The sequence below is a fragment of the Cololabis saira genome, chromosome 9 (assembly GCF_033807715.1).
Source record: "Cololabis saira isolate AMF1-May2022 chromosome 9, fColSai1.1, whole genome shotgun sequence".
NCBI lineage: Eukaryota > Metazoa > Chordata > Actinopteri > Beloniformes > Belonidae > Cololabis > Cololabis saira.
In genome coordinates, this window is record NC_084595.1 from 27,156,431 (window position 1) to 27,300,609 (window position 144,179).

A 144,179-nucleotide genomic window follows, 5' to 3' on the forward strand; every position below is an offset into this window, starting at 1 on the left:
AAATGGCAACTACAAGGAGACTGTGATGGCAACTACCTCAAAAGAAGTATAAGTGAAACAAAGTCCAGGCCATCAGCACATGCCCTGCCAGTAATCAGGTATCCTGCTCTTATGGCAACCTGGCCGCGGGAAGAGAAGCTACTGATGTCAAGACAAAAAAACTCCTCAAGATGCATGGAAGATTTCACCCCAAGTTCAACACCATGAGACTCTACATGAAATAGATGTAGGGGGGGCTGGAGATTTATGAGCGTTACCACCCAACCACAGGATGAAACAACAAATATCCATAAATACTGTACATCCAGAAGATGGTCCCCAATGACAAACAGCTGAGTAAATGTCTCAAACAGCAGAAATACAGTGAAGAGGAAGAAGAGATGGAGAAGGAACTATCATGGAAAATGAAACCCTCTGCATGGATAAGTGAGCCTACAAACTTCTCCATTATAATAAGGCAGTGAAAGAGAGAAATTGTTATTGGAATAATGACACACAAAAGTAAAGAGAATGGAGCAGGAACAGATCTCAGTGCATCATGGGAGGTCCCCTCGCAATCTGGGCCTATGGCAGCACCCAAGCCAACCCTTTTTGTGTTCCAAAAATAATTTCTTAACAAAAGATTTGAACTTTTTGGTAGACTCTTAACAAAGTTTACTCTTCTTACACACATATAAACTCTGAGAAAAGAAAAGTTAGATCATTCATTTAAACTTATTTTTCTCACTCTAAAATTCACTCCATGAGTCCCTGTTTTTTTGTTCCTCAAACTATTTGCACTTACAGGATTATTACTTATGGAACTAGTAGTAAGCCCTAGTCTATTGAACCCTTGAGGTATGTAGCTCGCTTCAAAAGGTGTCTTGGAAAAGTTTTATTTCAGATAGAAAGACTTTTAGAGCCTCTGGGATTAAAAAAAATATATATATATACACACACACACACACACACACACACACACACACACACACACACACACACACACACACACACACACACACACTTGTAGGGAATGAGAGCTGGATTTCTGAGCTTTGTACAATAACAAAGCTCAGAGGAAAAAACTAAATCTAACTCCAAAGCAAACGACTGTGCCAGGGTGCTTTAACTGTGCGTGCTAACGGTAAATAGTAAGTGGTCCATACTTAAAGCACCTTTTAACCTCGTCTTGGTTTTACAGAACACTTTACAATGTGTTTTTTTTTTAATTCACATAAACGCTAACACACTGCTTGTTATAGTATAATGTCATTGCTTAGCATATATACGATGCAGCACTCTCCGCTCACGCACTGATGATTATATTGGGAAGGTGGGTTTGCATTTGTATTTGAGGTTGTCTTAATGTATGGGCTCTAATAAATCTTTTATTGAGCACATTTCTGTTTATTCTACTCATTACAACTTTACAATGCTCCATAATACACAAAACAAAGTTAATTCTCTTTAGAAAGAATTACTATTCTCTTTCACATACGAATTTCTTACTCTACATGTCTAGAGTATAAAATTAAAAAAGAAGAGAAATAAAACTGTAATGGATAGATCCATTGATGTATTAATGTATTAATGTATTCACCTTATTTGACTGTATGCTGTTTGGTTGTTTGCAAACCCTCTGGATTTATTTAATCATACAAGTATTCATGTCTGTGAGCTACACATCGTCCTTGGCAATCCCAGCAGTCTATTGACGATGAGCTCCTGCTTTGCCACCCTGTCAACCATGAGACAGAGTGTGACAAAGCCACCTGTCAGTGGTCTGTTAAGCAACGTTCTATTCTGACCAAGGACTGACCGAGAGCATCTGTGCCACTGTTTGTGTCTAATACGCTAATGAGAGCCGTCAAGCTGTCGAATGCACTCTAGTTGCCCTCCGGCACCAACAATGGCACCTTCAATTTGGCTGCTTTGAGTGACATTAACAAACACAGCCGCTAAGAGAAGATACTTGCTCCAGCCACACCATGCATCAACGTGCTCGCAAACAAATCAAGAAGACATACAGTCACAAATACAAGCCTGAACAACACATGTACAGAATGATAAAAACCCAGGAAGATGAAAAATACATTTTAAATGATGTGGTTTGACTTTTCACTGGCTGATTGTCATGTTTTGTCCAGTTTATTTTCCCCCAGCCAAAAGAGGCCAGTATTGCTCAGCCATTGTAATGAAAAATCGCCCCTACTGCAACATTAAACAAGAACCGGAAATACAATTATAACACATTTATACCCACCTCAAAGTCACTAAGAAAAAATAACTCATCCCTTGCAGATTCAATTTCACATAAGCAGTCTTGATTGATGCCATGCACCAAGCATCGCAAAACTTGTGCCACACCATTAAAAGAATAATGCATATGAGTGTGTGTGTGCTCGCGTGCAAAAGGTCTTAAGGTGCTTCACTATAAACCTACCAAGCATCCATCACGCTCACTCTGCCTCCTCTCAGCCCACTTAACATGTTGTTCCCTGTTGTATTCTGGGGCTCTGACCTTGTTCCATAACAACAAAATCATCTAGGCAAGAAATAAAATAAAAAAGGAAAATAAAACACTTGGCAAAAAGAATGAATTGGGAAAACATGACTCCACTTTTTGTTGCTAGCTGGCACACTGCTTTCACTTACCACAAGCTCATTAAACAGGCAACGAGACCACCATGAAAGACTGGCTTGATATGTTCACACTCAGGCAGAGGTGTTATAACATTTCAATTTGTAATAATATGTACATGAAAATCTCAAAATCTTTGAACAGCGCCAAGTAAATGAGCATACAAAATATCTCCATACAAAGAGCTACACTCACCGGCCACTTTATTAGGTACACCTTGCTAGTACCGGGTTGGACCCCCTTCAGAACTTTTGCCTTCAGAACTGCCTTAATCCTTTGTGGCATAGATTCAACAAATTACTGGAAACATTTCTCAGAGAGTTTGGTCCATATTGACATGATAGCATCATACAGCTGCTGCAGATTTGTCGGCTGCACATCCATTATGCGAATCTCCTGTTCCACCATTCCAAAGGTGCACTATTGGATTGAGATCTGGTGGCTGTGGAGGCCATTTGAGTACAGTGAAGTCATCGTCATGTTCAACAAACCAGTCTGAGATGATTCGCACTTTATGACATGGCACATTATCCTGCTGGAAGTATCCATCAGAAGATAGTACACTGTTGTCATAAAGGGATGGACATGGTCAGCAACAATACTCAGGTAGGCTGTGCCGTTGACACAATGCTCAATTGGTACTAATGGGCCCAAAGTGTGCCCGGAAAATATCCCTCACACCATTACACCCCCACCACCAGCCTGAACCGTTGATACAAGGCAGGATGGATCCATGCTTTCCTGTCGTTGATGCCAAATTCTGACCCTACGATCCAAATGTCGCAGCAGAAATCGAGACTCATCAGACCAGACAACGTTTTGCAAATCTTCTGTTATCCAATTTTGGTGAGCCTGTGTGAATTGTAGCCTCAGTTTCCTGTTCTTAGCTGACAGGAGTGGCAACCGGTGTGGTCTTCTGCTGCTGTAGCCCATCTGCCTCAATGTTCGCAGCATTGTGCGTTCAGAGATGCTCTTCTGCATATCTCAGTTGTAACAAGTGGCTATTTGAGTTATTGTTGCTTTTCTATCAGCTCGGACCAGTCAGGCCATTCTCCTCTGACCTCTGGCATCAACAAGGCATTTGCGCCCAAAGAATTGGCGCTCGCCGGATATTTTCTCTTTTTTGAGCTATTCTCTGTAAACCCTAGAGGTGGCGGTGTGTGAATCCCAGTATATCTGCAGTTTCTGAAATACTCAAACCAGCCCGTCTGGCACCAACAACCATGCCACGTTCAAAGTCACTTAAATCACCTTTCTTCCCCATTCTGATGCTTGGTTTGAACTGCAGCAGATCGTCTTGACCATGTCTACATGCCTAAATGCATTGAGTTGCTGCTATGTGATTGGCTGATTAGAAATGTGCGTTAACAAGCAGTTGGACAGGTGTGCCTAATAAAGTCGCCAGTGAGTGCATACGACAATAATAAAAGTGTGTCAGTTTAGGATCAAATGGACAAACACTGATTATTGTCTTACTATAGCTAAGCAAGAGAAAAAAAGCCATGATTGGTAGAAGGTAAATAGGTTATATATGTAAGGTTATCTACAAGTTAGTAACTAGTTTGTACTAGAAAAGCCCAGGTCTATAAACCCCCTGTGCTGCTCTCCCTCATTAGATGTTTTGCGGTTTTTGGGTTGCCCGTATTAGAACTACACTTATGCACAAGGTGCAGTGTAAACATCATCACTTGTAAAAGTATTTCTGAAGGATCTGAATTGCATATAGCCTATAGCATAGCTCATTAGTCACTAAATATTGAAGCAGAGATACTTTCTCGTCATAACCAGAAAGTATCTGAGAAAGTATCTTGTTATAACATGATAGGTTATTACAGAAAAAAACATCACCTACTGTTCAATTCTCATTTTCAAGAATTGGTGCAAGAAGATGGAGACTGTGAAGGAGCCACTTTATGCCTTTTTAAGAAGTCAAAATTTGTCAGAGGAACGTATTTCCACATTGAGGAGTGACATAGTAAGTCATACTTATGAAGCAATTAACTTACATGACTTTAGCATTGATTTAACATTGCTCTGTGTTACTGAATGGATCTGCAGTGTGGTGGTACAGTCTATAGCAAGGAAGGATGATCACAGCTTGGCCACCTACATTACCATCTACGGTGACAGGACTGCCACACAAAGATTTTGTTCTGAGTATCAAAAAAAAAGGTGAGAGAGATGCACAGTGGAAGACGTTGCTTCAAAAACCCAGAAGAAAGATGGGAATTGACAAAGTACCAGAGGACCAAGAAGAACCTGTAGCAACTCCAACACATCTAAAGACATATTTGAAGAATAACAAACTGGCCATGAGAGAGACCAGAAAGGTAGAAATAGGATGGATACATGAGGGAAAGCAGCAATGCAAATGAGATGGAGGTGGAACAAGGGGATTTGATTTGCCAAAGGAAGCAAAAAAACATTTTAAGTATTGCAAAGCAACTATTCTTTCTAAACGGTAGATTTAAACAGGGACAATTTGCTATTTTAGATTATCAAAAGGATGCAGCATTAGATGAAAACATTACAGTGGGAGAACTTTATTCCTTCTTCAAAATGGGAATGTTAAGATTTTCATCTTTGCATAAGGGAATGGAAGGAATCGAGAATCAAAGAAATCATCACTATTCTAGATGAAGACATATAGAACAATGAACCAGAAGATGAAAACAATTCCTCACATTAATCTAACTCCTCCAAGGTCATATTAGGTCCTTGCACTGGTGAACCTTTGGCATGGCAACTGGATGACACTCTGCCCGGATCGTAGGGTCAGGTGAAGGGGAAACTGTGAGTTTTAATCTGCCTTCAGCTTCGCTGAACTTATTGTGTTCTGTCAACCAGTCTGTCTCAAACAACTCTGCACTATCTACATCTACTTCCACTGAGGAGCATGCATCTGCTCGTATGCTCCCAGCATCTGCTGTGTCCATTTTTGTCAAGTTATAAAGGTAATACTCTGTGATTCTCAATATTCCTTCATTTGCCCCTAACCTGGAAAGCCCATACACTCTCTCACAACCATCACTGTGCCATCTACATCCAGTGTGACACAGGGGTCCCATCACCAAAATCTTGCAGAAGGGCTGAATAAGTGTATACATCATGTAGGGTCGGCCACTTGAAGCAAGTGCATTTCTGGTCTGATGAATGATGTGGGGGTTCCATAAGTGAGTAACATTTTGGAGTTCTTCCTGAATGGCAAGCAAAGAACCATGTTCCTGAACTACCGTACATATTCCTTATTTCAAAGTATATCCTTATCATATATTATTTCCTATCTTTTAAATACACATACTCACCTCAGTGATCTTCAAACAGGTGAAAAGAACCAGCCGCTAATCCAAGAAGTCCAAAATAAAGGAGAAGGTCCTCGCTGCAGCACCGCGGAAGGGGGCGGGGCGTCGGACATCACAGGGGCGGGGCTTATGTTAACTTCACTTCCCACACAGATCCAAATGACTGCACAAGGTACTACACTTTTAGTTAAATATGTGTATGTTGTGTCACAAATCATGAGACAAAGACCAAGAGAAGACTAGTACTCGCTGCAGCACCGCGGAAGGGGGCGGGGCGTCGGACATCACAGGGGCGGGGCGTGATATCAAAATGACACAGCACCATCTGTTGGCCATTTCCAAGAATTACAAATGCAAATTTGTATTCAAAGTCATCATTTATATACAGATGAATCTCCGAAAATAAGAATATCGTGACACTAATATATATACTCATAATATGCAAAGATAGATATTATATAAGATTATAAAACATACTTGTGTAATATAATTATTATGTTTAATATTACATAATTATAATAAAAAATATATAGATTGTCATTGGGTATTGAGTGTGATGAGTAGGCTAGCACTAAAAATCATTGGTAGTAATGATTCCATATATACAAATTACATTTTTTCAGCAAACAAAAGAGGGACAAGGACAACAAAAGCAGGTGTTTTGTGTTAATGTGTTTATTCATTCAACGAGTCAGCAGTGAGGAGACGCTGCCCAGAGAGTTGGAAAACTCAAGAGATGACTCCATTTATACCAGTGGCTCACAGTGAATTCAGTAGCAGGACTTCAGTTCAGTTGCAACTTTTCCGCCCAAAAGCTCCCCACACACTTTCCACAGAGTTTTTAAAATGTTTTAACATTTAAAAAACAATGCAAAACAAAAGCAGGGAGGTGGATAGGACTAAAACTTGCCTCCATTTGCCATTACATATTCCGCCTGCAGTCAGGTCACTCCTTTGTGCTGCAGGATTAGAATTATGATCTGGAAAACAGTTAAATGATCCGATCATAGAAGTGCACTGTTACTTTCATATGTTAATCTCCCATTTCCCAAGCGAGCTAGATTGACCATTTACCTCTGGGAGCATGACATCGAAAACGAAGTCAAGCAGCCTTATCTCCCCTTTTTTTATTCTAGTGCCAATTCCTGTGACCTCCTCAATAATTCTGAGGAGCTCCTGTAGCTATTTCAAAAGAAAAGTTAAAATCAACAAATTAATCATTCACATGCATGTTACATCTGTGTGTATATACACATACTGTACACATGACTGATGACATTTTGATTTACCCGCTGGTCACTGAAAGGCAGACTCCTCAGCTTCAGGTGCTGTTTCAGTGAGAGGGAGGTGGTTGGGTTCAGCCACAGGTAGAATCTGTTAGAACGGACTGTTCCATTTAACAGATCATCATGTAATTTCTGAAAACAAGGAGTAAAGGGTGAACATATAATCAGTGATAAAGAATATAATTAGTAACAGCACAGTCTATAAAAAAAAGTTACCTTGATCTGATCCTTAGTGACGACTGTGAGAATCCCTCCTTCCTCAACAGCATCCATGATCCTGCAGAAACAAATGAATGGATGAAAATATATGAGGACTGCCGGCAGTTACTGCTAAAACCAAACCAGACATTAGCCACCTCCAGTGACTGTAGAAATATTTGTCAAAACATTTATCACTGAGTATATCTATAATATAGACAGGATGAACTGTCATCTTCTTTATAATAATTTAAAGTGTTTTGGAGACACACACAACCCATTTTTAACAAAACGTGTAAAAACAGCTAATATTTTCTTAGTATTTTAATTAACATTCATTAAGCCTCTTAGAGAAGTGCAGGCTTTGTATGTCAGCCAAGTGTTCATCTTCTCTTGGTCTTTGTCTCATGATTTGTGACACAACATACAAATATTTAACTAAAAGTGTAGTACCTTGTGCAGTCATTTGGATCTGTGTGGGAAGTGAAGTTAACATAAGCCCCGCCCCTGTGATGTCCGACGCCCCGCCCCTGTGATGTCCTACGCCCCGCCCCCTTCCGCGGTGCTGCAGCGAGGGGTACTAGAAATAAAGTGATCTGAATCCTTGAAAAAGGTTGATCCAGTACTGTGCATGACGTTTCCTTAAGAAAGCCCACCAGCTCCCTATACGCTGGTTATGGGTGCTGGATCCTACAATGAAGCAAATTCCTCTCAAAATTTTCGGAATCTTGTCACTGTACCGTTTTCATGGCTGGACAGCCATCATCCATACATTCAGCCTCAGAGATGTCAATCTGTAAACACAGATCTTTTTTAAATAAAGGAGCTGATATAAACAGTTTTCATTCACTTGCTTGTGAAGGCTAACATTATAAAGTTCTGCACTTGGTGTTGACGCAAAATGAAATGTAAATAAATGTAACTTTATGCAGCTTAACCCATCATTGTGTAGCATAACAGTATACTGTATGTTATGAATATGTTAGACTAACTAAGTGTATTTTATCTAACGTTAGGTCTCCTTCCTTGCTATAGACTCCACCACTGCACTGCAGGTCCATTCAGTAACACAAAACGGTGTTAAATACATGCTAAAGTCATGTAAGCTAAGTCCTTCATAAGTATGACTGACTGTCACTCCTCAGTGTGGAAATGGGTTCCTCCGACAGATTTTGATGACTTTAAAAACGTATAAAGTGCCTTCCTTACAGTCTCTAACTAGTCACGCTGTTCCTTCAAGACAAGAATCAAACAACCCGTGAGAAGGTGATGTTTGACTGTAATAACCCAACACGTTTTTCATGGCTGTGGCAGCTGAATGCTTCCACACATTAAGGACACCCCTAGGGTTCATGGGGAAATCTTTTCTTTGTTGTTACCTCACAATAGTTTTGTTTTCTCTCACAATAAGGTATGCAGCAGATGCAGCACTGTCATTCTAGTAACGCAAAGGTCTGAGTAATTGTTGCGACGACTGTGTCCACTTAATTTGAATACTCTTTTCAAATGTCTCAAATTGATATGAAACCCATACCTTTCACCAAGCACTGTTTGAATGTCATTGTATTGCTGATCATTGTATTGCAGACCAAACATCTCCCAAGGCTGTGGGTGCTCTATTGTTGTGTCCACGGTCATGGGGAGCGCAAAACGTATTGCCACGTAACGTAAAGAATTTGAAAACAGTTCTTTGTGGTATTAGCTGTTTGCTGCTTGTTGAGTATCAGTTGTACAGGGACCGGATCGGACATCTGTAGCTTTCAGCTCCATAGAAAAACACCAGAAGATCCTGAACTGAAGTTTATACCGAAATACTTTTGAACAATATTTCTGTGTACTTATAATAGATAAACCAAGATCTCTACATTTATTCTAAGGTAAAAGATAATGGCCGGGTTTCCCAGATCCGACCCTTCTTAAGGATTTAAGAAGGCTCTTAAGAAGGGTTCAACTAAGAAGGGGCCCTAAGATACGAGTGTTTCCCAGATTAGTTCTTAACACCGTTCTTAGGACCGTTCTTAGGACCGCTCTTAAGATCGCTCTTTAAGAAGCTCTTTGGAGGAGCTGTCCACCACCGCGGTTCTGAAACTAAATCAATCGATGCCAGGCAAATCGATCACCGATCACTATCAGCGCATTTTCACACACGGCACTGCTACCTAACGCACTAATTCCCTGCTGCCTGTGCGTTATGTGTGTTATAATGAAAAAGATGATAAATATACTTTAATTACCCTTTTTCATGATGAAAACAAGACTGCAACTAAATACAAAGCAGTCTTGGTAAGAGAATAATGAGGAAATGTATTGTTTTTTTTTAAATGTGAAAGATGGACGAAAGGACAAATTAACTTAACGATCAACATATATATATATATATATATATATATGTTTTGATGATTTTTAACAGTATTTTGACGGTGAGTATTTAACCGTGTTTTCTAGTATTTAACGTAAATCCGAGTATTTAACCAATGTATTGATGTTTTTCCTAATTACAGTCATATATTTTGTTTTGGGCTAGAATATACCTTATTTTACCTAACATATACATCCTGGGTCAGAATGACATACAGTAACATTGCTGTATTTGAAGAGGGGAGTGTGGGGGGGGGGGGGTAACTTGCGTGTCAAAAGCTCATAATTTAGCCACTATAATAAAGAATAATATATACATAATAATAATGTAATAATCCATGTATATATCATGACAACGGATCCCATTGACTTCGCATAGGTACAATATCTGTGGTGCTCACACAGAATTATACCATTTCCGTGTTGGTGCCATGGAAAATAGTGGTGAGAGGTCGTGGGCATTTCACGGATTTTTGTGAGATCAGGTTGACCTGAGCCCCGTTAACTGTACTATGCTTAGCCTGTAGGTGGTAGCTCAAGCTTGATGTGCTTCGGTGATATTTTAATTCGAGTTTACACAATGTGCATATGGCTTTGGATTTGTCTTCTGAGCCACCCGGGAGTTTTGGGAAAATAATAAGCGCCATTCAGAATTGTGTTGCTGCTGTCTGTCTCCGTCATGCCTGCAGCAGTAGGATGTACGCGTTACAAGTATGGCAGCTTGATGTTACGTAAAGGTGCGGCAAAGGATCAAAATAGTAGCCCCAAGAGGCCATAGATTCTAGTGGTTTTAAAAAAACTAAGGGGGTGTTATTAGGCACGAAGCGTACCCGAGTGAAATTAATAAATGGCAGCATCCAATTAATGCGGTTTTTAAAAAAAGCGCTATGCTCGGCCCTTAATCCATCGCGATTAACGCAGACAGCCCTAAAAAGAAGTGAAACAGGATTGTTGAAATTAGAAAATTGAATTAAAGAAAAAATTGGTCTACACTAACAATGTTTTAAACATGTTTAATGGCTCCTGTTTTCCTTCAACATTGATGCTTTTTCTTTAAAGAAGAAGAAGAAGACATATGAGGAGGAACTGGATAAAAACAGAGTTTGAGACAAGAAGCAGAAGCACAGTTATATTAAACCTTTCATGAACAAATTTATATAAATAAATGGGAAAAAACTGTGGAACTGACTCACATTATTTAAACTCTTTCTAGAGTAAAGATTTCTAATTTCATAAAAGGATTCCCTCAAGTCTTGGTCAGTTGGCCTTCCATTTAATAATACAGAATGTAGGACAACGCTTTTTCTTATAAATATTACAGAACCATGCCTTCTGGAAGAATATATGAATATGTCCAGCATAATTATTTTGTTGAATTTGAGTCACTATGGTTCAAATATATGTAGAAAAGCAGGAAATTAAATCAATTTATTTTTCCTCCGCCGCAGGACCCCGACTCTGCATTCTGTGCCCCCCCCCCAAACCAACATACACAGTGTATGTTGGGTCTACACCCATGGGTGTATGATACACCCATGGGTGTAGAATTCCACTTACAGCGACTATTCCCAAGAGGGTTTTTGTCAGACGAGGTTATTGGATACATAAAGAAGACAGAGATATTTACAATGTTGTTAAAATGTGAAGTAGGTGGCAATTATGCTAATTCCCAAAATGACAGTTTATCCCTTTAAAATAAGGAATAAAGCAAATAGTAGCATTTAAAAAGGTGGTAAATATTTTGTTGAAAACATCATGTTTGATGGATTAAGCTGTGGTAGAGGGGCAATTTTGATTTTACATAATCTTAAATGCTGATCAATGGTAACATGGTAAACTTAATGTTAAAATATGGAGATTTTAGGTAAATCACCCACTTGCCTTTGTCTGAGCTTCACCAAAGGTGAGCAGATGGGTGTTGTGGAAGTTTGACCAGATGGAGAGCTCAGGCCTGCCAGTAGCTGACAGATAGTTTCCTTTCTGCCAGAGATCAGGTTCTTTATCTAGGCATGAAGAACGGGAGCAAATGTCTAGTGGTGAAACACAGGTGGAACTGTCACGCACCTGCGTTGGCAATGATTTTGATCAATTTTCCCTGTTTAGGTTGCTTTGCAGTGTATGAAGCACTTGACATATGGTGAGGGTAGCGGCATCTGCCATGGGGGACAAGCATCTGTGGAGGGCTCCTCTCGGCCCCCTCTGATGACACTTGGTTTACGTTCAAAATTAATTCAGGAAATACATTAACATCATCTGCACCGATGATGCTAATGGTTTAATCTCACAAACCCAGTTAGGTTCCCTATTCAGTTTCAATTTACTATTAGGCAGTGAAAGTCAAAGTGAATCCTAAATTTTCCTTGTATTACACATGTAAGCAGAGCAGGCAATTAGGCTCATTTTCCTTCAGTTTGTTAACACCACTGCTGACATATATGAGAAGATAATTTAAAAATTTGCACCAAGATGCAAATTTAATACTCGATCCATGTTTATCTGTTCAGGGTAAAGGATTCAGACACAAGGCAAATGGTTTCCAGCTGCACCAGCACACTTCAAAGAGTCCAGGATTGTTGTAATTAAAGCAGGCATAGGATTCATTATTATGCTCATAAATCTCCCCTTGATTTCCCCTTGCTCAACAAAAACTGGCACAGTTGTTGCTCCATTTCCTTACTGGAAAGCACTGCTGCCTCGCCACAGAATATCAAATCATGGGATAACTACAGTACAGTTTTGCACGTTTGTTATTGGACTAGCTTCACAACACAAATGGTCCCATATGTGGATTTTAAGTTTCATCCAGTTGCTGTGAAAACTCAAAAGCAAGGTCAGTAAGCAACTTATCGGACAAAAACTATTATCTTAAAAAATGTGACAAATTTTCAAGATAAATCATGTCAGTAAAAATAAACAAAAAATTGTATTTTAAATATTATTTCTGTCATTGTATTTTTTCTTACTTTGAAAAGTTATTCAAATTCGCCGTAATGCTAATAAGATCTTTATATTCCTAGCAGCAGAGTGGCATGTTGTACCTTATCTAATTTTACGGATATATAAGTAGACGCCTTATAATGAAAAGAATTGGTCAGCATTTATTCTGAGATTTGTTTTCATTTACCACATATATTCATCATTTTAGGAGTTCATTCAGTGAACCAGGCTTTTTTTTTCCTCTCAGACTTAGGGTGTGATGGATTGTTGACCTTCATCAGTGACTTTCTGTCTCTACGTGTCTGTGGCTCCCATTTAATGCAGGACACAATTCTAAGAGAGGACATGAGGGCACTGAGTCAGTCAGCCAGAGATTGCATGCTTTTACAGGGAAAGATACAAACTCAAGACTGTGTCCCATACAGCAATATAAGGGAAAACATTCTCTGAAAGGACTGTGATTGCAAAAGGCTGAAAGGCATGGAAAGGAAAGAAAGGACATCCATGAATTGATCATACAGATGTGGTCCAATCTATAACCCTTCAATCAAAAAACAAAAAAACCCACAATGGTTACTAAAATAACCATTGTAAACATACAACCATTTACTGGATATTGACTAATGAAAATCATTCTCTACTTTTCAATTGTGGTTCAACAGAATCATAACAAAAAAAACCCAACAAATGAATGAAACTGGGCTTGACAAGGACGAAAACTTTTTTGAAACAATCACTGCAATCGAGCTATTTCTATAAGTCCCAAGGACACGTTTTGTGGCCCACTTGTGAGGGGAGGAATGGGCCAGCTGTCTCAGGTTTAAAGGATACTTTCTCCGGACTGCATATTTCAACTTTTGCCACAGATGTTCAATAAGATCTGGATCAGAGCTCGTAGAACCTTTGACACGCTTGTCACTAATTTTCTTTCAGATCTCCTAAGACAACTCTCTCCCTTTGCTCCATGTTCAGTCAAGTGCAGACCATTATACCAGCTGCAACATCTCATCCTTTAGTTTAAATAGTCAGACTGACTGATTCCAGGATTGAAGACACCTGTGATGCCGATTACAGGACACACTTTAGTGTAACTCAAAGCTCAGGGGCCTCATTTATAAAAGAGTGCGTAGGATTCATACTAAAAGTGTACGTGCACTCAAAAGCCGAAAACGGCGTGCGTACAAAAAAATCCAGATTTATAAAACCGTGTGCACGCACACTTGCACGCAATGTTCTCTTTATAAATCACAGTCCAGCTGGAAGGTTGCGCACGTGAATTCGCCTCATATCCCGCCCTCTACACGCCCACTTCATACCATGAATGGTCAATGCAAACTACTCCATGACTGTATTTGCATATAAATGAGCCTGCTGAGCATGCAGCCTGTTTCTGCTGTGCGTCAGGATGAATGAGACGTGTCGAGCCAGGCCCCCGTGCCACTACATTTCACGGAGACCAAGATCGAGATGTTGTGGATGAGGTGGAGGCCAGGAAAACAACATTATTTGGTGGTCACAGTAGTGGCATCACTAACAAAAAAGCGAGTGAGTGGCAGCACGTCGTTGCTGCGCTAAACGCTGTGAGTGTCACGGACAGATCTGTGGCAGAAATAAAAAAGAAGTGGTGCATGTCGTGCCAAAAAGTGATTGCCTGCCAGAATCTGATTTCTCCCCTGACAATGGGTCTTTTTACCTGCCAAAAATTGATTGAAGGCAAAATACAGTTAATGAAAGGTTGTTTCTACCTAAATATGATTTCATCTCATTCTTGAGCTTCATAATCTGAAAATCTGACGTTTTAGCGCTGTCGCTCAACAGGCTGCTGTGCGCGCTCCCGCGACCAGGAATCAGACACCGGCACGGTGTGTCCTGCACCGCAGCAGCAGCAGCACCAGAGCGATCTAAGCGCATGGCACAGCTGGAAGTGGCGTGTCCTGACTGACGCTGTGCTTCAAACACAGAGGGACATGATCAGCACTATTATATTATAAGTCTGATATGTGATGACATTAAAAGTATGACATAAATCTGGCTTCATTTCACCACCTCACCGTCTGCGTCGCCAGTTCCCCATATATCTTCAAAATGTTTGTGAGCTAGGATCAAGGTTTGCATAAAGATACACACATTTTTACGTTAGTTTTTTTTTTTTTTTAATCCCAACCTTTGCGTAAAAGGTGGCGTGCGCATCTTTCAAGCCTTGTACTGTGCGCACGCAAGCTTTATAAATGAGGCCCCAGATCACTGAGTGGAAAATCTCAAATGAGATTTCTTTTTTGTTTGTTTTGTTTTTGGGTGGGTTTATAATGCAACTTTTTTCAGCACATTTAGTATTTCTTTTTCTTTTTATTACAAGTTAGATTATTTTCCAGCTATTTGAATTGTAAGCATATGCTTGATTATTGAGGATTACTTTACTTGTTTGTACAACTGTTGTTTGTGCCACAGTTGTTAATGCTGTGTCTTTGGGTTGATGGTGAAGTGGGCCTCCTTGCCCTTCTGCTGCCGTCATACTACCTTTGTGTCTCACAAATGCAGCACGAGACCAAAGATTTGTCCTTTACCTGTCCAACCTGGCATCAACATCTTGTGATCTGTTCTTTTTACCACCAGTGCAGTGAATGTTTAGTGGGTGTGTTCGCTAAAGAGATGAGAAATGATTTTATACTTTTATACGCTTATGGACATTAGCCTTGTTGTTGTGACTTACATGAAGATGAAATCTCTTTTATGGTAAATCAATGCAGAAAACTAGTTAATTACATTGTGTTAACATACTTTTATATGAAGTGAAAATTGTTTAGTGATGTATAAACTGCAGCAGCAATGCAGTAAGTCTTTGGTGATACATAATTTACCCCAGGATTTCAAAATAGCACCACTGTCACACTCATTCTGTCACAGATTAAATGTTTTAATTGCGATAAAAGTCCTATCAACATGCTATCTTTGATACTAATTTTGATACTTTGATTTTGATATTTTGATACTTTCATTTCTATTTTTTAGGAAAACAATGTGCCTACTCTAAATGCTTAACCTTCTAGTACTGTAACTAAAGGTATATATGCACTGCTTATCTGTATTTGGTTAAATCTGAGAATTGAATGGTGGCCTTAGCCTGGCTTATTGAGCCAAAGCCAGTCCTGAAAGGAGCAGAATAATATATTCTAAGCATTCTCAAAGCACTTTAAGAAGTACGAGAGACAGCTTTGCGAAAAGGAGTAGATCGAGGCTGCAGCATTAGGAGGAGGCAAAGTCCTTATCTGGAAAAAGGGAGGAGAAAAAAGAAAGAAATTCACACCCATATTCTAAACCTATGCTGTATTTCATTTCACACAATTATGCTCAAGCGTTTGCCTGCAGTTACATTCATTGAAAATCCATCCCTGTGTTAATGGAATTATAATGATGTAGTGTATGCCATGGCACCTAATCAAATGGAATTGATTTAAGTTGCTTTTTGGCCCATGGCCCTCGCAGCTCAGGGGCATGTGTCCTCTGTTTCTCTGATGGAGCTGGCCTCGGGGAAAAGGCTTGATAGAATAAGGAATGTGTGTATCTGTATGTGTGCGTGTATTAGAGTATTAACATTTTCTTGCCACTTCTTCTCATTGATGTTCAGGATGCTGTTAGCTTTGACTTTCGGAACCAAAGTGCAAGTTCTGTGTGGATGTTTAAAGTCATCTCAGCGTGCAAGGATGTGAAGTTCTGAAGAAGACAGCTGAGATGGACTAAAGACAGTCTTTGTGCAGTTATGACTGTAACCTAAGCTCAGTTTTTATATTCACAGACTTCTCAAACAGCGTAAATAAAAAAGCTTACAATGTTAGTGCTAACATCCTGATGAAGTAATTAAGACTTTGATTTGATGGTGACACCGTGGATGAATAGTCGTGTAAACAGACACCTTGACTCGCACATAAATCAGTTGCAATAACATCACAGCTCTCTTGCCTAAAGGTCAGCTGAAGTTTTCACTGTCACACCTCCTTACTTCAGTCATCCATTTCTTACATGCCAAATCAGCCGCAAAGTTTCAAGCAAACCTGCTGGAAATCTATTTGTTGTCTCCAGCCCAGCTGTGTTGAGATTGCCTTGTTAAAGCACACACATTTTTCTAGTGGCCCTTGGAGGCAGGGAGTGGGCTGTGTGGGGGTCGTTACGGTGGAGCTCTGTCCCTGGCCTGGTGGAGACTTTGGTGGTCTATGGGGGGTGTTACCTCGTGGTGGCGGGTGGGGTGTTTGGGAATGGCCTGGGTGGCAGCCACTTGCCTTGAGCGATTCTCCGGACCATTCCGGTGTGGGCCTGGAGCTTCCGCATCAGGGGGCTGGCCTCTGCCTGGGTGGGGGGTGGCTGCCTGCACTGGGGGGCATCGCTGCTTTGGGAGGTCGTCGTTGGGGCAGGGGGCACGAGTGAGTGTATGTTAGTGTCGATGGGAATGGGTGTCCTGCGATAGACTGGCGACCTGTCCAGGGTGGACCCCTGTCTCTCACCTGAAATTAGCTGGGATAGGCTCCAACAGACCCCCGTGACCCTAAAGGATAAAGCGGGTATAGAAAATGGATGGATGGATGGATGAATGTGTGTCCGTGGTCTAACCTGGGTTTGGGGCTCTTTGCTGCTGGGCTTGCCCTTGCCCTTGCAGCTGGGCACGCCTTTGGCTGTGGGGTTCCCGCTTTCATTAGGGCTGGTGCTCGGCTGGGTCCTAGTCCATCATCGTGGGTTCCCTGGCTGCCTCCTCCGGTGGTCATGGGGGCTCCGCCCGGGGCTTCCCTCTGTCGCCGCTCGGACGAGGCGGGGCTTGGTGGTGGTGGGTTTCCTCCCGCCCTCTTGGCCTTCCGTGGGCCGCTGGTGGCCTGGGTTTGGGTTTCTTCCTTGTCGGCTTCTGGTCTCTCGGGTGGCATGGTTGTGCCTTCCCTCCTCCACTATAGTTTCAGTTTCAGGTAGAGCATCGTTTTGACTTTACACACACACAGTTACAAAGACATACACACCTGCTTACTCGCCTACATACTCAACCCACACTTTTGGGAGACAGATAATCGCAGTAGCCTAGTCTGGATTCAGTTTTAGAGACCTGAAATGGTTGCTGTTTGTGTCTCTGCCTGTCTCTTTCTGTCTGTTTGTTTTCTCTCTTGCAGATTCTGAAGGTTTGTGTGCCAGTTGTGCGTTTTCCTGTGTTTCTCTCATTTCAGTTGCTGCAAGTCTGAAATGTTTAAAAATATATTTGTATGTTTATATATATATGTTTAAAAATATATATGTATAAAAAATACATATATTATTACAAATACATTTAAAAAAAAAAAAACAAACAAACACACATTTTGACCTTCTATACAGGTCGATACAGTTTCCTAAAGTATTAAAGAAATGGTTTGGTCAAAATGCCACAGAAAGAGCATACAACTGTTTCCTTTTCAACATGCTTTAAGAGCTCTGTTCCTAACAGCTGGTTCAGGGTGGAGTCATCCACTTGACTCCGCTCCACTTGACTGCTCCAAATCTATACGATAGCTTTGTGTGATCCATTTCTACAGTATAATGAGATACAGAAAACACAGCATGAGGTGAAACCACATAAAGATAAAGATTAGGCTCATGCTGATCTAGGTCTGTGATGTCACCTTGAAAAAATTTTATTGTCATAGGTTTTAGTGAAGCAGATCAGTTAACCGGCAGTGGAAAAATAAAACTGAACATAAAGTAGGGGTTTATCATTTCAACAAGTCAACTGTTATTAGGGCCCGAGCACTGACAGTGCGAAGGCCCCTATTGTATCTGTAGGAACTTTTTTTTAGGGCCCGAGCACTGACAGTGCGAAGGCCCCTATTGTATCTGTAGGAATCTTTTTTTCCTCGTTTTTATTTTTCCGACGAAATTAGGGCCTTTTTGCCCCCATAAACGTGGTGAAACATTTTATATTTAATGGTTTGCATTAATGGGCATACCCTAATGGCTCAACAGCGCCCCCAAGAAAACCTCGTGCCTCAAGCCCCACAATACGGTTTGACGTACATGCATGAAAATCGGTACACACCTGTATCATGTCGCAACTTAAAGAAAAGTCTCTTGGCGCCATGGCCGAAAACAAACAGGAAGTCGGCCTTTTTGAATTAATTGTATAATTTTGGCGCAATTTATCCATAACGTGCACCCAGGTGTGTTATGAAAATATGTGCTTCTCGATCCTGCGACAATGGGCATTACTTTTCTCAGTCAAAAGCGTTACCGTCATCTGATTGGTCCATATTTGATAATTCCTACTTTCTGCCATAACCTTTGAATGGCTTGACATAAAGAGTCGTGGGTGGTGTCGTCCGACTCGGTTTTGAGTCCTTGACCATAATTGGTGAAAATTGCACGCATGAGGGCCCGTTCATCGCTGCTTGCAGCTTTACTTTTGTATTGTTCTTTTCTTCCTGGTTTGGGTTCAGTTTATTTTACACATTAGGGAGAAGAAAAACATTAACCTTTCCATTGTTCTGTCTGGAATTTATATTATTTGAAAAGATAACATTCCTTTCTTTCAGATATTTGATAATATACAAAATAAATAAATATTATTTCAAAAGCAAGTGTTATTTAACCTATTTAAAACAAACATAAAAATCTGGTTTGTGTACTTCAGTTTGATTTTCTAAAAAAGACGGGGAATGAATTGTCCAATCACATCAGATAAAAACAAAACACATACTCGTACGTTGCTGATAAGTGTGAGTTTCTGGGATGCACACGACTGGATCCTGTATGAATCTAAGTCAAACCAATTAAAAGAGATCCTCAGGTCACGTGCTTATCACATGTTTGAGAGCTTACACTGGATTCTGTTTGACCGGCACCCCTTACTTCCAGAAGTGAATAAAATAAAATAAAAATAATTTTGTAACCAAATAAATATTTAAACAACATTTAATTACTATTGACAGTCACCCACAGACTGAAATAACACCTTCTTTTAATAATTATATGTATCTTTCAGCATGTTTTTTATTTTCTTCTTTTTTTCTTCTTCTCTTGATTTGTTGGGGCTACACCCTAGCGCCCTCTACTGACCAGCCGCCACTGGACTCTACCTCTGTCAAAATGACAAAGTTGTCATTTCAAATATTCTCACACATACGCATGTACACTTTCTGTAACTTGTGTTTCCGTGCTTGCACGTAAACACACCATAAGTGTGTAAGTGCACCGTAAGCACCGTAAGTGCTGTGAACCCTCGTGAAATATCTCTCAAAAAATCATGTAACTATCATGATCTCGGGGTTCTGCTGATTTTGGTTTTCCTATGTTCTGTGATAACCTTTGCGTGTTTTGTTATTCATCTTCTATTGTTTTTGGGTTTGGTCTGAATTTTTCTAGTAAATCCTCTGCTTTTTGTTCCATTTAATCTTCAGAGAAGTCCTGATTTATTTTCCTTAATTATCATTGCCTCTCGTTTCTGTCTATATATTGATCCGTCTTTCCTTTCCTATCTAGTCTGTCATCTCACTTCCTTTTTTTCTCAGCCTCATTCAATTTTTCCCCTTTTGAAAAAAAAAAACTGACAATGTAATCTGTGAACCAAGAAATTTTATATAGAAATGTGTGTATATCCAACAAATCACATGGAAGCCTTGAGCTGCTTGGGGAGCTCAGTTCATTCAATAAAATTTCTGCAGCTCCAATAAATGTGTTCAATTCTCTTTCATAACATTCTATTTATGGGCAGGTTTTCACTCTGAGGAGACCAGTCTGGGGAATATCCTCGACATTGCCTTAAAAGAATGTTTCAGAAGAAAATTAATTTGCACATTTTGGGCCGACAGACCTACAGGCCTTCCTCTTTAGTGACATTTGTCCTTCACCTGAACAGCTTTGCCAGGATATGTGCATGTTTCCTCATCACCATAATGCTACTACTTGAATAATCATCAAGAATAAACAAGGATATAAAAGCAAAAAATAAATGACATTTTATTTAATTCATGCTAAAAAAAAACAACAAAAAAACTACCAGAATGAATAGAAACCAATCATTTTTTGTCGGGCCGTGAAGGTCTTTCCACATCAAGTACGTGTCTTTTCAGAATTGTGGAGGAAATCAATGTGACCATGTTTTATCCATCAAATGCTCAACTTTATCCATCCACTGTCCTTATCCTGCTCAATAGCCACAAAGCAGCTCTGCAAACTAAATTTCCATAGTGAGGTTGCAGATTACATTCACCAGTCTGACTAGCCCTCTGACAACTCTTTTGCATGGACTCCTCATACAATAAAAAGGATAAAAGGCACTGCAAATCACAAATGTCCTTGTATAAAAAGTGAAAACATTCTTCTGTCAGAATCTCATTCAGCACGGACAGGAGAGTCTTGGGAATAAATTGAATCAGCATAATGTGAGGGGTGGTGAAGGAAAGTTTGAGCGTAACTTGGTGGTTAAGGTGGAGTTCAGGAAAAATGAAAAGGCATACAGAGACAAAACATACTGTGAATCCAGGTAAAGTTTTGCATGTTTACAAAGCCTCACTATTCATTATAATGCTTCCTTCCTATTCTGGCCTCGTCTTCGGTGATAAGGGAACACAGTTAAAGTACAACTTTTCCTCTCCAGCTTACATGAAAATACAACTGTTTTTCTCAGCTCTCTTAAGACTTTTCACCAATTGTGTGTGAAAAATTGAGAACATTTATACAATGCCCTTTGCCAAGTTTGTGAAAAACTAGTTTCCCCTTATTCTTTCTCCTGCCTCCCTTGCGTGGACACCCAAGTCCAATATTTCCTGCATGCCTTGCAAACACAAAGGGAAAGCAGTGACATTTATTGGGCCCAGGTTTATTTGTATTCCATCTCTGGCTTCACCATGTGTCAGCTTTTATGAGCTCACTCAGGCGAAACATTAAAGAAGCTCATTCTTTATTAATCCTTACGATGACAATCCAAGGCTTCCGACATACTGACTTTACTGTGTGTGCGCTTCAGCTTACTATGTTGAGAAACCAGGTTGCCGTCATTATTTATTAACAATCTCTCAGCTATTCCAGTATGTACAAATTTGTATCACTTTGTCTTTTTATTTTCCTCAAACAGGACAAGAAGGAAAAATTACTATGTAAACATAGTTGAAATAAATGGTTTCCACTCGTAATATTTGATAAGCTTGCTCCAGATAAAGTTGCATAAGCATCTGCACTCAGCAGGTAGAGTCTTGGCGTTATGTTGTCTCTCTGAATCATTTTTCTCTCCTTATGTTTTTTACAAGCTCATCAGCAGCTTACAAAGCTAGAAGCACTTTACTCAAAGACTAAAAGCGATGATGATCTATTCTCTTCCGAATTCCGAAGAAGTCCTCAACTCATTTTTAAAGTTCATCATCTTTTGCTGATCCAAGGAGTCAGACAAGAACCAGAGATGACAGCAGCAACTCATGCACAAAACAAGATGAGGTGGGTGGGGCATTTATATTCATAGAAAAAAAAAAAAAAAAAACAAAAAAAGTAAAACTAGCCTAATTATCTCCGATTGTCATGCTTTTCAGAAACTTTGATCAAGCATGAGCTGCTGGATATCGTGTAATCCATCTTTTTATTTTGTAGCTCGTAAAGTGTGTATGTGCGTGTGTGTATATATATATATATATATATATATATATATATGTATATATGTGTGTGTGTGTATTAGCAGATTGTCAAATATAAAGTAGAATGCAGAATGGGGAAACATGAGCAGATATAGCAACAGATAGACTGGCAAGGAGAGGAGGAGAATATGGAACTAAGTTCCAAAGTGCAGTTGAGTGTTGTTAAATATTCTGGAAGAACATAGAAGTTTGTTGTTTTTCTCAAGGTGGCAAAAACAAGAACAAAGTTCGTGTTGACCAGGGCATTTCATACTGCAGCACACATACCGCAACAGAAAACAATACAGTAGCAGCAGTTGAGTTGATGAAGGAGGATGAGGAGGACATGTTTGTGACTGAAAATAGCGGACAAGATTTCGTCTCATCAAGTGAAAACAAGCTCGGAGGTTTTATGACCAAGATAAGTGTGTGCGTGTGTGTGTGTGTGGGAGTTAGTGGGAGAGGATGAGAGGAGAAAAACAATAAAATAAACAAACACGCTTAAACTAATAAACACAGTTGTGACTGGATCAGTGGTCCAGTTCACAACGTAAAACTAAACTTGTGTTAACTTCGTGTGGCAGGGTGGAGGAGCTGCAGCCACTCAGGCTGACGGGACACAGGTGTGTCCCATCAGCCTCTCCACCCTGCCAGCCTTGATAAGGAGGACTGGGAGACTGCAGCTGGGGGAGACTGAGGCTGGAGCTGCTGTGCTGGAGCTGAAGCACGTGTGTTGGTGATCTTGCTAAATAAAAAGGGTTCTGCACAAAACTCCGTCTCCTCCTCTATCCTGTCAGTCGGCCCCCGTAGCACTCACACTGCTACACTGGCGCCCATCGTGGGGCCCGACGGGATGGGAGGCACGGAGCGGGCCCTGGAGGTGCTCGCCCTTGCCATGGCGGACCTAGCAGCCGTGCTTCAGAGCCAGGGGGAGCGGCAGCTCGCGGTGCTAGAAGCGCTGGTGGCCGCGGAGCGACCCACCCCTGCGCCACGCTCGAGGTTCGTCGCAGCAGCGCGGGAGGAGCTGGCGGCACCGCAGCTGAGAAGCCGGGAGGCAGAAGCTGCAGGCCGCCAAGCGACGGCTCCCGAGGCGGTGGGGACCCCGGAGCGGCCCACCCCGGCTCCACGCCTGAGGTTCGCCGCGGCAGAGCTGGCGGCGCTGCAGCCGACCGGCCGGGAGGCAGTGGCTGCAGGTCGCCAGGCGACGGCTCCTGGGACGGAGTCAGAGGCGGCTGCGAAGGTGGAGTCAGAGGCGGAGTCAGAGGCGGACCAGCAGGGCTGCGCCATGGAGGAGGCGGTCCCGGAGGCGGACCAGCAGCTGGCGCGGGGCCGCAGCACGGAGGAGGGGGTGGTCCTGTACGCACCGTCTGGCCCAAGGCCACCATGGGCCCGGCCCCGAGAGCGGCTTTCTCGGCGGTCGGCCCGACGCCGGGGGCGGCCCCCCGACCGTTCCCGCTGCTCGGCCCGGCGCCGAGGGCGGCCCCCCGACCGTTCCTGCTGGTCGACCGGACGCAGAGGGCGGCCTCCCGACGGCTCCTGCTGGTCGACCGGACGCAGAGGGCGGCCTCCCGACGGCTCCCGGCAGCCGTCCGGGCCAGGAAGGCCCGGGGCGCAGTCGGCGGTTCCGGGCTTCCTCTCCCGCTCCGAGGGGGCGGGGGGGGGAGTAGGCTCGGCCGGACGGACCCCGGCATGAGTTTGACGTTGGGGGTGTGTGGCAGGGTGGAGGAGCTGCAGCCACTCAGGCTGACGGGACACAGGTGTGTCCCATCAGCCTCTCCACCCTGCCAGCCTTGATAAGGAGGACTGGGAGACTGCAGCTGGGGGAGACTGAGGCTGGAGCTGCTGTGCTGGAGCTGAAGCACGTGTGTTGGTGATCTTGCTAAATAAAAAAGGGTTCTGCACAAAACTCCGTGTCCTCCTCTATCCTGTCGGTCGGCCCCCGTAGCACTCACACTGCTACACTTCGTTTTTCAGCACAGACACAAAACAGCCTCTTACGTGGATCTTTGTAAGTGAAGAAAAAGGTGGTTTGGTCTGGCCGGTCAGCGTTCCTTGGTGAACAAAGGGTGGTTACACTCAGCAGGGGATCCGGATAAACAGTGTCTCTCTCTTTCTCCTGTTATCCGTGTCTCCCTGTGGATGAGGGGGTGCAGCATGGGCACAGCAGCTGACCTCCTTCAGCTCCACGTCAGTTCGCGCGTTCACGTCGAGGCATGCAAGGGTCCCTTGTTCAGCTCATTTGGGCTCGGAACATTCGTGGTACACTCGTTGCAGCGCACCATGACAGACGCTTCTTCGGTCACGATCATGGAGGAGGTCGACCCGTAGCTAGTAGCTCTCCATGCTAAAATAGGAACTGAGACCTGGAGGAGAAGAGAGGAGAAGAGGCAGAGAAGGTTTTGGTTTTCAAAATCCCTTTATTCCACCATTGCAGGACCTAATACAACAAAAAAAATAACCAATATACACAGAAACATATTGTTCGATTAGAAATTCAAAAGCAGCTCTTCATCCTCCCCCACAGAGCACAATACCCTCCCAACAGTCCACATGTTTTTGAAGGCCATCATGTTGTCCATCATCGTATAATAAGAATGTTCAACCTTCAAACAGGCTTTCAGTAGCCCCTTCAAAACCAGCACTGGCTCCAAGCAGCCGGCACCTTGAAGCTGGTTCTTTCGCGTTAGCCAAATAGCTAACTTACCAACACCAGAGGTGAAGTTCAGCATTACATGAACACACTTCCTGTTAGCTGAATACTAAGGGCCAAAAACAAACAAGGCAAACCAAAAAACCTCCCCAAAACCCTGAAACCACCCTCTCAAAAGGTCAAACAAGGCTGACAACCGTGCACACTCCACAAATAAATGTGCTAAGGTCTCTGGAAGACCACAGAAGGGACAGCCCTCCCCCAGCTCCGGATCAAGGTGCGCTCTGTATCTGTTCGTGGCTATTGCACCATGTACAATCCTCCACTGGAGATCCGCTTGTACAGGCACCGCCAGCTGCCTTTCGGGGAATCATCTGGACCAAAAAACCCAGCCCACCTCGACTCCCCTCACCCTCCTTCCACTCCCCCACAGCTGGGGAGATGAACAGGGTGGGGAAACTGTACACCGACTCCCCGCTCCACTGGCCACACAGAGTCCGGTCTTCTGCAAACTCCCTGAGGGGCTGTGGCAGGGCAGCACAGACCTCGTCCACCACTCTTCTGATGAGTCTGACAGAGGTGATGCCGCTGCCCTCTCTCAGAGCATTCATCGATGTTGCAGTCATCCCCAGCAGATGGCCCAGTTTGGTACAGCCAGCCACTCTGAGACTGGCTCGCAGGCTGGCAGACTGCAGTGTCTGAGTCCTCAGAAAGCCATTAAAAAACAGAGGCTCCTCAAATACCGACATTCCTGGAGTCACCCTGGTGGCTCGTGTGGTGTCCAAAATCCGCCATGCCTGCAGCACAGAACCGTAAAAAGGCGTAAGCCCAGCAGTGTCCAAACCCGTCTGCTGTAGGAGGAAAAGCTTTTTGTCGTACCCCAAACGCCCAGCTCTTCTCAGCAGCAGACGAGCTGTATCGAGCCAGGCGGGGCCACAGGTGTAAAGGAGCCTCTGCGCAGTCTGTAGCCTAAAGGCAGCGATTTTGGCCTTGATGTCAATAAGCCCCTGGCCCCCTTCAGCCACAGGCAGATAGAGGGCCGGTGCCCGGACCCAGTGTCTACCGGACCAGAAGAAGTTGAGGATGGCCTGTCCTCTATCATACCTGCTGGTGGCGTCAGAGCAATGAGTCTGTGCCAAAGAGTCTAGGCGACCAAGTTATTGGCAACCAGAATTCTTCCCCTATATGACAACTGGGGCAGCAGCCATGTCCATTTAGACAACCGAGCGCACACTTTCTCCTTCACTCCCTCCCAGTTCCTTGCTTGAAAAGCCTCAGTGCCCAAAAACACTCCCAGTACCTTCAGCGCTGCTCTCCCCCACTCAAGTCCTCCAGGTAGAGTGGGTACTGCCTGACCCCTCCACTGTCCCACCAACAAAGCCTCACTTTTACCCCAATTCACCCGTGCAGATGAGGCTCTTTCATAGAGAGACAGACTATCCTCTAAACCCCGAACATCCTCCTGACTTATGATAAAGATATTAACATCATCTGCATAGGCAGAGACAACAAGAGGACGATCAGGGTTCACAGATCCAGGCAGGGAGAGAGCACTGAGCCGACCCCTCAACCTGCACAGCAAGGGCTCGATGGCAAAACTATATACCGTATTTTCGCGACCATATGGCGCACTGTGTGGAAAGGCGCACCCGGGTCCCGGGTCCCGCTCCGCCCCCCCCTGCGCTGGTCCCGCGGCGGTCCCGGGTCCCGCGTCCCGGGACCCACTCACACACGCGCTGTCGGGGATCCGGTACCGGGTTGTAGCCTATCTGACAGGAGCTCCGTTAATTCAGCTGCGCCAGTCCGAATTTCCAGACCTGTCTCGGCTTCTTGATCATCATCCCTTCATCCAGCCCCCTCTTTTCATTCACCCTTATAATGACTCCGGCTGGAAATGTCTTATGCAAAGTTTTTCTTTTAAAAATCACCACAGTTTCTGTCCATCAGCTGCGCCAGGCCAGCGCCACATAAACCAGTAAGTGTGTGTCGCGTCGCGAACACACACGCGCATGTCGGGATCCGGTACCGGGTTTGTAACCGACAGATTTGGCTGCAAATTTCGGAGGGTGAAGCTGATCTGACCTGAGACAGACCCCAGAAATCCCTTCTCGTAAAGCGGCCAGGAACCAGGTGATCGGACCGCTTGGGGAACCAGGAAGTCGGCTGCAGCAGCGCGCATCACCGCGCTGCTCCAGCCGCTGCTTTAACCAGGGAAAGTCACCGGTTCCGACCGGCCAGGACCGCAGGAGCCCACATGGACTTGTAGCAGGGGCTCCCGGGGAAAGAGCACTGGATCTGCAGCGGGGATGCCGCGATCGGACCCCGCAAACCCACGGCAGGTGCTTCCTCGGTTCCCGACATGCAAAACACACGCGCTGCAGAACACACACACACGTGTGCTTATTTAAATAGAGCGGAGCAAAACTTAGTTTGATTGTATTTTATTTCACTTTACACATCAAGCAAATCCTTAAAAGTTTTCATCATCTGTTTCGCATTAAACAGCTCAGTGGAGTCTCATTCACGTCGCAACTCACGGGGGCTTCACCCGCCCCCTTCTCCCTTTACCGTTCTCATGGTGGCCGGCCTTACATTACCGTAATTCAGGTAATAGACACGGCGCACCGTTTCAAAAGGCGCCCGGCACATTTAAAAAAAAAAAAAAAAAAAAAATGTGCGCCTTATGGTCGCGAAAATACGGTAACTGCCCTGAAATCGGACAGCCTTGTCTGATCCTTCGCTGTACAGGGATTGGCAGACTCAGCCCGGCCCCCATCTTAACCATACACTGTGCCCCATTATACAATAAACCAATCCATTTAAAAAAAACACCACCAAAACCAAAGGCCCTAAGTGCAGAAAACAAAAAGGAGTGGCCCACTCGATCAAAAGCTTTCTCTTGATCCAGAGAAACAAAACCAAAATTTACATCATTTTGAGTCCTGCACAAATCAATAACATCACGCATGAGGAAAATGTTGTCCATGATTGTCCTGCCCGGTATACAGTAAGTTTGGTCTGCATGAACATTGATGTCCAAAACACCTTTGAGCCTGTTAGATAAGGCTCTAGAAAGCACCTTATAGTCCGTGCAAAGTAACGCAACTGGTCTCCAGTTTTTGAGTAAGGCCAGATCTCCCTTCTAGGCAGCAGAGAGAGCACTACCCGCTGGCAAGAGACAGGAAGTCTTCCTTCTTTGAAAGGACTCCATCACCACTGAATGAAAATCAGGGCCAAAAGAGTCCCAAAAACACTTGAAAAAAATCAGCAGAGAGGCCATCAATCCCTGGTGCCCCTCCTGATGACATCTGCTGAACTGCGTCCGTCAGCTCCTCCAAAGTCAGGTCAAAATCCAGAGCCGCTTACTCATCTGAGCTGAGTTGGGGGAGATTGTCAAAAAGCTCCTCACGGCACTCCATGCTGCATGGCTCCGCCCCAAATAGAACCGTATAAAAATCCATCGCATGGCGCCTCATCTCGCAAGGGCTGGTGGTTACTCTGCCTCCCGGAAGCTTAAGACATGTCATCTGCTTCCTCTGTGCTACCGTCCTCTCCAAGTTAAAAAAGAAAGAGGTCTGAGCATTCATGTTCTTAAGCTGGACGAAGCGAGCCCTGATGAGAACTCCCTTCAATTGCTCATTCAAGAAAGAACACAACTCCTGCCTCTTTTCCCGCAGCATGTCACCAGCACTGGGATCGGAGTCCCTCCGTAGCCCCTCCTGAATGCTCCCAATACTGGCTTCAAGCTGTTGGACTGTTGCCTTGATCTTAGCAGTGGAATTGGAGGTATATTGTTGACAGAAGACACAAATCTGTGCCTTCCCAACCTCCCACCACAACTTCAAGGAACCAAACTCTTGCTTTCTATTTTTCCACTGCTCCCAAAAAAGCTTAAAACTGTGACAGAAGGCATCACCTTGGAGGAGTTTATTGTTAAATGACCAGTAAGACTTGACCCTCTCTCCTGGTGAAATGACCAAATCAATGCTGACCAATTGATGATCAGTGAAACCAACTGGACTGATGTGCCTGTATAGCAACCTTGAGCCAAGACTAGGAGAAATGTAGATCCTGTCTAGCCTGGCTGCTCTGACTCCGTTGTTACTGACCCTCACCCATGTGTTCTGTCTGGACTGTGCGTGTTTGACTCTCCATGTGTCTAGGAGGTCCAGGTGTGTAATGATGGTGTTAAGGCTCTGAGCTGACTGTGGGTGGGGCTCCTCACCTATCCTGTCCATTGTAAAGTCTAAAGTGCAATTAAAATCGCCAGCTAAAATCAACTGTTCCTGTTGGTAATTCCTTAACTCTTTGTCCAGGAGAGTAAAAAGAGCCACTCTTTCAGGGCCTTGATTAGGAGCATATATATTAATAAAACAGAAGACAGAGCCCTCTATTTCTGCCCTCACAATTAACAGCCGCCCCTTTACCACCTCAGCAGAAGATAGGATGGTAGCATTTGCAGTGGCTCTGAACAATACAGCCACACCTGCACTGATGTTGCTACCATGGCTGAGGATGTAGGAGCCCTCCCACCATAAACCTCAATCTGTCTCATCTGCTGGACTTGTATGTGACTTGTATCAAGTCTTTTCTGAGAGGAGACCTCTGAAATTAAAGCCCTCTTACGGCTGTCCCTCCCACCATTAATGTTCAAAGACCCGACTTTAAGGCTCTGCATAAAAAGGTCAGAGAGGAGAGACACACAGAATGAAACAGACACAAGACAGTAAATAGAGGAAAACACAATGTGATGCATGATCATTTATTTCTAGTCTTCCTACCTATCTTACCTGTCTTTGTACCCTTTCCCTGTTCTTTTCTCAGACTAGTGACATGCGGAAGCTTTTCTTTTCATCCAACATGTCAAAACCCACCGATCTATGCAGAATGCTGAATGAACGGATTTAATGAATTTGTCAGTGTTACTGAAAAAATCACCGACATTACAGGACTTTTTGTATATGATATCAAGAAAATTATTAATGTCCTCCAGAGAATACAGATCCATATTTCTGTTTGCCTCACAGATGGATGCAGTATCTGATACTGACTCCAGATCAGAGCCATACTCCATGTCATCCTCTCCCTCACACGATACCTGGCTACTGATCCCACCCTGCTCTTCAGAGGTGTTCACAGATGCAGGTCTGTCTGCAAAACCACCAGCTGCTTCCTCCGCAGACTGAGCTACACAGTCTGCAAGCTGAGAGCTGCTCAGACTCTCTGCAGCTACAGAAACCTGGAGCTGCTCACTGTCATTAGACACGTTCCCATTAGACACTGAAGCAGTAGCACTAACCACCACGCTCGTACCGGGTTCATCTTGAACTACAGCGGCTTCAGCTGCCGCCTCAGTTTGCGCAGAGCTGCCTGCCGTATCTGTGTGATCAGCGGCTCTTGCCGCGTTTGCGCGAGCGGAGCCACCTGCCGCTTCAACGGCAGAACCCGCAGCCTGCTGCCTGTGCGGACACGCAAAGCGTTTATGTCCCACATCTCCACATTCAAAACATTTTAGCTGTCCCGAGCTGGCATACACCATATAAGATCCATCCCCATACTTCACTCTAAAAGACACTTCCAATGTTTGTGTGGGCGAGTCCAGGAACATAAACACCTGCCGCCTCAAAGACTGAACATGTTTCAGTTTGGGATCTTTACATCCCAGACTGAGGGTTTTGAATCTACTGGCAAACTTGCCGAACCTACGGAGTTCATTTTCCAGCGACTCGTTGGGTATGAATGGCGGGAAACACCTGATACGGTGATCCGTGTGGAGGGAGTTGACAGCAGAGAAACTTGGACAAACAAATCCCGAATAAACACGCGGCTCTGCACCAGCTGATGGCCAAATGGCTCGTCATTTACAAATACAACAACGGCTTTATTCATTCTGGACGCAAAGGACAGATTGTCATACCTGCTCACCAACAGCCAGAAGAACCTCCTCCACGGAAACACTACTATCCAGCGGGACGATCCTCACTCCCTGCCGTATAGACGGATGTGGCGTCTCGGAGGACGCCATTCCTCCACAAAACACCCGTCAACACTCAATGAAAGTTTAATTAAGACTTACCTGATCATGCACAAAGGACAGATGTAGAAAATCCGAAAATCAAGGACAGAAAACCATTCAAAACACCACTACCACTCGTCACACACACTCACACCGGAAGTGAGAGAAGAGAAGAGAAGAGAAGAGAAGAGAAGAGAAGAGAAGAGAAGAGAAGAGAAGAGAAGAGAAGAGAAGAGAAGAGAAGAGAGAGGGCTGTTTCTTATCACTGAAGGGCCGTAAATGCAAATCCTGCTTGGACTTTGTCAATATCATGGTTCATTTGTCCCTTACCATGCGGTCAGCTTGTAAGGAAATCAAGGCTGGTCTCAGAGTTAGGCCTCAGAGCTGGGCCTTAAAGTTCAAATTAAGGCTTCCCATGTTCACATAGAACTGTGGCCCAACAAGCCTATTTGAGAGGCAAAATTATTTAATTTACGGCAAATATGAAAAGAAATTCCCAACAATATGCTCAACATCAGGCCCCTGAGTTCTACAATAAAAGGATTGACCTCAAAACCAGATTTGACCTTTTATCAACTTATCATACACAAAATATTCTATTAAAAAACAATAGCTTAATATACGAACATGGGGAGAAATCAGGGAAGCTACTCGCTAATTTGCTAAAAGGCTGCAGAGCCAAACAACATATTGCCGGAATCTGCTCTGATAATGGAGTAATCACTTCCAACCCGATGGAGATCAATAATACTTTTAGGAACTTTTACTCTCGGTTATACTCCTCTGAATTTGACGGGGATGAGTTAAAGATTAGCACCTTTCTCAACTCACTACCCATTCCCTCTATTCCGCCAGATCTAATTAAGAAGCTAGAGGCTCCTATAACTCCTATAAAGCTATCTCCTCAATGCAGTCTGGGAAGACGCCTGGGCCAGACGGATTCCTCGCTGAATTTTTTAAGCAGTTCTCAAAGTCTCTTTCAACACAATTTGCAGCCGCTCTACTGGAATCACACCAACATGGTTCACTTCCACCATCGCTGACAGAGGCATTCATAACGTTCATTGCGAAGAAAGGCAAAGACCCCGCAGACCCCGCCTCTTATCGTCCTATCTCGTTGCTCAACACTGATGCTAAAATCCTGGTGAAGGTCCTAGCCCTTAGACTGGACGAGGCCCTTCCTCACATAATATCCACTGATCAAACAGGTTTTATAAAAAAACGCCATTCGTTCTTCAATGTCCGACGCCTACTCGATGTGCTATATACGCCTTCTCACGACCAAACCCCAGACTGCATTGTTGCTATTGATGCTGAGAAGGCATTTGATCATGTCAAATGGAGATATTTATTTTTAGTTTTGGATAAGTTTGGCTTTGGCCATATGTTTCTAGGCTGGATCAAACTGCTCTATGCTGCCCCCACTGCATCGGTTCAGACTAATGGCATAACTTCCCAACCTTTTATGCTAGGCCGTGGAACAGGTCAAGCCTGCCCACTGAGCCCAATTCTTTTCAATATGGCTATAGAGCCGTTTACAGTTGTCCTCAGAGATAATACTACTACTACTGGGCAGCAAACATCTGCTCTCTCGCTTTCTGGCACCGACACAACCTTCGATCTTATGGCCCGGAATGGATAACTGTGGAGCTTAACTCTGTCCAAAACTTGTCACTTTCTGCACTACTCGGTGCCCCACTCAACCATCCGATACCCAAACAACTACAAAACTCAGTCATACGTTCCACTCTGAGAGTGTGGACTCAATTTAGGAGAACATTTGGGTATGCAGAATTTTCCATTCACAGTCCTATTGCCTCCAACCATTTCTTTACTCCTTCTCAGTATGATACTTCCTTTATATACTGGCATAGGAAAGGCATCCTTCATTCTCAGACCTATTCAAAGATAACAGTTTTTCCTCCTATGCCCATATGTCAAAGTTCAAAATAGCCAGCATGTACCCGGACATCACCCCCACCTGTGATTATGCAAATTTGACTACGCAACTCTTTTTTCACATGTACTGGCTGTGCCCTCGATTACAAGTTTTCCACACTTTCGAAATTCGGAAGCGTAAAGTAGTTCCAAATCCTATGACTGCTTTGTTCGGTCCTTCTAGTGATGTACTACTGTACTACCTCAAGATTCCAAGATCTTTTTTTTCCTCTTCGGTATGTTTTGTAAGATAACACAATTTTGATACCACCTGAACCTGCACCAGCACAAACCTCAGTGAGGGGTATTTTTGTTTTTGTTATGGTTGTGATATACATTCTCAATGTATTATTTTTACTTTTGTATTCATTGTGAAAAATAATAAAGAAGATTTGAAACAGAGAACAACTTGCGAAAAAATCCCAACCAAGGGCTGCGAGAAAACAATCATATTTTTTTTGTCAAATTTGTCAAACTTTTTTCAAAAAGAGGATGACCGTCTGTCTTTGGCATCAAAGACAACAATTACAATATTAAACTTTTACAGGAGACAAATAAATAGAATAGAAAATAAAATGTTGGGAGTGATGAAGCAGCCAATGCTGTGTGACTGTGAGGTTGTATTATCGATGAATTTCAGAAAACGTAGGATCCTGTCACATCTGATCCATAGCCCAGCTGATTTGATATTAAATCGTGCAAGTGGAGATGTATTTCTGTTATCAGGAAATCAATAATGCATTTTTTTCCTTATCTCAGGTCAGTAAAGAGTTAAATTGAGCTTGAGTCTCTCCAAACAGCCAGTTTTTCCTTTGCACCATCCATGTTCAGGGTTTACAGTATAGCTGTCTCCTTATTCTTGTCATATAAAACCCCAATTTCAGATTTGAATATGATGTTAATGAATATTTTTGATGCACAAGTGATATTTTAGTCATGTTAATGACAATGCTAACACTTATTGGTTATACAGTATTTGTGTTGTCAAACAGCATTTTTTTTTTTTTTTTAGTAATGGGGCTTTTAACCAAACGAGGAACAGAACAGCTTTAATTTTTTTGGGACAAATTCAGTGTTACAATAAAGTCCAGATGATATTTCAATATTGATGAGTGAGGGGGAGATGGGCTTGGGAAAAGTTCTACGTGAAGACATAATGATGGATTATGACTAAACCAGGCTGCATGCTGAAGTGCACAATCAGCTAAATGTAAGCCAGAGGCTGGGATTTTCATAAATATGTATAGCATCTAACATATTGTTAGGAGCCTGCAGGGAATTACAGATCAGCATTATCAGTTCAAAAATACAAAGTTCTGCTGGGGTACATTTCAGAGAGCACCTTCCTTCATGAGACAAAATAGTCTCAAAGTGCAGAAGAACCTTAAGTGCCTCACTTGACTTTCAGTCCCATTTACAATGCGTTCAAGTGACATTATGTCCCTGCGGTTTTCACCTATCAAAGTACAATTTAAAGAGTCCTCCCCGAAGGGGACTTCACTTAACCGTGATAAGAAACTTGTAAAAGAAAGTTTGCGGAGTCCAGTTGAGTAAGAAGCATTGGGGCAAAAACCGTAGAGCAGCATCAGCAGCAGGTCCTCTTACAATCTCCTTTTGAGTTTCTGAAGCAATCATGGGCCAGCGGAGCACAACTGCACTGCAATTAAGCTGTCTGTGATTTTTAATTAAAACTAAGAGGCGTGATCTGTATAAAACTTTGTTTGCCTTTCAGGCAACGCAAGTTATCATCTTTATAATAGATAAGATTATAATTCTGCATGAAATATGACCACATTCCTATTCATATTTATAAATAGTATAGGGCAGGCAGACAAAAACTAAGTTATTTTTCTTCTTTGCAATTTGCCATCCAAACATTGTTACAATTAGAACAATAATTGTAATAGAGACATGAATTATTCAGAGTTGTAATGCAGTTTCAGCTGTACCCAGTAGGCACAATCAATATGCCGCCTGATGCCTTCACAGAGGCAAAGTCCATTAGAAGTTCTAATGCATCTGAGGAGCTTCTGAACCAAAAAGCAATTTAATGGTGATATCTCTAGGGACTACAAAAGAAAGCTTGAGAGAGACCAATAAACAAAACCAGCATAGAAGCAAGCACACACAACCCTGAGGGATACAAGGCTTTACTGTACAAAATTGTTCACTCTGTATTGACAATGCAAACATCAAAAATGTAATGTTGTGAGGTTCAGCCACAGGATACATGAGTAGGTGTAACAAGATATGTAAAGGTATGTGTTATCAGAGATCATAAAATAATCAAACAGATATAAAATGAAACAAAATATAAAATTGGTTTTGTCATTTACTTATTATGCCTCTTACTCAGTTGGATGAATGGTACTACATTCAAAAATGAGCTTGTTTTTATTGCATTTAAGAAATTTTGTGTTTAAAACTCCTTATAATAAAGAAAAAAGCAATGCAAAATAGCACAGACAAGGTTTCAAATGGAATTACACAACATTTGGAATGTCCTGAACCATGATATTGTCACAGTTGGTTACTTCTTGTTTTATTTTGAAGCCCATGTCTTTGTGTTTGAGTTCTTGTTTGATTTTCCTGTTTCTCATCGGCCCTGATCGTCTGCACCTGTGTCTCGTTAACCCTTGTGTATATCTGGTCTTGTCTTTCCCTTGCTCCCTGCTGGTCTGTACTGTTTGTTCCCCCGTGTATTCTGAGCAGGTTTTTTGTAGTTTTTGATTCTTGTTTTACACCCTGTTTTTTGTATCCTGTTCAGCAGCGCTTTTGGTTTTGTTTTGACAAATAAATCACAGTTTTTGGGAACTCCTGCCTTCTGGTCTCCTGCATCTGGGTCCTACTCCAACCTACCCCTGACAGATATTGTACCATTTAATAGATAGATCGGATTTGGAGGTGCTGATTTTTCGCACTCTGCTGCAAACCGCCACAGCACATGCTGAAGGTCCTGGCCTGTTGAAGCAAACGGGACAACATCATCTGCAAAAAGTAGAGATGAAATACTGTGGCTCCCAAACTGGATCCCATCTGGCACCTGGCTACACCTAGAAAACCTGTGCATAAAAATTATGAACAGAACTGGTGACAAAGGGCAGCACTGCCAAAGTCCAACATGCACTGGGATTCCAAGTCCGACTTACTGCCGGCAATGCGAACCAAACTCCTGCTACAAACATACAGACCGAACAGCCTATAACAGAGGGCTCCGGACCCCATACTCGAGTACCCCCCACAGAATACCACGAGGGACACGGTCAAAGGCCTTCTCCAGATCCACAAAGCACATGGGGACTGGTTAGGTAAATTCCCATAAACCCTCCAGCACCCTGCTGAGGGTATAGAGCTGGTCCAGTGTTCTATGGCCAGGACGAAAACCGCATTGTTCCTCTTGAATCCGAGGTTTGACTATGAGCCAAAGTCTCTTCTCCAGTACCCTGGCATAGACTTTCCCAGGGAAGCTGAGAAGTGTGAACCCCCTATAGTTGGAACACATTACCCCCTTATGAGCTAGGTCCTGCTCAAGGTTTCTTCCCTCCTAAAGGGGAGTTTTTTCTTGCCACTCTTTGCCTTAAAGGTATAGTCCATGATGTTGGAGAGCTAGCAAGATTTGAAAGTGGCACCTCCTCTAAGCCCCGCCCCCTCCTCCCCCTCCCAGCTTTAATCCTGTAAAAAAACTCTAACCAATCCGTTTCATTCGGACCGAATGAAACGGATTGGTCAGAGGGTTGGCAGGGGGGGAAAGAACCAATCAGATGCCTTCATGCCGCCCACGCCCGCCCCCCCCCCCCGTCCCATGCACGCACTCGCTTCCAGCCCGACGTGTCAACTTCCCACGGGTCCTACACGGCTCACAGTGTCCCAGTGTAACCGCCCTCCCTCCCCTCTGCCATGGACCCCCAGTATGTAGTTATTTCCAGGCTCTGTTGCCACAGCTACGCTGTAGGGTACGCCGTAACCTACGCCGTAGGGTACGCCGTAGCCTACGCCGTAGCCTACGCTGTAGGGTACGCCGTAGGGTACGCCGTAGCCTACGGCGTAGCCGTGGCTCTAGAGCCTGCAGCGCACCGCCAGCCGCTCTCCGCTCTCTGCTCTCCACTCTCGCCCGGATGGAGACGCTGGTGGGCAGGATGCACGTTTGGGTGGGCCCCAGCCCCCCCTGCCCCCCCCTAAAACCGGGCTCGCTTACAGGTGAATGAGACATGGGGTAGTTTTGTTGAAAATGTGCTGTCCAAAATGTCCTGGAAAACTCGACTCCTGCAAATGCGCGTTCCCCAAAGTTTGTGGGGGCGTGGCTTTGGACGGAGCGCTGACAGGAGGGGGAGGAGGGGGCGGGGCTTAGAGGAGGTGCCACTTTCAAATCATGCTAGCTCGCTAAAATCATGGATAATACCTTTAAGGTTTTTCTCCCACCAGGGGAGATTTTACATGCCGTTGTCTATGTTTATCTAATAATTGCTTGGGGGTCATGTTCTGGTTCTCTGGAAAGTGCCTAAAGGCAACTTCTGTTGTAATATAAGCTATATAAATAAATGAAATGACTAAAATGACTATAAAATGACTGAGTGTGGAAGTGGCACAGTATGGCTGCACCCTGCCAGCCACTGCAAACCACAGCCAATCTCATCCGTGGGTGTGGTCCCACCAGAAGCACTGCAGTGTGGTTTAGAAACATCCCAGAAGCCCCTTTCTGGGCTCCAACTTGGCATTGACCTGTGGGGGCCGTGGGGAAGGCTGGACCGGTAATCTGGTATATCAGGCATTTGCCTGGTTGGCCAACTCGCTTTGGAGCCAGTGGGAATGGTATGATTTGATCTCTTTCAACACCCTTCTTGCAATATCTCTGAAGCAGCAGTTCATTGATATGATTAATTTATTTGTGATGGCAGCAGACTGACACAGTGAAATCTCCTTCTGCCCTTACCAAGAGTAGCAGTACCCATGACAAATTTCATGATAGAGCTGTTAGGTGGGATGTCTCTCCTACCTGACAGAAAAGGAATCAACCCTCAACTTATTGTTAGTTGTGTTAGTGTTCATGTGTATAATCTTGTGCTGTGTGAACTTTCCTCTTTTTCTGAAACAGTCTGTCATGACACTTTGTGACACACCTAACTTTACGTGGCTTGTTTGTCCTCCGATATGGCAAGATGTCAAAGTGGCGTCTATCCGATTCAAAGGATAGACACTTCTTTTGTCCAATCAGCGATGAGTTATGTCGCCTGAGGGTACCTACCTTTTTCAGTTTGGTTGATAAAAAAACAGCAAAAGCAAAATCACAACTACATTAAGCAGTTGTGACTTTGCTTTTGCCGTTGTGCTTTCTCTTTGGTTGTTGTGCTTCTTAATTTTTCATTGTGATTTGCACTCTAGGGCCACTGTAGTCGAGTGGATAGAGCCTATATACAAAAAAAGGACCATTATTTCTGTAAATGAATTTGGAATACCAACTAAATGTATTTGTTACTTGGCATTTGTTATCAGAACAAATGTCAGGCCACCTTATTCTTAAGTGACTGGAAGAAATCTAAAATGGCCTGTAATCTGTTTTTGTTTATTTTATTTTTTTTGGACACTGCATTATTTCACAACACAGATGAGTCTGGTCAGAAATTAATTGAACTGTTCAATCAGTTCCAAGGTAAAACCTGACTAGACACTTCCATTGATGGCATTTATAATTTGGAGTTAAAAATTGGTGTGCCTGGGATAGTACATCTGGCCCTAATTGTGTGGTAACAACAGCAGTGTGTCAAAAACATTGTCTGCACAAAGAAGTAACTTGTGCAACTATTCCCTTTTCCTTTAATTTCCTCTGAATCCTTACTCGGCCTAATATTAATAACTGATGACCTTATAGATATCCTATACACCACAAATAGATCAAAGACAAACCCTGATAAGTTTCTATAGAAAAACAAAGAAAAGCTGCATAACCTACAGTATTCACTTGATCTTTGTTCATATGTGGTGAGGGTGAAAAGAGGAAACCCCACTTTTCTTTATTGAAGTCCTTTTTCAGGATCTAGGAAAAAAGAGACATTGACTCTTTAAATTGTTTTTTAGGAAAAAAAGTGATAGCTTCAGGGGACGGTGTTCATAGGTCGCGTTATGAAGGTGTAGCCGAGCAGACAGAAACTGAATGTGGGAATAGATCATTTCTGAAGAAGAACGGCACTCTTGGCACTGTGTGATGATATTTACAGTGCAACAGTATAACATGTTTCAGATGTTCATGTATATGGCTCACTGTTAGATATCTTCCTGTTAATGCACTGAGTAGCTGATGACCTGCAAAGTTAAGAAATGCTGCATGGTCTGTACATATATACAGTACATAGCAAACTTTTATCATGACTCATCATCTCTACAGCCACTAATCAGCAACATATTTAATGCAAATTGCATTACTTTGCCACCAAATGACTTCCATTTTCTCCCAAGCACCCAAGATCAATTAACTCTGCAAAGAGGAATAACCCTATTTGAAATATTCAAATGCAAGCTCTGCCCTGAAGTTAAAACAATCAAACAGATGTATTTGTCGCTGTTTCTCCTCTGTGCCTTTGCTAGTCCCCTTATGATTTTCCTTTAATTCCCCAGAACCCGTGGTATTTCGAGACCTTCAGCATCAGTCTAATGAAGACATTAGAAACTTGTTAACAGAGTGATGAAATGTAATTCATCAGGACTGACACCAAATCTTCAAAATGACAAGGCTTTGGCAGGATCTTAGACTTTATTAGCCAGGAGATGAATGTACCAGAGGAGCAATTCAAAGTGAAAAATCAGCCCCTTGAGGAACAGATCCCCTTATTCCAAGCCCTCTGAAAAATCCCTTTTAGAAAATAGAGCAGTTTTTCTTCACCACACTAATTTACAGTTGGCAGTTGTTCGACACACTATGCCTTAACAGTGCAATCCAATTGCTTGGAACCAGATTGATTGTGAAAGTAGAAAATAACAATGATAATTCCTTCTCTGCTGGGGCAAATGTTGGCTCCCTGGCATGCATCACTGATGACATTTGATTCTAAATTATTAATAAGATAATTGTTGTGATTTCTTTTTGTCCCTTTAAATTACAAGTCTTATTTTTAACTTTTTCTGATAAATTATTTTAAAATGGCAATTTCAATTAAAGCTGCAAGCAGCGATGAACGGGCCCTCACACTCATGGCCACCGCCCCCCATAAGCATATCAGAAACGATACCACCCACGACTTCCTATGTCAAACCATTCAAAAGTTATAGCAGAAAAAAGGGACAACGAATCAGAAGAAGGGGCGGGGCTAATTAAGGCCAAAGAAGCTCAAGGACTCATTACAGAGTCCCATGACACCACCCACAACTCTCTATGTCAAAACATTCAAATGTTATAGCAGGAAATAGGGACAACCAATCAGAAGAAGGGGCGGGGCTAATTTTCACCAATTATGATTATGATATTATGTCAAGGACTCTATACCGAGTCCCATGACGTCACCACCCACGACTCTTTATGTCAAACCATTCAAAAGTTATGGCAGAGAAAAGTATTCTAGGGGGCGCTGTTGAGCCGTTAGGCCACGCCCATTAATGCAAACCATGAAATATCAAATTTATCGCCAAGCCTGGCTTGCATGTAAAATGTGGTGACTTTTGGAGAACTATCAAATATGGACCAATCAGATGAAGGGGACGCACGCTTTTCTAGTGTCGCCATGGTAACACTTTTGAAAGAGAAAAGTAATGCGCGTAGTCGCAAGATGAAGACGCACGTTTTGATGTATAACACACTTGGGGGCACGTTACGGTTCGGGCCGTATTAACTGCCGAAAGAATGGCATAAATTGCACCAAAATTACACAATTAATTCAAAATGGCCGACTTCCTGTTCGGTTTTGGCCATGGCGCCAAGAGACTTTTCTTTAAGTTGCGACATGATACAGGTGTGTAACGATTTTCGTGCATGTACGTCAAACCGTATTGTGGGGCTTGAGGCACAAAGTTTTCCGGGGGGCGCTGTTGAGCCATTTTGCCACGCCCATTAATGTAAACCATGAAATATCAAAATTATCACCAGGCCTGGCTTGCATGCAAAATTTGGTGACTTTTGGGGAACTATCAAATATGGACCAATCAGATGAAGGGGGGCGTGGTTTTTGGCGTCTAGTGTCGCCACGGTAACACTTTTGAAAGAGAAAAGTAATGCGCGTAGTCGCAAGATGAAGACGCACATTTTGATGTATAACACACCTGGGTGCACGTTACGGTTCGGGCCGTATTAATTCTCGAAGGAATGGCTCATATTGCTCCAAAATTATGCGATTCATTCAGAATGTTCAAAATGGCCGACTTCCTGTTCGGTTTCGGCCATGGCGCCAAGAGACTTTTCTTTAAGTAAAGACATGATAAAGAAGTGTACCGATTTTCGTTCATGTACGTCAAACCGTATTATGGGGCTTGAGGCGCAAAGTTTTTTCTGTCTGAACCAACCAGATGAAGGGTGGGCGCGCTTTTTGGCGTCTAGCGTCGCCACGGTAACGCTTTTGAAAGAGAAAAGTAATGCGTGTTTTTGCAGGATGGAGACGCACGTTTTGATGTATAACACACTTGGGGGCACGTTACGGTTCGGGCCGTATTAACTGCCGAAGGAATGGCATAAATTTCGCCAAAATGACACGATTAATTCAAAATGGCCGACATCCTGTTCGGTTTCGGGCATGACGCCAAGAGACTTTTCTTTAAGTTGTGTACTGATACAGGTGTGTACCGATTTTCGTGCATGTACGTCAAACCGTATTGTGGGGCTTGAGGCACAAAGTTTTCAAGGGGGCGCTGTTGAGCCATTTTGCCACGCCCATTAATGCAAACCATTAAATATCAAATTTTTCGCCAGGCCTGACTTGCATGCCAAATTTGGTGACTTTTTGGGCACGTTTAGGGGGGCAAAAAGGCCTTCCTTTTGTCAGAACAATAAGAAGAAGAAGAATAATTCCTACAGATACAATAGGGCCTTCGCACTGAAGGTGCTCGGGCCCTAATAATTACACCCGGAGACTTTGCATTAACGCATGGACTTCAGCACATAAGTGAAAAGGTTCTTAATAATGTAGACAACTTTACAAAAATGGAAACAAATTTCAAATTGTGTCAAGTATTCTTATAATGCACTGTTCCTCATTGGATGATTTATAAACAGTTGTCAATCTAAACTTCCTCGTGTCAAAATATCTTTTGTAGCCTTAATTCAAGAAACTTGTAGATAGCAAATAAATAATGCAGTGACCTTCTGGGTATATTATATATATTCAAATAATAATTTAAACTCACCAAAGCATTGCCAGTGTGTGCTTACTTTGTCAAATCTTTAACAAATATTCACTAATTATTCATAAAGATCACGTAGTCCAAGTCGGCCTCCTTGTTTGGACAGAAATACAGTATATGTGGATATATCGGGATATTCTCTACTCCTGATCTTCTTCTCTGACAAATGTAACCTCATGATCCTTTGCTGCCTTTTTGTTTCAAATAGGAATCATAGGAATCCATAACCATCATCAGCTCTGTTTACTTTGAGGCATTGAAGAAACAGAATAACTGAATGTCACTATGCCAGACCTCCTTGTTATCATCATCTCTCAAAAGGTTTATGCCTTGATATAGATCTTGAGGTGGAGCTGAGTCATCCAGATAGGTTTTCCAACTGGGAGAACAGACATGTAGCATTTTTTTAAACTGGTAATCAGTGGAGCACCATACGTGTTTCTGTTTTCAAAGACCTAATAAGCACTGGGGGCAGAGGCGGTTAGACTTTAAACATCCTGCATACCACAGCATGGCAAATAAATGGCATCTATATATTGCCCGCTGGGAGGATACAATGAACCCTGTAATAGGTACACAAACCTCCTGTTGAGGTGACATAGCTGTTGTCATGAGTGGTTTTTCTTTATGGTGTCCTCTGTTTTGATCATTATGCCACAGCAAATAATCACCAAAGGGGGGAATAAAACATTTCTGTAACTGGAAAATAAAAAAGCAAGCTATATCCATTTTCTTTCAATTATAATGACAGGTAACTGGTTCTGAATGAATGGTACTGAAACTGAACAAGTATTTTCTGTCTCCTCCCCTCACCTTGACGATGGCAGACCTACTTATTTGAATATTAGTTTGGGCCTGTCTGGTCGGATTCTGTGCTCCCCCTCCCAGTATGGGTTTTCAGGTACTCTGACTGCATACAAAACATGTTAGCTTAACTGGTGATACTAAATATCCATGACTGTGAACATGCGTGGTTGCCTGTCTTTTTTGCCTTCTTGCCCTTTGACAGCTGGGGTAGGATCCGCGCCAAGACCCTGAACGGAATAAAGTGGGTTTAGAAAGTGGATGGATGGATCATCAATGATCATGAAGAACTTTACCAGAGCCTCCATGTCTCTTTTACTATAATCATTACACATACTGGGGTAATTGGCTTGTTGTTGTGATGATCCAATGGCTGAAGATTTCTTTCTATACTCTTATATAGAGAATTGAAAACTTTTTTTTTTTTTTACTCTGGTCTCGGAGGAAGTTATGACAACTATAAAGTTACACATTGTGAAATAACAAAAGCCAACAAAAAATAGAAGATTGAATACCATTTATAAAGTTGAACAAATGTCCTTTAACCCACATGTCATACCAAGTCCAGAAAGTGCTGGATGACCATAATCTTGTTAAGATTAGCACAAATGTTTGACAACTGCAACTTGTTGGGTGGAATTTTATTAATTTATTTCTGCCAAAAGTGGTTGTACATGCTATAAAATAAAGGGTGAAGTTAACAGTTATTCTGCATGCCATCCATCCATTCATTATCTATACCCATGTATTCCAGTTCAGGGTCCTGGGTATCTGCTGGAGCCTATCCCAGCTCTCATTGAATGAAAGGCAGGAATGAACAGTAAACCCTGGATCGCGGGACCAGATATAGATATTATTCTGCATTTTGAGTTATAATTTATTAAATAAATAAAAACAATGTATGTCTGATGTTGTATTTATATTAGATTTAATCTTTTCCATGAACCCCTGATTGTTTTTTAAATATTCTAATAACCTTATAGTTGAAAGAATTAGTGCAACATCATATGGTCATATTTATGCCACCTAAAAATTCTAATCATATGTTAGAAGCCAGTGGTCTTCTTTTTACATCAAGCTTCTCGCCCATTTCCATAACAAGCCCTGTGGCCAAGGTTTCATGCCATTTATGTCTGAAAATGAGATGGTGTCAATCGTATTACCTTCTATGTTGAAAAACGCGCAGTAGTGCATAACCAATATCTTCAAATGGATGCTCAAAAGATGCTCAAAGTGTCCAGCTGTGACAGCTTGGGATTGAAAAAAGTTGAGTGGTATAAGTGGAGGGAGGGAAAAGTGTTATTGTGTGTTACTAAACACAATGACCTACAAAAGACGATGAAAGTTTTTGTCGAGAAGTCTACTTGTTTAGGAGATGTTCAATGTTGTACAATGTTAGGCAAATCTGTCCATCTGTTCATTTTGAATTTGAATTTATTTGAATCCATTCATGTCTAGTTTTGTTGGCGGGATCCAGACAGATCTCCATTAATGATAACTTTACATGGAGGAGATTGGCATTTTGGTGAGCCTTGCATCGAAATTGTCAGGAGAATAGAAGCAACTATCAGGAAGGAACCGATACATGAAATTGTTTTTTCTCCTTGGGTGATGTAGTAGTAGTATTCTTTTTTATGCTTGGATGTTCAGATGAACTCTTTCCATTCTTTGTTCTAAAAGGTGTGTATTTGCTTTTGATGGTTAGGTATGGTGACGTATTAGTAACAGTGCTCTGACATGAAAATGTTTTATTTTGCTGCTCTGGTGTTAAGTGGACCATGCTATGAGCACCCCAGTAATAGATGTATTTGCTTTATTGTGCGTTGTGCTGTTGTCCTAAAGATTTACCTGTATGGATAGAAGGTACCGTTCATTGTGTTTACACATGAGGCTAGTACATGTTCTTATATGTAACAAAAGCAATAGGAGCCCCTGTTGTGTGACTGTGTCACTAAAGTCATAGTAATGGGTTGTTGCACATTTGTTTATCTGATTTCACTCTTAAAAGAGGCTCCAAAGCCATTACAAGCGCTTGTTGAGGTGAATTATCACCATTTCTGTGATGGATTTATCTAGGTGGATGCTCAGGGTCACTGTCTTGGTTTCTGCTAATTTCAGCTGGTGGGCAGTCACCCTGACATTATCCTGCAGGATATTTTGGTTAACCTAGCCATTCATTTTCCCTTGAATGATGGGAATTAGTCCTGGCCCATGGTCCAAGGAAGCAAGCACAGATTTCTAACAACAGTATGTCAAATAAACAGACCACACGTTAAGATCTATGTCCAACAAGCCAAAGTTGAGCATAATTAAAAAAAGAATTACGTTGGTTAACCCTAATGTATAAAAACATTTTAAAAAACATATATCAATTGAATATATCTATTATGTAGTTCATCTGAAATAGTAACTACATTTTATAGAGAAGATGTATGTTAAGGAATTTTAAATATGTTTATTTATTTAGTAGGGGTGTAACAATATATCGTGCCACGAAATTTCGTGATACAAAAACGTCACAATACGTGTCGTGAAAACTGTATCGCGATATTAGGTTATTAATATTAATATATTGTGTTGACTAGTAACGCGCATCCGACCGCGCGTGCCGACCGCGCCTCGACCCGCGGACCAAAATCTTACTCCGCTCAGAAGAAACTAGTACCGTTTTGGTCCCGATCACGGGACTCTTGCAGGGTTTTGATCTCTGAACTTTTACTTATGTAAGGCTGGTGTAGAGTTAAGCTTTACCTTATTAAATTAAACCTTTTTCGGGTCGTGAGTAGGATAAACATGGGGACAACTTCTTCTGAGTTCGAGTGTACTTTAAAGGTATTTTTTAAATGCTTTTAACACTATTAAAAGTCTTGGCCAACATCCCTCAAATGTGTCTAAAAGGGTGAGAGTGAAGAAAAACTTCACTCCAGTACTCCATTCCTGGCTTTTTATGACAGTGTTTTTTTGCGCCGTGAAAAATGCTTCCTTTTCCCCCTTTCCTGTCAATCATTGCTCCGCTCCTCCTCCAAACCTCCTCCAACCCAACTGCTACACACTTCTGCTGGCGTCTCCACACACACGCGCGCACACCGACAACAAACACCCACACACAGCCCAGACAGGGCGACTACAGCCCGGGGATGAAGTCCGTGCGCACACCGAACCGGACTTCTAACAGCGGCGTCGGAGAGTGAAGCCGGGAGCGACAGGCGAAGCATGCACAGAAAAGCAGTCCACCGCAAACAATCATAAAAATAAAGGCATGCAAGCAGCAGCGTACCCTTATCTTAAGTCCAGTCAGTGGCCGTGGGTCTTCTTAGCAGTTTTCCTCCGGTGATGAGAAGAGAAGAGGCTCTAAACAGCTTCGTGTTAAGCCTGATTTATGGTCCCGCGTTAAATCGACGCAGAGCCTACGCCGTAGGGTTCAGTGTACGGTGCGCGTCGCCGCGTAACCCTACGCCGTAGGCTCAACGTCGGTGTAACGCGGAACCATAAATCAGCCTTTATGGTGCGCTGGAGAGGAGAGGAGGCAGGGAGCTGGGTGGAGGGGGCGGTGATTTAGCGGGCCGTTACGTAACGGCCCGCCAGCAAACCACATGCGCCGTTTTTGCATAGTTATGCGGAAAATCCCAGAAAGCACACAATACACTGAGTGTTAAAAGTTCGTTGTTTTTTGGGTGTAATTGATGTCAAGACACCTAACAAAACACAAAAAATCAAGAAAAATTTGTTTTTCATGTCACAATCCCTTTAATGTCCGCTCAACAGTGTAGGATTTTAGATCATCAACAACAGCACCTACTGCCGTCACTCCGCCCAATCTAAAACAGACTAATCACTACAGATTAACTGACTAGTGTCATTATAGTCCCTGATTTACATCAGAATATAAAGAATATATTTATAAAATAATGAACCCTAAATTACCAAAATAACCTTCTTAACAAAAATAAATCTCCTCTTACACTCATAAGGTGAGCATTACTTTGAGCATGTCTTTCAAATAAAAGACAGTTTTTTCCAGTCATATGTTCCTCATTCAAGGTTGTTAAAAAAAATACTGCTATAATATCGTATTGTTATCGTGAACTCAATACCGTACCGTATCGTGAGATAAGTGTATCGTTACACCCCTATTATTTAGGATACTTAATTTAACGCCATGTAAATGACATTGATGTATTCACAGTGATTCAATATAAGTTGTAAATGTACCTGTGTACGGTTTATTTTAATATTTACCGTTCAAAAGCACAATATATTTAATGGTTTACTTACCACGTGCATAGCAACAGTAATCAATGAACACACATCCGCGATCAGGGCTCTCGTCACGTGAACAGGATCTCCGCTCGTCACTCTATGACGTAGAGGGGACGTCCAAGGAATTCCCTGCAGTGACGAAATGGGAGAATGGTTAAAACAATGAATTTAAATATCGCCTGTCTCCACTTCCTGGTTCAAAAGCAATTAAAAATGATATTTTGTGACTGGACGACGCTCTGGTTAAGGTCTGGTTAGGTTAGGCACCACTTATGATGGGTTAGAAGTAGGAAACGCTTGTGGTTTTTGATAAAAATATGCATAAGCGAATGATTACAGTAGCTACATTCACTGAGTGAATATTATGAAAGTAAAATATATATTTCTCGCTAGAAAATGTAATCAAAAGGCATTTTTATGCAGAAACTAACTCAAAATATTGATTTGTTTCACTAAAAAATGAGAAATGTCTGCCATGTTTTTTGGTGTCACGGCCAAAATCTTAAAAAGTCACGTGACTTGGACGCAAAACTAATAGTCAGAAAAATGTAAGTTATACAATTCAAGGGCTATTATTGTAACCCCTCTACGTTTTTGGACTTTGGACCAACGTAGGCAGGGTACGTTTTTATGTGAGACTGGGTTGCGTATGTGTATACAGCAAAATGGCAATTAATGTCAGCATAGGGGCAATGTAGTTATATCGAAATAAATTAGACAAAGACAATTATTAAGAAAAATCCAAGATCTCAAATAGCCTTTCTGAACCCATGAACTAAAACGATGTTTGACCTCCCCTAAAAAGGGGTTGTAGCTTCATAAACACCTAGTTTGTGCTGTAGCTCCAATATGTTGGATCTTTAGATTCACCTTTCACCAGAAGAATTATTCACAAAATAAAAATGAGGAGGGAAATCTGTAACGGAATGACTAACTTTAATAGCCCCATGAGGTCAAATTTGCAACTTTCTCCTGTCAATTACAGCTTTAGAAGGCTGTAGGAAGAGTCAGGGGACGTGCTGATCCATGTGCCAGTTTGACCTACAGCTGGTAGTTAGAGGGAGGCGGGAAAAGGTATCTATTTCAGAGATTATTGACTTCACAATTGATTTTTACCCAGAGGGTGTAAGAAGAGTAGGAAATAAATGAATATTTTTGTCTAGACATCAGGGACTCTATTTTCATTAACTACTGGTTTTCTCCCCACTGTGGTTCTGGTATATCTCATTGCACGTTAGATGTCATTGTGGGTGCAGTTAGAAGTATAAAATACAAAACGCAGAAACAAACTGTTGTTTCATCAATTTTGAAGAACGTGAGCGAGCATGTGGTAAAACTGTGACACCTGCGAGCTGGTTCATGGAAAGAAGTTTGAGCAACACATTGCACCCCACACACACACTCCTCTACATAGCTCATACCAATAAAAACTTTAAAAGGTCATTGGCCTTTTTCTAAGGGTAAACGGGTGTCCTTCTCTCCCTGGTCAATTGATGCAAAACTCTGAAGTTTGTTTCTTCCTGTATAACTACCATCTAACTGCATAGGCTCTGAGTCTAAGGGTCAAGACAGGGAGTTAAGTTGTTGCTCATCACTCGTCAGTATCTCGGTGTAGGTCTTATCTGTGGGGAGGGATGAAATCAGTGTCTAGACACCAAATTGTAAGTAAGTATTTGATCATAATGACAAAATGAGACATTAGTATTCATCATTGGGTGAGTTGAATGACTATAATTACAGTTATCCATCTTCTAAAAACCATCCTGTGTTGCATTTAATGTATCTTTTATGCTTGGTAAACCTGAAAAAAAGGAAGAAAAAAAAGACCTGACCTTAGTGATATTTAAACTCTTTTTTTCTGTTTTCCTTTAAGGCCTAGAATGTTTTTCTGAGCTGCCTGCAAATCTTTAAATATAAACAAATACTTGATTCAATTCCAAAAAACAAACATAAAAATTAAAGGAGCATGAGGCTCCTTTTAAGAAATGAGACTCTCTAGCGCCACCCTTCGCCACGACGGCCATCGGGGGTACTGCAGCCAACAGTGAAGCCGGCACGGGAGAACGGGGAGAACGCGCATGCAGCGTCATGTGACGTCACATCCGCAGGACAGCGCGGGAAATTCGGCCCCCGAATTGCAGCACATTTTGCAGCACACAGCCTGTTCAAGGCAACAGAGAGACACACTAGAGGGCTCATTCGTTTTGATTTGGAACGCTTCATCTGACATTATTACTAGAAAACTTAAAACGTATACGAATTTTTTTCATAAATCCTGCCTCAATCCGGCCTCAAGCTCCTTTAAAATCAAACCAAAAATTTTTTATTTTCACTTTTCATAGTTGGCAAATGGTAAATTAAAATAAAATATATTTGCAGAAGATGGACAAAATAACAATGTAAAAGAAATCAGGTGTCATTTTTAAGTCACTGTAAAAAATAAAAAGTAGCCATATCTTTGTTACCACATTGGTACAGAAACACCAAAATTCTTCCTCCAGCATTTGTGCCTGGTTTTCCTGTTTCCCTCCTTGTGAATTTAATGCTTCGACTAGGCAGGTGGAAGGGAGTGTTTCCATCATCTTCAAGTAACGCGCAAACAGCCCAGCGTACGGATGGGAATGTGAAGTCAGGTTCATATCCTGTTCCCTGGTGTTCTGAGACCTATACTATCAGCCCATGCACTAAGAACAAGTATTAAATAATTGTAGGGTCAGCTTAGTTAGAGGGTTGAGCATTGGTCAGAATAAGATCAATAATAATAAAAAATGGCCCAGACTCTGGACTGCTTCTTTTTTTCTCAAAAAAAAAGCAGACTCCTGCAACAAGTCTTGTGTATAAAACGTACTGTGTATGTTCTTACATTCACAATTTTTTATTTTTAAATTCTACCACCTTTTTCTTCATTTGACAAATAAAGTATTAAAAAGGCATGAGTCCAGCAGCTCCATCAGATGAATATTTGATTTTCTCTCTCTCTTTTTTTGACAAGAAAGAAGAAAATACATCTTAACAGGATAACAGGATTCTCCTGTTCAGAAACAGACCAGCCTGTAATAAGAGAATTAAGCATTTAAAATAATATTACTGTGTGAAAATACTGACATAAAATGATTTGAAATATTACTAAAGTCTGTGGGATGGAAATGATTCATATTGCATCTGTTTGATACCATTAAGGTATGGTGTTGTGTGTGAGACATGGTTTAGCTCCTGTTTTGCAACAACTGTTTCCTTGGTTTTGAGTTGTGTGCACGCATCTGAGACAAATGGAAAATAAGAGGTTGATCAGTTATTGTCACTGTAAGCCTGAGTATCTTATCTAGTTCTGAATTAATATGAAAACTGTCTCTTGTACAACCGTTGTACAAGGAGAGCATAGATCCTCACTGTGGAAGGTTTGTCATTCGGCTGGTGTTTTTGTGAGATTTTCCACGCTAATAGTGGGACAGAGTTTGCACTTTGGTCATGTGGTTAGGTCTGTTGCCTCACAGCAAGAAGGTTCAAGATTTAAATCCTTTCTGCCTGTGTGGGCCTTCTCTTCCTACTCCTGTTGATTGGTGATTCACAGGTTACCTGTGGGTGTGACTGGGAATGGCTGTTTGCTTGTGGGTGGTGTTTTGATGGACTAGTGACTTGTCCAGGATGTAGCCCGTCTCTCCCTTCCTCTCTTATCCTGCTGGGATTCAGTCTTCCCCACCGTGAACACAATAGGCAGGTACAGAAGATGGATAGATGATGAGATGCGCCAGGTCAGCCACTCTGTTGCCTTCAGTACCTCCCGGGACAAACTGGCCAGTTTATCAGGTCTGCATTCCTGCTTCAAATTATTATTTTTTTTTCAATTGGAGAGAATATATGACATTAAGAGATTAGAACATTGCATGTTGTTTTTTTTTAACACTTGAGTTGCTGCTGGTTCGTGTTGGACCATTCACTCAGCCTCAACTATATCAACATCTACAATTATCTCAACAGATTTAGGGATTCATGACTTTCCTTTTACAGTTTACCAGGAGAAAATGTGAATATGTTGTCTTTTTTTTTGTTAGGCTTAATTGTGTATGCCAGTCTTGATTGTGTTTGATTATACTGACAGATATTCAGTAATATTATCTGGTACTGTATTTTGAGCACATTTATACACCAAAATAATAATACCATCTGGATAACCAGCAGATATATGACACAGTCTAACTCCAGCACAAAACAATTAAGTTGTTCCACGGTAGAAAAATAGAATTTTCATAACAGAGGCACTAAAATGTTGAAATTACATCAATTTAAATCTTACATAGTTTGCCTTTACAATTACGACATGGCTCCCTTTTGCATTACATGAAAGTGTCACGAAAAAAAAAAAAGGCAGCCTTTGAGGTGATCAAGGTGGTAAGAGGGAATGACTGCGGAGGTGTTAATCTGCAGACTGTAAATGAAGATGACAGATGTGAGGTCCCTTTCTAACCCTAACCCAAATATCTGTCACTTTTCAGCTTTGATGTCATTAGAAATTAGTTTGGTTAAGATACTAAAAAAATACACTGAAAGATGAGAAAACAAAAAGAAAAAACGAACTTGGTTATAGTTTGCCATCGTGACATGTATGTGTTGTCCCATATAAAACAATACATAAACCGTTTTCATCTCACAAAATTGGGCTTTTATTGTTACCTATATCAAGACAAACCTGGGTTGACAACTATTAAGCAACACATTTGCAAACATGTTTCATTCTCTTATCAAACTTTTGTAAAAAAAAAAACAAACTTGACATGCTGCCTCAGCTTACCTTTGAAAGTAAAGTTCCACTTTCAAGCTGCTTCCAAAACTGTGCAACCAACCTCTGACTTCACCAACATATAAAACTATGCTGACAATTAAGGCTGCAGACACGCCTCTGTGCTTTTTGTCTGCACCGTATAACTGCGCAGTGTTGGGGTCTGAGACAGAAACACAGCACAGTCCTGCTTTTCCACTTTGACGCTCCTTTTTTCACCGACATACATTTCTTCGATTGACATATTCAGGCTACCATGTTGACTTGTCTTGTGCAAGCAAGTTTATTTCTTGGGTTTTGCAGTCCAAGTGTTACTGTAATTGGAAAGAGTAGCTAAAGAAAATGCATGAAACCACAGATTTGACAAGAAATAAACTTGAAAGTCTATATCTTTTTATGTAATCATCATTCAGACGCATCTGGTAGACTTTCCGTTGTTTTTAATTGTGGGTTTTACCACCTGCCCAACCCATTCCTGATAGAAAGAGAAGAACAAGACTCAAATTGTCTGTGATTAAAAACATTCAATTTTGTTCAACATCCGTTAAGCCCCAGTATAGAAAACAAAGAAACACAAATACAATTTGGCTCTTGAAAATTATTGCAATGCTTATGAACAAGTTTGGGTTCATTCATGTGTATTGCATTCCATTTTACTTTGAAATTAGTTATCGATGGAGCCAATTACAGCCTGGCATGAAACATATCCCCCAAATCAAACAAGAATTAGTGAAGCGTTCCCCCGAGGACTCAGAGAAATGTCGACCATAGAATATTAGATAGTTTTTAAACATTTAGATATGCGAACATTTAACATTTATTTGAACAGGGCTTCACTTCACACACAGCTATCAGATTCTCATTAAAAGAAAAACAAATGAAGAAGCTCTAAATGTAGCCATTGCAATGTGATAGATGAATCTTGTGATTCTCTCCAAGTGAGGCAGCAGAGGAGAAATGAGAGACATGGGAGCATACAGAAGCACGCTAAGAAAATTCCTTACATTACAAGAAAACCATTTTAAGCATCCTTAATGCAAGAAGATAGAAAGGGCAAGCTGATAGGTCATACTATATTTGATGTGACCTTTTCATTCAGGGTGCCATAATGGTTGGCCTTCATGGGCTTGAAGCTAGAGTGACATCACATGCCACTGAGGCTAAAAAAGATGGCGGTCCATTGACATTTCAGTTTCCAGAGTTTTCTGTAATCTATAAAACCAAATTAAACCAAAATTGACGAGCTGAATTTTTAACAATATCCTTGTTGATTCAACATGTTTGGATCCAATTTCATTTAAAATAGTGGGCTTATTAAAATTAAGTTTTTCCAAATGTAAGGGCAATGCAGGAACAGCTTCCTTCTTCTTCATGCATGATTTAATGCTCAAAGGGAGGCCTCATATATCTTACGTTACAGTTCAAAAAGAACTGCAGGCACTCCTTTAAGTTCTGCTATGGTTGGTCACAAAAGTCTTTGTGATCTTCAAACCCTTTTCATGAAATAACCTATATGAGGACTTGGGACCTCAGAAACCAGTTTCAATCCCTCTGTGTGTGTGTGTGTGTATGTGTGTGTGTGTGTGTGTGTGTGTGTGTGTGTGTGTGTGTGTGTGTGTGTGTGTGTGTGTGTGTGTGTGTGTGTGTGTGTGTGTGTGTGTGTGTGTGTGTAACTTTAAAGCTTTAGTAAAGGTACTGGGGGATTAAACTAGGGGGAATTGCAGTGACTTTGAATACGCTGATTCTTACTTTTGTACTTCACAAGAGGAGCTGAGGTCACACACAGCATTTGTCCCTCTGTGTGTCTCTCTGCTGCTGTCCTTGCATTATAGGGCAGAGGACAACAACTCCTTTATGACTTATTGGTATTTTTAAATACAATGATAGGCACAAACCTCCTGGTACACTTGCAGTCAAATCGTTCTAATTGCTGCTACCTTTGCGGGTACCAGCGCAACTCTCTGTCAATGCTAATTCAAATGCAGAGAAAATTGGAGAATATAACCCAATCTTGTGGCCTAGTTTTGTCACTGAAGACTGTAATAACCAGCAAAAAAATCCATAAAACCTCTGTAGAATAGAAGTGGGTTTTAACATTGCTTGAGTACATAACCCTCAGTATTGAGTAACCCTCACAAAGTGAAGGATTATCCCCACCTATTGTGCAATTTGTTTTAAATTGATCCCAATAAATAAAAAGCGTCTTCAGTGTAACATCAGATATTTGTCATGTTTGTATTAGATTATTACAGCCTCTCTTGTCCATGTTTCAATGACATCCCTCAGCTTGGCGAAACAGCTTACTGAAAGACTGAGTGACTGAAAATATTTGTTGTCTTAGCAAATCGTGTTGTAGCCTATAGGATGATAGTTGTTAGTCAGGGCAACTGCCTTTGGAGTCCAGATTGGGGGAGATTTTTTCCTTGGAAAAAACTCACTTGTATCATAACTCTATATTAAAAATGGAAATAAATTAAAAAAAGCTTCTAAACCTAACCTGCATTTTTATTACTTACATTCAACAAGTAAGTGGCAAGAATGCGTTGGTATAGTGTTTTCAAATCCTGGAAATTAAATACATACATTGTGTGGCTCGGTTCTAAATCAATGTCCTATAGCTCAAATTGAGAACCTGATAAGTATGTTGTTCTGTTGAAGATGCACAAAATGTCCTAAATGGTTGTTTACTTCTGAAATGTGCAATACCTTGTGCTATCTGTAGGGGTGCTAGTTTAGAGGATGCTTTTGTGTCTCATATTTGTCCTCTTCCTGGCACTGCATGGCATCACTTCCTGTTCTCCTAGCATGCATGTTGTAGCCATAGACATATATAAAGGCTAGATGACTCACGGCGGAGTCTCCAGCGTCGTTCACCCGCAGCCATCTTGCCACAGCGTGCGCTATAGTTGTTGCTGTTGGAGGGTGAGTGGTCTGTACAGACAAAAATACTCATAACTTGCTGAAATCTTGACGGATTTACAAACGGATTGGTTCATCATAAACGTCATTAACGTGGGTATGATTCAGGATGCTTGGACATGTTGAAATTGTATCTCTTCGTTGCGAAAAACGACCTAATCATGCAGCATATACAATAGTTGTGTATCACCACTAACTAACGTTAACGTTACCTGCCCAAGTTATCAAGGGTGACCACCAGTACTCAAGTTGTAAAAAAAAAAAATCAGGGGGGATGGTGGATTTTATCATATGGGGACAGATAAAGCGGAAGAAAATGGATGGATGGGTGGATGGATAGAGGTGTGTATGTGTGTGTGTGTGTGTGTATATATATATATATATATATATATATAGACACACATATGTAATGTCATGACGTAAATACATCATAATGTAATAATATATTAATATGTTATGTCATATGAATACATGTTATATGGTAATAATATGTATATATATATATATATGTTATATGGTAATAATATATATACGTTATAATGTAACTATAAATATTACTAAGAATACTATAGAAATATTGATTAAATATGAAAACCATGTCATAGCTATCTGTTTCTGGTTATTTTCATATAAAAGTACGTTTTTCAATGTTTATAATTATAATTATTCACAAGTATGCAGTGTCATAACTACATCTCTGACGTTCATGACAAACCAAACTGTTTGAAAATCTGTTGAGAATTGAGCAAGTTAAGGTTGTTTAAGCAGTACAGGCACCATTGAACACAATGTTATTCTGAGCGAGCTCTCCTGTGGCAAGATGGCCGCCGTGTGACGACGTCGCTCTCCATTGGTAGCAGCGCGGACGAGTCATCTAGCCTTTATATATGTCTATGGTTGTAGCGTCTCTCTCCTGTTTGGATCGCTAATCAGTTTTACATTGCTTCTTTTAACCAGATATTTAACAGCGTAAACCAGTGGCGGCTGGTGCTAAAATTTTTTGGGGAGGCGCAATTTACCTTGGCATACATAGTAACGGTACACAGAAGTCATGGTTAGGTACAAGCTTGGTACAATGGGGAAAAAATATTCTAAATATTATAATAATATTTTGGTATAATAATATTTTGGTCCTTTAATTTTGAAACATTTAAACATTCAACAATGGCTTAGTGGTCATAAGTTTTGGTGAAGCAGTTCAGTTATACTGCAGTGGAAAAAGAAAACTGAACATAAAGTAGGGGTTTATCATTTCAACAAGTCCACTGCTATTAGGGCCCGAGCACTGACAGTGACGAAATGAGGGCCTTTTTGCCCCCCTAAACGTGCCCCAAAAGTCACCAAATTTTGCACGCAAGCCAGGCCTGGCGAAAAATGTGATATTTAATGGTTGCCATTAATGGGCGTGGCCTAATGGCTCAACAGCGCCCCCTAGAAAACTTTGTGCCTCAAGCCCCACAATACGGTTTGACGTACATGCATGAAAATCGGTATCGGAATCATGTCGCCAATTTTCTGCAATAACTTTTGAATGGTTTGACATAAAGACTCGTGGGTGGTGTCATCAGACACAGTTTTGAGTCCTTGAACATAATTGCTGCAAATTAGCCCCGCCCCTTCATCTGATTGGTCGATATCTGATAGTTCCTACTTTCTGCCATAACTTTTTAATGGTTTGATATAGAGAGTCGTGGGTTGTGTCATCCGCTAAATGTCCAGGCCTGAAGAATCTACATGCAAGTCAAACAAGCGCTTCCACTGCAGCACGCCTGAACGTGCACAAGGGTGCGAGGGCCCGTTCATCGCTGCTTGCAGCTTTAATTTTGTATTGTTATTTTCTTCCTGGTTTGGGTTCAGTTTATTTTACACATTAGATAGAAGAAAAACATTAACATTTCCATTGTTTTGTCTGGAATTTATGTTATTTGAAAAGATAACGTTCCTTTCTTTTAGATATTTGATAAAATACAAAATCAACAAATATTATTTCAAAAGCAAGTGTTATTTAAAGGAGCTTGAGGCTCCTTTTAAGAAATGAGACTCTCTATCGCCACCCTTCGCCACGACGGCCGTCGGGGGTACTGCAGCCAACAGCGAAGCCGGCACGGGAGAACGGGGAGAACGCACATGCAGCGTCATGTGACGTCACATCGGCAGCCCAGCGCGGGAAATTCGGGACCGAATTGCAGCACATTTTGCAGCACACAGCCTGTTCAAGGCAAAGGAGAGATACACTAGAGGGCTCATTCTTTTGGGTTTGGAACGCTTCATCTGACATTATTACTAGAAAACTTAAAATGTATACGGATTTTTTTCATAAATCCTGCCACAATGCGGCCTCAAGCTCCTTTAACCTATTTAAAACAAACATAAAAATCTGGTTTGTGTAGTTTCTAAAAAACACAGGGAATGAATTGTCTAATCACAATAGATAAAAAAAAGAAAACATACGAGTACGTCACGATACTGATCGCGGATTCGTTGCTGATAACTGTGAGTTTCTGGGACGCAGACGACTGCGTCCCTTTTACGAATCTAATTCAAACCAATTAAAAGAGATCCTCTGGTCACGTGCTTATCAAATGTTCGAAAGTTTACACTGGATTCTGTTTGACCGGTGCCCCTTACTGCCGGAAGTAGATAAAGTAAAACATTTTGTTATCAAATAAATATTTAAACAAAATTTAATTACTATTGACAGTCACCCATAGACTGAAATAACACCTTCTTTTAATAATTATATGCATCTTACAGCATGTTTTTTATTCTCTTTTTCGTTTATTCTTCTTCTCTTGATTTTATGATGGCAGCGCCCTCTACTGACCAGCCGCCACTGGCTTGAACTCTAAATCACATTTTTTACTGCACCCATTGGCGGAGTTGGTGTTCTGGCACTTTTCTGTCTGTGTTCTAAGTTAAATCCCAACCACGGATGCTAGCTCTTTCCCCTCCTCTTCTTTATACCTGCTTTGTGTGTTGCATGTTCAGTTACTTCTCTGCCTCCTTTAGTGATAATCAGGGCTCTCAGGGCTCACGCATTTCAACAAGTTCAAACGCTGACAGGCCACACATGGCATTTCTCATGCTGAGAAAGTAACTTTACTGCACAGAAACAACCCATCTTACAAATGAGTCAAAGGTAGAATAAGCTACTGTGCGCTGAGCTCCCATAAGACCCACAGCAGCCGTCTGGAGTTACCAGCCAATCAGAAAATAGATTTTTTTGTTGCCGGGCAAAGTCTGGGTTTCAGCTTCTAGCATTCCATGAACACAGTACATAGCGGAGGTAACCGAAGTTACAACACAACATCACTCATAAACACACAGCCGGTATGGAGTCATAGCATAGCTAACCCTGTTAGCGGTCCTTCAGCAGAGCCCGCACAGCTGGGATCTCTGGCCAAATGGGTGACTGTGAGGAAGAGGGGGCATAGTCCCAAAGCCCACTCCGTGGTTCATACACAGACATACACACCTGCTCACTCACCTACATACTCACCCCACAGTTTTGGGGGACAGATAATCGCAGTAGCCTTGTCTGGTTGCCGTTATTCTAAAACCTGCTTTGCAAGCAGTAATGGAGGCTAGATTATTAAACAATGTTAACCACTACTGATGTTTTGGAAAACTCAAAAATGGGAACAAGTCCTCTGCTAAAACAGAATCTGTCAGATGTGGACATTAGAGATGGACATTATGTTGAAGTTGTGTACAGAGTTCCATCACATACAAGACTGTTCCTCTTTTTTATTTTTGCAATGTGAATTATTGTGGTATTTATCAGATATCCATCAATTGTAACTATCATCTAATGATCATTCCGTTTGAATCACCCTAATTTGTTTCAGTTACAAGTGTGTTTACTTGCCCTGTAATCAAGCTGTTAACTCCACTGAAAATCTAATTGCATAAAAATGCATAACAGGTTGTTGTTTGCCAGAAATGTGCCCAAATGCAATGTTTACAAATACATTATATAATGAAAAACTGCTTAAAGGAGACCTATTATGGCATTTAATGGATATTTTAAACAGGCCTTAAATGTCTTAAAAACAATCAAAATCTTGTTTTTTCTACATAAATCAGAAATTCAACCTCTGGGCCATATCTTTTTACCGCTTCTAACCTCCTTCTCTATGAGGGATTCTGAGGGGAGGGGAGGCTCTGTATAATAATGAGGCTCTGTGCTGATTGGCTGCCTGAATGACGTGTAGCAGGGGAGGGCACCAAGCCTCTCTGGGCTGAAGAGCAGCGGCTCCGTACAAGCGTGTCCCATAAGAGTGAGCTTCGGCGAGAAAATCAATTCCATTGCTTTATTTTCTATTGGACTGTCCTAACTGGCCGCAAGTTTAACGATTTCAGTGTGGACAGAGAGCGTCTGATGTCACGCAGCTTGACACGATAGTCGGACGCTCGCATGCATTTATGACACGGTGTAAACGACTCCCTGGAATCTTAAGCCTGAATTACGGTTCTGCGTTAAACCCTACCCTACGCCGTAGGCGTTGGTGTGACGCAGAACCATAAATCCGCCTTTAGTTCCCTGACCGGGTCACCTCGTCTTCACACTAACAGTTCCTTACTCCGATTCCTCATCATTTAATTTCTTATGTTACAAGACAAATTAATCATGTTAGATTTAAAACACACATACGGCGCACCGACCCAAAAGGCGCAGTCTACAGACACGGAGCTGCACACACAGAGCTGCACACACGCGCACCGCAAAACACAGACGCGCCGCAAAACACACACGCGCCGCAAAACACACACACCCGCTGCAGAACACACACACAAGCACACAAGTGTGCTTATTTAAAAATAGAGCGGGAGCAAAACTTAGTTTGATTGTATTTTATTTCAGTTTTTACATTAATCAAACCCTTCAAAGTCCCGTCTTTCCCCGGCGCAGACCCTGTCTTTCCCCGGCGCAAACCCTGTCTTTCCCCGGCGCAGATCCTGTCTTTCCCCGGCGCAAACCCTGTCTTTCCCCGGTGCAAACCCTGTCTTTCCCCGGCGCAAACCCTGTCTTTCCCCGGCGCAGATCCTGTCTTTCCCCGGCGCAAACCTTGTCTTTCCCCGGCGCAAACCCTGTCTTTCCCCGGCGCAGATCCTGTCTTTCCCCGGCGCAAACCCTGTCTTTCACCGGCGCAAACCCTGTCTTTCCCCGGCGCAGAACCTGTCTTTCCCCGGCGCAAACCCTGTCTTTCCCCGGCGCAGATCCTGTCTTTCCCCGGCGCCGATCCTGTCTTTCCCCGGCGCAGATCCTGTCTTTCCCCGGCGCAAACCCTGTCTTTCCCCGGCGCAAACCCTGTCTTTTCCCGGCGCAAACCCTGTCTTTCCCCGGCGCAAACCCTGTCTTTTCCCGGCGCAAACCCTGTCTTTGCCCGGCGCAGATCCTGTCTTTCCCCGGCGCAAACCTTGTCTTTCCCCGGCGCAAACCCTGTCTTTCCCCGGCGCAGATCCTGTCTTTCCCCGGCGCAAACCCTGTCTTTCCCCGGCGCAAACCCTGTCTTTCCCCGGCGCAAACCCTGTCTTTCCCCGGCGCAAACCCTGTCTTTCCCCGGCGCAAACCCTGTCTTTGCCCGGCGCAAACCCTGTCTTTCCCCAGCGCAGAACCTGTCTTTCCCCGGCGCAAACCCTGTCTTTCCCCGGCGCAGATCCTGTCTTTCCCCGGCGCCGATCCTGTCTTTCCCCGGCGCAGATCCTGTCTTTCCCCGGCGCAAACCCTGTCTTTCCCCGGCGCAAACCCTGTCTTTCCCCGGCGCAAACCCTGTCTTTCCCCGGCGCAAACCCTGTCTTTCCCCGGCGCAAACCCTGTCTTTCCCCGGCGCAAACCCTGTCTTTCCCCGGCGCAGACCCTGTCTTTCCCCGGCGCAGACCCTGTCTTTCCCCGGCGCGGACCTGTCTTTCCCCGGCGCAGACCCTGTCTTTCCCCGGCGCAGACCCTGTCTTTCCCCGGCGCAAACCCTGTCTTTCCCCGGTGCGGACCTGTCTTTCCCCGGCGCAGATCCTGTCTTTCCCCGGCGCAAACCCTGTCTTTCCCCGGCGCAAACCCTGTCTTTCCCCGGCGCAAACCCTGTCTTTCCCCGGCGCAAACCCTGTCTTTCCCCGGCGCAAACCCTGTCTTTCCCCGGCGCAAACCCTGTCTTTCCCCGGCGCAGACCCTGTCTTTCCCCGGCGCAGACCCTGTCTTTCCCCGGCGCAGACCCTGTCTTTCCCCGGCGCGGACCTGTCTTTCCCCGGCGCAGACCCTGTCTTTCCCCGGCGCAGACCCTGTCTTTCCCCGGCGCAAACCCTGTCTTTCCCCGGTGCGGACCTGTCTTTCCCCGGCGCAAACCCTGTCTTTCCCCGGCGCGGACCTGTCTTTCCCCGGCGTGGAAACTCTCTTTCCCCGGCGCGGATCCCGTCTCTCCATCTTTTCCATGTAATCTGCCGGGCGCTGCTGCTGCTGCGCTGGCACCGTTTCATGAAGCGAAAGCACCAAGACAGACCTCCATGAAAATGTTCAATTTTAATTTCTTCCGCCAGCGCTACTGCTTTCAGTTTGAGGATGGTCTCATTCACGTCCGCAACTCACGGGTGCTTCACACGCCCCCTTCTCCCTTTACCGTTCTCATGGTGGCCGTCCGCCTTACATTACCGTAATACAGGTAATAAATACGGCGCACCGTTTCATTGGGCGCGCAGCACATTTTTAAAAAGAAAAAAAAAATGTATGTGTGCCTTATGGTCGCGAAAATACGGTATATACTATACATGAATAATATCTCCACTACTTGTGTAGCACTTTAGAGGAATCACTGTCTTCAATTCATGACGTCCACCCACATGACCGGTGTATTGATATTAATGACCATTGCTAATTGGTGTGTACATGTACACGTGAGAATTTAATTGTCACTATTTTGCTGTCTTCATTGCCTTTTCCAATATTAGACGTGAATAATGGGGGAAATGACCCCTGGGGATACTGTGGCTGTGTGTTGAAGTTGTTTGTGATCCTGTTTGCTGAGACAAGTTGCAGCTCCATTCAAACTCATTTCAAAAGAATCTTACTGTGTGTGTTTGTGAGCTCTGTCTCTGGGGAATAAAAATAATTAAAGAAGTGGTAATCAATGTAACTAATTATAGCAGTACGCAGTCTGCTGCCAGCAGTGCACTTGGTAGTTGTTTGTGGTTCACACTGACACTTGACTCATGATAGTATGTTCTTTTGGTGAGGAGTGAACTTAATCCACTTTATTTGTTTAGTGCTAATTCACAATAAAAGTAAACTCAGGGCACTTTTACAGAGACAATAAACAAGCTCAGTGCAGTCCAATTCAATGAACTTCAGTGATGATTGGGTTAAATCAACTTTTATATAATCCATTTGTAATCCAATCTATAAAACACAAATAAATAAAACCAATTTATCCTTATTGCACTTTTTAGATTTGTGATTTAAAACTAGCAGTCCAGTTTTGGAGGTAACTTATAAGAATAAGATGTTTACGCATTTCTTTTACAGAATCAAACATCTGATTTAATGCTTAACTGTAGCAACATTTATTTTGGTATTGTCAATTCAAACACCTGTCATAATCTGTTAAATTAGTTTATGCTTGTTGAGCAAATACTAGTGCATTACTTGACATGATACATTATGAATTCAAATCATAACATCACATTTTTATCCAGTTTCTTCTCCATTCTGGTGACATTTATATGATTTGTTGCTACTTTTTTGTAGACATCCTTGTGCTAACCATGGATTGCATTTTAGAGCTATTTCATGAGAAAATATGTGCTCTAGACATACAGATTGTGGAAAAACAAAAAGGGTTGGGGTGGAATTGCAGCTCCCTCAAATCTGACATCTATTACTTGTGACCTTTTACATCTCGACTCATCTTTTTTCAGCCTGACTGATTTGTCAGGTACAGCAACATGATTTCACCATACCCCTATGCCTGTCAAGTAGAATAATCGTTGCTTCTTTTCAAGGTTGCATAGAAAACACCATGCTGTTGTCACTCATTTCATATCAACTTGACTTCAATTGGACCTATAGGTAATCTTTCAATATCAAATGGATAAAAGGAAAAGAAAAGAAGGAAAAAGTGCAATCTGACATTCATAGGCATAGGATGATTTGATTCATCCCAGGAGGGTTCATTGGCTCCAACAAAGTTTTTTTCTTGTGTTGCCTGCACTCTAATTGGGCATTGCTCTGAAGGATTACCAAAATAATCGAAAAATGAACATATTCTTAACAAAGCTAATAGGGAGATAACCTATTTATTTTTTTTCTGTAATGTTGCAGACTGCTTTTGGGGTTGTGCTGCCAGCTATATCTGATGTTGTAGAAAATATTAAGTGTGGTAATGACCCACTCTTGTTGAGATGGGCCTTTGCACCTATTTTTTTCATATCTAATTGCTTCCTGTGGGAAAATTAATAATCGTTAAGAGATAGTCAACTGGGCATTTAAGTCTGGTCATGATACACCCAATGTCTCAGCATTAAGTGGTGCATCATTAGCTGAGCTGTCAGCAAAGTAGTGTGGTTCAAACTATGAGGTCCACTAATGAAATATGGCTCTTAATATCTGTCAGGGGTGTCAGACAGTCTTTCATCTCGGGCCACATCAGCATCACGATTAGTGTCAAACGGCTGGTTGTACAGCAACTGCAAGACTACCTAAAAGTATTTATCCGTCAAATTTTTTTTCCTCATCATATTACATAATTTCCTTTGTATGAAACTATTAATTATATCTATATAATCTCATTACTATTGTGGAGGTGTGGCAGACTCTTGGCAGATGAAATAAATAAAGAAATACTTGCTTGTCTCCATTAGGCAGAAAACATGTCTTCCCTTCTATCTTTAAATTGCCTCCTCCTTAAGGTTTTCTTTCCCTGGACAGTTTTGTTTCAAATCCATGACTTAACCGCAAGATCGCTGCAGGTAATAGCTTTATTTAGGATTATTGCCGTCCAGTGGGTGCAGCGTCCAGGCAACAAAATCCAAATGTCTTGCAGGAAATGTCATTGTGGTGCATATATGTCTCCGCAAAAGTACTGAATTGTATTGTAAGTACATAGTTATCTTTACTACATGTTCTCGAAGGGACAGATAAAATTAGGCGATGAGCTGGATTTGGTCCATGTGCCTTGGGTTCGACATGTCTGATCCAGATGAAAATATTTTATATCAGAGTTGTAACATGTTCCAAAAAGGTTGGGACATGGTAATTTAGATTAAAACAAACAAAAAATAATTAAAACATTTTAAAATAATAATTTTATTTAAGATTTGCACAAATGTTTTGTTATTTGCACAACTGTCAACCTCAGTGGAAAAGTCTGCCTGTTACTGTCTACATTGTATTAATTTCACAGTGTATTTTAATTTAATTGTTATGCAGGAAAGGGATATTTGTTTTATTTTATTCAAGAAGCACTTTTATTCTATATATGCAGGCAGTTCATTTTTATTTAATTTGTTTTATACATTTGGATATTGTGCAGACCTCTGTTAATAAAGGTACCTGTGTGACATTTGGCACGAGGCATTGTATTAAAACTGACTGTTTTTTAAGGTTTTGCCTCAGAAAAAATGAAGCTAACAGAGATGCTATGCTATAATGCTTTGGGGGAAACCCCAATTATGGCACAGAAAAAATATCGATATATATCGAGTATCGCCATTCAGCTAGAAAATATCGAGATATGACTTTTGGTCCATATCGCCCAGCCCTAATATATATATATATATATATATATATATATATATATATATATATATATATACACTGTATATGTATAAAATATATAAATAATATAACATTTAAATTTAAAAAACAATAACTTTTGATCATGTCATTTCATTCCTTGTTTGTAATAATAATTTAGTACAAAAAAAGATCCATGAACAGCTGTGTTGTTGAGGAGAAAATCATTTCAATGTTTAAAAAAATGCCCCTGAACCAATAAATTTGAAGGGGATTGGCACAGTTCACCATACATATATGATATTATTAAACAATTCAAGGAATATGGAGGAACCTCAGTGCTTCCCACACGCATCACTGTGTGTGCAAACTGACTTGGGCTCTGCAGAGGCACACGCAGCTTTATTCTTAGCCGCTTTTGGGTTCATTTATTTTTTAGGTCTATTTATTTTTAACAAGACTATGCAAAACCACAACCTGCATAGGATATGAAGGCATGGCTGAGGAAGACGATAGTATACATACTAGACTGGAATGACTACATTCCTGAGCTCCCCCTAACAGAGTGCAGGGAGCGTTTTGATGAAAAGTGCAAAGACTGCTGCACACCTGAATAAATGCTTGCAAGAAGAATGGTAAAAAGTTAACTACTGAAACAATTTATTACTAGATTTCTGCAATGTATCAACAGATTTGTAAGAATATGGCGACATGTCAACTTGGTAAAAGCTTACAGCCTGTCCTAACTGCATGCGAGCGTCCGACTGTCGCGTCGCACTGCGTGGCATCGGACGCGCTCTGTCCACACTGAACCCGTTATCGCCCCCCACGTTCTACCACGTTCTTTTGATTGACAGCTGAGACTCGCCTTTTAAAAGGCTGATTTATGGTTCCGCGTTACACCAACGCAGACCTTACGGCGTAGGGTACGCTGCACTCACAGAACGGTGCGTGTTGCCGCGTACCCTACGCCGTAGGCTACACCGTCAATTTTACGCAGGACCATAAATCAGCCTTTATTCACCCGCCCATGCGCTCCTGAAAGAAACTCCTAAAATAACTCCTTAAAGAGTAAAGGGACAAGTAAAAGATGGGTGATTACTTGTAATCTTCCTACGTTTGTACTTTCTAAACAGAAAACAAGCTTATTATTCGGTGGAATAAGTGGAGAAAAAAACGAACAATTAATAACGGCGTGTGGTGACGCAATCAAACAGCGAACAGCGTGGAGTGACCGGCGTGTGGTGTTAAATGCAGCAAACATGTCAGCATGTCAGATCATTACTGGGATGTGGGGAAAAAGCAGAGGACACGAGAAATCCGGCAGGATCCGGCACAAATTAAGCCCTAATAAGATTAAGATAAGATTCTTATTATATCTTATTATCTTATCAGAACCTTTCAGCTCCCTGGCGATCTCCCTCCAGCCAGCTGCCACTTTATTGAGGTTCTTGTATTGAAATGACTGTTTCCTACAGCACTTTCAAATTTTTTTTTCAACTTTCAACCGGCTTTCAACGCGAGCGACAGGAAGAAAATAGAAGCAGGGCGTGCGACAAAAGTCCAGCTCAGAACGGCGCGCTGCGTCACGCCGCATCGCGCCACATCGCACTGCGTCACTCGCAACCAGGATAGACAGGGCAATAAAAAAATAAAGCAATGGAATTGTTTTTGACGCTGACGCTCGCTCGCGTCGCATGCAGTGTGGACACGGTGTTAGAGGTCCAACTTTTCTTGGTATGTGTTGCAGACTTGAAATGCTAAGTTCAAGAATAACTGCACTTTTTAAAAGGTACATTTTCCAGACTCTGCCAACTTTTTCTGATTTATTGTTGTAAGATACATGAAGATGTTAAAAGATGTAATTCGTAAGTGTTAGTGAATGTGTAAATGGCTCCAAACGGGTGGATGTCAAGGTGTAAAAGCATTTACCGTATTTTGCGGACCATAAGGCGCAACATCAACGAATCGGCCTATTTTCATGTATAAGGCGGGTTATAAGGCCCACGATAAAACAAAGTGAAACAAAACAGTCAGGTAAGTCGAATTTTATTCAACACTTTCACAATAACTCAAAATATCGTTCAGTTGTAACCAATACAGAAAATACACTCATTTTAAATCATTCGTCCTCCACGAATCCACAAATAAAAAGTGGAGGAGGTAAACGTCACACTACGTCTTGTTCTTTGATTGGTTCATCATTGCCAGCGATCGCGGACACCTGAAGTTAGTGTGAGGTTGGAACAACGTTGTATTCCAACATTTGATTATAACTGGATTATGATATAGATTTGAAAATTAGGTTGATGCTAAAAACTAAAATTGGCTTGCCTATTTATAGTAAGGTAACATGGACTAGATGTTGGATGATGGTTGCTTGCCAGCACTACGTAATTAGTTATCTAACGTTGTCTGATGTCTGATTTAATGTCTTTAATAGTAACCAAGGACCGACTTTAATTTGTCAGCTGAACGGTCCGACCATCAATCATCGGCTTCTCACTTACCAAAGTTGCACTAAAACGTTTTGACAGATTTTGAGCGCAATGTACCACATAAAATTGAGGTTAGTAAGCACAACAAAATTCACACATAAGGCGACCCTTATTATAAAGCGCACTGACGGTTTTTGGGAAAAGTTAAGGATTTTAAGTGCACCTTATAGTGCGGAAAATACAGTAGTTAAAGTTATTCTCACATGAGTGTAGTGATAACACTGTATATTGTCATACATATGTGTGATGTATTCTGGTTCTTCTACATGATGCCTTCATGAACTTTTCATCTGTGACATACTTGTGTATTCTCGTCTGTGCCGGGCTGAAACTAGTAATGCTATTATTCTCTTTCCCTCCCTGCCATTTCATCCTGTCTCATCTGCCAGGTCTGATAAGATCAGGTTTATGTCTAACTGGGAATTTGGCACAGAAAAACTGTTTTGCCACACCATTTGAGAGACACTATCAGGGTCCATTTTAGTTGTCTCTTTGTTGATTAAATTAAACACAGAGCTCAGGACATTTTGACTGCGATATTTAAACCGTTGGAAGTGAAGAGGGACTATAACGCAGATTTCCACTTACTATTCAGTCTTGCTAATATGCAAAGCCCTTACCGGTATATGCGAAATAAGAAGCAATTGTTAGTATTAAGAACGATTACAATACAAATATATTAGGTCAGCCTATTATAAATGCATAGAATAACATAAAACTCAATTTACAGACTAGAGCCTATGAAAAAGAAGTTAATATATCTACTTATGGGATAATATGACTCATTTATGTCTTTACTTTATGCTACCATTAACATTATGATGTTAGGATGAAGGCTGAGGTTAATGTGAAGCAAAACGTCTCCATCAGTATCTGCCAGGAGGAAATGGCTCGAGAGCAAAGTACCTCCTATTGTGCACTGGACCGTATTCTGCCTCATTATGTTATAGCAAAGAGTATAAGGTCCATGGGAAAGTTGAAAGAGGATTTTGTGTCATTTAGGAAGCTAAATTTTTTACATTCAGTTTATGACGTCTAGAAGCAGCTCGTGGCCTGTTTTTAACCCTTTCCTCTACATATACGGGGGCTGGTTGTCTTTTCTTTTTCCACATAGGCGCAACAGTGGGTCCTCTGCTGCAGTTGTATGTTTAAAGTTAGGGAGATGAATGGCGTTCCACAGTCAGGAGTTAATAGTGGAAAAATATCATACTGGAAAATATTCATGAGCCTGAAATCATCATTCCCAGTTGATTCTCAAGTCTTTTGATTCAAGATTCAAGATTCAAGACAACTTTATTTATCCCTTGAAGGGCAATTTGATTCGATTCGGCAGCTTGAATCCCCGTCTCTAGGTTTTAATGGTTTGTTAAACTTGTTTGTAAGTGCTCGGGCCCTAATTAAAGCTGCAAGCAGCGATGAACGGGCCCTCGCACTCATGGCCACAGCCCCCCATAAGCATATCAGAAATGACACCACCCACGACTTTCTATGTCAAACCATTCAAAAGTTATGGCAGAAAGTAGGAACTATCAAATATGGACCAACCAGATGAAGTGGGGGTGCGCTTTTTGGCATCTAGCGTTGCCACGGTAATGCTTTTGACTGAGAAAAGTAATGCGCGTCGTCGCAGGATGGAGATGCACATTTTCATGTATAACACACCTGGGTGCACGTTACGGTTCGGGCTGTATTAACGACTGAAGGAATGGCAAAAATTGGGCCAAAATTACACCATTCATTCAAAATGGCCGACTTCCTGTTTGGTGTCAGCTATGGCGCCAAGAGACTTTTCTTTAAGTTGCGACATGATACAGGTGTGTACCGATTTTCATGCATGTATGTCAAACCGTATTGTGGGGCTTGAGGCACAAAGTTTTCTAGGGGGCGCTGTTGAGCCATTAGGCCACGCCCATTAATGCAAACCATGAAATATCAAATTTATCTCCAGGCCTGGCTTGCGTGCAAAATGTGGTGACTTTTGGGGAACTATCAAATATGGACCAATCAGATGAAGGAGGGGCGCGCGTTTTGGCGTCTATCGTCGCCACGGTAACGCTTTTGAAAAGAGAAAAGTAATGGGCGTCGTCGCAGGTTGGAGACGAACATTTTGATGTATAACACACCTGGGGGCACATTGCTCGGGCGAAGAAGCGGCTGAAGAAATGGCATAAATTGTGCCAAAATTGTGCGATTAATTCAAAATGTTCAAAATGACCGACTTCCTGTTAGGTTTCGGCCATGGCACCAAGAGACTTTTCTTTAAGTTGCGACATGATACAGGTGTGTACCGATTTTCGTGGTTGTACGTTAAACCGTATCGTGGGGCTTGAGGCACGAAGTTTTTTCTGTATGGACCAATCAGATGAAGGGGGTCGCGCTTTTTGGCGTCTAGCGTCGCCACGGTAATGCTTTTGACTGAGAAAAGTAATGCGCGTCGTCGCAGGATGGAGACGAACATTTTGATGTATAACACACCTGGGTGCACCTTACGGTTCAGACGAAGAAGTGGCTGAAGAAATGGCATAAATTTCGCCAAAATTACACGATTAATTAAAAATGGCCGACTTCCTGTTCGTTTCGGCCATAGCACCAAGAGACTTTTCTTTAAGTTGCGAAATGATACAGGTGTGTACCGATTTTCGTGCATGTACGTCAAACCCTATTGTGGGTCTTGAGGCACAAAGTTTTCTAGGGGGCGCTGTTGAGCCATTTTGCCATGCCCATTAATGCATTAAATATCAAATTTTTCGCCAGGCCTGGCTTGCGTGCAAAATTTGGTGACTTCTGGGGCACGTTTAGGGGAGTAAAAATGCCCTCCTTTTGTCAGAAGAACAACAATTCCTACAGATACAATAGGGCCTTCGCACTGTCAGTGCTCGGGCCCTAATAAAGAAAAATTCCTACAGATAAAATAGGGCCTTCACACTGTCAGTGCTCGGGCCCTAATAAAGGAAGATAGAGCCTCAAAGTGTGAAGGTGGCAGTGTAAGACGAGTAGTTTGGAAACAACAGGGATTTTTATTTATCTCTTATGCAGTTTTAGCATCACAGAGACTGTTGTTGAGAGCAAAACTTAAGTACTGTTATCCGTTATTGATTTTTATATGAGGTCTCGTTTCCACAAAATCAAAGAAAAAGCATTTCAAGCATTTTTAGATAAATAAGAAGTCAATTCCATTACAATGTTTGGCTCTTTAAAAATAAGACCATGTCTTTATATTTAATGTTAAAAGCCTTAGGGTGCGATACTATAATAATACAGGCCGGGCACTGGTTTGCATTCTTCAGACTCAATCTTACCATCAAACGAGATCTGCTTTCAGTATTAGTACTATTACAATGGGCCCTGTGTGTCATTATCAAACAAAGCACAAGTTGAAACAATAAAAATAGCTTCTCGTTTCCATCAGCAGAATGAACAGTTGGGCACTTAAGAGTATTATTTTATTCAGCACTGTCCATTGTGTCATTGCTGTCACACATTTAAGGTAACAGATAACCACTGACATGTTATTTGCAGACCTACAGAAAGATGAGAATGGACACTTTTAAGACGACGAGGCATTTGATCACACACATATGCAAAGTAAACTCATACTGGCCACATTAACATTCAAGGCTTGTTGACATGAGGTCCAGACGCTGCACCTTTTCAATCTAGCTATAATTCATTTATTAGATCTAATTTGATCTACAGACCTTTAAGAATTTCTAGGCTTTCAATATCCGAATACAAAATAAAATTAAAACAAAAATAAACATGTGAAGTACGCATCATGTGGCATTTGAAAGGAGTTTTATAGAAAGGCAGCACTGTAGCTGTTTTTGTCACGCTTGTTTTTCATTCAAAACCTATTAGTATCTTTCTGTAACTGATAATTCCGAACTGCAAGTTTTGATCTGAGAGCAAGTTTTCTGATCATGTAATACCATCGCAATGTTTCAACAGATTTGCCCTCTCCCCCTCTTCTTTTAAAGAAATTTCATTTTTTAATTTCCATCCTCATTTAGCCATAAAGAACTCTAAACCAGAGACTAAGAATCCTACTATTATTTTTCTAATACATTTCCTATCTCCTCCTGTCCACCTGTCTTCAGGTCAAAACAGTCATACCACAAGTAGTTGTAGTTAACTGCAACCAGTATGACAGAGAATCAGACTGAAAAGGATATGGACAAATAAACGGTAAATAAAGAAGGTAAAAAAGTTGATGTAACCTTGTCAACCAACCTGTACTTTCAGAACAAAGCATTGAACACTTGGCCTTGAATGATTAACCAGTGCAATATTTTATTTTTCCATATTTAATTTCCTCTGCTGACATTATGCTGTTATGGAAACAATTCCTTTTGTTCTCTTTGCTTTCTATATGACAGGATGAGCATAGATTTAGCCATGTCTGTCAGAAATAGGCCAAGACCTGCTGTGCACATGTCCCTGTGATAGACTTGGAAATGCACAGTGATCCATGAACAAATGCAAGCACCTGCGTGCACACATGCACAAACACAACATGGTATCAGGATCTTAGGATGTCATGGATTTGTTGCTGGAACATAAAGGAACACTTGCCCTTTGATACTGTTAAATCTGTCATATGTTGAGAGGACGCATTGATGCAATGGAGAGAAATCCCAGCAGAATGAGCTTCATTTGCTGTAGATGTAGTGACAATACAAAAATTAAAGCTGCAAGCAGCGATGAATGGGCCCTCACAACCTTGTGCACGTTCAGGCGTGCTGCAGTGGAAGCGCTTGTATGACTTGTATGTAGATGTCTTTAGGCCTGGACATTTAGCGGATGACACCACCCACGACTCTCTATGTCAAACCATTCAAAAGTTATAGCAGAAAGTAGGAACTATCAGATATCGACCAATCAGATGAAGGGGCGGGGCTAATTTGCACCAATTATGTTCAAGGACTAAAAACTGAGTCTGATGACACCACCCACAAGTCTTTATGTCGAACCATTCAAAAGTTATTGCAGAGAATCGGGACTATCCCATATTGACCAATCAGAAGAAGGGGAGGGGCTAATTCATGCCAATGAAGGTCAAGTACTCAATACCGAGTCAGATGACACCACCCATGACTCTTTATATCACACCATTCAAAAGTTATGGACCAACCAGATGAAGTGGGGGCACGCTTTTTGGCATCTATCGTCGCCACGGTAACGCTTTTGACTGATAAAAGTATGGGTGTCGTCGAAGGATGGAGACGCACATTTTGATGTATAACACACCTGGGTGCACGTTACGGTTCGGGCCGTATTAACTGCCGAAGGAATGGCATAAATTGCGCCAAAATTACACGATTAATTCAAAATGGCCGACTTCCTGTTCGGTTTCGGCCATGGCACCAAGAGACTTTTCTTTAAGTTGCAACATGATACAGGTGTGTACCGATTTTCATGCATGTACGTCAAACCGTATTGTGGGGCTTGAGGCACAAAGTTTTCTAGGGGGCGCTGTTGAGCCATTTTGCCACGCCCATTAATGCAAACCATTAAATATCAAATTTTTTGCCAGGCCTGGCTTGCGTGCAAAATTTGATGACTGCATGTTTAAGGGGGGCAAAAAGGCCCTCCTTTCGTCGGAAAAAAAAAAAAAAAAAAAAAGGAAAAGGAAAATTCCTACAGATACAATAGGGCCTTCGCACTGTAAGTGCTCGGGCCCTAATAACAAAAACTCTAAATGATGTTGTCTTGTCAGAGATAAGTCTAGTCCACCGCAAAGCTTCCTTACTATTCTCAAATATGTCCCTGTGAACAAGACCTCTCTATCGGAACACAATCCACTTAATTGAAGTCCTTGTAAACAGAACAGTAGAGAAAATGGAACTGAGCTCCTAAATGTCATTTCAGCCTCTGAAGTCTACCATGAGTTTATCAAACTAAAAAAATCAATATGAACTCACTCTCTCTCTCTTTCTCTCTCTCTCTGTTTCTTGCTCAGTCTTTCAAAGAAAGGGGAAGCCCATTTGCTCTCAAACCAGAGCTGATTTCTGAGCTGTTGACCATTCTGGAAATAAAATTAACCTTTAATCTGAACCATTAAATTATCATTAACAGAGAAGGCTAGATACACTTGAAAGTGTATAGGACATTACATCCTGGAGTATTTTTTTCCTTCTCTGTCATGCTTGGTGATTCCTGCTCCTCCTGTGCCTCCCTCTCATGCGGCGTCCCGCAAGGTTCTATTCTAGGCCCACTTCTTTTTTCATTATATATGTTGCCACTTGGGTCTATTATAGCCAGACATAACTTATCATTTCATTGTTATGCAGGTGATCTACAGATCTATCTGCCACTGAAGCCTAAAGTCACTAGTGCACAAAGCTCCCTGCTGGACTGCATTGCTGACATCAAGCAGTGGTTGGCACACAATTTTTTACATTTAAATGAGGACAAAACGGAGTGCATTTTGTTTGGTGACACCGTGGCGGCTGACTTTGGCTCTTTGTCCGGATCTTTTAGTCCCAAAGTTAGGAACCTGGGAGTTATTTTTAATAGCTTTTTAAAATTTGACCGACAAGTGGACAATGTTGTGAAGACAAGTTTTTATCAGTTGCGTCTTTTAACCAAAGTAAAAACATTTTTGAGCCGTCACGATATGGAAAGAGCTGTCCACGCTCTAGTCAGCTCCAGATTGGACTACTGTAATGCACTTTATGTTGGCATTACCCAATCCTCTTTTAGCCATCTTCAGCTGGTACAAAATGCAGCAGCCCGTCTTTTAACGAACACACCCAGACGAGAGCACATCACCCCGGTCCTCTATTCCCTTCACTGGCTGCCTGTTCGTTTTAGAGTTGATTTTAAACTTTTAATGTTTGTTTTTAAAGCTCTTAACGGCCTTGCCCCTCCTTATCTATCAGAGATTTTAACAGAGCGTGAGCCTGGTAGAGCTCTGAGATCGTCCAACCAACGTTTGTTGGAAGTGCCCAGGTCAAAGCAGAAGCACTGGGGTGACCAAGCTTTTTCAGTTGCCAGCCCCAGGCTCTGGAATAAGCTCCCCTGTGAGTTACGCACCATCTCTGACCTTGGCCTTTTTAAATCTAAAATTAAAACGTATTTATTCAGGGTGGCTTTTAGTACCCAGTAGTGTGGCAACACTTTTTTATACTTGATGTTTTTATATGTTCATATGTTTTATTCTTGTTTTATTTTGTTGTATGTTATGTATGTTATGTTGATGTAAGGTGCTATACAAATAAAGTACATTTACATTTACATTGTTTAATACATGCAATTGCATTGTTTCATAAAGTATCAGACATACAATAATCTATATCTATCTAATCTAATCCAATAATCTATATGAGGTTGGTGTCATACAAAACACCCCCTGCTTAGCAAGGGGTGTTTAGTGTGTTCAGCTTTACAATGTGCTGCCACTGGCATGTACATCATAACTAGCTACTTGGCAATAGTACAAACAATTACAAACATATACAACACATACATATACACATTCAACAAACAATTTGTAAATTCATTCTGTGAATTAATGAGCTCTACAAAGTTTTTTTAAAAGTGAATTTTCAAGATTTCTGGTAAGCATTTAATAAAAATGGCAGTGGTTTAGTAGCTAAAGTAGACCTATTATTGGTAGTTACTGCTTAGATAAACTTATAACCACGTTAATACTGTTTATTTTTCTTACTTTTTATACGGTGGACCAGCAGCAAGGATGATACTACTACTACTACTACTACTACTACTACTACTACTACTACTACTACTACTACTACTACTACTACTAGTTATTTAGTTACAAAATAAAACACTAAATTAATTTTAAACATGTCCTTCAATACCATAATGTCTTATTAATTAATATTAATGTGTTCATCAGTGTCTGGCTGTATGGTTACAATTCATTTATTTGTGAAGCTTCATAGTTAGCTCAATCTGCCAAGCAGGATGATACAAATGGTGTAATAAAAACAGTCCAAAAAAGAGAAGTTGCTGTTTGTTCACAGGGTGAGACACTAACTTGAAAGGCAGCTGAATTACTTGGAGGACCTGTATAATCAATTTGGTCTGCCTGCTGAGAGGAAGACGTGAGCCAAGGCTGGTTAGCACCCACTGAACAGACAAAGTAAAATATGCTGATAGGCTACAATAAATACATTGATTTTTGGACAGTTTGAAACACAGAAAGGCAGAAAACTAACAGCAAACAAGCAAGATGTTGAAATCGGGCCAGCAAATAAGCTTGCAGCAGAACCCTCATGATAAATCCAAAAGGATCTTCAGTTCTAGCTGGCTGGTAGTTCTGGCTTTAGATCTTAGGAGATGTTTGGGTCACTGACCCGACCAAATTAAGTCATACAACCATTAACTCTTATTTCTATTTAAATATTTCTAAAAATACAAGGCAAGGCAAGTTTATTTGTAGAGCAAAATTCATACACAAGGCATTCCAAGTGCCTTACATCTACATAAAAGAGGGCAAATAAAATAATTATAAAAAACATAAAAATTATAATTACTTAATTCATTAAATTAAAAACAAAGAGGGCATATAAATTCCTCTCAGTTGTCATATTCACAGCTAAATAGAACTGTTTTCAGCCTGGATTTGAACATTGTCAGAGTTGAGGTCTGTCTCACAACCTCTGGAAGACTGATCCAGGTTTTTGGGCATAAAACTGAAACACAGTTTAACCATGTTTAGTCCTGACTCTGAGCACCAGCAGGAGACCACTCTCCGAGGTTTTCAGAGTCCGAGTTGGTTCATATGCCTCTAACATGTCAGAGATGTACTTTGGCGGTAAGCCATGAAGAGACTTGTACACAAGCAAAGCCGTTTATTTAAGTCTATTCTCTGACCGACAGGAAGCCAGTGCAGAGACCTGAGGAGGGACAAATATGGTTCTAGTCAGGACTCGACCTGTACCAATAAACTGAAGCTTTTCTTACAGCTCGTTTAGAGAGCCCAGTGAGCAGACCGCAGTCGTCTAACCTGCTGGAGACAGAGGCATGGATTAGTATTTCTAAATCTGGTTTAAACATTATTCCTTTGATTTGATTTTTATATGGTAAAAAGCTGCTGATGTTGTTGATTTAATGTGGCTGTAAAAGTTCAGATCTGAGTCCAATATTACCCCTGGATTTCTAACTTGATTTTTAGGTTCTAGAGAGAACAAGTAAGGTTATTTTATTGACAGTATTGCTCTGTTATTGATAGGTTAAACATATGCAATTATAAGAGCTAGAAACACACTTATTGGTCTCTCAAGCAGAGAAAAACATATTCATCAAAATAATTGGGAAATGTATTTCTCATAAACTCCTGTCATTGCTAAAACTAAAAGGCTAATCTGTAGATGTTTAAGACTATTGTCCTCACCTAATTTTAAATCTAACACAAAGTTAAGGCAGTTGATGCTATTAGGTATCAGTTGATAGGTATAGTAGGTTAGGATAGGCAGCAGGGTGGCTTGGTGGTTAGCACCTGTTGCCTCACAGCGAGAAGGGTGTAACCCTGGACAGGTCGCTAGAAATTAGCTGGGATAGGCTCCAGCAGACCCCCGTGACCCTGCAAACTCCTTGCATATCCAGGTATGAAAAATGGATGGAATGAGTAAACATCCATGAACTGAAGCAACATCTAAAGAAGAGAAGCTATACATTTCTCTATTATGATGTGCGACACTGAAAGCATTATACTGAAAATGATCACTTCAAATTATTGGGGCTAGAGGTGGTCATAGAAGCTATTGAATCGTGGGATATTCTTTAGCTTCTCACACAAAGGTTCAATATTTTGACTCATCTTTTGTCAAATAAAAAAAAATGGAGCAGTGTATTATGTCGAAGGTCGAATTTATCCAACTGCAAGATCTTGCGTGAACCAGAAACAGCTTCATAAATTTCCTGACATAAACCACCTTGAAAGTTTGTCCCTTTTTACATTATTTAAAAAAAAATATATAATATATAGCATTATAATAAATATATATAATATATAGTATTATAATAAATATATATATATATATATATATATATATATATATATATATATATATATATATATATATATATATATATATATATTATACTATAAAGTGATGAAATGGAATGAAGATCAAGAGTGTGTTGATCTAAGCCAAGAGACCGATGGCCCTCCCATCTGAAATTGCAACAGCCAACCTGAATTTAATCTGCTCCTCTGGCCTGACTCCTGCTGGCCTGTTCTCATCATTGTGTGGACAGCCCTGTGGGAAGAAGCTGTTGAGGCATCCAAATAGGAAGGGTTACTAAAAACAAACCCTGCAAACAAATCAAAGGAGAGGGGCTGGAGAATAAGGTGGCATACAGGGCAACTATAACAAGTTCCAACATAGGCCTCTTCAAAGAGGAAAAATAAGAGGGAAAAGTCTGAGGAAGCTAATAAAAGACCATTTTCCAATACAGCTTAAAAATAGATATGTTGTTTTAACTTCATATGAAGTATCAAAGGCTTGATACAAGGCAGATTGACTCCCTTTTCTTTGGTTATTCTTATTTGTCACCTCGTGCCTGAAGGTGAGTTGAGTCAGGAAGGAAGGTGAGTCAGGAGGCGCTATCCGCGAAACAAGACGTAACCTGTGTGGGCATGTAGAATGAGGTATTATCCCCACATCAGCAAGATTTATACTTGCTTGTCAGACATAATATAGACCCAGGTAAGATCAGCTGCTGGCTGAGAGCATATTGATAGGTGACATTGTCATGTTCTCTCCAAGAACCAGAGTTGACTATATTAATGTAGTTTTTTATCTAATGTTTTGCTCTGAAATTAATTACAAACTATAGCCTGTAGAGGAGGAATATTATTTAAATGAAACAATAGTTTTTTCATCTTTTATTAATTGACTGACACTATCATTTTGCACTGCTTTTGTTTGGTTTTTTTTCTGGTTCAACTACAGTGGGGCTAACCCATATTTTGGTGAGGCTCAAATAAATGTCAGAATATATATTTAATAAGACAGCACCATCCCATCACAGCTGGAAACAGGCAGGCGCGCACAGAGAAAGAGAGAGAAAAAGAGAGAGACACCACGAGAACGCTAGTTACATTAGTGAGAGGCTAAAAGAACGGCGTGGTCTGGGTGTACAGTACCTGGATGTATCTGGTGGATGTGGCGTTGTTGCGGGCCGGTGCGCCCTCAGTTACAAATTATTAGACTAAAACATTGAAATATGTCACACCTGATATGTTCACATTGTCAAAACGGATGGGGCAAATTGGCTTACTGTTTTCAGGTGAAGCCATGTTTGATGTGGAGCAGTGATATCCAAACTGTAGCTTACAAACTTTGCATTCAACTTTTTTTTCCAATGTCTGTTTTTATGAAATTCTGCCACACTGCATAGTTCACCAAATCATCAGACCTTGTCCTTCTATTTTATAATCTATCTGTCTCTAGTCAGTGGGTTGGGCTAATCCAAAATAGCAAAAACAAGGGGGTGTCCAAAAATACTGTAGACTGTTACAAGTGAAAGAGATGTGCTCTGAAAACACCCCCTTTACAATGTGGTACTTTCCTCCTGATGAAATTAAATCAAATTAAATTAAAGAATCGACCAATCAGAATTTTGGTCGAGTCAGTCTGCATCGACTAATAAATTGACCAGTCAACTGGGAGATTACAGCCCTAGAGTTGACTGCAATGTAAGAATTTCAAGAACTTTAACATCCAGTCCCAATTATCAGCCAAAAACCCCTATTGTGAGAGAAAGGTCACAATGGGAATTTTTAGATACGTGTCACATTTTTCATGACAACCTGCATACAATTTCCCATTAGAACAATATATTTTGAAAAAAAAAAGGGGCAAACAAGGACAAAACAAAATGATTTGAGCTGGAGAGAGACAAAGAGTGAGCCATAAATTCTTTAGTGTGTGCAAGTGAAAGTATGCAGAAATGTTCTACTTTTTTTTTCTGTTTATGGATTTGTGTTTCTATCCATGTGTGCGATTAAGCATGCATGGCCAAGTGTATGTATCCTCGCGAGAGGGGCACCTGCAACAAGCTGAAGGCAGTGGGTGCTGTGACATGAACGAAAAAAGACATAGGGAAAAAAAGGATGAAAGAGGTGGTCAGATCAGTGACAGGCAAGGGCTCTTTCCCAAGAGAGAGGCCATTACTGGGGGGAAGGATGGAGGAACATGTTGGCGGGGCCCGCAGCAGAGCTTATTGGCAATCTGTTAGCAAGGCCGCCAGCAGCAGGGACAATAACGGGTCCAGGGACAGAGAAGTGCCTGCAATAAAGGAAAAATCTACTCTCTTCAGAATTCTTGGCAACGAGAGCAAGATATATGTGGAGTGGGTGGTGAGGGGTCAAATGTTGACAGGACAGGAAGACTGGATAGAAGAGAGTGGAACAGAATATATTGAGGTGTCCTGCTACTGTGAAGGGTGGTTGGGTATGTCCCAACACTCGGATTAGCATTTGAATTTAGTACAATACAAGCGAGGTGAGCAAGGTGATTTTGTGTCTGAAGGGGGATTGTGAGCACAGACCATGAAGATGAATTACAAAGAGAGGCTTCAGAAAAGAAGAGGAATAAATCAAAATGAGGGAGCGTGTGTCCAGTGGAAGGCAAATTGCCCTCTTTGGCAGAACAACAAAACAGATCCAATTTTCACCAGCTGTTACATACAGTTACTGACCTGTTGATGCTCTAGGTGTCAGAAATTTGGTATGTACAGTCACGTGTAAATGAAAGTACAGATGCTTTTAATGCTAAGGTTTAACAGTTCAGAACATAGGACACCCTCAGCACACATGACATGTTATATTAAGTCAAATTGCAAATGCATTGTATGAAATACTAAATATACATCAGTGCCATTTAAATGCATTTCAGTCATTAATCATCAGCCAGTGTGCAAGCCTCTTTAAAAACAGATATTCAGGTGTGTGTTATCACAATGCCAAGAAGGATCAGCAATGATCTGAGAAGCAGTAGTTGCCGCCCATCAATCCATGAAGGGTTATAAGACCATCTCTACATCATTGTGAGTCCATCATTCCACAGTGAGAACGATTGTTACCTAGTGGAAAACATTTGAGACAGATTCCAACCATCCCAGGGGTGGATGCTGAAACAAATTGCCTAAGGTCAGACAAAGAGCTACAAAAGAGCTTCAGAGCTACAACTCAAACTCCTCAGGGCTCAGTTAGCATGTTGGGGAAACTAAACAAAACAAAGAACCTTAAAGAGTGAAAATAAGATTGTAAAGAAGAGTGGGCAAAAAATCCTCACAGTCTGAAAGTGGCATGTAGATGACAACTACTAGTACAGTATATTGGTATACCTCTCTGATTTTGTCATCAACATCCGTCCGTTTGTCCATCCATCCATCCATCCATCCATCCATCCATCCATCCATCCATCCATCCATCCATCCATCCATCCACGCAACCATGATTCCCATCTGGGTTTCACTGCATTTGATTTGGAAAAAGACGTAATTATGATTCATCTAATCATCATTGATGAAAACCCGAACAGTGTAGGTTCAGCATGTACAAACAATAATTGGCAACAAAAACACCCCAAACGTTTTTTTTTTTGCTGTGGTGATTTCACTTTTTTTTAATTGAAGTATGAAAAAGACTGAAACTCCTTGCTGCAGTGTCAGAGAAGCAGAGCTCATGACAGCAGCCTCCACGCAGAGGGAGAGAGAAAGAGACACGGAAATGAGAAAGGGCGCTTTAGCATACGCTTTACAGGGTAATGAGTGTTTTCATTTGTGCCTCAGAACATAACTGTTGTGAAATAATTGTAGAGGAACTTCTCAGATTTACTGTTTTATTGCCATGACCGTCGCTCCTCTTCATTCTTTCTCCTGCTCACTCCACCAGGATGGCTTGCCCCAGCGCTCTCTCTGGCCACCTGACTGCAGCGGACATGAAAACCTGAGTATGAAAGTTGTCTTTTAAAAAAGTAACAAATGTTCCTACTGTATTATATAAAGTTTGTAAGTTTAATGGTCAATATCTGGGATATAAACTGAGATGACTGAGGCAGAATGACAGAAATAAGACGCCGAATAGCTCACCACTTCTGCTAAAAATCTCCTTTTAGAACTTTGTTTAGTTACTGAAGCAGAAATCAAGCAGAGACGCAGAGAAAATAAACTATTTAAAACTTCCAGTACCTGGAAAAGTTTTTGCAGATGAAATGCAGTTTTTGTTTTCTATACAGTCAAGCTTTGTGCTTTACATGTGGCTTCTTCCACCTTGAAGACCAGCACAGTAAGCCACAGGCTGTCTATTATTTGTACAAACAAAAGCTATGTTGAGGTACAGGAAAGCCCACATTAACTTTTGTCAGTTTGGCAGTATTCACACTGTATACATGCATCTGCCTTTTACTTGGATGATTTAAAATCATTCTAACTTATATGTTGTACAGGCATGAGACAGATCTGGTCGGTGTATACAGTATGTCACTGAAAAGTGGGAGAATCAAACAGAAATGCAACATGAATGCTGAAACATACCTCTGATTCTCTGAATTGGACATTTAAATCGAGTAATTAAAATGTCACAGCCTTTTTGCCATATGTATTTATATGCTGTGCTGAGAGTGTGGCAATAAAGAGGATTGGGTTAGTGTTACAATGAAATATAGACTGGGAGGGGAAATTGAAAAAGTAGCCAGGCTGGATAACATCTTCCATAACCATACAAAATAGGGATATTATTTCAGCTTATTTTCACATCATTTGATATACAGCCAGATACTATGCGGTTTTGCACATCGCCCTTGTCATGGTTTCCAGATGCTGTGGTGATTTCACTTTTCCAGCCAAAATTAATGATGTCCAAAGAAGGATGGGAAACATCAATCAATAGATGAGGTGACAGGCATCCCTAAATGTGAATAACAGCACTTATTCGAAGTGATGTCGTATTAACCACAATGTCTTTACTGAAAATACTCCTTTCAACCTCTCAAATGAGGCCAGATTTGGGCTCACAAGCAATCAGAGAAAACCAATGTTTCCCAGAAAATTATTGATTTCGTCTCATAACCCAATTTTTCAAAGAGCTTAGTCTTCGGGGAATGAAGAAAACAGGAGAAAAGGAGAAAAGAAACACCACACCATACCTCCAATTTAGACTCATTTTTCTCTGTAACAGAGGAGGAAGGTGCATATTTCCATTCCAAATGGGCCTGGACTTGTTACTCTGGTCAGTGGGTATTTTATCATTGTCATATGCGCAGCAAGAATTAATTGTTGAGACGGCACCCCGCGAGCCACCTTGTGTGGTACAAATGACATTTTCTTAACCTTAGGACCTTAATCAAGTGCATGTAGGTAGAACTCCCTTGTGTTTAAGCAGATCCAGCAGGTGCATACTGACACAAATTTAGTTGGTTGCTGGAATAGGAATGGAGAGAGTCTGAACTGTTGGTGATTTTCCACGTCTTTCCTGAGGCCAACGATAGAAGTAAAGGTTTCAAAACTAGCGTGAAAGACACAGACAGACAGAGTTACTTCCCTGTAATAATAGGTCTTAACTAATGAGAAAGTTGAAAAAGTTTGTATCAGATCATATTAGTAGTGAGATAATGTCTGCCTCCACTGAACAACATTCGGCTGAATTGCACTCTCTGTGGTCCCCGTTTATTGGCTTCGTTACCTAGTGGGGGCGGGGGGGTGGTGATCTCGTAGCCCTTGGGGTTGGGGGTCGGCTTGGGGGGTCTGGGGCGCGGGCCTCGGGTGGCCCCTGGGGGGCGGTGGGGGGGGCCGCGGGGCCCTGTCCCTAGCCGGTGGGGGCCTTGGGGGCCTGTGGGGGGGGTTACCTCATGGCGGTGGGGGGGGGGGGGTGGCTGGGGAGGGCTCGGGCGGGGGGCTGTGGCTGGGGCGTCTCCGGGCCTCCCGGGGGGGCGGGGCCGTGGGCGTGGGGGTCCCACCCGGAGGGCCCGGCCCTGCCTGGGTGGGGGGTGGCTGTCTGCGCTGGGGGGGCATTGCTGCCTTGGTCCTCCGTCGCTGGGCGGGGGCCAAGTGCCCCTGCGGATGTGGGGACTCCGGGACCCTTGGGGTGTCCGCTGGGGTGGCCTCGGGGGGGGGTGGGGCCGGGTCCGGGGAGCGGGCCTCCCCTGACCGGGGGGTGCACGGGCGGGCGCGACGGCGGGGTGGCACCATTCCCAGGTATCTATGTCTTATGTTGTCAGTATGAATGGGAGGATGTTGGACCGTTTCCCCCTCCGTCTGGGGGCTCCGGCGGCGCCGGGGGCGCCCTTGGAGGTACGGTGGGGCCCTTGCCCGGCTCGGGGGGCCGGCCCCCGTCTACTGGACGGCCGGTGGGGGGACGCGGGTGTCTTATCAGGGCCGGCTTTGCTGGTCCTGCTTCCTGGCTTCGGCCTCCGCTCCCCCTCTTGCCCCCCATACACGATTCATACGCACATAGGCGAAAGGCGGGGGGTCCGGGTCGTGGGGGGCACTGTCCCGCGGGGCCTGGCACTCCCCGCCTCACGGTTTTAACAGCAAAATAGACACTGCACATTCAACACTTAATAAATACATTTGACAAGGACACGTAGTTCGGGAGGGGGGGGGGTCTGTGTCAATCGATACTTGGCCCTCCCTCCTCCCTGTTTTTATGGCATTAATCACATGCACTCAACACAAGGGGCGGGAGGGGGTCCCACATCACCCGCGTTCCCTCACCGGCCTGGGCCTGGGACGGGTGGGTCGGGTTACCCGGGCCTGGCGGGGCCCGCCGTGCAGCCTGGGGTGCCTTCTGGCGGTGCTGGATCCCCCCGGGGAGGGGGAAACGGTGCGTGATTGTATGTCTGTGTCGGTGGGAATGCGGTATGGAAGGGTCCTGCCATGGAGGATTTGAGCCTCCATTGGCAGGACATCAAAAACTTAATAATTTATCAATATTATTTTATACAAAGATGGTTATTATTATTATTATTATTAGTATTATTATTAGTATTATTATTATTATTATGTATAGTATATTATATTATTATTAGTATAGGTATCGAATAGGTGAATGGATGAATGAATGGGATGCCTGGGTCTGGGGCCCTCCGTTGTCGGGCCTGCGCGGGTGTCGCCTTGTTGGGGGGTTCCCTCTCTCCGGGCCCGTCTCCGGTCCCCCCCGCTGCCTCTACGGCGGGGCGCCCCTCTGGTCTTGGAGGGCCACTTTCGTGGGGGACGGGTGCGCCTGCCCGCGTCGGCGGCCGGGGCGGCTCTGTCTCTCCGGGCAGGCTGGCCCCCTGCCGGGTGGGGGTCGTTGGCCTGAAGGGTGAGGGCCTCCTGGCCGCGTGTCCGGCCCGGACCGGGTGGCCGGGGATTGCCTGGGTCGCGGTCCGCCGCCGCGGGATCCCTGGCTGCTTCTTTCCGCGCCGTGGGGGCCCCGCCGCGGGCCCCCTCGGCCGCCGCCGGGTGGGGGGGGGGGCCTCGCAGGCGGTGGGTTGCCTCCCTCCTACTTCTCCCCTCTGTGGGGTTGCCGGTGGCCTGGGTTCCGGGCTCTTCCTTGTCGGCCTCTGGTCTCGCGGGTGGCGGGGTTGCTCCCCCCCCCTCCCCCACTATAGATACACTTCAGGTGGAGCTTTGTTTGGTTTATCACACACACACACACACACACACACACACACACACACACACACACACACACACACACACACACATATAGTCATTTAGTCACACGCATACACACACACACACACACACACACACACACACACACACACACACACACACACACACACACACACACATGCATGATCATATACATACACACACACACACATAGACATACACACTGGCTTGTTCACCTGCATGCTGGCTCTCTAGTTTTTGGGTTTAGGTAGCGGTAGCGATAGCTTAGCTCAGACTGCGATCAGATCTCAAGATTTAGGTCGATTGCTGTTCGTGTTTTGGATGGCTCCGTGCCGGTTTCGTGCTTTGTTTGTGGTTTTTTTGTTGCAGATTTCCAGTGCTTGACGTGTGTCTCCGTGTGTTCCTGCTTCCTGGATTGGCAGTGGATGTCGTCACCCCCCCCCCCCCCACCCCCCCCCCCAAAAAAAAAAAAAAAAAAAAAAAAAAAAAAAACACTGGGTTTGTATGTGTATATTTATGTATGTCTACGCATATGTGTGCGTATATATATGTATATATTACATATAGTAATAATGCACATATATACACTTTTGGTTTCTACCGTCATGGTATCAATCAATAATATGTGTGCAGACAAGGTAAAAAAAAAAAAAAAAAAAGAAAAAGTTTGTATCCATTCACTTGAAAATTAATCCTGTGCTTTGTTCAAAATTGTAAACCCTTAAGTGGTAACATTACCTCAATGCCTCTGCCTAAATGACTTTCACACATGATAAATACTTGTGTGGAATGTTAGAAGTTGGGTGAGGTGGGAGATAAAAACAAAAAATAAAAATAATTTGATGCTTGTGAATACAATTTAATTAATCTTGGGTTTTTTTTACACGTTTTTTACACGAATATAAAAATAACATGATTCAACACGAAAGAAGTAAACAGCATTCATTAAAAGCAGAGTGGGGGGAGATAGCGATGCTTCCAAAATAGCTATGTAGTTAACCTTGTTATGAGACATTTTGAAGAAACAGTCATTAAATAGATACATTCTGAAACAATAAAAGTCAAAGTCTACACATATGTATGGAGAAATATTCTATAAAATGCATGTAAATTATCTTGTCTCCCTGTGATCTGTTCAAAAGTTAAATTGACATATTTAAATTATTCTTAAATTCATACATAGCTCCTTTACTGAAAGTTCCACTTTAATCCGCGAGATATCAATTGCCCCCATGTAATACTACTTAAATTTCTCTTTCGCTGTCTTTCCTATGCCTCTGCCTGTCTCCCTCTACCACTGACCTTGTCTGGGGGGAGTGAATAATTGACGCTCCTTTTCTCAGATTCTGTGAAATTTATGAATAGAAGCTGAGGGATAGATGTATTTCTCTCTAACTTTTTGGACTGTGTACCAGCACCAAGGGCATACTCAGTGTATATTTTTTAAAGATGGATCATTCTAGCAAGATTCCTATATTAGGGCTTGGCCAGCACTGTCCATGCTAAGATGCTAACTGGCCGTGTCTATGCCTCTCACATACATTGTTCACTGTGCATATTTTTGTTTGAGTTGAAACACCAGGCATCAAAACATGATTTATCCTTTCAGTTCACCAAATCTTTTAAAAATACTAAGAAGCCATACACCTATAATGTGTAGTTCATGTGAATAAAGGTAACTATTAAAGGTTTTTCTGCGAGACTGGGCTGGAATTTCTAAAACCTTGATAATGCCAACGTAACAATCAATTCTTTCTTCAGCTGAGGGAGAAGCTTTAGTTTCATCCAATTACAGGAAAGAACAGTGGAGACAGAGAGAAATAAAGTTAAAAAAGTACTTTTTAAAAATATATTTAAAAAAAAAAGGCTTTCATGATGGTGAGGTCTTTATTCACATTTATCCCCAGATAGGGAATTATTGAAATATCTCTCTGGTACCTGCCAACATTTGTCAGCTTTTGTGTTATATTTTAAACTTATTGTAAAAAGTCAAGTGAGCTTCAACACAGAAAAAAACCTTTATATTTCAAATATCCTATGTGAAACTGAAATAGAGCAGACCCAGAACAGTTACATACATCACAGTCCAAAGTTGTTGACATATTTATTATGGAGTGGGAAACTTCCCTCTCTGGGTTTGGAATTGGAAGAGTTGCACATAGGAATATAAATGCTGTGGGAAATGAATTCAATAGAAGTAAAAAGAAAAGAAAGTAAAGAATATGCTCGCCTGGTGGTTACAGAGGTGGGCTTGAGCCTGGAGAACCCACGTTCAAGTCCCCAGGTGGACAACAGAGGTGAACCAATGAGCCCCTGAGCAAGGCCCTTAACCACTCAACTGCTCCCTGTGTGCTGGAATTATGGCAAGCCACTGCTCCAAATTGGTTAAAAGCAGAGGACTAATTTGAATAAGTTTAGTGAGCTACCATATATACTGACAATTACAGATTATTATTATTATTAGTAGTAGTAGTAGTAGTAGTAGTAGTATGAGTATTATTATATTAGTTATTAGCTACTTAAAAGAAACAACAAAAACACAAATAGTCACAATAGAAACAGGATTGTCCTCCAAATGGAAGATGGGCAATTGTGGGGATCACTTCACTCGTGCATGGCATAAAATCCAGGCTCAAAAGGGTTACAAGCCAGTGATCCTATTACACAGGTCCAAAGCTTGGATGAATCGGGAAAGTACATGTAAGTAGGGATATCTTAAAACCTGTGCCAATCAATATGCGGAACATGATGATCCGCTACTGTAAACCAAAAAAGAACTCCATATCTGCTGAATGTTTTTGATTCCTTGCCAAGTGGAATTTATATTGTAGATCTCAGCAAATGGGTTAAATAAACCCACATAATAATAATGATAACTTTTATTCAGAATAACAATTAATCAGCTAATGGTTTTTAAAAAATTACATGTTCCACTGTGCAAAAAAGAATAGTCGTTTTATGGCTTTGTATCCAATGTGATAACCTCATACTGCTGTTTTTATTTTTTCCAACCGACCGAAACTCTAAAGCATTAAGTTTACAATCAAACTATTGAGGTGTCTGTCCTGGACCAGGTTCAGCCCAGTTTAAAATATCTCTATCTAATCATTATCATCTTGTATTTCCTGTGTCATTGTTTCATAATTATCTGTTTCGTTGTAGATGTCATGTGTCACTGTGTCACTCAACTTTCATGCCTCCAAAGACTAATCCACACCTTCTTTTTGGCATCCATGGTCTTTTTATTTTGTTCTCATATTTAAATCATTGGAGACAGCACCTGCATTCATGGCGCCAAAATGTACTTCAATTCTCATTACTAAATCAGAACAAAAGAGGAACTGTGACTTAGGGCTGGGCAATATAAAAAAATATATTGATATTTTTAAATGCAACATGGAATTAGACCATATTGCATACATTGATATAGTTCAAATTTGCATTGTGATCCTAGGCAAGCTGCAGAGCCAGAGCTCCCTACACCGCCCATCGTGCCCCTGCCCGTTCCTTTCATGCACAGGGGGAGGGCAAGAAAAGACGCTATTCAAGAAACATGGCGGAAGCAACAATGGAGCATGTGGAGGAATTGGTCGGTAAAAGAAAAAGCACTGGCTCAGTAATTTGGAGAAGGTTTGGGTTCAAAGTGTCAGATGAGCAACACAATCAAGTTATTTGTAAGTTGTGTCATAAACAAGTTAAAGCCAGGATAGATTACAAATCTTTTTCACCACCTGAAACAGCGACACAAACTGCAGCACGAAGAGTGTTTGAAACTGCGCGCTGCAGCAGCCCCAGCCGCAAGGCATCCACAGCCTGAAAAAGCTTCATTTTCCCGCAGTGTGCCTTATGAAAAGAAAAGTGAAAGGGTTTGTACTATAACTAAAGCTGTGCCATATCAGTTTGCTAAAGACATGGTCCCATTTGCAACTGTGGAACAAGTAGGGGTGTAACGATACACTAATCTCACGATACGGTACGATACACGATATTGAGGTCACGATAACGATACGATATGATATTATAGCAGTATTTTTTTAACAACCTTGAATGAGGAACATATGACTGGAAAAAATTTTCTTTTATTTGAAAGACACAAAATACAAAACAATGCTGTGTGTTTGCCCTATTGTTACAGTTTGTAATGCTTTATAACTGTTTAAGTTTTAAAGAAAAAGCCAGGCCAACCATTTTCCACAAACTGAACTAAAAGTAAATGTCTGGTTTGCATTATGCATGTTCAGTTTCATACAAGTAAAAGTTTTTGTCACAAACTGAATAGTTTTTCTCATGTATGATTTGACTTTTTTCTTTTCCAGAAATTTAACAACTAAAATTAAATAAATAAATAAAAGTAAATAAATACGTACAATTTTACATCATAAAAAAGATTGATTCATGCTCACCTTATAAGTGTAAGAGGAGATTTATTTTTGTTAAGAAGGTTATTTTGGTAATTCAGGGTTCATTATTTTATAAATATATTCTTTATATTCTGATGTAAATCAGGGACTATAATGACACTAGTCAGTTTATCTGTAGTTGTTAATATGTTTTAGATTGGGCGGAGTGATACAGCACTAGGTGCTGTGTTGATGTTCTAAAATCCTACACTGTTGAGGGACATTAAAATACACTGGAGCTCAGCAGAAGTTGTCCCCGTGTTTATCCTACTCAAGACCCGAAAAAGGTTTAACTTAATAAGGTAAGGCTTAACTCTACACCAGCCTTACATAAGTAAAAGTTCAGAGCTCAAAACGGGATTGCAAAACGGGACTAGTTTCTTCTGAGTTTCTTTTGGTCCGCGCGGTCACGGTCGGATGCGCGTTACTAGTCAACACAATAGATTAATATTAATAACCCAATATCGCGATACACTTTGTCACCTCCACGACACGTATCGTGACGTTTTTGTATCGTGAAATTTCGTGGCACGATATATTGTTACACCCCTAGGAACAAGTTGGATTCAAAAAGCTACTGAAAACTATGTACCCAAGATAAGGGTTTCCCAGTCTCAACTACTTTGCACGAGAAGCCGTTCAAAAGTTATGGCAGAAAGTAGGAACTATCAGATATCGACCAATCAGATGAAGGGGCAGGGCGGGGCTAATTTGACTCAAAACTGAGTCAGATGACACCACCCACGACTCTCTATGTGAAACCATTCAAAAGTTATGGCAGAAAGTAGGAACTGTCACATATGGACCAATCAGATGAAAGGGGGCGTGTTTTTTGGCGTCTATCGTCGCCACGTTAAGGCTTTTGAAAGAGAAAAGTAATGCACATCGTCGCAGGATGGAGACGAACATTTTGATGTATAACACACCTGGGTGCACGTTACGGTTCGCGCCGTGTTAACTGCCGAAGGAATGGCATAAATTGCGCCAAAATTACACATTTAAGTCAAAATGGCCGACTTCCTGTTCATTTTCGGCCATGGCGCCAAGAGACTTTTCTCTGGTTTGCGCCAAAATTACACGATGAATTCAAAATGTTCAAAATGGCCAATTTCCTGTTCGGTTACGGCCAAAGCGCCAAGTTGCGACATGATACAGGTGTGTAGCGATTTTCGTGCATGTACGTCAAACCGTATTGTGGGGCTTGAGGCACAAAGTTTTTTCTGTCTGGACCAATCAGATGAAGGGTGGGTGTGCTTTTTGGTGTCTAGCGTTGCCACGTTAAGGCTTTTGACTGAGAAAAGTAATGCGCGTCGTCGTAGGATGGAGACGCACATTTTGATGTATAACACACCTGGGTGCACGTTACGGTTCGGGCCGTGTTAACTGCCGAAGGAATGGCATAAATTGCGCCAAAATTACACATTTAAGTCAAAATGGCCGACTTCCTGTTCATTTTCGGCCATGGCGCCAAGAGACTTTTCTCAAAGTTACGATATGATACAGGTGTGTACCGATTTTCGTGCATGTACGTCAAACCGTATCGTGGGGCTTGAGGCACAAAGTTTTCTAGGGGGCGCTGTTGAGCCATTTTGCCACGCCCATTAATGCAAACCATTAAATATCACATTTTTCGCCAGGCCTGGCTTGCGTGCAAAATTTGGTGACTTTTGGGGCACGTTTAGGGGGGAAAAAAGACCCTCATTTCGTCGGAAGGAGGAAATAAAAAAAACGAAAAAAAAAAATCGTACAGATACAATGGGCCTTCGCACTGTAAGTGCTCGAGCCCTAATAAACAGTGATGTAAACATTGCTTTGTTCCTTTAACAGCCAACTCAACTGAACATGACACACGACTAACTAAACTACAGTAACTACAGACTACACATCATGAACACAACATAAAGTAACAAATGCAACTCTCTCATGCATTCAATATTACTTACGTTTGATACACACATAACATTGCAGTCCTCAGAAACAGTTAACACTGGTACTTCACTCGTCGCGTTCTGCCTCTACAGCTGTCTGGCTGCATGTGTGATGAGCATGTGTCCCCATGCGCTGTTGCTTGCTCCTGATTGGCTGAGAGCGTCTGAGCATGCAGAGACCGAGTGGCACTGCGTGAGAGTGAGAAACTCGCGCAGCTCTAGCCTTTTCCACACCTTGGCTTCAGAGGGAAACGTAAATGTTTGTTTTTTAAATAAATGTATGGAATTACTCTGTGTCTATTTGTATTGACTATTCTATTATTTAATACATATAAAATAACTACAAATGCAAATCAGAGCAACATGATGGATTTCACTAGGTATTATCTTTCCCAACACACCCCCCCCCCCCACCCCCATATCTGAAATGCGATGTCCCAGCGTCCCTGAAGACAGTGGCCGCTATCAATCTCGTTTTTAGCGCGCTCTGCAGTGTTACTAACTTAAAAAAATTAAAAGGAAGCAGGCAACCCCGCAATTTATTTTTTTTTTCAAAAAATGAAGGAAATTGATGGGTCCAGTGTTGCACCCAGTCAGGATATTAACGAGGCTGTTAGCCATTAATGGATTAATTATGCAAGTTCATCTTAAGGTAAGATATCAAATCGCCCTACCCTCATATAAATCTGGGAAATATTTGACTTTTTTTACCCTCTTTCTCTCTTCTGCTCCCTCCCTCTCCTTTTTGCATTTGGACATTAACTGTTTTAAGTTACACTGGGAGATTGCTGCTCTCTAACTCTGCTGTCCATGATGCAGAAAACGGATGCGTATTGCGTAATTAACACGTTGTTAAAGTGTAGTGTTCGTAGTTATGTTAGCAGGATGTGAGTGAGACTGCATTTTAAAAAGTTCAAATTTTCTTGACCACACAGATAAGTTACATAGCAGACTTCTGTGATGAGTATTTACTGGGCATGTTGGTTGATACTGCAGTTAAGTTCTGGGACTCGTAACCTTGCCATCTGTAGTGGAGCCAGAGGGTCCACAAGCTCATAGGGCCCCGTTTTGTGTGATACGTTCATATATAATCGTAAATTGTAGGCTATAATAATAATAAAATGTGCATTGTGCGGCCAGTGTAGGCTAAATTCTTACTTTACAACTGTCCTGAACGCATCTGGGCTGTGAGCCAACGCAGATTGGCTGTAAAGCCTATTTATGGTTCTGCGTTAAATCGACGCAGACCCTACGGCGTAGCGTACGGCGGAGCGTAGGGTACGGTGCAGTCTACGGCGAGGTTACGTGGCGTACGTGCGCATCGTCGCGTTACCTACGCCGTAGGCGCTGCGTTGGTGTAACGCGGAACCATAAATCAGCCTTAACAGTTACAGCCAATTTGCCGACTCGGCAAATTTGCGGCCATGAAGGAGATGAGCGCTTAACATTAAAAGAGGACTAAGCATGTACAAAGTTTTGAATGTTACCCCGTTTTCCACGTTACCTGGATTATTATTGTTGTTTGATGGGTAAGATGAGGTGTTGTTGAACGTTAAAATGACTATCATAAGGGCCCATGGAGAATGCTCCGCCCCCTCTGTACTGAGACCCACGCTCCGCAACTGCTTGCCTTAGCTTTGACTGAATTGACACCACTGGCCGGCGGGATCCTGGTCTATTGCTGTGGGTTTCTTGGCTCCGTTGCCTGCTGGTGAGGGACTTCCTTCTTCTGGTCCCACGTGGAGGCTGCTGGTAGGCTAGGTCTAGGCTTCTTTCTTGTCTTTCGGGTGGCGTGGTTGTGCCGTCCCCCCCTCCACTCTTGGTGCAGTTCAAGCCTTGTTTTCACCTTGTACACACACACATACACAGACATACACACTTGCTCACTGACTAACTTACATGCACACCCCACAGATTTGAGGACAAACAATTGCAGTGGTCTTGAGCCAGTTTTAGAGACCTGCGTGTTTCTGTTTAGCAGAAAAAACATCTCTCCACAACCTTTCAAATTCATAGGCTTTCAACCACTTCTGTCTTCTCTCGTCATCCACTGGCATTCTCCGGGAGCCAAGTGTCAGGGGTCCTAAGTCAAACAATGGTTAATGAAACGTTTAACCTGCATTTTTCCTGCCTCCACTTACTGCCTTGGGTGACGTGCTGCTCTTTTGTGCTCTTCACTCCACACAGCATCAAAGACAGCAGTACAGGGAATCCTTTGTTGGCCATGCTTTATAAGCTTTGCAACATACTCCCTTAAAACTGAATGCAACTCTGCTCTCTGGTCAATCACAAGGGTTATAGACTGTCAGTCAGCACAGCTGGATTTTGTCACACATTCTGGTATAGCATTTCAAGTTACTTTTGAGTTTGGATTATTTCTAACAAAAAGGTATTTTTTTGTGTCAGGATTTTATTATGATGGCATATTTACATGAACATGGTTACTCCCATGCACATTCCCCAGCAAATAAATAGGTTTTGTGTTGTTTGAGCTGTAAACTGACATGGGTGCATTTAGATCCTCTAGAGCAGTCACTCATAATACCCCAAAAAATAATTTGAAATTCATTAACAGGAATGACATGGTTTTCTTGAATCGTGTGAAAAAGTAGATAAATAAAAAATGTCCATGTGCTATTAAATCATATATTGAATGCATTGGTTTAAATAGTTCAGTTTTCACCAAGTCAACATACTATACAGCAACACGATTAAGTAGTGAAAAGCCTTTGTTCATGTACGACACTGGGGCTAACACATGTGATTAAGTATAGCTAAAATTATTGTGCACGAAAAGATAATGTTTCTGCAAAAACTGTTGTTTTTGTCCCTAATGGAAGTTTACAGTACTTACTGTTTATTTTAACTCCGGAATGATCTCTTAAAAGGAACCCTGGTTATTAAGACTTGTAGTCCCTAATTAGCCACAATTGTTCTCTTATACTAGGGCTGCAGCTATCGAATATTTTAGTAATCGAGTATTCTACTGAAAATTCCATCGATTAATCGAGTAATCGGATAAAACATATATTTGTTTAGTTAAAGAGCAATTATAAATATACATAAGATGTTAGATGTTAATTGACATCAAGACTAAATTATATAATCCAGTAGGTTCATGGCTGTGCATTTAAAAACCCTGAACTTACACCAGTTGACCAAATTCACTGATTCACTCAAAAAACTAAGGATCTTACCAAGAAATGTTCTTATTTCTAACCTAAAAATGCCATTACACCTGATATCAGACATAACTTAAAAAGTTAGGTGTTTTCCCACGTGTTAAAATGTAACTTTCATTTGTGTCAAGCTAATTTTAAGTTCTAGTTAAGTTTTAAGTTAGAGTTTTGGCAGTGTTCAAAATATAATTATGAGACCTGCTGTATTGGAGCACATTAGACACCAGCGCTGCTTGTTTTATCCATGAATGATTACAGAGATAAAATGAAATGAAAACTACCCAGTTAGCTTTATTACGTTTTTATTTTTCTGACATTTTCTGCCTTTTCTTTTAGTTAAAACTGTAGCGGGAACAGAGGTTTATATACCGGGTAAAGGCTGATTTATGGTTCCGCGTTACAACAACGCAGAATGGTGCGCGTCGCTGCGTACCCTACGCCGTACCCTACGGCGTAGCCGTGGACAGCCTGCACGGCAGCGCAGCACCGCCAGCCGGACCGGTGCTCTCCGCCCTCGCCGGAGAGCGCCGTAGACTCTGCGTCGATTTAACGCGGAACATTTAGAGGGGGAACATTAGGAGAACGGACCAGAAGAATATAGCGTGGATTAAAAATAAAAGTTAAGCACTGAGCTACATGTGTCTCCCGTCTGGGCCATTGCAGACTGCCTGAGCATGATGTTACTAAAACCAAACATACCCGCCGCCTCTTTCTCCCCCCTTTAACGTGCGCAGCGTCAGCGTGTCGTGTCGCATTAAATGTGGTCCGGGCGTAATACGACGCTTTGAGCTGGAGAAATTAAACTAAAAAAAAAAAAAAAAAAAATTAATTAATTAATTAAACGATTCCTCGAGGCAGAGAAAATTCCTCGATCATTTTTTGTAATCGAATTACTCGAATTATTCGAGGAATCGTTTCAGCCCTATCTTATACTAAAACATGTTGTTAGAAACACATAAAATAATCTAATTGCTTTAAAAATCTACAATGTTTATCACATATTTTGACCTGCGGGAGGCGCCATGTTCTACCTGCGCAATGCATTCTGGGGGCGATGACGTAGAACGGTGGCTCTGGGAAGATAAGCCGCGTTAGATTACCTGCGACAGGTATCTAAAACATAGATGAGCAGCACTCTCCCGGCCATGGAGGCTGACGAGGGAGCCCATAAGACGTCTCGGTTCAGGCAAACTGGATCAAAGTTCTCGTGTGCTGTGATGCACGGGAGATCTGCAAAAATGATCAAAGTCGTGCGCATCTTACCAGTGCATTAGGCTACGGCGTAGACGGCGTAGGGTACGGCGTAGACGGCGTAGGGTACGGCGTAGACTGCGTAGCGTATATATATATATTAGGGCTGGGCGATATATCGAGATTTTAATATATATCGATATATTTTCAAACACGATATGGTACGAGACAATATCGTTTATATCGATTTTATTTTATTTATTATTTTTTTTTAATTTTTTAATTTTTTACATTTTTTTTTTAATGATTTTGATAGAGCTTATTTTGTGACAAATGACTTGAATGTTTTATTTGAGATTTGCACAAATGTTTTGTTATTTGCACAACTGTCAACCTCAGTGGAAAAGTCTGCCTGTTACTGTCTACATTGTATTAATTGCACAGTGTATTTTAATTTAATTGTTATGCAGGAAAGGGATATTTGTTTTATTTTATTCAAGAAGCATTTTTATTCTATATATGCAGGCAGTTTATTTTTATTTCATTTGTTTTATACATTTTGATATTGTGCAGACCTCTGTTAACAAAGGTACCTGTGTGACATTTGGCACGAGGTTTTGTATTAAAACTGACTGTTTTTTTAAGGGTTTGCCTCAGAAAAAAATGAAGCTAACAGAGATGCTATGCTATAATGCTTTGGGGGAAATCCCAATTAAGGCACAGAAAAAATATCGAGATATATATCGAGTATCGCCATTTAGCTAGAAAATATCGAGATATGACTTTTGGTCCATATCGCCCAGCCCTAATATATACATATACATATATATATATATATTACATAAACAAGGGAAAGTCAGGACACATAACAGACCAGAAGTAAAAAAAAAAGCATATATATATATATATATATATATATATATATATATATATATATATATATATTCATTTTATTTTTATTTTTTCCTTTTACAGTGGTTGTTACTGCTGAGTAATTATGTTTTGAAATGGTATAGTTTTTATGTCAGAAGCCCTTCCTGGCACAACCCTCCCCTTTTATATTGGCTGGGAACCAGGACTATTAGTGGCTGGGGCAAAGGGGACAATGTGGGAAACAGTGGCTTGCACAGGGACAATTCACCGCGTGAAAGGGCTTGGGATTGATCAATCAATCCGGTCAGGAAGTAATTCTACCACACCATGGTCACCTCATAGGTTGATTTTAAGAGGGGAAAAAAAACAACAGCACACACACAAGCAAAATTATATATTTTGTGTATTGTTTTTTGCAGGTTAATTACCTTTGTAGTCCATAGTAAAACAATAGCTGTAGAAAATGTTCATGATAAAAGGAAACAGCTAATTAAAAGATGAACTCAAGCAGTTTGCGGTAGGAATATTCATAGATCTTAAAAAAAGACTTTTGATACAATTAACCATGACATATTACTAAATACATTGGAGCGGTATGAGATCAGCTGGGTCGCGTTACAATGGGTGGGAAGTTAATTACGAGGCAGAAAACAGTTAGGGAAGATGGGAGGGTTTATATCTTCATGCTTGGACATTGTTTGTGGTAACCCAGGGGTCAGTTTTGGGTCCAGTTTTATATATTATTTATATTAATATATTTCAAATTGGTACTATTTGCAGACGATACAAATACTGTCCTGTTATGGGGAGTATTAAAGGGAGTTACTGGCAATGGCTATAAAAGTAATTACAACTAAATTCATGTAATTAGGTAATTGCAAAAACGGCACTCATGTACAGATTGGTTCCAGATCTGTGGAGCATAAAATCTGAATGCTACTTCTCCATGTTTGGTTCTGAAAGGGAATATACATGTATGTATGTCTGTGTGTGTATGTGTACATATTTATTTATGTGTATGTGTATATATAGATTTGTAATTGTGTATATACTGTATATATTGTTATTTTAGATGCTATTTATCATGGTGAAACTCCAGAAGAGAAAGATGATTATTAATTAGTGTAGTAGAAGGTAGAGTTAAATGAGCTTTACTTTTTCTTACTCCTTTGCCTCTAATTAGGTGGTGAGGAGTGCAAACCTTCGTTAGGAAGTTAAATGACGTGAATTAAAGCAGTTTCAACAAAATGGATATGCAGGAAAGTGACAGAAAATCCATTTCAGCCCTGGAGGCTAAGAGGTCTCCTTCCATAGAACTGGATCAGTATTTACATATATATGTCAAAAAACATGTTACAGTAATAAAGGTATGGCTTACCAAGAACTCGTGTTCATATTAAGAAAATAATTTATTTTCTCAGGAAGAGCATAGGAAAAGTTGTATTGATAGTTTTTTTTTATTATGGAGGTCTTCCCTGAACACCAGCTTGGACTTGCACCTCTGGACATGCCTTTGGCATGTGCAGAGGGATGTGATGGAAGTCAAGGCTGCAGCTGCAAATGGGCTGGCGTGACATGTGCAAACTGCTAAGAGTTAGTTAATCTCAAGGTCGCCTACATCAGCAGTGTAGACTCATGTGCTGTGCTGATGTACACAATGTGAACTTGTGACTTTTTGCTGTGTCAGGCTGTCTGGGTCTAATCCTTGCAAATCTTTCAGGGTCATAAATGATGCTGGGTTAGCAATTTCATCACTACAATACACCACTTTGACCATACTCTATATCTTGATGTCAGTAGTTTTAAATTTTGGTGATAAAAGAAAACTATAATTCAACAGAAGGGAGGGTTGGTTTTTACACTCACTTTCAGACATCCCATTTTGATCTCTAGCAGCGCTAGAGTAGAGTGCACTCGGCATTAAGACCAAAAGCATATAATTATTTCCAAAAGACAAAGACTGAGGATGAAGGAGACACTTTTCCTGAAAATAAACATATTTGGCTCTGATGTTGTTTTTTTATTGGTCAAATTCTTGGAGGTTTGCTGATGGGCGGAGTTAAAGGCATTTTAATGCACACAACCCCTCACACAACGCCAGTCAGACAACATTTTTCAACAAATCAACACGTTACCTATCCATCTTGAACCCAGAATTGGATATGAAAGCCAGCAACATAATGAACAGTAGTAAGAAAAATATGATGATGTTTTTAAATTCTGTTCATGATAAATTCTGTTCAATTTTTGGCAGTGTGACACTTTTCACGGAGAATGTTGACAAAGTGCTTCACGTAACACAAGTTAAAACCATAAAAAAGATACACTAGGAAAATATAGTACATAAAAAGTACAAAACCAAGACAACTATATAAAAACAAGTTCTAAATGTAAATGTAACATCATTGGAGTCACATCCGATCGTCACATTTTTTTCTGTATATTTCGTTGTTAAAAGGTGTGAATGGGTCTGTGAAATCCACAAAAGTGAATGGAATAGATATTTTTCTCTTGCTAGCATAAAAGTGTCAGCAGTAAGCAATTATGGTCATGTAGCCAAAATATTTGCATAAAATTGCAAACAAACTTCAGCTGCCAGCTTCCATGCAACACTTTGCAAGCAAATGTTACCGGGATATAATTTTCCTCTTACATAAATGCACGGGAGGGGGGAAAAAATCATACTAAATATCATAATAAAAAAGACACAAATATTAAGGATGTTATCTATGCAAAATATAACGCAACACAAAGCAAAGAACAACATTGCCCATAATGCATTGCAGTTTAAATCAGAAGAAATGCCCCCAAATAATTTTTTTTCCCCAGGCCTCAACAATAACAACTGTTAGGATGAGCGTTTTTTAATCGATAATTATCCTCATTATCATATTCAAATATATGTATTTCAGGGAGGAGACAGGGCGGAGTGTTGTGCTCCCGCATGTGCGCTCAAATCCACGCTGATTGTGATGCTCAAAGAACAAAGTACGCAAAAAGATCCACGCACGGATTCACATTGAAATCCACGCACTCTTTGTACATGAGGCCCCAAGTATGTTTTGTCAACAGAGTATTTGATTTATAGCAACTTCAAAATACATATGCAACAAATGATGGCGCCCCCAACACGAGCAACACCCGCAACATAACGCAACAGAAGGCAAGATCAATTTTCCCCATCCCAACATAGTGGGTATCAGATGAAACTAGCCAAAGCCAAAATTCACATTTCACAGCCAGCACATCAGATTTTCAGGTTTTTATAGAGACAAGTACAAAAAACAAAGACAAAAAAACAAGATTGTGGTCAACCACTAGGTGGAGGCAGAACATGCATGAACTGTAATATAAAACATGGTACAGTATGTACGATAAATAAAATGATACCCTCAGCAAAATGTAAAGTCAAAAATAACAACAGCAAAACAAAAAACAAAGAAAGAGACAAGAAAAGGAAAATAAAAACAAAAAATAAAAACAAAACAGGTAGGCACTGTCACACATGACGCATGGAGATCAGAAGAAATGAAGCATGGCTTTTTGAAATTGGTAGACAGGATTAAATGATTATGGGACTGCAGACAACTGAATATTTTCTTTAATGTGCTTCTGGAAAGGGTTCCACAGTCTGGAAAAGGTTTGAGCAGAGCCTCTCAAGGAATGCTTTATTTTCTCTAGCTTCAAAAAATAGAGTAAATCCCTTATCCAGTGATTAAAGGTGGGTGGGTGTGCTTCCTTCCATTTAAATAAAATTAATCGTCTGGCGAGCAGAGTAGCGAAAGCAACGCAGTCAGCCTCTGCCTTTGAAAGAACGATTGTATCGGGGGGAACGCCGAAGATGGCTATGGATGGGCACGGAGAAATTAATTTCTTAAGGCAATCAGAAATTGTTCTAAAAATAAGAGACCAAAATTCTTCAAGTTCAACACATGACCAGAACATGTGCGCATGAGTGGCAGGCATTAACTTGCAGCGATTGCAAGTTGAACTCACATCTGGAAAGAATTTTGACATCTTTAGTCTAGTCCAATGGGTCCGATGTACGATTTTGCATTGCATTAAGCCATGCCTGGCGCAGATAGATGACGTATGGACTCTCTGTAAGACGGACTGCCAGAGCTCCTCTGTAAAAACCTCACCAATGTCAGATTCCCAGTCTCCTTTTAAGGAGAGATAGGAGGAGTGCTGCACCTGAGAAAGCCTGCTGTATAGAGTGGATATGAGACCTCTAAGAGTCGGTGGGCGCTCTAATAGGGCATCACACGGGTTGCATGGAGGCAAAGAAGGAAACTGCAGAAGCGTTTTGCGTAGAAAGTCTCGTACTTGCAAAAAACCAAAGAAATTTGTTTTGGGCAGACTGAATTTAGAGCAGAGTTGTTCAAAAGATGAAAAAACGTCATCTGAGTAAAGATCGTGAAAGGTCTTGCTACCCAAATTCTGCCACTCTGTGAAAGTATTATCGGATAAGGACGGTTTAAAGGCATGGTTGAAGCGAATAGGGGATTTGAGCGAAAATGATATCCAGCCAAAGTGTCGTCGTATCTGTGTCCAGATCCTCATGGTTGATTTCACTATTTTATTCTTAGTGACTCCTGTGAGGGATGTAGTGACCCTCTTCAAGTTTTTTGATCCCTGTTTAGTTTGTTTTGATCCTGCCAAGCAGCGCTTTGTTTTTGCCTTTTCTTTGGAATAAATCCTTGTTTTTTGCCGCCTCCTGCATCCTGCTCTCCTGCGTTTGGGTCCACACCTTACACCCTAGACGTGACAGTATGTAACGAATAAAATGAATTAATTAAATGACAACTGGCTATAACCGAACTAAAACAAAAACATTCTCACACAAATGTAGGTTATTTGATAACTTATCTCACTGCTCTTACACGTGGAGACCTCCAGGAAAATATGTTAGCGCCGTTTGTTAGCGCGAAAACGGTCCTGGCTTCTAGTGCACATGCACAGATCTCATTGGTTTTACTGTAGCTTACAGTAAGTGGAAAAAACTGCTCTTTGGAAGTAACAATAACTTGAACCCTGTAGTGACAATGACTTAAACCGTGCCAAGTTCATTTAAAATGAAACTGGTTATTGATGGTAAATTAGACCATGTAAACTAGACTCAGATTAAATGGTAAAATGTACATTCTTGCCATGCAATTGCATGTTACTTCATACAACCTATTAAGTAGTACATATTAGTACTGGTAACGTATTTATACAAGTCATGATAGCTATTTGATTTTTACCATCACTTAGGACGTCAGATGAAGATCCAGGCGCAGGGAGCAGGGAACAGAAAATGGAGAACACCAGTGCAAGAAGGAGAGGTATTTTTACTGTTCATAAAAGAACCAATAGACGAGTGTCAGGCAATCATAAACTAAAGCAGCTAAAATATAGTTAAAACCAAGTATAAACCACAGATTTACAGGACAGACTGCTGCCGGCAGCTGCTAAAGGCTGGATTATGGTTCTGAGTTAAATCGACGCCGAGCATGCGCCGCTGGTTGCGCCACAATGAGCACCCCATGGCGCACCTCCCAAAAATTGTAACTACGCGTCAAGAGGTCGCAGACCCAATGCAGACCGAGAGGGCTGTGATTGGATTGCTTGGTAGCAACGCATTTCCGGTTCCGGTTCGTGAAGCAGTCGTGAACTTTCAGCGCTCTTTTCTTCGTATGTGTGTGATTTTTTTTGTTTTGGTTTTTTACACAATAGTTGTCCTTATCTCTTTGATTCACTGTGACCAGAAAAGTCGGATAAACCATTCAGGAAAAGAACGCACCCCCCTAGCGCTCGCGTGGGGTAATGCACCGCGGCGAAATGGAGTGACAGAGAAGTCCGGAGGATTCACGACGGCGTCACGGCAGCGGCGTGTGCTCTGCGTTGGTGTAGTGCAGAACCATAATCCAGACGTAAATCAGACACAGGCGCCATCATACCGGGTGAAGGAGCATGACACCACGTCTACTTTTAAAACCAAACTTATTCAATTCGAATCCATTTTTTTTTATATAGCGTCTATTACAACATAAGTTGTCTTTAGTCACTTTCCAGAGACCCAGAACATGACCCCAAGCAATTATTACATAAACATAACATAAACAATGGCAGGTAAAAAACTCCCCTAGTGGGAGAAAAAAACCTTAAGCCAAGTTGCAAGGAAAAATTCCCCTATAGGAGAGAGAAACCTTGAGCAGGACCTGGCTCATAAGGGGGGACCTCCTGCCGGAGGCCAGTTGGGCAGAGCAAACAGACAGAGAGAATGAAGAACAGAGAAAGGAGAGACACAGACACAATGGCTAAATAGTAAAGCCTATAGTTAGTTTAACTTAAGTGTGTTAGAGCCAGCAGTCAAAATTGTAGCTTTTGGACAAAACTTGAGCAGCTTGTATTAAAAGATAGCTTAATCGTAGATATGCTGATATAGGCCTATGCTGCATGGGGACAACAACAGGATCGACTGAGTGGTGCACCATAACATTTTTCTCTCCTTTTCTTACTCTTCCTTTCCGGTAGTCTCCTGCGCTGGTCCGCCTCTTTTTCTCTTCTTTATATGTGTACAGACCAGAGCTTCCAGAGGGACATGCTGACCTACAGTCCCACCCTCTGACCATCCCAGTGTTTATCTCCATCTGTCTTTATCGACATCTCTATGGGATACCTACTGACATCCTGACCTGTAGTCTAGCCCTCTGGCCACCTCAATGTCTGCTGCCATATGAACATAGAACTCTTAGTTCTCCAGCTAATGGATAATGAGTACTAATATATCTTTTCTTTTATAGCATTGACAATATATCTGTCTGTTTTTTCTTCAACTTATGTTTTTGTTTAATTGATTTCTGTGCATTATATTAGTTTTATTGATAATCTGTTATGCTACTTTTCCGTGTCTTATGCCTTAACTCTATTCTTGGCTTTATTTTTGATGTTTGTTCATTTAATTGAATTGAGCTTACTCTTCTGTTTTCTATTATATTGTCCGTTATGTAAAATACCACATATCCATCGTGATGCTGAATTTTTTCTCCTCAGCATACAGAATTACTTCTCTGTCAGATTCTCAGAGTTGTTTATGTTCCTTGGTGTGTTCCATGCACAGGTTTTGGTTTGCCTGTTTTATATTTATATTTAAAACTTTGTTTTCTCATTGATTTTTATTTCTTTTTTAACATCCAGGCGACTCTTTGATTCCTTGCCGTGTAGCACTTTTTGTTAGATCATATATAAATCCTTTTCTCTACTTCCTATTTCTCTATGACTGCCGCTTTCACCAGTATAGAGCTTAGCTGATTGGTCCGACAGCCCAAACTTTGATTACTCATTTGAAGACATTTATAATAAGTAATTATTAGTTTTTAATTATTCCTTTACTCTACTATCTCTATCACCCCCTCGCTCTATGCCTCACACTGTTTAGCTTCCATGCATGAATGCTGTTTCACATGAGTGAGCAGGCTATCACTCATAACACACCCAGTCTGGGTAGAGATTAATAAATAAACCAGGCATATACGCCTCATTTCATATGCCATTTCCATTTCCTTATCCATCACCTTCTTGCCTCTTTGGTGAGCTATCATTCAATTAAACACTACTATCTGCTGGTATGCATATGGAATTTTGCACACCTAAGCTGCCCCATGGCTTAACCTTTAATCTCAAGCAAAAAGGCAATTAATCAGCAGCAATCACTATTGTGGAAAACAAAATGTGATGAGGACAGACTTCATCAAATGTTCTCTAATTAAAATGACTTCAAAGCAATGTGATGTAATTTAGAAATTAAACAGTATAGATATACAGAGTGTAGAGGGCTTGCAGTACCACTCTGAGGTATTACACAAATACGTCTAAGTGTTCTAATAAGGCTTTAATTTTAAAGGGGCAGATTTCATGTTTATTTAACCTTTTTGTTTTTAATCACCTAAGGTTTTACAAAGAAATAAATGCTACTCTACTCTGCCTGTAACATTTGCCTATTTTGTCTTAAATATCCAAATACCGATGCATTTTGTATGAAGGTAAAGGCCGTAACCTTGCCTCCTTTTGCGTGCACTGACAATGGTGTGCATGATATTGGTAGCTGACTTGTATGGACTTATAATAAGATGGCAGAGATTGGACGGATAAGCTTGTGCTAATATTAATTGCCATTTTGCTGCAGTCAAAACTGCTTCAGTTGAAGTTGTTTTGTTGCCTGACAAAAATGTACTCTCCTTACCATCTAATCATAGATCCAGGGTTGTTTTAACTCTAAAATGTTTCTTCAACACTTTGCTTAACATCAATTTTAAATCAAGCACTTGTTATTCAGCATAAGATCAAATTGGATCTTTCTATGTCCTGACATTTTTTAATATGTTGTAATCAATATATATATATATATATATATATATATATATATATATATATATATATATATATATATATATATATATATATATATATATATATATATTCCTTCTTTTTTTTGTTGGGGAGTTTAAAAAACAAAACAAACAATAAAATAAAAATTCAATCAAACTTCTGCTTGAAAAAACAAAGATAAATCAGCAATATGCCATTTGAATAAAGTGTCATTGCATCAGCTTATTTAAGCAAAAAGAGCAAAAAAGTGGCATCTTATTGCCTCACCTGAAGCCCTTCCGATCCAGCTGCCTTTCCACATAACCTGCTCTACAACATCTGTAATGAATTCCTGAGTTTCCTATGTGCAATAAATAAATTCATAATTAAGAGATTGAAAGATTTTCGTTGGACTAATATATTATTTCCAGTTCAGCTGAAACTCTGGTGCATTTGTTTCTTGAACTAACTGCTCTGTATTGGCAGATTGTGGCTGAGTTCCCTGCATACAGCATGATTCATGAATAAAAAAAATTCTGTGGGACTGCTAGACTGAATATAAGCACCTATTGTTTTTATCCTCTTTTGATGGCATATTAAATATGAAGAACAAAAAGTAGTGGCTAGAACAAAATTACATGTATGCTGTAGACGAAAATGAGAGCAGCTTTTTAATTTTCGTATTGTTTTCAAACAAGTTACAAGGAGCACATTTCCACACCAGCTACAGTAACTAATCAAGTCCCTTCCTCTTAAGCTTCATTTCGTTTTTACATCTATGTCTACTTTACTCAATCAATACCTTTCCTGGGGTGTAGTTGATGATTTATTTAAACTTAGCCTGCAGTACTGGGTGATGTCATAAAAAGTAATGCCATTTTTTCATACAAAATGAGGGCACGTTAAAACGAAGCCACTTCTCCCAATATGAATTTCACTAGATGATACAGTTAACAGCTACAGACTGTTACAACCCAGCTTGTTTTGGGATGAACAGGCAGCAGCATAAAGGCACTAATTTATGTATTTATTTGTTTGTTTGTCCGTTTGTTCAAATGAACAATTTGGCTTTTAAAGAGCAAAAAAAAAGGAAAATCACAAGACCAAAGCATGGTAAAAATGGAAAATATAAGTAAAATGTCAAAGGATAATACCCAAATCAAAATAACCTGGACTCTCTTTTACTTTTTTGGGTAAACACTTTTGAACAGAAAAAACAAACAAAACAAAAAACAACCTAAACCGTGTGTGATGAGCAGCGTGGAGAGAAGGAAACGAAACTGTTAGCTCTGCCTCCAGATGTAAATGTAACCCAGGTTAGTTGAATCCCCAGGTTGTTACTGTCCTTTAAATTCTGGTGGCAGTATTTATGTGTTGTTTTCAGTGTGACAGAAACTGATGCGAGTGACCATCTCAACTTTTACATCCCACTCTTTGTATGCCCTCCACTGACGCAGCGCGGTGTGTGCAGATGCGAGAAGAAAAAATAAGAAATTTGGTTGACAAATGAAAGAGACACCATCAAAAAAACCTTAAATAGAGTTGAACACAAGTAATTGAAAAACTGTGGCTTCCAATAAAGATGACGTTGAACTGTGTAGAATCGATTTCCTGGTGAGTAATGATCGATAAATTATTAGGATGTAACTCGCTAACCAAAATGTTACACGATGCTAAATAAAAAACCCTAAGTTTTTTACTCACTAAAAACAGTCGGGAAGAGCTTACAACAAGACACATTTTATGTATTTTGCACTTATAATTGATTTGTATCTGTGTGTGAATGCTGCCAAGTGTAGGTTAGAGGTGCAAAGGAGATTTCATGGTTATTTTTTTTAATTAGTTGAACTTTTTGGACAATTTCTTTTATATCTACATACCTGAGATCTCAGATGGGTTATTTTATTTATTTAAATCTTTTTTGGTAAAAAGAAAAGAACAATCTTTTGTGACCTGTAAAGGAAATAGAGCTGTATATTGTGATCTAACTTGAACAGCATATTTCTGTAGTATTTTGATCCAGTACTCACTTTCTGTTACATTTTTTTTTTTTATATTTTTTTTTCTGGGCATTGCTCCCCTCTACCAACCCCGGGAGGGCCCTGCACTGAGCTCAGGTCTCCTCCTTAACCTGAGGAGTGAGCAGGCCGCTTCTTTTCACCCAGACAGGGTGGGGCTTCTCTGGCCGGACGTAGCGCGTGGAAGGATCATGTTATTCCGGCCAGTACCTCCCCACCATATATATATATATATATATATATATATATATATATATATATATATATATATATATATATATACATATATATATATATGTATAAACTCAATTTGGTGCATGTGTGGTATCTGGGGTGGATGTTGTCTGATTTAACAAAATTAGGCAGGTAACTTGCGGTCTTCTCATCGAACTTGAACAGAAACGGCCTCATATCTTAATTCATTAATTAGCACAAAGTGACAGGAGCAGAGAGGGGTTACATAAACACACTGCTTAAAAAGGTCTGCAAGTTAAACAAGGCAAATCCATTATTCTGAAAGGCAACTCAACATGGAGGGTTAACAAATGAACGCCGCATGAGGCCCTCAGACTGCGCTGAACAAATTACCACTGTGAGCTCATTACTACAAGCACATGCAGAATAACTTCAAGATGTCTTCCCCCACTTATTTGCCCGCTTTTATCTTTATAAATATGTTTTCCTCATATTAATTTAATTACATTTTAATTTATTTTTGTGGACAAATGAAGGAAATGACTGGTGTCTCAGTACAGTATGTCTGACTCATTAGCTACTTCAAGCAGACTTTTTTCACTTTGTAGGCAGAAATCCTATCATCCATTCTGATTTCCAAATCAGAATTGTGTCCCTTCAGTATGTGGCCCTAGGTGGGACAATACCTGATAAGTCGCCATGCGACATGAGTGAAAATGCAGATGTCAGAATTCATGTGACTCTTTGCCTATATCCATATGTATAGAAGAGGATTAGGACATCTGAAGAAAAAAAATTGAAGTCAGAATTCTGACTTTTTTCATAAACCTAAAAAAAAAAAAGGAAAAACTTTAATGTCAGAATTCTGACTTTTTTCTCAGAATTGTAATTCTTTTCGTCAGTGGCCCTAATCTTCCGTACATATGCCATCATACCTTGTATGATATTGGATGCATCTCTTGGACATTTGCATGTAATAGGATACAGTTGCATGCACATCCAGTGAAAGAAGAAAGAACAGCACTGGCTCAGGTCTACAGCTTAAGCTCCGAGAGTTCATAAGCAGTCTTGAGTTGCTGCAAAAGTAAGTTTTTCTTCCCATCTACATTTTGACAAAGTTTGCAGAGAGCACTACTTTCGAATAACTAAAACAGTCCTTTTCTCTTATATACTTTATATTCAGGTTGCATTTGCAATATATTTAGAAACTCCGTTTTCAGTATTCAGTATATCTCTAAGAATAGACGCAAAGTGTTTTCCATACTGAAAACTCTCTAACCCTGTTTTCAGTAAGTCTACTGTCTTCGTATTTTTTTAAACCGCTCCTAACACTGATAAAAAGATCAAATTCACCCAAGACTCTCTTCATTAAACACAATTCTTAAACTATTTCATTCTCCAACCATTTATATGATTAAGCTTCTATTCTTTGACAAATTCTCATGACAATATTTTCAAACTGATTTGAGATATTACTTGGCACATTTTAATTACTTGGCATTTTGTTGCACTTAAACTGGCTGGATTTTTTCTTTATTTCTTCTTTGAAATGTCAACCAACCTGGTTGACTAATAAATACACACTCAGAAACACACGCTACAAACCATGGCAGAGATAAAGGAGATAAATTAGGATTAGCTTTTCCAATTCAGTGGATCTGTTTTTCAGTGTGTTAATATCAGAGAAATAGCATCAGCATTTTCTATGAAAGAAACAAAATCAGGCCCTGAATACAAAAATGTAATTGTAAAAAGCTCAGTAAAAAAGAGATAAACTGTAGGTCTGCCCTTTTCTGACAACTGCACCGCTTCATAAATGGTTAAAATTTCAGAATGTTATAATTATTTTAGTTGTAGACTATGAGGGAAACTGCAACCTTGACAATTTTGTCCTGAACTGTATTTTGGTTAAACTTCAATTTACTAAAAGATTCATGTCTCAGAATTTCTGCTTCGGTGGTTCAGTCAAGGTTGTATTTAACATGCCTGCTCTGATATTGTAACCTTGACTTTTTCCTCAGGTTTACACACTGGTATATTATGAACTCTGCAATCATTTATATACTATTTTACCCTTTTGCAATATTTTTAACATTTTATCTCTTTACTTATTCTACTGATTTTTTTGAAGAGTGAAGCGTTAAGACATTCACCACTTTATCCCACTGCTCTGCTCAAGGATTTCAAACAAGTTTACGTGTAAAGACACACACTGACAAAGCTAATATTACATGGAGATGAGGGAAGATGACATATTTTTTCAAAAAAATGATTGGATTGGATTCATGTGTTAGCCGCTAATATAAGACAACAAAGTGCACCTCACTCATTCGCAAAGTATGACCAGTGGCACTATGTGCAGTCGATCTGCACACCCTCATGTGATCAGAAATGGTATTTCTACACAGAGTGGTTTTAGGATATAAAGTTGTCACATTAACTTTGGTTACTGGGTAACTTTTTAGCTAAACGGGTGTTTACCCAAAATAACTTTTAAGTCTTTATCTTGAGTGTATTTGGAGTGAAGTGTCTCAATTTTTATCAAGTCACATTCTCATAGTTTATCTTCTCTGCTGGCTAATGCCGAAGTGAAATCCCTTCTATCGAACAGTTTCTCTGAGGATTTCTTCAACACGTTATCATGCGGCAGCATCAACCTCAGATAAATCTGCCTCGCCTCTTTGTAAATGCAAATCATTATTCTCAGCATTGCCTCAATTTGTAACCGATGTTTGTTTGCTTCTTATCTTTATCCTATTCTTTGTTCAGATGTAGAGTCAAATCCCCCTTTGGTCTCTAACTTTTCAGCGACGACTGTCAGGTCGCAATGACTTCATTTTAGATTCTTAGTTGTATGTGCCATTTTAGTGATCAGGGTAGCTCTTTTTTAGTTCTCTTGTTTCTTTTAAAGTTTCTGATATTGTTTCATATCAACTCTAATCGGCTCTCTGCTGTAGTTCCTTATTAGGGCCCGAGCACTTACAGTGCGAAGGCCCTATTGCAGGGCTATTCAATTGACGGCCCGCGGGCCACATGTAGCCCGCCAGGAGCTTTTATGTGGCCCCTGGTCATATTTCCAAAAAGGGGTTGTTTGTTGAAATTTTTTTTTTTTTTTTTTTTTTTTTTTAAATAATAGTGATGCATCGAATGTTCGGCCGAGAAAAAGTAATTGAACGTTTCTTTGCTTTGAGAGAGGAGGTGGGAGAATTAATCTCGGGCCAGAAGTCCAACAAGAGAGTGCCAACTGCGCTGCGCTGAGCTGTGCGTAATTTTGTTGGCCCGCTGCGCGCCGCTGGCTGACGAGCAGCCTTGAGACACATGCAGACAGACAGGCAGACAGACATGCCAGGAATGCGTTCACACAAGGTGCGATTTTTATTTGTAATGTGTGCAGAGAATGCATATCGCATTTAAGTTTAAGATGCTTGGTAGCCTTTTTTTAGTTGGTTAACGATATAGTGTTTGTACATGTTAATCTCTGTTGGAGATGTTTTTTACTTTAGATTTTTTGCCAGTGTTGCACGGTGTTAATGTTTGTCACATTATTATTAACCTCCGTTGTACAGAGGACTTGTTGACATCATTAGGCTTCTAGGTTTGGCCTGAAATTTTTTTCATTTGAATAAGTGAGGACTTTGCATTTCAGATGGAACTTCTAAGCCTCCTATAATTTCATGTGATGGTTTGTTTTGCTGATATTATGCACAGATGTTTCATTAATAAAGGAGCTTATGGTTAATATTTTGGTTCCTTATTTATAACATCAAACTGGCTACTATGGACTGAAATGCTTGTGCTCAATGCTTAATATAATATTCAAATAAGGAAATCTTGGTGGAAAGTGGTGCTTTGTCATTATGGCGTGTTTTATTAAAAGTAGGTCAATATCAACTTCATTAAGTTTGCACAATGCATGGTTTCAAAATGAACTTGCATTTAAAATAATATTTCTTTATCTGAATATTATATTTAACATTCACAATGACTATATCTGGAGACAATTAATACATAATTCATATGTAAACTAGATATATTCAAATGTATAATACAAATGTATTATATATACATAAGTCTTCGTCTTTGAGTGCAAATTACATTTTGAAAACCCCCACATTTTCAAATTGTGCGGCCCTCTCCATACAGTTCTTTTGCAGATGTGGCCCCCGGCCGAATCTAGTTGAATACCCCTGCCCTATTGTATCTGTCTTTCTTTCTTTCTTTGTATCTGTCTTTCTTTCTTTGTATCTGTCTTTCTTTCTTTGTATCTGTCTTTCTGTATAACACACCAGGGTACACGTTACGGTTCTGGCGAAGAAGCGGCCGAAGAAATGGCATAAATCGTGCCAAAATTACACGATTAAGTCAAAATGGCCAACTTCCTGTTCGGTTTCGGCCATGTCGCCAAGAGACTTTTCTTTAAGTTGCGACATGATACAGGTGTGTACTGATATCCGTGCATGTACGTCTAACCGTATTGTGGGGCTTGAGGCACGAAGTTTTCTAGGGGGCGCTGTTGAGCCATTAGGCCACGCCCATTAATGCAAACCATTAAATATCAAATTTTTCTCCAGGCCTGGCTTGCGTGCAAAATTTGGTGACTTTTGGGGCACGTTTAGGGGGGCAAAAAGGCCCTCATTTCGTCGGAAAAATAAAAACGAGAAAAATTCCTACAGATACAATAGGGCCTTCGCACTGTAAGTGCTCGGGCCCTAATTATTAACAATATATACAAGGTAAACTTTCACCATCAAATAACTGGTTAAATTTTACATTAACCACAAACAGTTCCAATACATTGATGATAAAATCCTTTCAAAAGATGTCCATATGCCAATAAAGATCCCACCCAAGTAGTAAAGGTCCAGTTCTGTTTGACCAGGAACCACTCCAAGTATCAAAAGACTGGGCCAGTCTTTAGCAGGTTTAAATGTTGAACAGAGTCCTCTGGATGGGAAGGAGACGCACTACGATAGCCCCTTTTACATTGGCGACTGAACTTGGTTCAGATCAAAATGGATAAAATGGGAAACGGTTGTTATCCGTTTTTTCCAGTATTGATTTGAGCATAAAATTGAAAACTTTTTTTAAAATTATTTTAGTTAGGAAACAAATACTGAAAAAATGAGTTTAACCACCGTGCTTGGTGGTTAGAATGTGCTGGATTGTCTCTGGGAAATCTCTGCAGTCTCCAGCTGGGGTCCTGTCTGGTGTGGTAGACCCTGGTCTTAATTGTTCTTGTGCCCAAAAGGCTTATTCCTGCGCTGTTATGATTAATGCCTCCATGCTGTCCTTCAGATCATCTTTTACTACCCGCTGGTAGAACTTCTCAATATCGGGCACCTCTTCAATCTGCTAGTGATGTATGCTCTATGTGGTTTTCTCTTTCCATGATGGTTTCTCCTCCATCTCTTCTTTTTGGTTTTTCCATTTCTTCACAACATTTTGTAAGCAGTGGACAGGCGATCATTCTCAGGTAAACCTCGATACCTTGAGTACTTAACATTTTTCACTATTTTGCAAAGAAGCTTCTTTATTCGGTATGAAAATACTTCTAATAATTTTAAACAAAATGTAGATAAGTGATGTGCGTTGTTTAATAGATGCTGCCAAAAGTATTTCCTGGAAAATGCAGTGGCATTGTAAAATAAGTAGCTATTATAAGCCTCGGACATGACTCAAACATGTAATTCCACTAAAGTGACAGTGTGGATAGAGTCGCAAAAAAAATTAAATTTTAACTTTGTAAGTGTGAAAGTGTACAAAATGGTTTGCACATTTCAAAGGGTTAGTCAAAAGGTTGTTAAGTTTTAAAAGTTAAAGAAGAATATATTCAAAGTAATTCTACCAGATTTTTAGAGGTTTATTTGCATGTGTGTCATTTTCATTTAATAAGATATGTGATCAATTTACAAGACAGTAACAGTAATTACTATGACTTACTATGAGTTTCAATCCATTGTAGTTCTGCTCAATCCAGACATTTCAAGTAATTACAGGCTCCTTATCTTGTATCACTGATTGACCAATAGGTCTTTAGTATTATGACAGAGTTTGCCAAAAGATTTCACAAGACAAACGAAGATGGCAGGATCAGAACCAAAACAAACTGGTAGGAAATTCATGTCCAGTGGCAGCATATAAGAATACCAATGTCATGGAGTCGACAAGTAAAATGGAGGTTGGCTGCATTTTCAGAATTCAGATTTTTATCAAGTGAGATCAAAGAATGTTTGAGGGACCAGAAATCTGCCTTTTGACAACAAAACTATAGTTTTAAAGATTAAGGAAATTCAACAGTTTTTCCCTAAGGGTCAGTCACCTGACTTTATATTTATCATGTGTGACATCAATAGACACATTTAATCTCTGAAATGTCTTACCCTACCTTTAATTTTGAATTAAAAGCAGTCGTGGAGGATTGATACCTTAACGTTTGTTAGGGGTGTAACGATACACTAATCTCACGATACGGTACGGTACACGATATTGAGGTCACGATAACGATACGCTACGATATTATAGCAGTATTTTTTTAACAACCTTGAATGAGGAACATATGACTGGAAAAAAAATTATTTTATTTGAAAGACACAAAATACAATACAATGCTGTGCCTTTGCCCTATTGTTACAGTTTATAATGCTTTATAACTGTTCAAGTTTTAAAGAGAAAGCCAGGCCAACCATTTTCCACCAACTGAACTAAAAGTAAATGTTAGGTTTGCATTATGCATCTTCAGTTTCATACAAGTAAAAATATTTTGCCACAAACTCAATAGTTTCTCTCATGTATGATTTGACTTTTTTCTTTTCCAGAAATTTAACAACTAAAATTAAATAAATAAATAAAAGTAAATAAATACATACAATTTTACATCATAAAAAAGATTGATTCATGCTCACCTTATAAGTGTAAGAGGAGATTTATTTTTGTTAAGAAGGTTATTTTGGTAATTCAGGGTTCATTATTTTATAAATATATTCTTTATATTCTGATGTAAATCAGGGATTATAATGACACTAGTCAGTTTATCTGTAGTTGTTAATATGTTTTAGATTGGGCGGAGTGATACAGCACTAGGTGCTGTGTTGATGTTCTAAAATCCTACACTGTTGAGCGGACATTAAAGTACACTCGAACTCACGCAGAAGTTGTCCCCTGTTTATCCTACTCACGACCTGAAAAAGGTTTAATTTAATAAGGTAAGGCTTAACTCTACACCAGACTTACATAAGTAAAGGTTCAGAGCTCAAAACGGGACCGCAAAACGGGACTAGTTTCTTCTGAGCGGAGTAAGATTTTGGTCCGCGCGGTCGCGGTCGGATGCGCGTTACCAACACAATAGATTAATATTAATAACCCAATATCGCAATACAGTTTGTCACCTCCACGACACGTATCGTGACGTTTTTGTATCGCAAAATTTCGTGGCACGATATATTGTTACACCCCTAACGTTTGTGTAATTGTATGAAAAGTCTAAACTTCAAATGCCAAGGCCTTACGTTGCACAAGGGCTCATGTGCATCCTGCTTCACGTCTTTAAACAGCAAAGTCTGTGAGCAGGTAATGTTTGTTTTGGATTTTTTTTTTTTTCATTAATGTTTGTTTGGGGATTACAAAAGTATATTTGGATTCAGATGAATTGAATAGTAGCCTATGCAATGCTGAAAGTTTGAATTTACTCTTTCCAGATTTTTTATGTGAAGATTTGCGGTTTTCCTTTTTCTTTTCTTTTTTAAAAATAAATTTCAATGAAAATTTGCAAAGAAGTACGGAGCCCCTCTGGTGACATTTGAAAAAAATAAAATAATGCGTGGCCACGCATTAATAACTCGTGGCCACGCATTAATAACTCGTGGCCACGCATTAATAACTCGTGGCCACGCATTAATAACTCGTGGCCACGAGTTAATATCTCGTGGCCACGAGATAATCAATGCGTGGCCACGCATTATTTTACTTGTGGATGGCATTATAACCTACTGTCTGGACTTCGTGGATGCAACTTCCTTGGTGGGATAGTTATTCATCATTAATAACGGTAATTATAGGCTATTTATATTAAAGAGCAAGAGTATTGTTATGGCGAGTGTAGTAATAACGTGTGACATTTGAAAAAAATAAAATAATGCGTGGCCACGCATTAATAACTCGTGGCCACGCATTAATAACTCGTGGCCACGCATTGATTATCTCGTGGCCACGAGATATTAATGCATGGCCACGCATTATATAATTTTTTTCAAATGTCACCAGAGGGGCTCCGTAAAGAAGAGTTTTTCCTTGAAATTTTATAAAACATTTTTTAGTTTGTAAACAGATGATAATATACTGCAAAAAATGTTTTACGAACAGAATAAGCTGAGATCTAAAATTTTGAACACTCACAACTTAGTATTATTTAGTGGCAGCAGCTGTAGTTTAGGTTTTTAAAACTGAAGTTTACAGACGCTACACATCTAGGTAATTGACTGTTTATCTTCATAGTTCCTGCTGGTTTTTGCTGGCTACATCAAATGAAACCAGAGCATATGAACTTCACTCTTTGGAGTTTCTCTCACTTGTGGTCAGGTTTTTGATTGAAGTGCTAAAATTCAAAAAGTTGTCCTGAAGCAGCGTTGTCTCTGTTCTGTCTGCTGTGTGAGTTTAAAAGGATCAACAACTGTGGCAATCTCAGGCCTCTGCACGTTGGAGCTGAAAGCTTCACTGTATGGGCCAAATCCACAAAGAATAGATTGCGCCCGCAAATAGCGCTGTGAATTGCGCCGCATTTGCGCCCGCAATTTGCGCCCGCAATTTGCGCCCGCAATTTGCGCCCGCAATTTGCGCCCGCAATTTGCCCCGCTTTAAGGTCCTATTCACAAAAGATTTTGCTCTAATGATATGCCGGCACAAACACGCCCATAAAGTTCTGCAGCTGAATAAAATTTTCCCTTGTCTGAGTAAGTGAGCGGAGCTGTTTCCAGTGTTCTCCATATTTCAGCACACAGATTGGTCCATAATGAAAACTGCAGAAATAAAAAATAAAGCGAGTGAAAATAAAACGCCATGAGGCGCAAGGGCGCAATTTCCACTGGGAACAGGGGGGACATGTCCTCCCCACTTTTCAAACTCATGCTTTTGCCCCCCCCCCCCTTTTTTTTTTTACAGTTTAAGAACTAACAGTAGGCTCAGCCTGTAATTACAAATTATCAAGACACTGTGCGAAGTAGGGATGTTAATAATTAATCGATTTTCGATTAATTGCCGTTATGAAATTACCCGATTAAAATTAACAATTACAATTAATCTATTTATTTATTTATTTTTTTCGTTTAATTTCACCAGCTGGTATTACGCCCGGACCACATTTAATGCGACACAACGCGCCGCGTCACGCACATAAAGTTAGAAGAAAGAGACGGATATGTTTGGTTTTAGTAATATCATGCTCAGGCAATGAGTCTGCAATGGCCCAGACGGGAGACACATGTAGCTCAGTGCTTAACTTTTATTTTTAATCCACTCTATATTCTTCTGGTTGTTCTCCGATATGTTCCCCTAAAGCCTGAAGGTTCTGCCTTAAATCGACGCAGAGCCGCCGCCGTAGCCTACGGCGGCGGCTCTGCGTTGTTGTAACGCGGAACCATAAATCAGCCTACACCCGGTACATACATAGGTTTCTCTAAACATCTGTCCCCGCTACAGTTTTAACTAAAAGAAAATGTGCTCCAATACAGCAGGTCTCATAATTTTATTTTGAACACTGCCAAAACTCTAACTTAAAACGTAACTAGAACTTAAAATTTGCTTGACACAAATGACACTATTATGGCTGCTGCTACTACTAATAGCCTTGAAGTGCACTTTATATTATATTCCTTGTGGTACAAAAATGTCTTTTTGTTACTTTTGTATCAAATAAATATTTGATTAAGGAATACATTAAAATGTCCTTTGTATTTTATATAAGCAAAAAAAATTATGTTTGTATCTCAGATGGGGGAAAAACGCCGCTTATCAACTAATCGATGATCGATCGATAAGGTTATCAACTATCAATTAATGAAATAATCGATAATTTGCATCCCTAGTGCGAAGACGGGACGGGAGCCCAGCTCCCCCTCCTCCCTCCTCCCTCAGTGCTGCTCAAGGCTGATTTATGGTTCCGCGTTAAATCGACGCAGAGCATACGGCGTAGGTTACGCGGCCCGCGCACCGTACAATGCGCGTCGGCGCAGGCTCCTACGGCGTAGGCTCTGTGTCGATTTAACGCGGACCATTATTTAGGCATAATTAGGCTTAACTAGTCTGTGCGTGTGTGACAGACGTGCATGGGACGATTGTGAAATACAGAATAAACTGTTTTTATATGAATTTTAATTCACAATTACATAACGATTCCGTATTTCAAGGGACGGGTGGCAAGCCCACTCACCGCGGCTGCAGCTCCAGCAGCAGCTGAGCGTCCTGACTGACGCTGTGCTTCAAACACAGAGGGACAGGATCAGCGCTATTTTATTATAAGTCTGATATATGTTGTGATATGTGATGACATTATTAAGAGTATGACATGAATCTGGCTTCATTTCACCACCTCACAGCCTGCGTCGCCAGTTCCCCATGTCTTAAGTAAGTTCCTACGGGAGGGTCGGGGTTGCTGTAGGGATACGCAGATTTTTCGGTTAGTTTTTTCTTTTTAGATCCCAGCCTTTGCGTAGAAGGTGGCTTGCGCATCTTTCAGGCCCTTTTTGTGCGCAAGCAAGCTTTATAGATGAGGCCCCAGATCAGAATCTGACGGTAATTCATGTTCTGTGTTTTGCTACACACACCTACAGGTCAGCTGTTAAACACACACATTCTAGATTTATACGTTTATATGGTGGAATTGTTTGTAATAAATACATTTTTATTTTTAAATCCGAGATAAGTCCACAACCCCACTTAATCTGACTGTCTACAGTCATGTCTGACTGTAGATTTCACCCTTAATATCATTCAGTATCACACAGGCTTGAATGATATTGAAGAGAGAGAGAAACAGAGCCGCAGGGGGAGTGAAGAGTGAGTTTGCGCGCAGTTAATACACGCTTCGAAAAGACGGTATTTGCTCGACTATTTTTGCGTGTGGCAAATAGCGCTGGCCTTTGTGAATTAGACGGTTTTTGCAATGAGGCTTATTTGCATAGAAAGGAATGTATGAATATTACCTAATTTACATGCATGCAAATGGCACAGGCGCACCATGACACTATTTGCTTGGCAGCGCAGTTTGTGGTGCAATTCGCCCTTTGCAGGTGCTTTGTGAATTAGACGCTCTCTTTTTGTCTCATTTGCACCGGTTTAGCGGCCGCAAAAGCCGCGCAATCCTTTTGTGGATTTGGCCCTATGTGTCTATATGTATACTTCAATCTGTGTCCCTGTTCCTGCCACGGGAAAGACTTCATCCCAGAACCATGGTAATGCTGCCACAATAGGTTTCAGCGTACTGACAATAGGAAGCAGTGAAAGAGGACATACACTTTTTTCATGCAGTTGAACAAACAAAGTTTTTCTTATCTTTGTGAAGATATTTTTGAACTATGTTAGAATGGCAATAAAATGCATCTTTCCCACCAGGACCTTCATGCACAGTTACCCACAATCCTTGTAGTTTTAAACAACTTTTAGTTCACAGCTGCTTTAGACAAAATGTCTGCAGTATTGTGTGCTCATGTAAGCACTCACTACTATAATGATACACACACTATTTTGGCCCTGATCTGTGTATTGAGCTGTCTGTGTTCAGTGTTTCTCTGTTTCCCTTGTGTGCAGTATGGACTGTGGGAATACACACCAATGTGTTTTTTTTGTTTTTTGTTTTAAACTGCGCATTGCCAATCTATTCAGTTTACCGCGGAGTATAATTTCTGGGATGCTTGCCACATTTGTGACTAAAAATAATTGTAAACAGAGAAAAAAATATGGTTACGTGGCAGTAAAATGTTTTCCTGTAATTAAGTAAGATTTAAGGGCTCATGAATTTCTGAAGAGCTTGTATCTTTGTCTCTCTAAAACCAAACTTCTTATGTTCTGACAGTAAACTCATGACTTCAGTATTGTTTTGGTCTTTTTATAGCATCAAAAGAAAATCAGAACAACTGATCAACACAAGCAATTTTGTGTTTCTACCAATGAGACTCCAGCTTCAAACAGACCCCAACACCACAAGCACCAGAGCAATCAAGCACATCGCAACAACTGGTGCCGGATAATGAGGCATTCCTGACACCAGTCCAAGATGGCACACACGGTGTAGAAAAACTCCAGGGTCCTTTGTACTACGTTGATACAGACAATTTACAAATTTTGGGTCCAGTTTTACACTCCACACCTGATACCTCAAAGTACCACAAGTATAAAGCATTACTCCACAGAAGATGGTAAAACTGAACACCTAAAGAAGCCTAAATAATAAAGTAAAGCTGCAAGCAGCAATGAACGGGCCCTCGCACCTTTGTGCACGTTCAGGCGTACTGCAGTGGAAGTGTATGATTTGCATGTAGATGTCTTCAGGCCTGGACATTTGACACCACCCACGACTCTATATCAAACCATTCAAAAGTTATTGCAGTAATTTGGAACTATCAAATATTGACCAATCAGAAGAAGGGGCTAATTTGCACCAATCAAGGTGAAGGAGTCAAAACCGAGTCAGATGACACCACCCACAACTCTCTATGTCAAACCATACAAAAGTTATAGCAGAAAATAGGGACTATCAAATATTGACCAATCAGAAGAAGGGGCGCAGGGCTAATTCAGGACAATGAAGGTCAAGTACTCAATACCGAGTCCGATGACACCACCCACAACTCTCTATGTCAAACCATACAAAAGTTATAGCAGAAAATAGGGACTATGAAATATTGACCAATCAGAAGAAGGGGCGCAGGGCTAATTCAGGACAATGAAGGTCAAGTACTCAATACCGAGTCCGATGACACCACCCACCAGTCTTTATATCAAACCTTTCAAAAGTTATGGCAGAAAGTAGGAAATATCAAATATGGATCAGATGAAGGGGGGGGGGGCGCGCTTTTTGGCATCTATCGTCGCCACGGTAACGCTTTTGACTGAGAAAAGTAATGCGCATATTCGCAGGATCGAGACCCACATTTTGATGTATAACACACCTGGGTGCAAAGTTCGGGCGAAGAAGAGGCTGAAGAAATGGCATAAATTGCGCCAAAATTACACGATTAATTAAAAATGGCCGACTTCCTGTTCGGTTTCGGCCATGGCGCCAAGAGACTTTTCTTTAAGTTGCGACATGATACAGGTGTGTACCGATTTGTGGGGCTTGAGGCATAAAGTTTTCTAGGGGGCGCTGTTGAGCGATTAGGTCACGTCCATTTATGCAAACCATTAAATATAAAATTTTTCGCCAGGCCTGGCTTGCATGCAAAATTTGGTCACTTTTGGGGCACGTTTAGGGGGGCAAAAAGGTCCTCATTTCGTCGGAAGAAGGAAAAAAACGAGAAAAGAAAATCCTACAGATACAATAGGACCTTTGCACTGTCAGTGCTCGGGCCCTAAAAAATAATTACAAGCGGGGGTCCCTGCTCTGTTTTTCTCTCATCCAAGGGTCCCTGGGCTAAAAAAGGTTGAAGACCCCTGCACTAGACAATCTGGCAGAGGACATGTGGAACTGGGCTGGTATATGATGGAGTACTGATGACAATGAAAACCAGGTGTGGAGATGGGCGGGGAAGCACAGGTGAGTGGAATGAGATAATTGCCTGGCTGATGAGGGTGGCATTATTTGAAATGACAGGAGACTTAGTGATCTGATAAAGACATTCACTACAGAGATCATCCCATGACAAAAATAATGGAACGCTTTGTTTCATGTTTTCCATGTTTCAGATTCCAGACAGTAATTTACTGTGGTAGATGAGGTTTGCCTCCTTCCTCAATTGAGGATTGTTCACTACTTGTGTGACAATGAGCGAAACACTGTTGAAAAGGCACTCGATGGAGCACTTGACGAAGATGAAAAAGATGATTCGGTTGATTTGTTCTCACAAACTGGTGCACATTATAGTATATCTGAACAAAACACAAAAGAAGCAATTAAATCATGGCTCATTAAGCCATTTTGTAAAAGCCTAAATTCATAATAGACTGTTTTTGTGACAGCTTATAAAGGCTATACATATTAAAAATGTACTACATTTGTATGAGTCCAAAAAAGCAATAAACAAAAAGTTAGTTGAAATGCTGCAGTCTGTTTCTGTCACAGAAAGCAATCAACTTTCAACTACTTACAGAGATACATAAAGAATGCAGATCAGTGAAAGCCAGAAAGAAAGGTTGCACAAATCAGATTGAGGTAACATTCAATGTTGAAACAGGTAGGTGAATCAGTAATGATATTCGTTGCTGATCTGACCAAGAATTTCGAACAGAGTTTGATCATTTTTTATCTGGCAACTTTATCTTGATGGACGTTATTTAAAGGAGCATGAGGCAGGATTGAGGCAGGATTTATGAAAAAAATTTGTATACGTTTTAAGTTTTCTAGTAATAATGTCAGATGAAGCGTTCCAAACCAAAACGAATAAGCCCTCTAGTGTATCTCTCCGTTGCCTTGAACAGGCTGTGTGCTGCAAAATGTGCTGCAATGGTGACCGGAATTTCCCGCGCTGTCCTGCGGATGTGACGTCAAATGACGCTACATGCGCGTTCTCCCTGTTCTCCCGTGCCGGCTTCGCTGTTGGCTGCAGTACCCCCGACGGCCGTCGTGGCGAAGGTGGCGCTAATGAGTCTCATTTCTTAAAAGGAGCCTCATGCCCCTTTAAGGTGAAGTGTCCATAAACAATGCAACATCTATAAATAAGATGAAAAGCTCTGCACTGCATTTGAATATCATCAGTCTTTATGATTATGTATCCAATTTCATGTTTATGCTGTTCTGTGTTGGTGTTAAAGAATTAGAATTCCCTCTAAATATAAGAAAAATGTTATATTCTCTTTAATGTGCTGTGTAGTGATGTGAAAAACCAGAAATAAATAGAGGATCCCCTTAGTTTGGGAAACTTTAGAAGGTGTTCCAGCAAAGTATTCAGCTTTACAACTACGGTGTTACTATTCTTTTTTCCTAGGTATCTTGATGGGGAAATTTTTGAAATAATTGGCAGATGCATTAAATATAGCAGCAAGAAAAGCACATCAGACAGAGTACACACAGAGTACAACTGTTTTCTACCACACAAGTTAAAAGACAAGAACAGAAAAGGGCAGCAATGCTGAAGTTACATCTTCTGATAGGGAGGGGCTAATCCATTCACACACACAAACGCACACACATACATACAAGACAAGTACAAAGACAAAGACAAGTTTTACTGATGAGACGTTTCATAGCTCTTGATATTGAAGATGGATTTTTAAGGGAGAAGACTACAAAAATCAAGAAGTGCAGAAGGAAGAGAGAAAATTGGAGGTGGACAGAGATGAGGCTGAAAAAGCTGCCTAACACCAACACTTTCCTGGGTCTCACCTTCTCTACCTTTTCTTATATCTATCCCTTTCATCCTCCCCCTTATTATGCCTTTCCCCTTCTTTTTTTTACCCCTTTTACTCTAACCCCAGTGGTTTGCTCTGCAGCCTCACAGAAACACCTCAGCTGAGCATCCAACTAGGGCTGGGCGATATATCGAGGATAGCCGATGTATCTCGGCTTCTACTCTGTGCGATGTACAAAATGACTCTATCGCGCATATTCGAATATAAATTTTCACGCATTTTGCTTTTAGCCGCGGGCATTAAATTACAGGCTTTTCTCACTCTCTCGTCTCTTCTCTCCTTCTCTGAGACATAAAACAAGCGCACCCTGTTACACATGTCAGTCACGTGCTGTCGTGTGTGCATTATCATTGGTCCCCGAGCAGTAGCTTTGTGCGCTGCTGTCCGGGACCGCTGGTCACTTCCACCTCGCTGTAACTTTACTTTAACTTTCCCAAACTCGGCCTGTTTGCGCCATGAGCTCATCTGCGCGGTTGCTACGCGCGGCGGACTCTTTTCAAAGCTAACCGGCTTAGTAAAGACGGGAGGGGATGTTTTCTCCTCGCACGGCCGCTCAGCGTGACACGCGCTGCCGAGCCTTTAGGCTGATTTATGGTCCCGCGTTACACCAACGCAGAGTCTACGGCGTAAGTGCGCGTCCCTGCGTACCCTACGCCGTAGGTTCTGCGTCGATTTAACGCTGAACCATAATTCCGGCTTTTCTCTTCCAGAACTGAGAAACATCACCTAGTGTTGCTTAAATGTGGCCACATGAAATCATTCACTATCATCGAAACAAAGTGAAACAAGGCTATATGACGTCATATTTCTGACAATAAGTGAAAGTGATGCAAAGTAAAGGAGGAGCAATGTTTCATCCTCTCCTCAGGAGAGGATGAAACATTGCAGCCCCTGGCTGCACCTACAATTTAATATAAAGGTGCTCTAAGGGGCCCCTGCTGCTCAGAGGAGCTCATCCTGGTAAAAACCAGGTGAAACCAGGTAAAACCAGGACCAGAACATGTTCTTAGCAGATGTTCTTCAGACGGGGAGTCAGATGCAACGTGCACTTTCTATTTTGAAATTACACTTTTTATGTTTGTGCCACTCACTGCTTAGTAACTGTTTAATAAATACAGTTTTGGTAAATTTGACTTATTCCCTGTTTTTGCATGAAAGTTTAAAATGAGCATATATTAATGCAATATGAACAAGAATGTTTTAATGTAGACATATAGAATCATCATACTGGTGTGATTGTAGGCATCAAAGTGTTAATTCAAGGCTAAGGCAAAATATCGAGATATATATCGTGTATCGTGACATGGCCTAAAAATATCGAGATATTAATAAAAGGCCATATCGCCCAGCCCTACATCCAACTGTTCTCCACCTTTTAGCACAGGTTTTCTCAGGGGCAATCCTTTTTCTCCTACAAATAATAAAATACACCAACTGTTTAGACTAACTGTCAAATCTAAACCAACCCCACTAAAATATGAATAACGATGAATCACAAAAAAGTCTATAAAAGAATGCAACAACAATCAATGAAAATCAACCTCAATCACATTTATTTGTCTGCATCTCAGTCTTAGTTTTTGTTGTACAAACACTGTAGTATGTAGTACTGCTGTATATTTAAGACTCGTCCATCCATCATCATATTATTCTTTTCACAGTAGAAAGGTGTCAAATAGACTTTTACTGGAAGTTGTGTCTAATTGTAAAGATGTTTACTTTTGACTTATAAAATACAGGAGATTGCCCATTTCATACACATATACAGTATACTGTATATATATATATATATATATATATATATATATATATATATATATATATATAAAAAATAAAAGAAGACGAAACACCTGCCTAAAGCATCACAATTAGACTCCAATTACTTATTTATTAAACATTATTAATTCAGTCGAAAGTTGTAGGTTATGTTCTTTAAGCGCTGCGTATAGATCTTTCTCTACTACTAATTTGTTTTTATATAAAAGCTGAGTTTCTCTGCTGTCTGCTGCTTTACAAAGACCTTATACTTGTTTCTATCATATACTGTAGAAAAAAGATCTGGACAAACCCTAGGGGACATCACCCGCAGGTTTTCAGAAATGTCAATTTAAAAACCTCATTTTTAGGACAGCTTGTAGCAGCATATTGGTCAGAGCGGAGTCTGCCTAGCTCAGGATAATCCCCAAAAAAAGGGTACATATGAGCAGGACTGAAGACCACCTGGAACAGGACCACTGGAACTCAGTCACCAAATGTTAAATGTTAAACCTTGGATTGGCTCATGCTAACATATGATGCGAATTAGTGTCACACTCATCCTGATCAAATCTGCCCATCTGTCCATCCTCATTTCTGATGTTAAAAAGACATTTTGGCTTCGGCCTCTGCTCCCCCTCCTTCCCCTCCTACACGATTCATATGCACATAGGCGATGGGGCGGGGGGTCCGGGTCGTGGGGGGCATTGTCCCGCGTGGCCCGGCACTCCCCGCTTCACGTTTTTTTTTTTTTTTTTTATTTAATTTATTAACATACAGTGCAAACGATGACAAAAGACAGCATCAGTATGTGTGTGTGTGTGTGTGTGTGTGTGTGTGTGTGTGTGTGTGTGTGTGTGTGTGTGTGTGTGTGTGTGTGGTTGTGTGTGTGTGTGTGTGTGTGTGTGTGTGCGTGCCGTGTTTGGGTGTAAATAAGGTGATGAAAATAGGTACATAAATTGAGAATATTGATTTGAGAGTGAACAAATAAATAATTATCATATAGAGTGGTGTAGCATGATATCATATAAATATAGCATAATAAATATAGTAATATCCTAATATAAAATAATTTGTATAAAATATTATAACATATAACCAAATTATATCACCATACTATTATATATAACAATATAATACTATAGTTTAACATCCCAAGAGATTTCATAACTTAATATAATAATATGAAACAATATATCATGATAATGCCAGAAATAATTATTAGAGTTAGAATTGGTCATTTATGTTTTGCAATGAGGGGTGAGGTCAGACCGGCGCGTCAGGGAAGCGAGCAGGAGGCCCCCACCAGACTTCAGTTGCCCGACCGGGAGCCCCAGCAGGAGGCAAGTAGGCCTCACGGTTTTAACAGCAATGTAGACACTGCACATTCAACACTTAATAAATACATTTGACAAGGACGTAGTTCGGGAGGGGGGGGTCGGTGTCAAATCGATACTTGGCCCTCCCCCTCCCTGTTTTTATGGCATTAATCACATGCACTCAACACCAGGGGCGGGAGGGGGTCCCACATCACCCGCGTTCCCTCGCCGGCCTGGGATAGGTGGGTCGGGATGCCCGGGCCTGGCGGGGCTCGCCGTGCAGCCTGGGGTGCCTTCTGGTGGTGCTGGACCCCCCCGGGGAGGGGGAAACGGTGCGTGACTGTGTGTCTGTGTCGATGAGAATGCGGTGTGGAAGGGTCCTGCCATGGAGGATTTGAGCCTCCATTGGCAGGACAACAAAACGTAATAATTTATCAATATTATATTATACAAAGATGGTTATTATTATTATTATTATTATTATTATTATGTATAGTATATCTTATTATTAGTATAGGTATCGGATAGGTGAATGGATGAATTAATGGGATGCCTGGGTCTGGGGCCCTCCGTTGTCGGGCCCGCGCGGGTATCACCCTGTTGGGGGGTTCCCTCTCTCCGGGCCCGTCTCTGGTCCCCCCCGCTGCCTCCGCGGCGGGGTGCCCCTCTGGTCTTGGAGTGCCACTTTCGTGGGGGCGGGTGCACCTGCCCGCGTCGGCGGCCGGGGCAGCTCTGTCTCTCCGGGCAGGCTGGCCCCCTGCCGGGTGGGGGTCGTTCGCCTGGAGGGTGAGGGCCTCCTGGCCATGTGTCCGGCCCGGACCGGGGGCTGGGGATTGCCTGGGTCGTGGTCCGCCGCCGCGGGATCTCTGGCTGCTTCTTCCCGCGCCGTGGGGGCCCCGTCCGCGGGGGCCCCGCCCCACGGCACGAAAAAAAAAAAAAAATCACTGGGTTTGTATGTGTATATATATATATATATATATATATATATATATATATATATATATATATATATATATATATATATATATATGTATATATATATGTATATATATTAAATATAGTAATAATGCACATATATATGCCTTTGGTTTCTACCGTCATGGTATCAATCATCATGTGTGCAGACATGGTAAAAAAAAAAAAAAAAAGACATTTGACATGAATAATGTCAGAATTAAAATGAAGTCTAGCAACCCCACAATCTTGCAGGCATAAACGTATACTGTTTTTGTATTTCTGGTAGAAATTGGCACCGCAGAAACTGCATTCAAGTAGGAGGCAAATTCAATGTCCCCAATTAAGATGAAGTGCAGTATATATGATTAAGACAGTAAAAACAGATTGGGTGGTTAAAACAATGATAAAGGATTTGATCCTATTTTATTAGGTTTAAATGTATCCTCTTTTTGTATTTCATCAGAAATTGGCACCATAAATCAGCACAAAGATTGCTGATGACTGCGTTCATGTAGGAGGCAAATTCATGTTTTTCTCCCAGTTGTCTGCATATACCTGTATATTAGGTTAATACCACATTTGGCAAAACCTGAAAACCATACTTATTTGCATTTTGTCCTGCAACATACAGGTTTTTTTTGTTTGTTTGTTTTGTGTGTGGTTGTGTGTGAGAGTGTGTTTCCTTCACCAGCCTTGATACACACACACACACACACACACACACACACACACACACACACACACACACACACACACACACACACACACACACACACACACACACACACACACACACACACACACACACAGTGGGGCTAAAAAGTATTTAGTGAGCCACCAATTGTGCAAGTTCTCCCACTTAAAAAGATGAGAGAGGCCTGTAATTTTCATCATAGATACACTTCAACTGTGAGAGACAGAATGGGGGGAAAGAATCCAGGAAATCACATTGTAGGATTTTTACTGAATTAATTGGTAAATTCCTCGGTAAAATTAGTATTTGGTCACCTACAAACAAGCAAGATTTCTGGCTTTCACATACAGTGGGGAGAACAAGTATTTGATACACTGCCGATTTTGCAGGTTTTCCCACTTGCAAAGCATGTAGAAGTCTGTCATTTTTATCATAGGTACTCTTCAACTGTGAGTGATGGAATCTAAAAAAAAATCCAGAAAATCACATTGTATGATTTTTAAGTAATTAATTTGCATTTTATTGCATGACATAAGTATTTGATCACCTGTCAACCAGTAAGACTTCCGGCTCTCACAGACCTGTTAGTTCTTCTTTAAGAAGCCCTCCTGTTCGCCACTCATTACCTGTATTAACTGCACCTGTTTCAACTTGTTACCTGTATAAAAGACACCTGTCCACACACTCAATCAAACAAACTCCAACCTCTCCACAATGGCCAAGACGAGAGAGCTGTGTAAGGACATCAGGGATAAAATTGTAGACTTGCACAAGGCTGGGATGGGCTACAGGACAATAGGCAAGCAGCTTGGTGAGAAGGAAACAACTGTTGGCGCAATTATTAGAAAATGGAAGAAGTTCAAGATGACGGTCAATCTCCCTCGGTCTGGGGCTCCATGCAAAATCTCACCTCGTGGGGCATCAATGATCATGAGGAAGGTGAGGGATCAGCCCAGAACTACACGGCAGGACCTGGTCAATGACCTGAAGAGAGCTGGGACCACAGTCTCAAAGAAAACCATTAGTAACACACTACGCCGTCATGGATTAAAATCCTGCAGCGCACGCAAGGTCCCCCTGCTCAAGCCAGTGCATGTCAAGGCCCGTCTGAAGTTTGCCAATGATCATCTGGATGATCCAGAGGAGGAATGGGAGAAGGTCATGTGGTCTGATGAGACTAAAATAGAGCTTTTTGGTCTAAACTCCATTCGTGTTTGGAGGAAGAAGAAGGATGAGTACAACCCCAAGAACACCATCCCAACCCAACGAGTGGCCTAGCCAGTCTCCAGACCTGAACCCAATAGAAAATCTTTGGAGGGAGCTGAAAGTCCGTATTGCCCAGCGACAGCCCCGAAACCTGAAGGATCTGGAGAAGATCTGTATGGAGGAGTGGGCCAAAATCCCTGCTGCAGTGTGTGCAAACCTGGTCAAGAACTACAGGAAACGTCTGATCTCTGTAATTGCAAACAAAGGTTTCTGTACCAAATATTAAGTTCTGTTTTTCTGATGTATCAAATACTTATGTCATGCAATAAAATGCTAATTAATTACTTAAAAATCATACAATGTGATTTTCTCACAGTTGAAGAGTACCTATGATAAAAATTACAGACTTCTACATGCTTTTCAAGTGGGAAAACCTGCAAAATCGGCCTCCACTCATTACCTGTATTAATGGCACCTGTTTTAACTGGTTATCAGTATAAAAGACACCTGTCCACAACCTCAAACAGTCACACTCCAAACTCCACTATGGCCAAGACCAAAGAGCTGTCAAAGGACTTGAGAAATCAAATTGTAGATCTGCACCAGGCTGGGAAGACTGAATCTGCAATAGGTAAGCAGCTTGGTGTGAAAAAATCAACTGTGGGAGCAATTATTAGAAAATGGAAGACATACAAGACCACTGATAATCTCTCTCGATCTAGGGCTCCACGCAAGATCTCACCCCGTGGGGTAAAAATGATCACAAGGACGGTGAGTAAAAATCCCAGAACCCCACGGGGGACCTAGTGAAGGACCTGCAGAGAGCTGGGACCAAAGTAACAGGTTACCATCAGTAACACACCACGTGTCCCCCTGCTTAAAGGGGACCTATTATGAAAAACACGTTTTTTCTTGTTTAAACATATATAAAGTGGTCTCCCCTCACCCTGCCAGCAGAGGGGAGACGAAATACCATGAATTTCTGCAAGGTCTTTGACCCCCGCCCTGCAGAGTCCCCCAGTGTCACGTGACTTTTTTTGAGCCGATGAGAATCTGCTCCCGTCGTGACGTCACGACGGGAGCAGATTTCCATAGGTTCAGCCTCCGCTGCTGAAACCACGCCCACAACCAGCTCTCTACGCCAGCTGGAGCTCCAGCCATTGTTCAGCAGCGGTGGCTGTTTCCACAGCGAGGGAGAGTAGAAATGAGATTTTGCATCGACATTTACCCTCATAAAAGGATCAGATCCCACAGCACGGACCCGGCAACTGCACACGAGTCAGCGGTAAGTTCCTTTTTTTTATGTTATTTGTATGATCTTTGCATGGGCTAAGTATTTAGCTTAGCTCGGAGCTCCGGGGCCGCTCACGGACCTTTTTTTTTTTCTTTTGTTCTGTTCATTTCAGATCTTCCAAGCAAAAGGCTGGTTTATGGTTCCGCGTTACACCAACGCAGAGCCTACGGCGTAGGCTCCGTGGTCGGGGCGCCTGGAGAAGGAGACGCTGCTCCCGTGGAGCTGCTCTGCAGAGGCGGGCACGAAGACCCGTCTCTGCCCGAAGACCGGGCGGTGGTTCCTCCGGGAGGAACCACCGCCCAGAGAGCTGCGGGCTCTGCCCGTCACAGTTCTCCTGGACTCATTGATCAGGCTCGGATGAGTGCAGAAACGGAGGATGGAGATTTCTATGGGTTTGATTAATGTTCTTCTGGATTTTTTTTTTTTTTTCATTTTGTCTCTCATAGTTGATATATACCTGTGATGAAAATTACAGGCCTCTCTCATCTTTTTAAGTGGGAGAACTTGCACAACTGGTGTCTGACTAAATAGTTTTTTGCCCCACTTTGTATAAATAACCTATAATAACCCAAATGCAGAGACACTCACCTCCTCCATCTCTGAGCTGATAAATGAACCGTTGGCTTCAGTCAGCACTATTCTTGTATTCAGAGTGGTGTGCAGTTTAGAATTATGCTTATTATTATCCATATTATTGAATGCCTATTATGTTTTTTTTTCTGTTGTATGTCAGTTTGAAAATAACAAGATGGATGCAAATTCAGTTTAGGGTGATTATACCTGCACTGAGGCTGGTCATTGCTGAAATGCATGTTGGAAAGCTTCTGTGATGTCTGTAACATGAGCTTCATTATCTCAATCTGATGGCAATACAGCAGAAACTTGGTATCTGAACAATAAGGCCTGTTTGCTTATAAGATTTTCAACTTTGGTTATTTGGTGCTGTTACATTTTTTGATCTTGTTAATCATTTGCATTGAAGGCCAGAGACCAAGACCGATTGTGGTCAAATTTGAACACCCAGCTGCATGGGCTGGCCTTCAACGTGAACGACCAGTTCCACCGGGAGATCCTGGACCGTCGCAGGGTCCTGTTTCCGATCCGGAGGAGGCTCATGGAGGGCGGTGCACAGGCGGTCATCTCCGTCGACAAGCTCTCAACGGACAGCTGTATCGCGACCCGAACACCACTCCCTGGCTCTTCTGAACTCCTGATAAGTATTAAGTATTTCGTCAGTGTTGGTAATTAATATAGCTACATAAATAATTGATGCTCATATTAATAATTAATAATTACTACACTGCTCGTCTCAATAACACACAGCACACACTGGTGTTTTTTTATGGTCAGGATTGTTTCCCACCCCCCAACTCATTCTTTTTTCCCTGTTTTCACCCTTCCTTTTTGTCCTCTCTTTTCTTTTTTTCTTCCTTATGTCCCATCCTGCTGCATCTGTTTATTTTAGTATATTTGTATGAACACACATGGCACTTATATAGAATTACTTGGCACGCACTCATGCACCACACACTAGTAGTACATGGGCTCATGCAGCACACTCATTTACATATAATATCCACTCCAATGATCTGATCATGAGCACATTAAGGTTTGTTGCTTGGAATGTGTGTGGGGCTGGTTCCAGAGAGAAGAGACTAAAACTATTTAATCAAACAAAAACCCTGCCGGCAGACATTGTCTTATTACAGGAGACCCATCTAGTTAAAACAACAGTAGATACACTCATCACAGCACAGTTTCCTCATGTGTTCTCAGCCTATTACAACTCCAGACAAAGAGGGGTCGCTATTCTCATTAACAAGATTGTGAATTTTATTGTAAAGGACACACATGTAGACCCAGATGGTAGATTTATAATATTAGTTTCATGCATTCAAAATATGAACTTATGTATTGCTAATGTATATGGTCCAAATGCTGATAACTCCTCATTTTTTCTCTCTTTTTTCCCCTCACTTGCTGATCACCTAAACAACACAGTCATCATTGGAGGGGACCTCAACCTCGTATTGGACTCTGGCAAATATTATTAAGCAATATATGAATTATCTTGGCCTTTGTAATGCATGGCGTTCTCTCCACCCTAGGCTGTCAGAGTTAATAAAACAAAATTATGTTCAGCTTTTAAGAAAAATATAGGATGATCTTACCCGATGGAACTCTCTTCCCATTTCACTCACGGGGAGAATTGTCACCAGAATGATGGTTTTACCAATAATAAATTATCTTTTTTCATTGATACCATTCAAACCCCCTTCCTCTTGGTTTAAGTCACTGGATTCATACGTGTCAAAATTCTTGTGGAAGAATAAAACACCACGTATTAGCTTAAAGACATTACAAAAATCCAAAGAATGTGGAGGCTTAGACTTACCTAACTTCCAGTATTATTTCTTAGTTAATAAGTTGCAGTATATCTTAAAATGGTGTAAAAATCACTCTCTAAATAGTCAATGGCGGGATTCAGAACAAGTGTTTTGCAATGATCTGGAAATCTCAGATTTACCATTTATCAGTCAAAACATTAAACATCATAAATGCTTTAAAAGCATTAATATTAGCTCAACTCTGACAGCCTGGTGGGACTTCCTTAAAATAGCCAAAGTCTCACTTTTTCCATATGATCGCACACCCATCTGAAACAACCCAGAAATTCTGAAAAATGATTAAAAAAATGGTGAACTTTACTCAATGGAGAGACCAAGGAAAAAGGTATCTACAACATGTAATCATAAGTGGACATTTTGTACCTTTCAACACACTCACTGTTCAATATACAATTAGCAGTAACACATTTTTAGAATACCAACAACTTAAGTCCATAATAAATACAAAATATAAACTCAACCAACAGGATCTGCAACTTCCCGCTAAGATAATAGAGTTACTTAATCTAAACACACCAAAATTACTATCGAAACTCTACAGGTTAATGTCCAAAAAAGATAACTCAATCTCTCTTCCAATCTCAAAATGGGAGGCTGGCCTCTCTCTCAACACTGACCAGATCTCTTGGTCACAAATATGTGTAAATACTTTCACTATGACCAAGAATCCAAACTTACAACTTATACAGTACAAAGTTCTTTACAGAACACATTATACAGGACAAAGGATGCTCCAGATGGGTTTTGCACCCTCTAATATCTGCTCACAGTGCACAGAGAACACCCCTGATAATTATATGCATGCTTTATGGTTTTGTTCACCTGTGCAGAAATTCTGGCTGGAGGTATGTGAAGATTTATCCACATGGCTCAATTACAGAATTCCTGTGTGCCCCACATACTAGATCACCTGGGTGACATCCACATGGAACCTAACTTGGCTCACTTGGTTCTCACTGCCTTATGTATCGCAAAGATAACCATTGTAATGAACTGGAAACAAAATTTGAATCTATGTATTCATCAATTTAGGAATCTTTTAGTAGATCATATCAGTAACGAGATAATGTCTGCTTCCACTAAACATCATTCGGCAGAACTGCATTCTCTCTGGTCCCCGTTTATGAGGGGGGGGCGGGTCTCCCCCGGCGGGGCGCGTCGGCTGGGGGACTCATTCGCGGGTTTCTATGTTCTCTGTTGTGGAGCGTGGGTGCCTATCTGGCACTGACTTTGTGCTCCTCTCCTCCTCCTGCTCCCCTACATGACTCACGCACACACTCATTTAGGTCAGATGGGTTGGGGGCGTGGGGGACACTGTCTCACATACCCCGGGACTGCCTGCTCCTCAGTTTTCATAACATCTTAGACATCTCTACACTTAACAGACATACACTTAACAAGGGCACTTAGGGTCTTTGGAGAAAGGGGGGCACTGTCAAATGTGGTGCCCTGACCTCCCCCTCCCTGTTTTTACCCCATTAGTCACACCCACACACACTCACCACAAGGGGCGGGAGTGAGGTCTTCCCCCCACTCATGTTTCCCGCATTCGACCTCGGGTGGATTTGCGGCTTGTCTGGGGTGCGCCCCTGCCTCTCGCCGTAGTTGGCTGGAGCGTTCTCCGGCGGACCCCCCTGACCCTGCAAAGGATAAAGCGGGTATATAAAATGGATGGATGGATGGATGAATGGGTGTCCGTTGTCTAACCTGGGTTTGGTATTCTACTGCCCTTATTTTTAACAGCTTGTGCTTTTTATTATTTTACTTCTTTTCTTATCATCTTATTCAATCTTATTTGTTATTTACTGTCTAATTATGTCTAATTATTTACTGTCTAATTATGTCTTGCGCTTTTAATGTCAATGTAAAGCACTTTGAATTACCTTGTGTTGAATTGTGCTATATAAATAAATTTGCCTTGCCTTGCCTTGCCTTGCCTTTGGGACTCCTTGCTGTTGGGCATGTCTGGGTGGTTCCTTGCCATGGGGTTCCCGCGTCCCGTGCCCTTGCAGCTGGACATACTTTGAATTACCTTGTGTTGAATTGTGCTATATAAATAAATTTGCCTTGCCTTGCCTTGCCTTGCGGACTCCTTGCTGTTGGGCATGTCTGGGTGGTTCCTTGCCATGGGGTTCCCGCGTCCCGTGCCCTTCTCCGCCCCCCCCCACCCCCCCCGGCCCTTGCAGCTGGGAACGCCTTTGGCTCTGGCGTTCCCGCTTTCATTGGGGCGGGTGCCGGCCCGTCGGCGTCAACGGTCGAGGTCTATCCGGGCAGGGGTTGTTGGCGTGGAGGGTGTTGACCTCTTGGCCGCGTGATCGGCCCATGCCGGGTGGCTGGTGCTCGGCTGGGTCCTGGTCTATCACCGTGGGTTTCCTGGCTGCCTCCTCCCGTGGTCATGAGGGCTCCGTCCGGGGCTTCCCTCTGTCGCCTGCTGGGAGGGGGCGGGGCTTGGTGGTGGGGGGTTTCCTCCCGCCCTCTTCTGTTCCTCCTGCCCTCTTCTGGTCCTACGTGTGGCTGCTGGTGGCCTGGGTTTGGGTTTCTTCCTTGTCGGCTTCTGGTCTCTCGGGTGGTTCTGGTGTGCACTCCCTCCTCCAATGTAGTTGCAGTTTAGGTAAAACCTTGTTTTCACTTTGCACACACACAGTTACAAAGACATACACACCTGCTCACTCACCTACATACTCATTCCACAGTTTTGGGAGACAGATAATCGCAGTAGTCTAGTCTTGATTCAGTTTTAGAGACCTGAAATGGTTGCTGTTTGTGTCTCTGCCTGTTCTCGTGTCTGTTTGTTTGTTTTCTCTCTTGCAGATTCCAAAGGCTTGTGTGTCCGTTGTGTGTTTTCCTGTGTTTCTCTCATTTCAGTTTTGAAGCGGATGTCACCCCTCAACACCCCATCCAGATAGTAGATAGTCAGACATTTATTTGAAAATAGAAAAAGATTAGACTTTACACATGAACTGCAGACTGTGGATCAGAATTTCTGCAGCCCTGCTCTGGGGCATTTTGTTACAACATTGGTACAACCATTGCAGTTTGGATTTAAAAAATGGGACCATATATGTGGCCAGCTTACATGCCATGTGTAACTCTAATTTAAAAATAGCAAAATAACTCGTTGCCATAAGCTGTTTTAAATAATTTGTTCACTTTTCACATCAACCCACAGAAAACAATGTCAAAATCAGCTGCAGATTGACTTCTCACCATGTGTAGAAATGTATCTGAGTTTGACTGTTGTCTTCATGAAATGGGGAGTAACAGCCTTTTGTTTACGAGATATAAAAGTCTAAAGCATTAATTTCAAGTACCTGAGATAATTGCTGTTTTATCTTTTCTCATACCTTTGCTCTGGAATCCGTGTATCTTAATACCGCTCACTGTGAAATAAGACGGCGTTATCGCATACACAGAGGACTCAAACCTTTAATGTTATCAGTATGACTGCACAAAGTGTTTTGGGAAACTTCCTATTCTAAGCTCCTCTGATCCCATTTAAATTGCTAAGTGGGTTTTCAAATTGCTTCTCTGAAAGACTGCTTTCAGTCTGGGTAACTAACTGTAAATGTTTGAAATGACTAGAAAACAATGTTTATCACATTGCCGTGGTTAGATGATCTGAAATTATATTGTAGTCTAGAACTCTAAATTGTAAAACAAAAGTAAATATAAATGTTATTGAAGTTAGGAGTATTTGGAGATGGGTGGTTTTCTCTGTAAACTATTTGTTGGCACACTTTAGCTGCGTATCAGTCAAAAAAAATATTTTGAGACAATAGACAGTTGGATAAAAACAAAACGTTACCAATGAGAGAGAAATGTCTGCAGAAAATGAAATGTACTGACCAAGTTTAAGGTATAGTAGAAGAACATATTTAGTAAAAAAAGACATAAATGCATGCAAAATATAATATCAGTAAAGGGCCAGATCAGGAAGATAACAAAAAAAAGAAAGCTCAAGAGGAATAAGATGGTGTGAAATAGAGACGAGGACCTGTATGGATTTCAAGCATTTTCACTAGATACCTCTATTCAGCACCTGGAGCCCAGTATAACACTCTCTTTTCACATATTCATCTCTGACATACTGAAAACCCTGCAGGAGAGTGAGGAAGAGACTGAGAGAAGCAGTATGCTCAGTATCCCAGTTTTATTTTAGCCTTTGGGGAACTGCAGAATTTGTCATACAGAGGAGCTTTTCTGACATCCTCCAAGAAGCTATATAGTTGGATTGTTTTACTCTTCTCTCTATTCAAGCCTGTTAGACCCTTCGTTTTCTGTTTGTGAGTTTTCCAGTCAGACACAATCAGGTGTCAAAGAGAATGAGAGCAATGTCTTAGAAGAGAAAATCCTCAAATTGACATAAACCTTCTCTTCTTATTTTTTCCTGGACACATACGGCACATCATTTTACATCCTAAGGGATACATGTATTTAATTGATTTTGATAAACACCCTGACAGTTTAGCATGACTTACTTCCTACTGCTTTTTCCACAGATCAGAGGAGTACAATGGTAAGACAAAACAAACAAAAGAAAAAAAAAAGTTGCACTACTTTATGATCTTGCAAACGCCTTATACTGTATACCTCATTTGTCACTCTTTAACACTCACTACCGCACACTGAGGATGCACATAATATATTCACTCGACACTCATAAAAAACAACCCCTACGCTGCATGGATACGACACAGACTAAACACCTCTTATGACTATCAGAGGAGGCTCTATGGATGTACACTATATATATGCAAATGATGCAGGCCACTGAGGCTCTCCATTAGACCCTTGTGCAGGACAGGAAGAGCAAGGTTGAAAAAAAAGATAGGCTGCTCCTAATGTGGTCATCAGGCTTTATGCAACCATTACATTCCTGTACATGTCCAGTGTGGTAAGCACATCAAACAAGTATCAATATATACACACATATATATATATATATATATATATATATATATATATATATATATATATATATAAAATTGTGAATATATGTTTTATATATTGATTTTGATTGATTGATTGATTGATTGATTGATTGATTGATTGATTGATTGATTGATTGATTGATTGATTGATTGATTGATTGATTGATTGATTGATTGATTGGACATATAAGACATTTCGTTTGACACATTTTGTTCTGAAAGGTCAGTCCAAAATGAAGCTACTTCATGGATCTTCTTTTCTTGCTTAAAAGCAGGCTTAGGTAACATTCAGACAGACATAATATTTATATAATATATAATATTTTCACCTTATGTGTCCTTATAAAAAAATATAATATACTGTTAATTTTGATGGGATCCATAATAAACAAGTCTGAATGCAAATGTTTGCAATCACTTCAAACTATGTTAAATTGAAGATAAACTATAAACTAATAAACTATACAGTAGTAAACAATAGTAATAAACAATAACACAAGGGCAGCAAAAGTAATAAAATACATTGCAACAAACTGGCATGGATTGAGCGAATAAATTACATGTATTATTGGTACTTTAAAGACATTTTGTGTGCATCATATGTGTGTATTTTGTACTTTTATGTCACTTTAACAATTATGATTTTGTTAATGGAGCATATCGATGCAAGGTTGGCATGTTCTGTGCCCACAGAGCAGGCAGAGGGACGTTACATTGTTTGGTGCTTCTAGATTGATGGTAGTTGTGGGCTTGCAAACAAAATATGCCACTTCACACAAATGAGGTACAATTTCTCCCTGCTTGATAAGACTGAGGATGGCAAATAAGATATACACTGTCAATAAAGCAGACCATCCTTTACCCTGAAAATACAGTGGATTCAAGAGCAATCTTTGTTCCCCTAAAGTTTGTAAAGCTTAGGCGTTCTTTAAAATATATGCAATCGCAATCTGCTATTTTTTCCTGTGTACATACAATCAGCACAAAAATGTAACAATAATTCCTCCCTCCTCACTGTTCTTCACGCTCTGTAGTGTACAGGACATACTATTTTGTCATTTTTTTCTGTATTCTTTTTCCTATTATGTTTATTATTATTATTATTATTATTATTATTATTATTATTATTATTATTATTATTATTATTATTATTATTATTATTATTATTATTATTAGTAGTAGTAGTAGTAGTAGTAGTATTTTTACTGTTTTGCTTAATTTTTATTTTTGAGTCACAAATTATTTCCCAATTAAAACTGTTTAATACCTGATTCCCATTTCCAGCCTTTAGCCTACCCCTATGTTCACGCTTTCATGTGAAGGCTACTATTGAGCTAAGAAAAAAATGCATTTAAGCATTTTCAATATTAATAAGGATTAAAACATTTTGAAAATCATTGTTTTGTGTTACATTTAATCTTGTATCAAGATATTAACAGTCCTGCTCTAACTTAAAGAAAAATAGCTGACTTTGCTGATGCTAAAATGATATGACTCCTGCTGGTTTTGTGCAATAGCTTTGCATATTTTCATGCCCGGTACCCCCATGACTTGATAACATGCTCATAAGCAGTTGGCTGTTCTCAACATAAACTGATCCACCAACCTTTATAGGCATTAAAGTTATTTTATCCTTTGAGTTCTGTGTCATGGTGCTGCTGACTAACACAAATAAATCCCAACAAGCAGGGCGATTGAGACTACTACATTTGAAGTCAGCATCCTTTAAGTTGCAACTACTTGTGTGTACCACGCAGTAGTTTGCAGTGAGGTATGATGAGTTCTTGGGGTGTCCCATTTCTTTGGGGAATAAATAATTTCAGTGGTATAGCAACTCACTCTCATGGAGAAGGAGATAATGGAGGGGTGGATGGGTGTCAGTGGCGCATATCCATCAAGGTGATGGGATTTGTCAACCTTCAATCCAGGAAACGTGGCTCTGAAATCCATTGTGGTGGCCCATTGCATTATGAGGGATACTGTATGCAATGTAGACTAATCAGATGAACTGAACATTTTCCTGCAACTAGCACACGGTGAGTATTTTTCCCATACTCTAGACTGTCCAATTGTTTTTATTCTGCATAGAGTTTTGAAAGTGACGAAAACATGCAGTTCATCAAATGCATGTTGAAGTGCATTATGCAGTTATTATCCTGTCACGTAACATTTGTCCCTGCAGAAACTCCACAAAAATGATCAAAATTTTCTTTTGTGATGGAAAATAGATAAATTACTTTTCTGTAACTATTTTTGTTCAAAGACACGTGTTGTATTCTCAGAGAGGGAAATTATCTTAAAAGAGTGAAATTATACGTCACCCTTTGGCTCTCACTGATGGTTATGCAAATAAAAAGCTTTTAGATGAAAGTGGTAGATATTTTTGATAGCATGTTTTTCTCTCAGTAACCCCTAAAAAGATACTGTTCTCATTTTCATTTTCAAGTGTTTGTAATCACTATCTTAATTACATTTGTGAACAAGATACCATCTAACTATGTAGGTAAAATATTTTTTTTATTCCCTCTGCATATAAAGTAAGGTAAGACAAGTTTATTTGTATAGCACAATTCAACAACAAGGTGATCAAAGTGCTTTACATAGACATTAAAACATCATCACACAGTAGACAATAAGAAAAAAAACTGCATGACCAGCTTGAACCTAATTTAAGTAAATTGAGTGTTTCAGTTAAAATACTGAGACAGATTCCAGTGTATATTTCCCACTATCCCTGCCACAATAGTTATACTTCTAGCAGTCAGATGGATCAGGTCGGATTTTTACCCGTCAATTTAACCCCAGTGGTCCACTTATGTCAGTACTGAGGACATGTGCACTATCATGTATCAGATGTGAGTTTCAGCTTAACAGCAGCTTGAACTAAATACAAATGGGTTTAAAAACTCCTAATGTGTTTCTTATTATTTCCCATCATAATACAACATTTCTGGCCTGACTTTATTATTAACATATTTCAATTGCAATTATTACAGATCTCTTGTAGAGCACTTCTAGTATTGCTGAAGTTTCCCGCTAAATGCAGTATTGTGTCAATGTTATTGGCATTGCATATAAGAGGTTATTTTGACTACAGTATAGTTTATGCTGGGGATTTACCTTCTTTCAACAGTTTTCTTTCTCTTTTGACCCAATTGCTGAATAGTTATTCATGGTTAACTATCAGCCTAAACCCAAAGCAGAGGTCAGCAGCCTTATCTGCACTCATAAAGCGTTGTGGGAAGCAGTGTGGGATCCATCAGACACCTAATCTGACAGGAGGTCCTGTTGCATAGGTTCATCATTCTTCTACAAATGCTTTCCACAAATGTTTTTGGTTGGTGGAGAAGGTGATATAGTATTTGTCAGTCTTCTACATGACCTCATTTTTTTTTTCCAACACTGATGTCATTTGCCACATCCCAGTAAGTAGTCTCAGAAGCATTGCCTCGACCGCCAAGTCATGCGCCCAAGACACTGGACATTGTTTTTCAATATATGACTGAAATTGTCATGTATTCTTGAATAAACTCTATGTAGCATGTTAATATACACCCATCCCTATGAAACAGGAATGGGTGGATATTAAGTTAAATCAAGAATTAGCATTTCCAGTACCATCTCTTCTTCTTTTGTTCTGGGTTGTATATCATGTCCTTTTCAATTCTTTATCATGTTTTTCACAAAGCTAAATTTCAATGTAAATCTAAACAAAGGCAAAGTAATGCTTAACAAGGGCAAAAATGGGATTTGATTCCTTAAAAAGTAACATTTTCATTTGAAACTGTCCTTTTCCCTAAGAAGTGTGCTGGTCACACAGTTTTCGGTATCAGCATGGTCAGTTTTGTCTTTCTCACATGTACATGGTATTCTTGTTCTCATTTGCACATCAGTGTTTGTTTGATCTCCACAGACATGCAAGTTTGAAATGGCGGCGTTGCATGAAGACAAGGGAGTAAGAGACATGGGTGTTTTAAGCACTTGAAGGCACATATCATTATCCTTTCCTCTCCCTTTTAATTAGTTAATTGAAAGGACATCTGTGTAACATCAACAACACTTTAGTGTGTCCCTGAGAATTTGCTTTGTCAGTTCTTTGTAGCATATTCTTATACAGTCAGAAATTCTACTCATCTGCGCTTTAAATTTCATGCAATAAATAATGAATTTTCAATGTTCATCTACAGTATCAATTAATATTAAGTTTTTTCAAACTTATCATAAATTGCCACTGTAGCATCTGTGTCAGTGATGGAAATGTACTGGAAATTCATGTGGCAAAACAAATTGTAAAACAACTAAAGCACCAAAGTATTTTACTTTCTCATGCCACACCAAGTCATTTATATATTTTTCCACGCTTCTTCTTTCAATACATCAACGTATTTTATATGGATTTTGTCACAAGCCTCAATCAATAACTCTGTGTGAGATTTGTTTTAGCTCCTTTAACCACAGCAGCTGGCTAAGCAAGAAAAATGGGATAATGCCACAGGACTGCTGTGATGAATAAGATCTAAGGAGCTGAAATATTTTGCAAAGAACCTGTCCTCCATGTCCTCCTCAATGTGTATTAACCAGATATGTGTCTTCAAACACTGAGGGCCACTAGTTCTTTGTATTTTTAAAAGATAAAAAAAAGTGTTGACTCGCAAAATCAAAAATGTTTAGCCAGTGCTGGGTTAATACAAATGGCTGGTTGATTTGCTAAGTAAGTAACAATGGCTAGCCGGTGGCTAAGCAGGGTGATAATCAATCATATTAGAAAATACATCTATTGCTTGATATAAACTCCCCTGGAGCGGTACTAAAAAAAAAAAAAATCAGACACCACAGAGTTGTCACGCGTGTAAAATCAGGGCCCAGCTGTTCAGTGGTAATTTTGAGACCAAAACATTCTTTTTTAAACTATGCTTTAAATATGTTTATTCCTGCTCTAAAGTTGGACATTTTAACGGGGAAGTCGGTGGAGGTAGAGGCTGGGTCCAAAAGTATGGAGCCAAATCATTTTGTCGGACAAGGAACTGCAACAAAAATCTTAGTTCTGCATAAAACTCAATGTAGAACGATGATGCGTGGGCTGATCCGGACTGAGCAGTCAACCGCCGTTGCCTGTGGTGACGTGTCAGAGAAAAATAAGATAGTTGGCACTTGGATGAACCCCACATTCTTCTTTGGCTGCGGGTTGCCTAATGCATAGATTGTGTTATAGCGACACCACATTATGTGGTGAAGAGCTGAAAATGCAGTTCCAAACATGAAGCACACCAAGTTTAATTAGCATTTTTAACATATCGGCTTTTACTGTTTTCTCTTCTTTTTGTCATCGCTATTATTCTCACTATCTCTATTTTCCAATATACTGGCTAGATAACATCCAAATAGTGTGTTAACAGGAAATGCATTCTAGGACAAACTGACACACCAATTACCTGCTGCCAATGGTCGGGGCAGTTCCTTGTGTCCTTGCTTGTGACATTTTCCCTTTCAGCTCCTTTTCAGATTTACTGGAATAAGCAGGGTTGCTGAGCAGGGCACTTTATAAATACATCTCCTCTCGATTACTGTGACCACTGGCCCTGGGCAGCTGACTGTAGCTGGGATGGCTTCATCCCTTGGGATTTGGTGCCGTAGATCAAAGCCCCAAATGGCTGTCCTAACTCGGCTATCAATCTCTGATATTGCCTGCCACTGATGCCAGTGTGAGGGACACACACATTGTGCTGTGATCCAATCAGTGTGGTGCCAATCAGGGAATGGCAAACATGAAACAATAGCTCTTCTGTTCATCACAGGCTGTGTACAGACCCAATGCATCGTTCGGTAAGCTTGATGAAAACCATGATGTGGCTGTATTTTTTGAATGCACACACACAACATGTTCTTGTTTTTTTTATTCTATATTTTAACAAACAAGAACAACACAAGTGAGACTATGACAAACTATTATCTAACTGCAACAATGTTACTGTGGCCAGGTTGTTTTTTAGTTAATACTAAAGTAAAGATTGAAATTAACTTTGCATAGTCTACTGCTCTCCCCCCCCCCATTCTTTCTTAAGTTTCTTTGAAAATTGTTTCAAGCTCCAAGGGCTAAGAGAGGTTCTGAGCTGATAATTGCAGTTGTAAACAGAAGTTTTGGTGCTACTGCACCTTTGCATTATTTATATGGTTAAGTCCCAGCAAGAGAATGTTAAAACACTTGTTAAGTCTGTTTTGGCCTCCAGGCTTTTCACATTTTCAGTGGGAAAAGGTGCAATGTGTCAGTATATCCAGGGTGTATTTTAGCATCCAAGATGAAAGGAATGAAGTGAAGAGTGTGAATTGAACTAAATAAATAAGAGAAACTGTTTTTGCAAGTTAATTGAATTTCATATTTCATTGTTTTTGAAGTTACAGGGTTGCAGGTTCACACATCGTCCCGTACAGTGTAAAGTCAAAGTATACAGTACAAACATGTTATCAGTCTCGATACGATACAAGAATCTGCTACTGATTCATTTAGATTTTTGATTTTGCAAAAGATATGCCAGCCATTACGGATGAGCTAGAGCAAAACCTATCCAAAGTATTAAATGTAGTAACTTATTCACTACTTTCTTAATTTGCACTTGCAACTGTTGCTGCTGTTAAAGCTTGATATCGTATTACTTGAGGCAAGTTGTCAAATTTTGAGCTTCTCTCTCTGGGGCCGCAAAAGGCTGTATTCTAACTTTACTGACATATTTCATTATACCTCCCAAGGCAAGTAAACAGACTTTGATGTCTAGAATTCATGGAGTACATGTTAAACATAAAACCTGTGTACAAGCCCCATTTCCAGAAAAGATAGGATGTTTTTTTACACAAAAACACAACAAAAAGCTGATATTGAACAGACACACATTTACAAAGGCATTGATCATCTTCCCAGTATCTTCACAGATCATCTTCCTTGTGTTTAAAAAATGTGAGGAAATCTTTAATTTGATGGCAACACTCCCAAGATAGAAAGGTGAATACAACTTACAAGACTCCAAGTCTCCAATCCACAAATAAAGAGGTTGTCATGGGTTCTCAATATGTTTTTACATGACCACTCATTCTCCTGTAGTTTCAGATCCTGCCACCCTCATCAGCCAG